The sequence below is a fragment of the Petromyzon marinus genome, chromosome 1 (genome assembly GCF_048934315.1).
Source record: "Petromyzon marinus isolate PM22_M1 ecotype Great Lakes invasive population chromosome 1, UKy_Petmar_22M1.pri1.0, whole genome shotgun sequence".
In the NCBI taxonomy this organism is placed as follows: Eukaryota; Metazoa; Chordata; class Hyperoartia; order Petromyzontiformes; family Petromyzontidae; genus Petromyzon; species Petromyzon marinus.
Window position 1 is genome coordinate 27,793,071 of NC_133667.1, and position 144,179 is coordinate 27,937,249.

The window sequence follows — 144,179 nt, forward strand, 5'->3', positions numbered from 1 at the left end:
GCAGCCAGCTCGTTAAGAAGGATGGTTGCCATCCTTCTGCTGCCCTTCTGTTTGTTTTGGCTGTCTGGAGGTTAGCATTGTATTTCCTCATTTGAAACATGACATCCTTTGTATAGATAAGCCTAATCTGCAATGGGTTAACAAGTACTACCATTGTTAACCATTGGCGGTGTTATATGATATGTATAGGGAATTTACAGCGATTACATGTGGTGATGTGAAATCTTGATTTGAAGCTTTCGTGACTGCAGGAATCCATACTCTTTGTTTCTTTCGGTAAAGTCACGTAGGTATAAATTAAAATACAAATAAAAAATAATATATCACGACGTTTCTATCGCAACACAAGCGGTCGTCCTCAGGTGGAAAAAATAATCCAGCAGTGAAATTGCTGGTTCAGCACTGCTGGTTCAGCACTGCTGGTTCAGTAGTTCCACTGCTAGATTTGTTTTTCCGCCTGAGGATGACCACTTGTGTTGCGATCGAAACGTCGTGATTTTTTTATTTTCTACCTACGTGACTTTACCGAAAAGAACCAAAGAGTTTGAGTGTGGTGATGTATTTATGGTGCTAGGTAAATGATACTTTGAAATACTAGTCATGTATAACTGTGAGTGCCATACTATGAATCATCTGGGTTTACATGTTTCCAAGCCATATTGGCCACTGCTAATTACTAAACAATTTAATTGAGTGCCTTCCTGTGAATCATCTGGATTTGCATTGCTCTTCAGTCATATGCACTACTGATAACCATGTTAACATTTAATGACAAGCGTGTTGCGTTTTTTTAAGGATCAGGTATACTACTGTTTGCCCGATTTCACCGTGCTTTAGAAGGGGACAAAATTTTTGCACGTTTCGTCCAACTGTGTCAATTGGCACCATTTAACAAAACCAAATTATTGTAATATTTGCTATGTGAGTGAAACATGCTTACAATGTGGTCCTGTGGCTATTCGCTGTCATGAATATATTCTGGAATTCACACGAATTAGTGCAGCACAATTTAAGATATTGCAATAAAGCACATAGCTTCGAAATGTGTTAAGTATATTAGACGGATATAAGTAAACACATTCTAACCCATCACATTAAATTTACAAAATAATAACTAGGCGTCGTTGTAAAGAATATAAGTAACAATGATCATGAAGTAAACAGAAAATACCCTTCCATCACATCTGTCCCTCTGCTTATAAAAAATAATGTACACATCCCATCAACCATACAAGCCTTCTGGGAGTGCATATTTCTTGGCAACATTGCTTTAACACAAACTCTTCACCGGTTTTCAGTGTCTCATCAGCAGTCATACTTGCTTTAACTAATGCACCATATATTTATTGCAAGGACCATCTCTGTTAAATATGCGTCCTTTTGTGATGCAAAACTATTATACGTAACACAAAATAATCATCAACATTGTTGTGGGCAATATAAGTCACTTTAACACGTCGGCTTTCGCGACCAATATTAATAATAAAGTTTTTTGGGTTAAATCGCGTAAGTATAAATGTGTCGTGACCCTCCACCACCCAATAAGTTACTACTTCAGCCCACCGGTGTGTTGGAGAGTAAATCCACAACATTTACAATTTGAGTACGACAGCATAATCGGGCAAATCGCCCGTTGTTGCTGGATGTAATTACCAGCGAAACGTCGTACTACTCAAATTGTAAATGTTGTGGATTTACTCTCCAACACACCGGTGGGCTGAAGTAATCACTAATTGGCGTTTTGTTTACGTGACAAATCCCTTACTAATTGGCTGTGTCGGGTGGTGGAGGGTTACGACACATTTATACTTACACGCGCTAACCCAAAAACCGTTATTACGAATATGTCACACGTAAATATTTTTTTTGCTACCTTTATGAACAAAAAAGTAATGCATGGGAAATCTACCTTTGGTGTAATTTGCTGCATAAGCATTGAACACTGAAGTGTTGACCGTTGCTGCTCTGCTTCCTTGAGAGAAAATGCTGCTATGGCCGATGTTCAACACTGAATGTGACTGTTTTACAGATTGCCTTCCCAACTTTGAAGTCCAGAATTACGATGGGTGGTACAACAATCTGCTTAACATTGACTGGGGAAGTGCAGGTAACCGATATATAAAACTGTCTTGTGGGATACATTTCAAGATTTTACCACCGTAAAAGCAGTGCACACTCGTAGTTCTTTAAAAAATAAAGTAGTAATTTTCTTTGTTTTAGTTTCACAGATAACAAAACAATATATTTTAATTACATTTTGCACGATTGTGTTCACGTGCTTGGCTGAATTACCATTACAGCTGTGGGTAATGCTTGTTTACTTTATTTTGTATGCAGTTTAATATATTGATATGCCATCATTCTTACGCCAGTAATTTTAATAAGATGTTGATCTTGATTTAAAGCTTTCGTGACTGCAGTAATTCAAATTCACACCTGATGACGACCGATTGTGTTATGGTCGAAACGTCGTGAGAATTTGTATTGTTTTATATATATATATTATTATTTTATTGTTTCCCTTCAACGTGACTTTACCGAAACAGCTAAGAATAAGATGTTGATCTTTGATGTTTCTTCAAAATTAAATAAAGACATTGATATATCATCATTATAACGATTATATTTAAATACACCATTAGGGAAAACACAAACATCAATAGAATTGTTAGAACGAATAGTAACTCATGATTATATCAGTCAATTCTATTAGCTTATTTACCCATTCATAGTAGAAAACAAGTATATGAATACCAGTTCATATATACAGTATACACTCATAACGCGGGCTTGTAATCGTGAATTCGCCAGTTCTCTTCGATCTCCCAGTTGAAACAACGGGGGCAAGATTCTCAAATCCCCCCCCCCCCCCACCACCTTTGTCCACCCAGCAGTCTAAGTGCGTACACCACAGTCGATCAGCACGTGGGGAGGTTGGATGAAGTGTGGGTACCCCCACGACCGGCAGAAGTGACCTCCCCCGACATGCCACCACACCAGACCTGCCAATCAATGAATTGCAACAACAAAAATCACAATACATTCAAGAGAATTATAACCATGCGTTTGTGGGAATCGGGCAGAAGGAAGCAAGTAGTGACGAGGCTGTCATGTTCGACAGTGACATTAGCCACGGTGTCCATTTGCTCTTGAGATCTTGACTTCGTTGATGAACTTCCTGTTCCCCCCTTTCGTGTGCCCCCATCTGCCCGAAGGGAGCAAGCTGCTGCGCCTGGCTCCGGCATCATTTGCCGATGGCGTCTACCAGATGTGGGACGAGCCCGCGGTGCCCAACGCGCGTCGCTTGAGCAGCAGCGTCATGCGGGGAGAGAGCGGCCTTCCCTCGGCCCTCAACCGCACAGTGCTGGCCGTCTTCTTCGGTAGAAATGCCCTCATCCCAAATACATACGTCATAATGATAATGATTTCATCTTGCAACGTGCCGAACAGCATTCACTCAATTTTGAAGTATGGTTAAACAATCTTTATGGACGGCCTTCATCTAGCAGTGGATTGACAAAGGGCTGGCTGTAAATGATCGGTTTTAGTATTATTTCCCAACTGCCCATCATCGACCTCACTCCTCAAGTGCAACTCTTATTTTAATTAGTTTCCTGTTTTATGAGCTTCATGTTGATGATCCCGCATGTTTTGCCCATCGCAGGTCAACATATCATGGATGAGATTATGGACACAAGACGGGCGGGCTGTCCTGCCGAGTTTTTCAATATCCCCATCCCAGCAGAAGATCCAGCCTTCTCCAATAGCCCCTACAAAGTCCTGCCCTTCCAGCGCAGCCAGTGGGATAAGACCACCGGTGCCTCCACCAACAACCCCAGAACTCCGGTAATTTGAGCAGTCTTCTATGAAAATTGATCAATTAATCAATCAATTGTGACCTGGGGATTTGCATATCCTGCAATGTGGCTGATTTAAATCTCTGACCTCATGGAAACCCAGGGCATCTTCAGGAGGGGGACAGGTAATGAAATAGCTCTTTGTAGAAATTTAAATAACAGTTTTGAAATGGCATACAATTGTGGAAATTGAATTGGCAATGGAGTTTTTGTTTTTACTTCCAGGTGAATAAGGTGACGTCGTGGCTTGACGGCAGTGCGATATACGGGCCTTCGAGGAGTTGGTGTCAGGCGCTGCGCACATTTGACAGAGGGATGATGAGAAGCAGCGACGAAGAGTCACTTCCCCCTGTCAGCGGCCACTCTCTGCAGCTCATCGATGCCCCTTCCCCATCCTACGAGACGGGCAGCTCGACAAACAAAACCGTATATGGTAACAGAACATTCTCCATCGCATTCACAGATTCAAAATGCTACTCCCCAAATACAGAGTGATCCATTTATGGATGCTGCAGTAGTGTGTAATAGTTGGTCCACTGCAATCCAGAGGTTGCCGTTTTGGTTTTTAAATTCTCCAGCCTTTGTTGGCCCAGGAGAATGAAATGGACACACTACAGTTGACCAACATGCTACTTTTTGGTGGGATAAGATGTGTACGTATATATTTATGTTGAACTTCTTTCGCACCGTAGTAGCCAACCTTGCGAATCGGTTCAATTTGTCGTTGCAGATTTTGGAAATCCACGGGGAAATGAAAACCCGTTCTTGAAAGCATTGGGCACTGTGTGGTTGCGTTATCACAACTTCTGGGCAGCGAAGATCCACAGTGAGCACTCTGATTGGAGTGATGAAGATGTATTTCTGAATGCGCGGAAATGGGTGATCGGGGTATACCAGGTACAGTGTTTTATTGGCAGGGGTCTCTGGTTACACCAAACAATGTTTATTTGTAATACGGAATGTCCCGTTTAGCCAGTTAGCCAGCTATATTGGCAGGTGCATCAGCACAGACTGAAAATAACATCAAAATGATGGGTACAGAGGAATAGGCAACATTCGAACACAGCATTAAATTCCCATGAGCATTGAGTAAATTTCATGGTATTGTAGATTTAAGTTCTTTAATAATTTCCCGTAGCTCCTTTCCATTGGTTTTTAATCACGTTTAGAAACTCAATAATGGACTGTAATCATTGCTAAATAGTCTTGCTGTACAGTACATATTTCTTCATGCAAAGTTGTTAAAAATGTAACTTACGGTATTTATTTCTCAACGAAATGGGCTGCAATGCGATGATGTAGTTACTTTATTTAATTGCGCTTGAAGGCCATTATGCATATTTTGTAAATGCATTGCACAATAATGGAGACCTTCATTCAGCAGTGTATGGACGAAGGACTGCACATTATTATTATTATTGTTTTTGTTACATGCTTTTCATTAGATTCATCCACTGCCTTTGATTTTAATTTCAGAACATTGTCCTGTACGAATGGCTGCCAGCAATGCTCAATGGAAGCACCTTTCAAGTGTCCGAATACAAAGGTATAAAATATGCAGTGAAAATAAATCAGTACAAGTTCACGACCGCGACTTATCCGCCCTGACAAATTATTCGCCCACACCAGTCCAGTATTTGTGCACAAATCCAACCGTTTCACACAGAGTGATCTGTTCTTAATCTCACGCTCCCATGTTTTCAAACAGTTGTGCTTTATTTTTGCCCAGTAACCTATGTGTGAATGGTGTGGCTGTCATTTTATATATGTCCTTTGTAAAATATGTGGCCTCATCACATATCCGCCTGTACCCCAGGCACCATCGAGTTGGGTATATGAGATTTTGTATTTTGAAATGTCTCACATTCATTCTTAAAGTAAACATGGAATTTAATGTCAAGCTGCAATTGTCAGCAAGAGCAATAGTCAGATACAGAATGAGATGTTGTCTCAGTGCATTCCTCTGCACCACAGGGTACAAGCCACACGTCCACCCAGGCATTGCGGTGGAATTTGAGTCGGCTGCCATGAAGTTCCACCAGACTATGATGCCACCAGGTGTCTACAGCAGGTAAATAAAAGGACTCGCAATTCAAATTAGATTCAATGATCAAGTGTTTTACTGCTACGTATGTGTTTGCGGCTGTGGTGTATCGCTCTCCGCTGTGTATTTGGTTTGTTCCGTGCGTTGTTCAGCGCGATGCCCGATGTTTTGCTGCTGGAAGCTTCTTCAAAAACAGAATTTTCAGTTCCTGAACTGGATTTCAGTTCCCGAAGAAGCTTCCAGCGTGTGGACTCAAATTACGAACATCACATCCAAGAGCTATATCAATTGTGTTATTTTACATCACAGTACAATGAATGGCTGCACCTCAAATGGCAGTAGTGGGGACATAAGCCCAAATGCATACAACATATATACATTTAAAAGCATTGATTCTTACATATACTATATTATTAATATATTTTGAGCTTAAGAATTAATATTATAATTATTTTCATTGCTTTGTTTGCGCATGGGTAATTGTGTCGATGTTAAACTAATTTTTTTTTATCATGAATTAATTACCCCACTGCCACCTGATGGTCATTGTCATGAACAAAAAGAAAGGCGAATTCTAAAAATTACATTTGACATCGGGTGTGAAGTGCTGCTGCAGTGGTTCGCATGCTTTGAACTCGGCAACCTGGGTTTTATTCCTAGCCACGGCTAACTCAGTGGCGAGTTATATATTAATCCACACTGATCAGCGTGGTGAAGTATGGCTAAATGACCCCTATGACTGTCACGGCTTGGGGAAGCCTTTATCCAGCGGTGGACTGACAAATTATTAAATTGTTATTCGTTAAATGTCTCATTAATATCACGTCTTTTGAATGTATTTTCTTCACAGGAATGCAACTTGCAGCTTTAATCAAGTTAACGCAAGTCGATTATGCAACCACTTCTGGACAAACATGGTAATTGTTTGGTTTTATAATTCCATGCAATATTTTTTATTACATAATTGACTGTTTGCGTCTTCGTCATAAAATGTGTTTATCGATCTCTTATGTTTAGCCTTTCAAGTCTGGCCGAGACGTTGATGAAATCATCATGGGAATGTCATCTCAAATCGCTGAACGAGAAGATCACATCATTGTTGAGGACCTCTTAGGTGAGTTTGGCCCAAAATAACCTCCTCTTTAGGCCTTTCCTGGCTTGCCATAGTTTTAGTGTGGATATTGTATAAAATATAACATTATATCCATATATTCTGCAGCATGAAAGCAAAATAAGTCTGCACACAATTTCGTAAATTGCCATAATTCTATTTCTTGCTGTATGTCTGAGAACCTTCGTACATTACCCTGTATTCCAAGTGTCAAATATTAACATTTCATCACAATGTGCACACCAGCCACTCTTAATCCACATGTAGATGAAAGCCTCATCTCGCATTGTCTGACATGGGTTTTTTTTGGCCATACTTCACCACATTGATCAGTGGCGGGTTGGTGAAGAGGGGTGGGTAGCTAGGGACTGTTCTGAGATAATTTGCCACTCATGTTAGCCTTGGCCAGGAATTCACCTGGGGTTTTCGGATTCATAGTGCAGCGCTACTCCACCGTGTCCATGCATGTACGTATATTTAACTCTTTCGCACGGCATGTAGCCAACCATACTAATCGGAGGTGCGGGGGGGGGGACAACAAACTCAACGCAGAAGCAGTTCTCAAGAAATTAGTTTTCAAACTAGATGTCAAAGTGCACATCTCCAGTGGCTTTATAATATCGGAAGAGCGTTCCAGACGGCCGCAGAAGCGCATCTTAATTAAACCAACATTGCATTAGTGTTAGTCTTACACTTGCCGTTGTGCACTTTTTCGCATTGCTCGCGACAGACAAAATGTACGGGCCACTTAAGGCCACCCGCTCGGACCTCATGGCCTTAACCATTCAGCAAGGACGGGACCACGGGGCGCCCACCTACAATGATATGCGGCGTGCCTTGCACATGACCCCCATCGCCGAATGGGAAGACTTCAATCATACAAACGCGCAGGTAAGAGGCCATTGTCTCGTATAAAATACGGGGGTGGGGTGGAGTGGTGTCCCTCGAGAACGGTGGTGGTTCTCAAACTTTGTTGGACCACTCAGCCGATGCAAACATTTCTGCGGATCCACACAGCGCCCCCCCCCCCCAACCCAGGTGACAAAACGAATTCACCAATCTCTAAATTCCAGGAATACGAAATGATTTATATTACTGGAACATAAAAAAAATATTTTTGTTAACGCAGCTGAGGTTTTTTTTTTTAAGAGGGGCATTTAGACCGTACAGTCAGGGTAGCTTGATCGGGATCGTTCACCTACCTTCATTGTTTTTAATTAAAATATCATAAGTATATTAAGGTCCGAAACAAAACCTATCAACATTGTTATTATTTCCGGATCAACCTGCATATGCACACCTGGAGGACTGTAGCAGACTATCGGTGGTCCGGGGACCGCACTTTGAGATCCACCGTGCCAGGAACTCGAGTTTCAACTCAAAGTGAAGATGTCATCGTGGCCAAAGCCTTGCATGCCAATCACACCTCGCGAATGCTTTGTACCTTCTGCCAGACCCAGCAGCTGTTCATTTGAAGTGCAAACAATACGAACTAAAGAAATATGTAAACATGATGCACAGGGCATGCCTGTGCGTCATGTTTGAGAAATATTATCAGAAAATGTAAGCATAACATTGCTTAGAGTTATGATTTTGAAACGCTTCGGTTCAAATCATTCTATTTATTTTGACATGGGTCAGTGAATCATTGTAAAATACTTTGAGAAAAATATTGTTTAATATTAAAGTAATTTAAACAATGCCCAGGCTGGTACTATTTAGGTAATTGTCGTGACATACCTTTATATTCTTGTCTATGTTCCCATAACTTTGCCAACCTGCACTGACCAGCGTGGTGAAGTATGGTCAAATAATCCCCACAAAACGCAAGGCATGGGGCGGCCTTCATCAAGCAGTGGGCTGACCAAGGGCTGCAAATGTGCATGTAAAAATACAATAGATCTTCTTTGGTTCTTTCGGTAAAGTCACGTAGAATGAGAATAAAATAATAAATTGATAAAATAAAATAACACAATAATATTCTCACGACGTTTCGGCCACAACACAAGCGGCCTTCATCAGGTGAAGGGACGAGACTGTCTGGTAGGACAGCGCTGGAGTGACAGTCTCGTCCCTTCACCTGATGAAGGCCGCTTGTGTTGTAGCCGAAACGTCGTGAGAATATTATTGTGTTATTTTATTTTATCAATTTATTGTTTTATTCTCATTCTACGTGACTTTACCGAAAGAACCAAAGAAGATGAATCCTTGCAGTCACGAAATCTTTAAATCGAAATTTAATACAATAGATGTTTACGTTTTTCTTCTTTGGTTCTTTCGGTAAAGTCACGTAGGATGAAAATAAACGTAAAAAATGTTTACGTTTATTTTAAAAATTGGAATTTTTTAAAGAGGCATGACATCTTATTAAAAATAAAAGGTACTTGGTTTTCACACCCCTAGTCATCAAGTGCGTGCAACTGAAGGGGCCCTTAAATGATATCTCTTTGTAAGTACGTGTGTGTTTGGGTATGTGGAAGCGGGAGTGTCGTGGTTAGCGCGCTGCGCTATGAACCTGGCCACCCGAGTTTCATTTCCGCTCACGGCCAACACCAGTGACGATTATCTGAGCCGGTTATGGGCCTCTCCTAGGGCGACTCAGCCTCAAATGAGTACCTGGTGCAGTGTGTAAACATTGCCACTGGGAAGACAAAGGTGGTCGGGCGTGGTGTTGGCTACCCACCCCCTCGTGTGCCGTGCCGGCCTTCACATGTGCTCGCTAACAGCACTTGCCGCAATAGTCTGTTAAAGGCTATACGGGTGATCTTTGTCTTTGTGTGTATATCCGTGTGTGTGTGTAACAGGTGATCGAGCGACTGAAGCAGGCCTACAACGGTGACATCTCCCGTCTGGAGCTGTGGCCGGGGGGGCTATTGGAGTGCCAGGGGGGGCCTGGGCCCCTGTTCTCGCGCATCCTCGTCGATCAGTTTGAGCGCATCCGCGACGGGGACCGCTTCTGGTTTGAGAACACCAACAACGGGTGAGGTGCTACTCGTGCTCATTTACTGCTCAATGGGTAAAATATTTAATGAGTGTTCAAGGTGAAAATCGCGAGGTCGTCATGCCCATTGCTTTTTATCTTTTGTTTACAGTCCTGAGTCACATTTTTATGGAGAGGGAAAGTCTACTAATAGGACAATCACTGTTGACTTCCCCATAAAGTGGGAGTCATTTTATAGACCGTGGAAGGATTAGGGGTTCAGTCAATCCTCAGCGAGAATTAAAATTTGCAACTTTCCAACTGCGAGTCGCTCACTCTAATGTTAAGCTTGCCACGGTGTACACAGTATATTCGTTGTGTAACTGAAAATGTAATATGTTTGAAATTACGTAAATGTTCAATGTTACAATGGGGTACAGTTCAGGCAAATGAAATATCGTGGACTGGATTATACAGGTATAATAGACAAGTCAGGCTGTCTTGCTGCTTAAGCCAGCATTAAGGAGACTTAATGTCAGATATTTTACAGCCCCTTGTCAATTCACTGTCAGATCAAGCCCTCAGTCAAGGGGATTACGTGACCACACTTCTCTCTGAAATAGTCCAGGCCGCCTCCTCTCCACCAACCCCACACTTTGCTGAAGTATGACCAACCCACTTGACCCGTGTGGGGAGGCCTTCATCCAGCAGAAGGGTGACACAAATTGTTGTAACGAAAAATTTATTTTAAAAAAGTGGGACGTGTCTCTGCCGTTCAGGATATTCACGGAGGACGAGGTGAGGGATGTGCTCGCGACGCGGTTCTCACATGTCCTGCAAACCGTGATGGACATTGACAACAGCAGCATCCAGGGTGAAGTTTTCTTTTGGAAAGATGGTGAGACTGGACAAAAATAATAATGATGTGCTTCAGAGTGTTTAGGTTCATGGTGTCAGCTCAGAGGAAGAATGGAAGTCACCAACACTAAGATGAAGATTTATTTGTGGACAATGTTTTGGTTCTCATGTCCTCGTGGCAGTTGTTTTTCAGTCACAATGTGTACCACTTGTGTGTTGATCAGTTGTGAGTTATCTTAGTTTTTGAAGGTAGTGTTATAAAAAGTCATCAGCCATGACTCATTCACTGCTAAGTGATTTTCTGCTCAAAACAGGAGTCGGTGCACATCTTTGATTTACAGCCCTGAGCCAGTGGTGGATTTCCTCATTTCTATGGCAGGGTCGGGGTTAACCAAAGGACAACCATTGTCGCCTTCCCCACAAAGTTTCCATCAAAAGTGGTACCCATTAGTGCAATAATAGCAGATAAAAAAATATATAGTTATGCCGCACAGTAATTTTAATTCTCGTAAAGAAATTCGGACAATTCTGTTAGAGTAGAATCATTTTGGCACGTATATATATGCAGATATTACATATACTATATTAATTGTTTATTATTAGATACAATGTCATGTTTCGGGCTGTTGTTTTGTACACTCCATCAGGGGACCCTTGTGCACAGCAGGAGCAGCTTACTGTGGACATGTTGGAGCCGTGCACACCTCCAAAGTCGATGGATTACTTCTCGGGCAGCGTTGCTACCTTCATAGTCACGAACTTATCCCTCTTGCTCCTACCCACATGTAAGGCACATTTCGTCGATCGTGAACACATGAAGCATCTCATAAGAGCGACATTTTCAGAGTATCGTTGGTAAAGTCTGCCCTCGTTTATCAACGCTCACAATTCCCCCTTTTGTGCTGTTGGGCGACAGTGTGCTTTGTTGTTCTGTGGTACTTGTCCCGTCGTCGGAAGAAGAGCTTTGAGAAGATGACCAATCAGAACACGTCAAGCGCGGGGATGAGGACGGAAGCGGAGGAGCATCATGGTAGCAACATTTATTTTTAACGATTTCATTTGTCTACGTGAATGCGTAGATGTTTCTATAGATTCTGTTTGGTGTCATCGTCATAATCATCATCAGCCATGACCCATTCACTGCTGGATGAAGGCCTCCTAGAGTCAATTCCGTCTTCCATGCTCCCACAATGCAAAAATCCGTCCTTCTACACAAGCTGATCTCATCATTCCATCTCCGTGGTGGTCACCTTTCGAGTGTGTTTCCCTTCTTAGCTGCCACTCCGTTACTATTCTGGGCCCTCGGCCATCATTCGTTCCAACGACGTGTCTTGCCCAAGCCCACTTAATTTATTTAACAGTCAAATTTATATCTCCAATATTTCACGTGTCATTGTGAGCCGTGTCCTCCTCCTTTTTTCTCTACATAATCACATTCAAATGTTTGGTAAGGTGACTTATTGATTGACGACGTTCATTGCTTCTTCACCTGCATTGCCTTCGTCAGCCAGCGAATGGCGGGGCAAGAAGGAACCCCTGCGGGACGTGCGGTTGAGATTCGACGACGCGGGATCGATCAAGGTGCTGGACTGCGCGGGGGCCCTGCTGCGAAGCCTGGAGGTGAAGGCCCTGTCCGGCGTGGAGCTGCTCTTGGCCAGCGACAGGGGCAACCTGCTGCTGGTGCACGTGCCCAAAGAGTACGACCTGGTGAGGCAGCAGCAGCAGCAGCAGCAGCGCAGCCGCCGCACCGCGACGTCGCCTGGCGTGCCGCGCAGCCGCCGTTGAGCTGTGCACCGTCAAGAGGTCAAAGGGCAATACCGTTACGGTTACGAGTGCGCGATATTTGGTAAAACATGATGCTTTTGCTGCACGTTGTGGGCAACAGAGGGCAGTGCAGCAAAATAAATATGACTAGAGTACTGTACCTCTATGCCCCCACATCTATGATGCCTGGTTTCACATTCCCATGATTGGACCCTCCTTTCACCAACCTGAGCTGATCAGCGGAGTGAAGTATGGTCAATTCACCACCCCCCTTCCCCGCCTCTCCAACAATCTGCAGGCCTTCAGCAGTGGATTGGCCTGTACATGTGCACGATGCGTGAACGTCAAAGAGGTTTCTCTGCTGAGGAAGTGTTCATCTTGAATGGTGGCTCCGAGCTAGTGGTGGACATTTCACATTGCCATGGTAGAGGCCAGTCTCACTGTTGACTCCCCGTGAAGATTTTCTAATTTTTCACATGATACTACGCTTACAAATAATTCATTGCCTTAATATTGCACAACTACTCAACTTGATTGTATTTGTAAAAGCGTCTTAATGAATTGTAGTATTGTTATTACTTTTTGGTTCTTTTGGTAAAGTCACGTAGACAAAATAAAATAAAAATTTAAAAATCAATTAAATCACGACGTTTCGGACGCAACACAAGCGTCCGTCATCAGGTGGGACAACCACAGCAAGAAACAATTGCTGAAGTAGGCAAAAGAGCTGCGAGTAACAGGGGATTATATAGATGAGGGAGGGGGGAGGCGGAGCCAAGGATAGAAAGGGTGGGGGGGGGAAGCAAATATGGCATGCACGGCAAATATTCTGAAGACAGGGAGCAGTAAATGACCTGCACTGCAAGCTCGACATGCAACGGCAAATTTCCGAATGATGTCAATGAGTAGGGCTGGGCGTAAGAGACCGGAGATGCGGACGTGAAAGCAAACTATAAAGCAGCTAAGGTTTTACCTGGTTGATAACATCCTTCCAATGATTGCTCAATTTGTATCCATCTTCCCGGTTGAAGTTATGTCTATGTTTATATATCTGGATGGCTCCATGAACAAACCTTTGATAGTAGCCTGACGGTTTGCAAAGCACCTTGGTCTCGGAGAAAACAATATCACGAGAGCCCACAGCGTTATAGCAATGGTCTTATTCAATTTTGTCTACGTGACTTTACCGAAAGAACCAAAGAGTATGGATCCTTGCAGTCACGAAAACTTCAAATCTAGAAAGAAAGTATTGTTATCGTTTTAATTTATCATTATATTTTATTAATTGAACTAATATTTTCCCCCAGGTGTTGTTCTTTGATTCTGTCATGCAGAGGAGAACTTTTGAAGAAAATATAGAAAGAAGCATGAGCAATTTGCATTCTTTTACAGTTCCCAAATCCGTGGGAAGTGAAAAGACATTGCTGAAAAATGCATTTACCAGGTCGCAACGACAAATCATATTGGAGAAGTACTTTAGAACATTCTTTGCCAAGGTAACGTCAATATTTATTTAATCGGTCTTTTTATATATATGAAACGGATGATACTTCTGATTGGACACCCTACAGTACTGTGGTTGTAAACTTTATTGTCCTGTTAACGGGGGCAAAGCTCTCATACAAGACTCCGGCCGCGGGACATATTAACCCGACGGGATTTGGGCTCTTGACGATTCTTCTGCCCGACTCGACAGGTTTTGGAGATGGACTCGAATGAGCCAGAGCCGGACGAGTTGGACACGCAGGCGTGGGTCCAGCAGTCACTCGCGTGCGACCTCTCTCGCGACGAGCTGGGAGAATTGCTCGGCTTGAAGCCCGACTCCAGTTTTCTCCAGCGCATGTTCCACGTGGCGGACAAGGACAGCAGCGGCTACCTGTCCTTCAGTGAGCTGCGTGACATTCTCGTCATTCTCGTGAAAGGTGAGATGATTCAATTTTCTGTTTTGTTTCGTTTTCTTGTTGTTATTTTTTTTATTCAACATTTTATTCACATGATTTTACATGTCCCTTTAAACACAGTAGGGCTGACAAAATCGCCCGATTCAGCTGGTTGTAAATCACCGGCGAAACGTCATACTCAAATTGTAAATGTTCTGGATTTACTCTCCAACACACCCGGTGTGCTGAAGTAGTAACTAATTGGCACGATTTGTTTAAGTGTTGGTTGTGTCGGGTAGCCAGTACATATGTCCAGGTAGTATGAAGTCAAAATTTAGTATTAATGACATCTTAAGTTGCAGCATATCGAAATAATAACGACAAAATTATGTAAACCTGACTCCTAAATGTATATGTATTTTTTCGTGACCAGGCACTACCGAGAAGAAATCCCAGCTCATGTTTCACATGTTCGATATTAACAGTCATGGCGACATGAAAAAGGAAACGTTTAGGACAATGCTAAGGTTGGTATACCAGTTTTATATGTGACCCTCCCCCTGCGCCTCCCCCAATGTTTTACACTAATAAAATTAATTTTTAACCAAAAACAATATCTTATTAGATCGGCTTATTTTCATAGAACATTGTTGTACAGTTTGTTGTTAACTTGGCCACCATCATCCAATGCTTCTGCTGCATATCTGTACGTTATAGTAGATGGAAATAACTGATCCTATTATCCACTGCGTTATCGCGAGATTGCTCAACTTACCCACGAAACAAATTTCACGAACGACAGGGAGAATATGGGCACGGATAATGGGAGATTTCGTGGACTTTTGAGGTCACGTGGATAATTGGTGTGGCGGATAATACGGTCACAGATAGGAGGAGTTGTACTGCAACGGCCTTGCATCGGCATGGCAAAAGCAAGTTTTCGAAGTTTGTTTGAAAGAAAATGGAGGGGAGAAAATTTATTAAGTTGCAAAAGAAAATCACGGAAAGGTTACTTTGGCCAGCTGAGCTATTCCAGACCACGATGAAATGTGAATCCTGGAAATCCACTCTCTTCCGTGCTGCTGCTATTGCATGAATACTTCATATTAACTGTAAACAACGCTGTAATGTTTCATAAACATTCCGAGGTGGCTCAACGGTTGAGCAAGCGGCTCGAAATCAGCAGTTTGCAAGTTTAAATATTAGCTTGGGGGTTGATTCAGCCCATCAATCTCTCTGGGATCAATAAAATAATACACCACTCTGTGAGGAAGTCAACAGTGTTTGTTCTATGGATAGACTTGCCCCTGCCATATGAATATGGAATATCTTCCACTGCCTCACGGAATACACATTGTGACCACCAATCAACTATGTGTTTAACAATCTGCCACCACCAATCAACTGTGTGTTTAACAATCTGCCACCACCAATCAACTGTGTTTAACAATCTGCCACAAAGTCTCGGCCATCATCGACATATCAACCAATAGATAGTTAATGAATAAATCTTATTTGAGCAGGGAATCACTTTGGCTATTAATGATGATATTTTGTTTACACTAGTGTCTTAGCGTGTTCGAAGGGTTCACAAATTTGTTAATTGTAACCGTGTGTGGGCATGTGTGAAATGCAATTTTGTACAGCAACGCCGCACAACATGCATTTGCACTCCTGTGAACTCATGTTTGTAATACTTTCCCCTTGGCCGTTGTGCAGCTCATTTCTGGAGATGTCCAACTACAGGCTACCAAAGGAAGAGGAGGAGAGTATCTTGAATTCGTTGCTTATGGAGCATGGGCTCAGCAATAAGACAAGGTTCGTCTGGCAGGACCTGCACGCAATCTTGAATGAGCACTTCCAAGATGCGAACAATCTGCAGATTCATCTCAAAGGTGTGCAATATATCCATTGCTCAAAATTGTTACTGTTTTTATTTTCAGCCTGTAACATCCCATTGCTGGGCAAAGGCCCTCCTCCATATACTTCCATTCCTCCTTTTCCGTAGTTGTTTTGGTCCAACAGTGGCCTAATATTAATGGTATTGTCTCACCATGTCTTTTGCCGTCATCCTCTGCGTCAGTTGCCTTCTCGTGGTCTCCACTCCTGGTTAACTTTGTCCATCTCTCATCTGTATCATGACATGGTCTGCCCATTTTATACTTGAATGTCTTTTTTAATTAAATTCGCTTACACTTATTTACACATTAAAGCCTCATTAAATTTCATGCCTCTTTTTTCAGGAGGTTCTAGCCAAGTTTTTGCAGGAGTGGGAGCTGATCGCTATCTATATTCCAACCGAGTGATTTGCGGATCATTTTTCAAACTCAGCAAATTTGGACGTGACGCCGAGATCTTTAACGGCCACCATAAAACGGACAACATGTATTTGTGACGTGTTTTTAATGGGTTTTATGGTTAATACAGCAGCAGTATTAATCAGTGACAAGAACCTCTACAACAAGGGGCGAACGCATTCCACTAGGCCATGTTATAGCCCCCCCCCCCCTTTTTTAACAGCAGCATCGGTGACTCTTTTTAGATTTCCCTTCTTTCTTAATTCCTTCGCCTTGTTCACAATTAGCCATGGTTTCAAACTGTTGAAGAGTATTTTGCAACGCTGATCATTTAAAATAAATTATGGCAACTTGTATTCATTATTCATTGTATTCATTCTGGATCATGTGTGCATTATTTATTCATTGCAGGCGTAAATATTCCCAAACCTAAATCAAGACTCGAGAAAACTGTCTCCTTTATGCAACAGAGAAATTACAACAGGTAAACTGGAGAAAACTTGTGTTTTTTATGTCTCTGATGGGCTTTACTACCTTATTTAGTCACAGGTATATACGATACATGTTTTTTTGTACATCAATATGCGGATGGCCAAATCACTCACAATGGGCTCAGTCCCATCAGACCTCAGAAGCTAAGCTGGCTTGAGCCTGGATAGTGCTTAGAAGGGTGACCACCATAACACAGATAAACAGGTGTAGTCGGTGTTGTGGGCAGTAGAAGGCAGTGCAGAAAAATCAATTGTTGTTCTCTACTCCCCCCAACCAACCCGCACTGACCAGCGTGATGATGTGTAGTCAAATCACTCTCATGGGCCGCATCGCACGGGGAGGCCTTCATGCGCATTGATTGACAAACGGTCAATCAATGGGCATGTACGTCCGTGTGCTAAGCGACGAGAAAGCCGTCCCGGTAATCTTGGTATAAATTGATGGGTGAGCGTTTTTTTTTTCTCAGGAATGTGACGTTCAAAACCATTGCAGCTTGTTTTCAAATGCTAATTGAAATGTGCTCATTCGTATGTCACTTCACTAATGGTATAGTTAAGCGATGCTTAAAGGGTCGCTGTAGATGTGGATTCGAGATGAGGTTGACGGCACAGGTAGTGGAGGCTTTGGAGTGGCTTGAGACACCATCGTCAGTGGTTCAACTCTGCTCGTCAACATTCACGAGTGCGTGCCTGCTCATGGCTAGCGGGTGGTGGTGGTGGTGGTGCGTGAGACAGTGACATGAGTGACATTACGCGTCAGGTCACCCAAGCCGTTACACTCGCGTGCCCAATACTCTATTCCTTATTGCTTTAAATTACTTACAATGTTTTTTTATTTCAGTGGCAACAAGAGAACGATTGTGCGCTCGACTGTTTTAGCCGTTTTTATTTTTGAATCCGTAAAAAAAAACCACGGAAATTTTGTTTTCACATTTTACGAGGCCAAAACTTTCCCTTAATTAACCAATCCTTTAACTTGTCAGGAAAACAAGCCTCCCTCAATTGGCTGTTGTAATATGCAAACTATTCCGTACACTAGACGATCACATCCACAGCACCAACCCACATGATCTATAGCCATCCGCAGAACAGTTTGAAATTGTGTCAACTACCTCAGCTTTTAAGTTGTAAAAGCCTGTAAAATGTTAGCCAAAACACATCACTGCTAGGTCCTAGTGCTATGCTATGCGTGAAAGTTGCACTGCGAGACTACGTTTTGCAAACAACCATGTCATTGTTTGGGAAGAAGCGAGTTTTTGCAAAAGAATGAAGTACATCGTATATAAATAGCCAGACCAAAGTGTCTCAGGAGAAAACAACTAAAAGGGTTAAAAATAGAAAATCTATGTTTTCGCTAAAAGATTAAGCAGAGAACTTCCTCATTGCAAAACAGCTTCCTACTTTGCTGTTGATGGCATTCCTCCAGACACAATAGTAAAAAAATAACTAAAGTGACATCACAGCCGTTCTCTTTGATGTTGTAATGTGTCTACAAAATTCAGTGAAATGTTTCGGTTGGTACTCTATAATGACACGCTTCTTCACGTTGCATTATTTCCCTTGTGAAATGATGCGTAGTAATAATAATACATTACTGCTCTATGCAAATCCACTGCTGGGTAGATGGTCTCTCCACACCTTTCGGCCCAAGGGGAGGTTATTTGACCATATTTCGTCACGCTGGTCATTGTGGGTTCGTGAAGTAGGAGGGGGGCCCCCCCAGCAGAGCACAGGAATCGAGGACAGCTTCAGGATATGGACTCGCCACTGACGGTGACCATGCCCCACAATCGAACTACAGTAAGCTTATGCTGCAGTTCATAGCTCAGCGAACGAGCCGCTGCTCTACCCAGAATTGTACACTCACCACGAAGGCATGCGTTTATTGTGACGATGCAAAAAAAAGTGTGCGCTGAATGTGCTCAGATCTTTGGCAACCTTAATCAGTATGTCACGAAATACATAACGTGCATATTCACAGCTCGAAAGCCACTTCAACTATAAACCCAAATGTACGCACAGTATTAGTCTAACTACACCGCACTTGACGTTAGTCGATCGGCAGGCTGCTCGTGGTAGGGGAAAAGCGTGGGTTACTCCCACCTCTTCCTGGATGTCTGGCAGCAAGAGCAGGACCAGAATACTCTCTCGTAAGAGGGCCTCCTCTTGAGGACGCTCTAGAGCAGTGCTCTTCATTGCAAGGCCCGCGGGCCGCTGGCAGCCCTTGGTGGCCCTTAGTGTGGCCCCTGACGTGTGGCCCTCGCATCATGCTGTCAAACGCAATAGCTTCAAACGTGTGGCTGCCTTCAAAAACTGATATCTTATTGGCGAAAGTGCTCCCCCCCCACCCACCCACCTCTGAAAATTCACGATGTAACACGATTTTTGTTCCTGGGTATTAAGTGTTATTTTCGAATTGCTTATGCGTCAAAGGTATAGAGAATGGCTATGATTCCCCACAAATTTTGCTTTTGTGACCGGGACTTTACGTGAAGGAATGACACAAATGCACACCACGTTTCTCATTGAAAATATGTAAATTTCAAAATATCAATGTCCTCGTCAAAAGAGCAAAGTTTTTGGGGTATAATAGCTATTTTCTGTACTTTTGAGGCATAAGCAATTAGGAAATAGCACTTACTACCCAGGAACAAAAATAATAATAAATTTGTTACAGAGTGTTATTAATGGAGTGGATGATTAACTTTGCTTTTGTGTCCTGGTCACAAAAGCAAAGTTTGTGGGGAATAAAATCCATTTTCTGTAATTTTGACGGATACGCAATTAGAATATAACACTTACTACACAGGAACAAAAACAAAATTTCGTTGTTACAAAGTGTTAAATTAGTAAAGCACGCTGCTCTAGAGGTGGCCCTTCCATCAGCTGTGGCAAGAGCGTGAGCAGTAAGCAACCGCAGAGAGCTGCAACGTGACCTTTCGACCTTCTTATTACAGGCCAACCTCTCCACGAGTCTTCACAGAGGCTCGGCACGAGCCATACAACCGGAGCAAGCTGAGCCAGAGGACGCAGGCCTTCAAGCGCTACGTGGAAAACTACCGCCGACACATCTTCTGCGTCGTCATCTTCTACGCCATCGTTCTCTGCATTACCGCGGAACGCGGCTACTGTACGTACTGCGTCTTTCGTACGTGCGTTGAACTTTTGCACAGTGCGTAGACAAGCGTGCTAATCGAATGACTTTTCAGGGATGAGATGTTAACTACATCGCCTGGTGCACAGGAGGCCGTGGGTTCGACCCAGAGCCCTAACGCCTGTATATTTTGAGTCTGCATGCGCTCCCCGTGTGGTCGTGTTTATTTTTCCACACGATAGGCCACTCCGTTGAGCATTTGTGGCCAGTGGGCCTTAACCGGTCAAATAAAATATAGTTTATACTCTTTGGTTCTTTCGGTAAAGTCACGTGGGTATAAAATAAAATAAATCACGGACGTTTCGGGTGCAACACAAGCGCCCGAAACGTCGTGATTTATTTTATTTTATACCTACGTGACTTTACCGAAAGAACCAAAGAGTATTGATTCCTGCAGTCACGAAAGCTTCAAATCAAGATTAAAATATAGTTTAGTTTAGATGCAACCATGGTGTAATGGTTTACACAATCTACATGCAATGCAGCGCTTGCTGGTTCAATCTCCGAGCCTGCAAGTTGAAAGAATGGGCATGTTTATTAACCCTCCCACCCCTCCACCCTTACCTCTGTCAACCAAGGAGTGTGGGTACTCCGACCTACCAGTGTGCAACAGTCGGCCAACATTCCCGATGGAGGGACTCTATAGAGCTTTCTCTAGCAGAAGCCCTGCTATAGGCAGGAATGCGCCTTTTACCTTACATATATTTTTTTTTGTTTACACCTTTTAAACCAAAGAAGGTTTCGGGTTTGTAAATAAAGTATTCGAATGAAGGCCTCTTCCAACTTCACAATATACTTTGTCTTTCAGATTATGCCGTTGCCTCTGAGCACTACGGGATCCGGCAGGTGACGGAGGTGGGGATTATCGTGTCCCGCGGCACGGCGGCTGGGGTTGCGTTCTGCTACTGTTTCATCCTCCTCACCATGTGCCGGAACATCATCACGGCGCTGCGCGTGACGCCACTAAACCACTACATCCCCTTCGACTCGGCCGTGGGATTCCACAAAATCATCGCCATGACTGGTCTCGTTCTCTCGCGTGAGTGGCAATAGGTGCCATTTTTTATTTAGAGATTGTAAAAATCATGTTGAAATGTAAAATACATGTGCATTATTTTCCACTATACCACTTTGTGTACATATTGAGATGGAAATGGCCCAGGTTGTGAATGATTGGAGGAAGAGGACAAGGAAGGCAGACCCAATATGAGTAGGACAAATTTTTAGGGTAGACGAAAGAAAAATAATTTGCATACAAATGAAGTACATATTGAATAAACATGATGTTGTACATTGTTCTAGTTTACGCCATTCATAAATTGGGCGTCATTTCCACGAGGGTGCATGCAGTTCAAAAGCCAGGCACTCTAGATTACCATCAAGCAGCCTTGTAATGTCAAATTACCTGTTCATAGCAAGAATCCTGGTCGTACAAATAAATCAAGAAATTCGAATTTGAAAATCATTGCCTTCTAAATGCTTATAGTCAGCCATAATCATACAGTGATATATCTCTAACAGTTGTCTGCCATTTTCACCTTTGTTAGGGCTCATCCTCAAAGTGTCACACGAGTATTCCATACTGCCTTGTAAAAGCCTATTTCGGCGATAGAAATTTGCAATTTTCTGCACGCCTGAAGCCTTTTTACATACGGTCTAAATTCGATTTTTTTTCATGGCCTTCCTTTCAAAACTTGCTTTGTGCTGTTACACTTTAAATGCTACATAAGCTCCATTGTGTTGTAAAGTGGACCGATATAAACACGTATTCGCCATACAAAGCAAGCATCCTATAAATAAAGATTTTTTTTTATTTTTTGTTCAAAACTGCAAGATGTACTCTTTGGTTCTTTCGGTAAAGTCACGTAGGTAGAAAAATAATAAATCACCACGTTTCGATCGCAACACAAGCAATCGCCATCAGGTGGGACAACCACAGCAATAACAAACTGCTGAAGTAGACAAAAGAACCAAAGAGTATGGATTCCTGCAGTCACGAAAGCTTCAAATCAAGACTGTAAGATATGTTTTCACAGTTCATGTGTTGGTGGTTTCGTGTGTCTCTTCCTCAGTCCTCCACAGCATTGGCCACGTGGTCAATGTTTACCATTTCTCAATCAGCCCACTCAGCGTTCTGGCGTGTCTCTTTCCAAACGAGTATCGCAATAATGGGTGAGACTTGAGCTCTGGATTGTTTTGGACTCAAAACCTCTGACCACTTCTTCATGTCACTTGAAATTTTTTTGCCGTGTAGTTGTAATGGCTGTTGGCTGATATATAACTTTTGGTGATTTTGCCCCAGGTCAGAAATACCGTCCAAGTTCTACGTTTGGTTTTTTCAAACCATTCCAGGTAAATACAAATATTTTTTTTCTATTTAAAGCAAGTGCTTCTATTGGCTGCCAAATTACATGTTGCAATTCACTTATAGTAAAGTTTAATAGATCGCAATAATTTGAGTCCTTCAGTGGTGAGCAATACCATACGCTGAATGTATGTAAGTGGCCTCCTGAAAATCATCCACGTGAACATACTGCTAAATGCAACTCCCGTTTTTCAATTCTGCGTTCTTCTGGCCTCATGTCACTCTTGCGCGAGGAACGTTGCTCAGCTGTGCCGTTGTTGCTGCCCCTCCAGGCTTCACGGGTGTGCTCATCCTTGCGGTGCTCGCTGCGATCTACATCTTTTCCAGTCAGTTTTCCCGCAGCAAGAGCTTCAACGCTTTCTGGTGGTGCCACCAGCTCTACGTGCTGCTCTACATTTTGGTAGGCAACTGCATCGCTTGAGAAAACAAAAAAAAGCTTAATTAATCTGGGGGTGAATGAAAATTAGATGTTAACTACCTCGCTGAGCATACAGGAGGTTAGTGGGTTCGATCCCGACCCTGACGCCTGCTGTATATTTGCAGTGTGCATGTCTCTCTCTCCCCGTGGTTGCGTGGATTTTTCTCCGGGTCCTCCGGTTTTCCCCTCCACATCTAGAAACGTGCGTTTAGAGTATTTGGCTGCTATAAAATTCCACACGATAAGCCACTTCGTTGAGCTATCATTTGTGGCCAGGTCGCTTCTGAAATAAATAGCTATATAGCTCAGTGGGCCTTACCTGGTAAAATAAAAAAAAAAGTTTAATAGTTTTAAGTTGAATTTACCACGACATCACCAACTCCTCCCCAGTGTATAGCTAAGCATTGTTAAACCATAAACTATACTTGTTGATACAATTCCCTCAATCCAATGCTTTCCATCTTATATGAATTAAAGATGAGATCCCCAGCAGACATCGATAAACTGTACCCTCCTTTGTGTTTACGAAACAGACCATTCTGCATGGCAGTGGTGGTCTTGTCCAGGCACCCTTCTTCTATAAATACCTTCTACCACCTGCACTCATCTTCTTGGGCGACCGACTCATCAGCCTCAGCAGACGCAAAGTGGAGATCACCGTGGTCAAGGTGGAACTTCTCCCATCTGGTTTGTGTTGCTCTTTTGTCACGTGGAACACGTGTATACACGCACACACGCGCGCACACTGAGTTCTCAATCTTAATAAGAACTGGCTCTCTCTATACCGCAGAGGGTGTTAATTGCTTAGCGTGGTTCAACAATCATCGGGTGCGTGTAGCGACGAACGAGTTAAACGGGGAGTAAATTGGTGAACGCGGACAGACGTGGCGGGTAGTCGTGAGGACTTGCGTTTGGGAAACTTTCCACTGAAGACTGAAATTGTAATAAAAAATTAAAACAATATACAAATGATAAAAAATGACCAAGTGAATATATGCAGTACAACGTCATCTATCCAGTGCAGTGTTTGTGCACGGTGTAACTGTCATCGTTCACGCAGTTGACCTTTTCACATATTCACCTGTCTATATATACGGTATACAACTCAGTCCCTAGTGAGTCATAAATCTGACGTCTTCTTCTCGTTGGCTTTGAAGATTAGTCAGGCCTGGGTTATTTTGGCACAATTGAATTGCCATGTCATCAAATAAATGCTATAGGTGTGTTACAGATTCCCATGGTGCAGTGGGGTGAGCACATGAACTCAGCGATTAGAGATTCCTGGCTGCATCTAGCATCAGGGTCACGTTCTATCTAAACCGGTCTGGGACCCCTCCCCATCCACCTGCCCCCTTTGTCAACCTGCACCGATCAGCGTGGTGAGGTATGGTTAAACAAACCCCATAACTGACATGGAATGGGAAGGCCTTCATCAGGCAGTGGATTGATAAATGGTTCTACAGTGTTATGAGCATACATGGGCCCAATATTACTCACATTTCGGAGCAATTATGTGAGTGTTATAAGTTTCAGAACAAATTTTCGGGTTATGTCCAATGAAATAATGTCAAAACTCGTGCTACATATTGAAATCAAAGGCTTAACATAACCCTATCAGCTCCACTTGGGAGGATAATAATACTAGATTTGTACATGTCATTGACTACTATTATATCATATTCTTGGTTCTTTTGGTAAAAGTCACGTAGAAGGGAAACAATAAAATAATAAAAATATAAACAATAAAATTCTCACGACGTTTCGACTGCAACACAAGCAATCATCATCAGGTGTGAAAACCACAGCAAGAACATTTTGAAAAAAGTGGCGTTTTTTAACGTTAGCACCACGGAGAGCGATTTGGCAGTTATTCAGATGGACTAGTCCATCTATGTTCGGAAAAGAGGAGGGGGAAGACGAAAATAATGGATACAGTCTGAAAGCCACCGTAAGCATGAACAATAAATTAAGACCCGAAATGATTGATCAAATCCTTCCAATGATTGCTAAGCCAGAATCCATCTTCTCGGTTGATATTGTCTCTGTGTTTGTATTTGTGGATAGCCTCCTGAACGAATCTCTCATGGTAGCCAGATGGCTTGCAGAGAACCTCTGTCCTGGAGAAGTCAATGTCATGTGAGCCTCCTGAATAATAACAGTGATCTGCCACGGCCGAGGTGTTGGTCCTACCGTGTTTTAGGTCTGCTTTGTGTTCACGGATGCAGTCCGAGACATGTCGTTTGGTTTCTCCAATGTAACTACTACCACAGAGGCAACTTACCGAAAGAACCAAGAATATGAATCCCTGCAGTCACGAAAGCTTTAAATCAAAATACTATTATATCGTTATAATGCATTTCAAAAGCATAACAATCAGTTACAATCATTGGGACATGTTCCTTGTAGTTTTAACCATTTCGTTTTTTTTTTCAATTACAGTCAAACTTCGTTAATCTGTGACTCGATTATCCGTGATTTAGTTTATCTGTGGCCGGGGGACTTGGTTTTCGAAATATCTGGGGGTCCAGGCCATGGTTAAATTGAGTTATTCGGCAAATTCTGCCATTTATCCGGGGTTTTCTGTGGTCACGCCACCCAGACAAACAAGTGATATCTCGGTCAGGACCCACGGTTACCACGGATAAATGTGCTTTTTACCGTAAATTCAAATTGTTTTAAAATTAAGCAAAACTAAATATACGTGTAACTCTGCAGCTAGAATTGCATTCTAATATTTAAACAAACACGGATATTTGTTTGGTGTAAATTCAGTAGACGTCTTAGTCACACTAGAGGCACACCATGTCACGTTAATGTATCAAACTAATTTATTTAATGCTACGGCTTTTTGTGTGTGCATTCATTGGTGACAAGCTGAGACCGTAAACTCACGACACTTGAAAACTTCGTTGAATAAATAGCAGCTGCCCATATTTGGACCTAGCATCTTCATGATGGCAGCTCAGTGCCTCTTAAGCCACGTGGTCATTCCATTGACACTTTTTATCTTGTGAATATCCAATGAGGTTTAAAAAAATAATCAACGGTGGTTACGTAGTACGAGGAATTTACAACTATGCACTATATTGTATATTTCCTCAACTCTCTTATGCAAACACAAATGTGTTCCCACCCTGCCACATTGTGTAATTGTATTCAAAACAGCTGTTAGAGTATGGTGTTGAGAAATAACTTTGACTAAAATACACTTTTGTGGTCCCTGTAAAGTGTAAAATGTGAGCACAGTGTGACTCATCTAGTACAAAATTGCAGAGCAACTGTCAAAAAGTAACAGGTAAGTCCTGAGGTGGTGCCCATCTCCTGTTCACAGTTCTGAGCCAGTGGTGGATGAAATGTCACATTCCTATGAGGAAGTATTCAGCTTTACTTCCCCTCAAAGTGGTACTTATTTTTTATCAACCCCGGGGGATCATGGCCTGAGTCAACCCCAAGCCAGGATGCAGTTGGTGCCATGGCGGTGAGATGTCAACTCCCTCGCCTGGTGTACAGGAGGTCGTCGGTTCGATCCCGACCCTGACGCCTGTATATTTGGAGTTTGCGAGTTCTCCCCTTGGTCGTGTGGAATTTTCTCTAGGTCTTCCGGATTTTTCCTCTACATTTCGAACCAAAATGCGTTTCGAGTGTTTGGCTGCTGTACATTTCCATGTAGGTTAAGCCACTTCGTTGAGCTTTCATTTGTCGCCAGGTCACTTCTGAACAAGAGTTACTGTATATAACGCAGTGTGGCCTTACCTGGTAAAATAAATGTTAATGTTTTTTTTTATTGAGGTAAGCGCACAAGCCCGGTACAACGCGCCCCGTGGTTTCTGGGGTGGGGAACAGAAAAAAACGTTCCGTCGCTTGCACGTGTCTAGGTGCGGGGGAGGAATACTCGGTGCTGAAAGTATATTTTTAGATTTAATATATTGTGAGCCACCCACTCTACCATTGAACATCAATAGCTAGCCAATGTTAATGGACTGGTGGTGTTGGTCGCCTGTCATCCAGAACTGTGGAGGCGAGGGTTGGGGGCCGTCCATAAATGACGTCACGCACCTCGGGGGGGGGGGGGGGCAGACATTTGTGACGATGTGTGATGAGAAAGGGGGGTTTGAGAAATGTGACATCACATCAAAATGCGCAACTTTAAACACGTTCTACTTAATTAAATAGACTTTTTAATACATGTTTTCTTATATAAAATCAGAGTGCAGCGCCACATTAAATACGCACTACAGTGACAATAGTTTAAAGCAGACATGGGCAAAGTACGGCCCCCAGGCCGTATACGGCCCGTTGGGCTTTTTCATCCGGCCCGCCGAACTTGTCCAAATATTATTATTAAGTTAAATTTGACCTCTCTCCTGTAATGCCCCCATTTCCCCATTAGATGGCGCACTTTGACCAGGAGTGTGGTGTATAGGACTCGAAAGGGCACATGATCTCGCAATGCATTGTGGGCTGTCAGCGCCATTTTCAGGGTTTGTTTACATTGCTGACTTAGATACGGTGCTCCGTTCGCTTTTCACTTTACCCTGTGAGTCCTTCTGTAAAATGAGCATATCAAGGAAACGAAAAGTGGACAATGAGTGCCGAGTGTTTAACACGGAGTGAACAACAAAATACTTTTTCACTGAAGTCCAATCAAAGGCTGTATGCCTGATATGCCGAGAAACTGTCGCAGTTTTCAAGGAGTACAATATCTGCCGTCACTTTGCTACGAAGCATGCTAACTACGCTAGCAAAGCAGTCAACGCAAGAACGGGCGGCTACGGCTCAGAGGTTGGCGGCTAATTTACAGACTCAGCAACATTTTTTTCACCAACAAACTGCGATTCAAGAATCAACTACCAAGGCAAGTTTTTTGGTGGCATTAGAAATAGCAAAGGCTAGCAAGCCATTCTCCTAAGGCGAGTTTGTAAAAGAATGCATGGTACAGACAGCAGACATCTTGTGTCCGGAGATCAAAAGCAAATTTGAAAAAGTCAGTTTATCACGCAGGACTGTGACTCGCCATGTGGAACTGATTGATGAAAATATAGCCAGACAATTAAACAAAAAGTCTGATTCCTTTGAGTTATATTCACTAGCACTGGATGAAAGTACGGACGTAAAAGACACTGCTCAGCTCCTTATTTTTATCCGAGGCATTGACGACAATTTTGCGATAACAGAGGAGTTTTTGACCATGGAGTCCCTGAAAGGAATAACGCGGGTAGAGGACTTGTATAACCAGGTGTCTGCTGTCATCAAAAGAATGAAGCTACCTTGGAGTAAATTTGTCAATGTCACGACGGATGGATCGCCAAATTTAACTGGAAAAAATATTGGGCTGCTGAAAAGAATCCAGAATAAAGTGAAAGAGGAAAATCCTGACCAGGATCTTATTTTCCTTCACTGCATCATCCATCAGGAATCCCTGTGTAAGTCTGAATTGCAGCTTAATCATGTCGTGAATCCAGCCGTAAAATTTGTTAACTTTATACGAGCAAGGGGACTTCAGCACCGTCAGTTTATTTCGTTCCTGGAGGAAACTGATGCGGATCATCAGGAATTGCTGTACCACTCTCGTGTCCGCTGGTTAAGTTTGGGGAAAATGTTACAACGAGTGTGGGAGCTGAAAGAGGACATCATCGCATTTTTGGAGTTGATGGGGAAATCTGACGAATTCCCTGAGCTAAGCGACAAGAACTGGCTTCGTGACTTTGCGTTTGCTGTGGACATATTTTCACACATGAATGAGCTGAATGTGAAACTGCAGGGAAAAGATCAGTTTGTTCACGACATGTACAAGCATGTGAAAGCCTTCAAATTCAAGCTCACTTTGTTCTCCAGACAAATTGCGAACAAATCTTTCGCTCATTTCCCCACACTTGCCATGCAGGAAGAGGCACCGCAAAAGCAAAAAAAATACAGCAAATCACTTGAGGACCTGCACGGAGAATTCTGCCGTAGGTTCTCTGATTTCGAAAACATTGAACAGTCACTTCCGCTGGTGTCCTGTCCCCTGTCACAAGACTCTGAAACAGCACCACAGGAACTGCAGTTGGAACTGATAGATCTTCAGTCTGACTCCGTCCTAAAGGAGAAGTTCAACTCTGTTAAACTGAATGACTTTTATGCTTCACTTAACAGAGCCACATTTCCAAACCTCCGGAGGACTGCACAGAAGATGCTGACTTTGTTTGGCTCGACTTATGTGTGTGAGCAGACATTCAGCGTCATGAACGCCAACAAAACCCGCCGCAGATCAAAGTTAACGGATCAGCACCTCAGATCTATCCTGAGAATTGCCACAACCAAAGTAACTCCGGACTTGGATGCCCTGGCAAAAATGGGAGATCAGCAACACTGTTCCCACTGAAACTGAAAGTGATGATGTGTTGCTGCAGCGAGGTTGGAGCCAAATCTCCGACACACAGCCTGCATGGCTGCTCTAACCTGTTAATGTAGATAATGAAGAAGGTCAAGTGAGGTCATTGGTTTGGGCGCAGGCCTCAGATGTTTTCATGATGTTTGATCAGTCACGTGACGACATGTTTTTTTTTTTTAAAGGACGCGACCTGGGCTTGCTGTCTTCACTCCAACGCTCTCCTCTGGACAGTCCGGTCCCTTCACCTGATGAAGGCCACTTGTGTTGTGGCCGAAACGTCGTGATTTTTTGTTATTTTATTTTTACCTACGTGACTTTACCGAATAGAACCAAAGAGTTTGTTAAATTGCCTTGCAAATAAATGCTTTGCTACCTATTCTTAGTTTTTTCGGTAAAGTCACGTTGAAGAGAAACAACAAAATAATATAATATATATATAAAACAATAAAAAATTCTCACGACGTTTCGACCATAACTCAAACGGTCATCTTCAGGTGTGTTGGTTCGCATAAATTAATTTGTAAACGGCGCATTTATTTATTTATTAAAAAACGTTAGCGCCACGCACAACGATTTGGCAGTTTACCCAGGACTAGTCCATCTATATTCTGAAAAGAGGAGGGGGGAGACGAAATTTTTTTATAATGTATGCTGTCTGAAAGCCACTGTAAGCGTGAAAGATCAATTAAGACCTGAAATGGTTTATCAAATCTTTCCAATGATTGCTAAGATAGAATCCATCTTCTCGGTTGAAATTATCTCTGTGCTTGTATATGTGGATAGCTTTGCTACCTGTTAAAGGCCAAATCCTTTCATGTAATGATTTTTACACGTTATTTATATTAGTTCACACAAACACTCCATCCATCTGTTCCTGGCCCAGCCCCTCTGTCAAATTTTAGAACCCATTGTGGCCCGCGAGTCAAAAAAATTGCCCACCCCTGGTTTAAAGCGATTTTAAGCATGGGGGGGACGGGTGGCAGAGCTTTGTGACGTCATATTTGAGGGGGGTGGGGTCTGACTCTTTTGTGACGCCGTGCGACGAGGGGGGGGGGGGAGTAAAAAAAATCGTCCAAAATCGCGTGACGTCATTTATGGACGGCCCCTTGGTGGATCGGACAAATGACAAAATGTTGCGAGACTCTCTTCCCGTGGACATCGAAGTAAATACCCAGGCTTGCCAGCAGAAAGCAGTGCAGCAAAGTGTGGCCTGCTGTCGCGTGTGCATCCTGTACGGGGTAGAGTGTTGCCCCCCCTTGCATGCGTGGGGTTTTCTCCAGGTGCTCAGATTTCCCAGCAGATAATCATAATAATCACACTCTTACAATATACTCAACGTGGTACCATCTGAAGCTCCTTTGGATCTATAATTTCGTAAGATATTACCGCGCATTTGTGTGTGTTTTTTTTTTAAACAGAATACTTTTAACAATTATCCCTATGGCGTTTACATTTGATATTCACAATTTGCAAACAAATGATAAAAGCAATGCAGGTGTTTTTAATGGTGAAAAAATATCGGGTCTGCAAGAGGTCGCAATTTAAATGTAGATGGCTTCCGTGTAAAAGTTTGAATTTGTGAAAAATGGACGTGAACTATTTTCCTGCCTGTCTTTTGCATTTCGAGGGTGCTTTTCATAGTGTGCACCATCTCACTGCTTCACGATCTTGCTTATTTGTTGTGCAGGAGTCACCCACCTGCAGCTCAAGCGCCCCCAAGGGTTCAAGTACAAGTCGGGGCAGTGGGTGCGCGTGGCCTGCCTGGCCCTGGGCCAGAGCGAGTACCACCCGATCACCATCTCGTCCGCACCCCACGAGAACACCCTGAGCATCCATGTGCGCGCAGTGGGACCCTGGACCACGCGTCTCCGTGAAATATTCTCCACAAAGAGCTCCGATAATGAGTACCAATCCAAGGTAAAATATAAATTTAAGGGGAAAAATAAGGTCATTTTCGGTCGTAATCTTCATTATGAGGATGCCGTTGCATGATGACTAGTGCACTTGGCTTGCAACCCATTTGATCATGCGGCTTCTTCTTTCGTACGGCTGATGTAGATGCAGTGCAACAACTACCAATTTCACATTCAGGTGATCAAGCCAGATAACCGTGGCAGGAGCGGCGGAGTGTGTCGCTGCAATGCCTCCTTCGCATTTTTGGGCTCGGGCAATGCGTCGTGATATGTTGCATGTTCGTTGTGTTGTATGTACATAATGTACGTTGATTACCATATAAATAACCCAGATGTAAGTGGATACCCATAGTCATGTATATGCATTCCTCAATCTCCCCCTACCACTTCGCGCAAGAAGGGCACGCAAATGTCGTCATCACATGTACGCCTCTATTTAAAGAACGAAACAGGAGGACTTTTCCACAAATCTGCCTGTCGCCTGATGAAGCTGGTTAGAATTACTGGCGAAACGTCGCACTCAAAGATTGTAAATGTTGTGGCTTGGCTCTCCAACACACCGGTGTGGCTGCACTAGTGACGAGTTGGCCACGTTCTGTTTTCGTGACAAACCTTACTAATTGGCTGTGTCAGGTGGTGGTGGGTTTAACAACAAATTTATAAATTTACGCGATCTAACCAAAAAAACATATATTATGGCAATCGCCAGGTTCCTTATGATAGGGTAAAGTGTGGGTACTCCCTCTCCTTCCTAGATATACAAGGGTGCTTCAAAAAATGTGAACACTTCCGAGAATTTGCAACAACACCACAAGAAATGTGCTGCTGCCTCCAGGCTCTGGAGACCGCCTGGAGTAGATTCCAGGCCACGTGTTGACAACGGTGGCGAACACGTGGGAGGCTCTTTGACTTTTTGCAGCTATTAACATTACATTTGTTATCATGTTAGAGTGTATTATCCGTTCATCTTCCACTAAAAACGATAGTCCCATGTAAGTGTTAACATGTTTTTTAAGCACCCTGTACTATGTGGAAAAGTGGACCAAAATACCTCCTTGGAGGTGCTCTCTCGAGCTCCATGGAATGGAAGGGCCTTCTGCCAGCAGAGGCACGAGCAGTTGGAGGACGGCGCCTCTGCTTGTTACTCTACAACAGGGGTGGGGAACGTCCGGCCCGCGGGCCGTATGAGGCCCGCTAAATCATTTGGTGTGGCCCTGCCAAGGCAACCGCAGGCGGGACTCGAAATTCAATAAATCTAGGAGCAAACCTGGAAAAGCAGTTGCGAGTAACAAAATCATCAATACCAGCTGCTAACATCACACGCCTCGCCAAATAGAAGCAGTTCCAGCCATTGCATTAGGGGTGAGTTCATTACATGTTTGACCAAATATAACAGGCTAATTTTTAAGTTGATCATTTTGTATGGCCCGCGAATGATGTTATAAATATCCAAATGGTCCTTGACAGAAAAAAAGGTTCCCCACCCCTGCTCTACAACAATAGTAAAATGTAAAACTATGCAAAGAACTGTAATGTACTTTAAGTGCCAGAGAGTGGCGTCAGCATGCACTGAGCCCCATTATAACAAATTGTAATTATGTACAAATAGTGCGCTGCCCATTGCCAAATCTTCTATGACAGTCTCCTCATGCCGTATCCATCATGGGGGGGGGGGGGGGGGGCAGTTGTTTGACCATATTGCATCATATAAGTATAAGTGTGTTATTAACCCATCACCATCCGACACAGCCAATTCGTAAGGTTTGCCACGTGTTACTACTTCAGCACACCGGTGTTTACAATTTAGGTATGAAGTTTCGCTGGTAATTATATCTAGCGTCATCGGGTAAGTTTTCCAGAATATTGCTCGTGACAACCTACGTGTCAAACATATTTCACCATACTGGTCAGTGGAGGTTGGTGAAGGGAGGGTCCCATCATAGGAATGTGGAATTTACAACCAGTGGAGATGAACCCTACTGAATGTTAATTTCACCACTGACACATTACTTATATAGTATATCTGCACATGCTGCGTGTAGGTGTATATACAATATATACCATTTATATTGTTACATATTGTTAACCTGTCATATCCAAAAAATAAATATACGTTTAAAGCAAGTGCATAGCCAAACGCTTGCAAGGCAACCATATACACATTACACAATGAGAATGCAAATAAAAGTAACACAATAATAATATTGAAAACAAACATGAGTTGGGCTAATTGAAAGCATGGTTTTAAAATGTAAACGTTAATTGTTGTATAAATGTGGTAGACATTTATCTCTTACGATAAAAGGTATAGTCCACTGACGTTGTGCTCAAATACTTTTCTCATTCGTCTACATGCAAAATACTTATAAATGTCAACCCAGATGAATCAATTGTGTCATGTTACGTTCAGCTATGTACTGACAATGCTGTCTGTACGTGTGCAGATATACCTGGACGGTCCGTTTGGGGAGGGACACCAGCACTGGAATGATTTTGAGGTGTCCGTGCTGGTGGGAGGAGGCATTGGAGTCACTCCCTTTGCGTCCATCCTCAAAGACATTGTTCACAAGTCGTCGATCAATGCCCGGCTCATTTCCTGCAAAAAGGTACAGTCTCGGTAGTTTTTGTTACGTACAAAGTCGCCCCGAAAGCTCGCTCCTGATCTCATAGGATATGAGATGCTAAGCAGAAGTTAATCTTGTTATTCGTACTTGGATGGGTACCCACCAGGGAGTTGCCAGGTGTTGTAGATGTGGGACTGCAAGGTGGCCAGGAGATGCCGATGTTGAGTTTTACCTTTTGTTTTTGTGGTAGGTTTTTAATCCGGGTACTCCAGTTTTCATCCCACGCAAAAGCTAATTCTTAATAATGAAAGTACCCAAACATCTCAATGCAGGACCCTCTTGAAAAGAAGCCTTTGATATTCTCAATATGGCTTTCCAGGTAAAATAGTTTGAAATTCTTATTAATTGTACAATTTATTAGGGGATACTGCCATGGTGTAATGGATAGCACGCTGGACTTGTCGTGCCGAGGCTGGTGGCTTGCTCTGCCACTGCGGTGTTTGAAACAATGGGTATGTTTCTTGAACCTTGCCATTTCTGTCCCCCCCACCCCACCCAGTTAGTCAAACAGCAGGCCACGTGTGTTGGGATTAAGTGTGGGTACTCCCAACATATTCCAAGATGGATAACCAGCGAGGAAGAGTAGACCAAAAACCCTCTCGAGTTATTATCTTGAGCTCCCCGTAGTTGAGGCTCTCCTGCGAACAGTTGCATGAAAGAATAATTGCCCCTTTTACAATGTATCACCATGACCCCAATTTCAATTCAGAATTGTACTGAGAATAAGGTGTCTCGGTCACTGCTGACGCAATGGGATTTCGCGATATTTGTTTCTTCCTGTCGTGCCAGGTGTATTTCATTTGGGTGACACGGAGACAGCGGCAGTTCGAGTGGCTGACGGACATCATCCGAGAGGTGGAAGAAAACGACAAGAACGACTTGGTTTCTGTCCACATCTACATCACGCAGTTCGCCGAGAAGTTTGACCTTCGTACAATGATGCTGGTAAAAGAGAAGCGCTAGAGTTCAAGTGTTATACTTCCCTTTGAGTTACATGAGGTCTCTTGAATGCATAAATGAGTCTCCATTTACAATTCCTAGACATGTATTGTGAACCCTTCTGTGTGTGTCTTAAAAAAATATTTATATCATTATATCCGCATAACAAGACACACGAGAGAGTGAGACGAAGCCAAACTTGTTTGTGCTCGGTGTCATAAAAGTTAAACAAATCTGGTCACACACCCACATTCTTACCGGATTATGATACTTTGGCTTTGAAAATGAGGTAGTCATGTGGAAAACATTGGTTTAATCCTATGCACATTACAGGCTTGTGTTTGACAAGTACTTCAGGGGTTATCTTCTCAACTGGCAAAATAAAGTCAACAGTGGGATATGTGACACTCTATAATGCGATTCAAGCGTCACAGTAAACTACTTTGACCTGGATATTCGTATTTAAACAATGTTGAGTCATGAAACAAGTCAAGGGTGGCGCAGTAGTTGGTGCACTGCGGTGTGAACAGAGCGATGCAAGTTGGATTCCCGGCCATGGCCAACATCAATGGCAAGTGATATCTGGAACCGATCCTCGGCATCCCCATTCACTACCCCGCACTGACGACCAGCTTGGTGAAGTTTGGTCAAATATTCCCCGTGAGCAACAAGACGTAGGGTGGCCTTCGTCTAGCAGTGTATTGACGACGTTTTTTGTTACTACTAATATACAAGGCATGGCATTTATTTAGGAACGTTTTACTTGTTTGCGTTTGCTGCTGAGCGGATAAAAGTGGTGGGCCGCACTGTAAGTAGGACGCAAGCTCTGTCAACATCATAGGCTGCTGCAATGTTCCCCCTTTGCTTTCTTCTTTCCTGCAGTACATCTTCGAGCGTCACTTCCAGAAGATGTCCAACCGAAGTCTGTTCACGGGCCTTCGCTCCATCACGCACTTTGGCCGCCCGCAGTTTGTGCCCTTCCTCAACTCCCTGCAGAATCTGCACCCACAGGTTTGTTTTGACTCTCGTGTGTGTGTGTGCGTGCGTGCTTTTGTTATCGATGGAGTTTTGTTTCTTCTGATAACACTTACATTCACTCAGTCGTGGAATGATAGCTGAGAAGACAGAGGGAATAAGTTCGTCGCTGAGCCATACTGCAGAGTGCCTATAGGTTCACATCCGAGCGGCTGTGATTAAACCAAATCCTTAAGCTCTCCGATGTGTTTTCGGGGTTTTAACGAGTCTTGTTCGGCATGATGTCTGACGTTTCGTTGTACATGCTGTTTGCTGAAAAACAAGTGGTACAGTCCAAAGAGGCAACGGAGAGCCTACACAGCAGATTCATAAGTGTAGCGAGCTGATGATTTGCTGTTGACTTTTGCTAAATGCATACAGCGGAATAGATTTTCGTTACATGATGTAATGCTCTGCTGATTGTTGACATGACCTCAGAGCACCACTGCGATATAACTAGTGATGAAAGTAAAAAAAAATACGCTCTACCTTGGGAGATTACGGAATAAATGGCAAGTCTTTCATAGATAAATAAATGTATTATCATTGTCACGCAACATCTTGGGAAATATGAAAGCAATTTAGAGCTACAGAGGTTTACAAAACGGTGGTGATGGTCACATGTGGAACATACAGACGCATTTAAATGATTTAGGCTATCTGAGAATTATTTTAGGAAACATAACAAAAATACAGAAGTGTATATTTAACGTCAGTGCTCTTGAATGGAGAGAGCTAAAAGGTGATTCGCCCTCTGAGAGACGTAAACGTGACAAGTTCTGTCAATTATCCAAAGTATCACGTTCACCTTGTCTGCGTGCGGTAGTTTAACAGGCGCTTCGGAGTTGTCTTTATCAATAATGTATTGCTGTGATGTGTTTTGTTGTTGTTTTTAGGCCGAGACCGTGGGAGTTTTTAGCTGTGGGCCTCCAGGCCTCACGAAAATGGTGGACAAGTCGTGCCGCCAACTAAATCGCCGCGATCAAGCGAAATTTGTTCACCATTTCGAGAACTTTTGATCACAAAACGTTGACTCCAAATCATAAACCGTGGCAGTTTTTTGTTGTTGTTGAGATAACCAAAGCTAATACGACTGCCGTGTTTCATGGTCGACTCATGATCGTCTTATTATTGCATGTGTGGCGTAAGTTAACGAGTTCCCCATTTCTAACGCATATGAACGTGTTCTTTTACTGCGAAATAACAAAAACATACCTATAGTTGTACAAAAGGTAATGATTGCTTACTGACGAGTGTAATGAGCACACCGATATCAAACACCAAACACAGCTACCACTCAAATTCTTTGCTGGTGGTAATGCAATGGTAAATGTTATTTCGGAAAAACAGATTTAGTGAATCGTATTTTGCCATGAAAAGTTTTAAGTTTGCATTGATTTCTGTATTATATTCTGTTTCAATTGTCACGTATTTGGGGGGGTATTGTAAAATATAACGTACTTTTTTCTTTAGCTTAGTTTATAAGTAACAGTAGGTGAGAAGACAGAATAAAATCGTCGCTGACTGCACTGAGCACTGAGCCAGACTGCAGTTCCGTGGTTCACATTCGGGCGGCTGTGATTTCACCAAATTCCATTCAATTGAATGGATTCTATATCGTTTTTTTACATACATTTAATAAACTGTTTTATACATATTTACCAGAATTTAAGTCAATGTAACAATTGTGTCTGCATTTAAGTTCACAGTATTGTTTGCTCAAGTTCTACCCCATTTTTGTGAAAGTACAATGGAAAAAGTGACCACTTTTTTAATTAGCTCAAGGCCATAGTTGCAATACATTTCTTAAACTATATACTTCAGTGGTGATAAAATATGCACCTGAAAAAAGTAGTTAAATATCCATGCATTTTCGTTTAGAAATTGCGTTCAAATGGTTCCAGTCAATTTGAGATATCTCACGACTGAAATGAGAAATTATTCCGTGCCTATCTCCAATGGTGGTTAAAAGCCAGCATTACGATGGGATAGTGTGGTGCCACAGCAGTGAAGCCGCTCCGTCGGAGCCGTGCCTGCCGCTGTGATGCCGCAGCAGCGAAGCCGTCCAGCCGACTCCGTGGCCGCGACGCCGCCACCTCCGAGCGACGGGGCCGACGCTGCTCTTCCCTCACCACCCCCCACATGAACACACACACACCCCCACGTAGAGCCCCCACATGAACACACACACACCCCCACGTAGCGCCCCGAGGGGAGGTCACCTGGCCGACAGGTTTTCACCCAGAAGCCCTCTCATGGGACTAATCTTCACGGTTTCCTGCGACCAGGGAATTGGGCGACCTCCCCCGAGGCTAACTCGCATCGCGGCGCCGTGACTTGGGTTGTAATCACGTGGTCACGACGGGGCTGCTGAGCCACCGCGGATAGAAAACACCCACAACACACACGGGCCAGCAGGCAGGTAGGGGGGGGGACGGAGTCACGAACGGCAGGAAAAACAGGGCCGGTCCTCTGATTGGTAGGACAGATGCGCTTGTTTAGAGGGTGAAAGTGGACGTCTGAGAGATCACCGGTCCGGGGAGAGTGGTGGGAAATCTGAGCCACCTGATTGGACGGGAGGCCAGTGGATCAGCGCCAATTTATCTTTGATGTAGAGGACAATAAAAAGGGTAGAGAAGGTAGGGAGAGTTAGTTCGTATTCTACTCAAGCCAGGCTCGGGGCCGTCGACTTCCCAGCCACTCGAACGTCCGTGTGACGAGTAGAAGTGCAGCGAGGATCCGACCCAGCAGCTCCGTACGAGTCAAACCGTGAGCACCCGAGAGTGAGATATTGAGGCCATTGTGAGATTGTCTTAGGAGAGTGATTTGAAAGAGGCGATACAGATCGGGTCTTAGACGATCGGGAGATAGGTTAGACCTGCCCTGCTGACTCAAACTGACTCGGGTAATTTAGCCTCGGACTCGCTGAGAATAAACTGTTGGGGATCAATAAACCTTGTCGTGTGGTTTCTGCGAGGGTGGAACGGATGCATGTTGGTGTGCGTCGTTGTACCCCTGTGTTTGTGCGTTAGTGTGTATTTACCCACGTGTTTGCGCTCGCCCATACGTGTAGCTCGTGGTTAGCGTGTGCGTGTGGTGAGCGGCGGCGGACTCGTACAGGGGCACGTGAGATTACTCATACGGGCCTTTTTTTAGCGTGTGCGTGGGGTGAATGGGTGGCGTACCCGTGAGTTTGTTCAAACAGCCCTTTAAATAAATCTCCGAGATGACCCCCCAATCGGCTGCGCGTGTGCGAGTGACGTCCCTGCTCTCTGACCCCCGACCCCGAGTCCCGCGCGTGCGATTGGTGAGTGGCACGGGAGACGAGCGACGTCGGATTTCGAGTGAGTGGGTGTGAGTGAGTGAGTGTGCGCAGAGATTGTGTGAATTGATCCCAGGTGGCTAAGCGCCAGCCACGAATCATGCCCCGAGGGGCCGCAGCGAAGGGGGTGAGAGTCGGTGAGCAGTAACCCTCCCCAGTGGATCCCACTGGGGAGGGTTACTGCTCCCCTCTCCCGTGTCCCCAGGACACGGAAGAGGGGATCAGTGGATCCCACGTGAGCGAGGAGCCGGGGGTCAGCCTACCCGACAATAACACCTAAAAATGTTTAAATATGCCTAAGTTAAAACACATACTTCGGAGTATTAATTATTGTATGTGTTTATTTTTATTTAAGTGATACAATTAGTTAATTGCTGTTATCACCGAATCAATGTTTACAAACTTTGTTCTCGAATAAATTATTACACTCAAGCAAAAAAAAAAGATCGTAATGATTCCTAGGCACACACAACTTAATGTAAACCATCTTCATTGTTAAGATTTACATCAACAGGTGAAAGAGAATGATGGATAATAATGCGTTATGGTGTGTTGGGCCACTTCGTCGATGGGAGACCACCTCGATAAGGTGGCGTCCCACGTCGATGAGATGGGACACCACCTAGAAGAAGCATGCGAGCAAAGCACCCTGTGTGCCCGTAGGCCTGAGGCCTGAATACGTGGGCAGGGGCGCCAACACAACACTCAGGTACTTTGGCGAGGGACACCGAGACAATGCCCGCCCCCCCCCCCCCTTGCAGATCACATAACGTGTCCAAGAAGACGTCGACCGAGGAGATGGAGTGAAAGAATGAGCCCCTGTGCAGTTCATCTGGTGAATTATTACAATGCAGGATCGTGAGAGATGGCAACGTCTTGGGGAGGCCTTCATCCAGCAGTGGATTGATCGTGGCTGACGATAATGGTGATGATGTTCGGCCAATACCAGAGTACTTAAATAAAACAAAAATAGATGATTGGGTAATGCAATATTATATAATCTATACGGATACACCAGCAGCCTACTTGCTGTACTGCCACACATTGGTATACTTCTACGCGAGTGTCTTTCACCGCGAATGCTTCGGTAATATTTGTGATCCACCAACCCTACTCCAAGAGGACCACAGCAGACATATATGAAAAAAATAACCGACCGCTATGCAATGTTGCCGTGCTGGTTTAAAGATAATGTTACGTTTGAAATAGATTTGTATGTTGTCGTACACCTGTGCTCCGATATTAGGTCACAGTCCCTCAGCCATTCATGATAACGTACAATTTTACCTAATGTGATGCCTTTGTGTGATGTGAGCCCGTACTTAAAGTCAAGCAAAGCAGCGTAACTCTCGTAGGTGGGGTTTTCGACATTCTGCAGGCTGGGTGCGGCCCATTGAGCCACTCCCAGCCTGCAGGTAAAGAGGACGGTATCGGTGACAGCTCTTGCCTTGAGGTCACTGGGTGGACTGCTGTGGGTCTCCAGTACATAATCTAAGTAGCCGATCAAGATGCAATGATGGGCCATAGCCGCTGGCACCACCACACCTCGCCAGATCCCACAGCGGCTGCACAGTCGACACGCAACCTCCAAGGATACGGTCCGTCGGTTGCAACGTGGCGCCTGTGGTTGCAATTGGGTTTTTTTATTTTCATGTGTGCGTGAGATGGGCACAGTGCCCACGTGCGGTCCCATTGTTTTCTGGTCAGATCGAAGCCAGGGGGCTTCCTTGTGTGGAGTTGGATGTCGTGTGTCTGTTGTAGGTGTAGTGTAATAGCGCCGGCTGGTGGACAGCAGCGGCAACTGTGGTGGACAGACAGCACACACGCCGGTGGCGGTGTGCACGGTGTGTTGGCAGAGAGGAGGAACTATGGCAGAGGTCACGGAAGATCCCATCTGGAGTCCCCTAGAACCTGCAAGCGGGGTCAGGGCGGTGCCAGGCCGCGCTGGGAGCATAAAAGGAGCTTGAGAGCGGGGAGCTCGAGGCTGCCGGTTCTGGGAGTGGACTCGTCTCGTCGTCACTGTCGTCTCGTCGCCGCTAACGTCTCCGCTAGATGTTGCGCTACGAAGGATAGCAGTTAGCTATCTCAGTCAGCGCCGTCAGCGTAAGACGGCCGCTGTTGTGTACAAGCTAGGCTAAACTACTGTGGAGGGTGTGTGGACGAGACCGTGGAAGATGTTAATGAAGAAGGTGCCTCCTATAAACTGTCTCTGAATCGTTTACGCTACACAGGTGCTCCTGGGTGGACGATGGCAACCTCCTTGCAGTTGTACAAGTTACATGCACCGGCACACGCTAAGCGTCACCAACCAGGCCCCTGGCCATCGTTCAATAGGGTGTGAAAAAAGCGAATTACATTAATGCTGCTTCAGTAAGCCTCTGGTAGAATGTGAATATAAGAACTCTCCTATGGAGCACGTACAGGTGTAGTGTTATCCGAAGTAGTGTGCTTGCATTACCCATCTTTCCTCTCCAATATTGTAAAGTGAGCGTTGCTTATATTGGAATGGTGCTTGTATGTACTTTATAAGGTGCTCGTACATCCAGCTTCTAGCGAGTAAAAAAATATTCCAGAAATGTAGTTGCCTGGAGAATACCCGTCAATCCTTGCCTCACATGTCTCTCAGATGAGGCAAGTGAGTGACTGTATGTATTTCACCCTCTTAGCGGCACATCAGCATGCCAAATTCAGCTGGAGACTGCTCGACACATTATGAAGTATTCCACGGGCAATGGACCAATGATAAACAATGAGGACTATGGAAAGAGTAAATATGATTTTAAAAAAGGACTTTGTTCAGTAAAAATTACATGAAAGTGTGTTTTATTTTAAAAAAACTGAAATGGTACAATTGCAGGCATAAACACATATTTATACATTAATATAACTTTTCTCATGCTATACGTACTATGCACGACAGGTTCATAGCACAGATTTTTTTTTACTTCAGATGATACAGGAGTATCCAGACCACATTGAATGAAATTCGATATGTCTGCAGTACTTCCACAAAATGCATTGTGTATTCGTGTAAACTTAACAGCACCACACCTATTCAAAACATATTTCAGAGTTCCACCTTTCGCAATGACCACATCAAAATGAAGTGGAAATCACAAAGTCATCACTGTTGCTCAATGTATCATAAGCGTTAGGGAAATTCCCAGCCACATCGTTATGCTATCTAGTCTTATGCAGTCAAATAGCTATACAATATAAAACGAATACAAAATGTACTTCACAGATTTCCATAAATAAATCCATTAATCATAATTTACTAATTATTTCACAAGTGTAGATATTCAACAGTTTGACTTCTGGATATGTTAGAATTAAAATAATTCCACGAAACGCCGGACATCACTATAATTATACAATCAATACTATATCATAAAGCAATGTTTAAATATCGTGTACATATAACACAGTTATAAAAAAAAACATCTCTGCAAAGTCAAACTTAAAAAGCAGGCTTCGAAGATATCAAACGTTTATCACTTGGTGAATACATTATCTAAAGATCTTAATCTCCTTGAATGCTATGTTCTGTATATTTTTGGAAGACCAATATCTTCATCACTTGGTGAATACTATTAGATAATCTTTTTGTCAACACAGGCCTCAAAGTTCAAGCGACCAGGAACAAACGACACACAGGGTTAAAACGCTTTTTGAATTGAGCATGGCTATTATAACAACTCGGGAGAGGAGTCAATCGGAGGGAAAACTCAAATAGAACTGGGTTAGGGAAGAGGCAGATAGAGAATTATTGTGACCTGTAGTGCGGTGGTAGAAAATATCTCAATGCATATAATCGCGTATTATTTTGTGTAAGCAATCATATTTCTCACTTGGTGAACGAATACTCATACAGCATCATTTCTTATGAGTGGCCATTTATGGTAGGGTAGTTGTGTGGTAGAGAGTTAGTGGCAGTGCCTTGAACATCACATTGAGAATGTATGTTATTTACTTGCTGGCTTCCAATTTCCTCCGTGATCTGAAACCATAAAAAAAGATAAGTTAGAACACATATATACATGTGTGTGTGTGTATGTTACTTCTGACAATATAGTCTTAACTATGGAGGTTTGCACACACTGTATATGTATATCCTGCAATGTCTTACCATGACAGTCACACTCCTCTCGACGGATGGTCCCTGTGTGAACGCTTCATTTCGATAGCCATTGTTTCCCAAAGGAACTTTTTCAGATTCATCTGTAGAAATACAATACAATAAAAAAAACAATTATTTGCAGGCATATGTTGTGGGCATCATAGTGAAATATGCAATCATTGTCAAGCTACAATGTGCGCCGCTGTAAGATAATATATCCATGATGCGTTAGCTCCGTCAGAACATTTTAAACAGCGAGTTAGTTTTATGTTAGCAAGTTCATAATGTTTGTTGATGACACGCAAATAAAAAAAGTGTCTGCCTGCTCAAGCAAGCGTGCAGCATTTGCTCATTTATGTTGGTGAATGTCGGTGGTGGAAATTCCACAGTCTTATGGCAGGACAAGTCCCACAATAGGACAATGAACGTTAATTTCCAAAATGTGGTACACATTACATTACCTCCATAGCTTTGATGGTTCGAATCCATCTCTGAATCAAAATTTAACTCATGAAACTTTTCCATTACGATTCAAGCGCTGTGCTACAGTTCAACAATATGTACGCACGGTGAACTTCTTTCGGACCATACATAGGGAAGGACAACCAAAGGCAATGCGAATGCATGGGCTGCCATTGTGTGTGTGTCTTGTGTGTGTGTGTTGTGTGTGTGTGTGTTGTGTGTGTGTTATGTGTGTTGTGGAGCGCATGCAAACATTACATGGATTTGCAGTTTCTTCTTCAATGGAGAAAAACACCTCCAGTGTGTGTGGAGCCAAAAAGTGAGCGCCAATGACCAAGCTTCCCAGCAGCAGGCAGAGCACAGCTGTCATCGCGATCCATCATGAGGGGGAGAGAGGGAGGAAGACACCAGAGATATAAATTTCTAACAATCCACACGGAAAATTCAACTCCGTCTGCCAGATTACATTTCATGTTTGGCCACGTATTTGCTTTAGTTACAACGCTGACGTACACTGAACCTCTGACTGAAAAACAGATGTAAGTTTTGTTTTTGCTTAAAAAGATAAACAACCTGTTCTCCCGCTTTCCGAAATCTGATGAGATCGGACGCATTCCGGGTGACTTGGTCATCGAGTATTTTAATTATGCTTTTATTTCCGTAAGTCTTACCGCTCCGTTTCAGGTCCTTGTGACAAAAAAAACGAATTACCGTCTTATTTGGGCTACCACCTGGTTACAGCGACCAGTGGTTAATTGAATTTTGACCACTGACACCTGCCTCATCAATTACATTACAGCTGGAATGAATGAACTGACCCGAGTGGGGAACTTTTGCTACCCCATTGTCTAGAACAAGGGTCGCCAACCTGCGTCTCCTTTAAGGACCACGGTCTCGTATTCACATTGCAAAAATTGAGGTTTTTATTTTATTTTCGTTGCCGACCCCTGGTCTAGAATATAAGAAACGAGGATTGGACGTTTACTTAGAATATCACTGGACTAGTAGCTAGTTATACCAGCAAATGTGGGTACACGTACTACCCATTTTCCAATCGACTGCTGGATGAAGGCCTCCCCTATTGACCATATTTCACCAAACTGGTCATGTGCATGCTGTGAAGGAGGGGAAAGGCGACAACATAGCTGAGTACAGTACAACAATGGGTTTTGCTGCACTGCTCTACAATGACTACATATTTTCAGTAATGTCCTGAAACAAAGGAATTCCTGTGTTACACTAACCGGTACTTCACCACGCACAGCATTCGTATTATTTAAGAAGCAGACATGTCATACATTTCTTAATGCAAAGCATAAAGCCTCCTGACGTTGTTTATAACATCGATACGCCCACTGTTTGAGCACAGTGTCTCTTGCATTGCTATGCTACATAAATCAAAGTGGCTTTGTATTGTGTCTGCGCTTTGCTTAATGCAAGACGGTAGAGGCAACGGTGCAGACATGGAATTTATTCTCTCACGCCACTGCTGACGTGAAGGCCACCACCAGACTTCACCTCACCACACGTTCCCCCACACCCACCCACCCAACTTTTGATTTTGACCTTTGGAGAGACTGCAAGTCCAGTGTCGCTAACCCATCACGCGCACAGCGCAGCCTCCGGTGCAAGACTGCACCGTTGAATCAATGATTCTTGGCACGGGAGTGCGTTCGAGTGTCGGGGTGGGTTTATCACGGCTTTGCCGATGCTCTTTACCGTTGCCCAGCGTGAGCCAGAAGCTGGAGCCCAGAGCTGTGGCCAGCGTCGCGCCTTCCAGCCCGAGGTGAGCCCTGCAGAGAGGCTGCAGGCGGGTGCACGCGAAGGCGGCGAGCGCCACCAGCTGGAAGCAGCCGGTGAGGAGCAACGCCGCCCCGCCGTAGGTCAGCACCATCAAGAAGAACAGGTTGGAGAGGAGCCAGAAGGCGAACGCGACCCTGTGGCGTCGATGGGGGGAACAGAGGTAAACGCACGCTTCGTTCGTCATCCCTTCAGGTCGGAGAGCCGGAAGGGTTTGTTCCCGCACCCGGCAAACGACTGCCAGTGTACCCAGAGCCGACGTCCCCCTAGGGTACTACGAATCGGGGCAACTGCCCCGCAATTTGGGAGGGCTTCGACGTCACAGTGTCAAATGTCATACTTCTGGTTTAGTTTGAAGGCGTCAGGCGGCTCACAAAGTGTGATTTTTTTTTTTCCCCCAATGCAGAGTATACCTCTCCTCCCGCTGTGGCTGAGGCTACGAGTTCACGTGTCCACTTTAAGTCCACAAATGAGTCGGAAAATATTCAGGCTCTGGCTACAACGATGGCACTCGAATCAATGTTCATTCGAACATCAACATACAAAAGTCAAAGTGATTTCCCTGCTCAAACAAGCAAATGAGGCGGTGGTCATCTCCCGTTTACAGCCCTGAACCAGTGGTGGAAATTGTAGAGTCCTATCGTGGAGGAAAGAGTCAACACCCAAATCAGGATTTGAACTCTTAACATTTTTTATTGCGAACCACTCGTTGTCAAACTATATCTTTAAGACAAAGCAGTTGAAATACATTATTTTTCAATTTCTGTTGAAAAAATATTTTATTTTTTGTGTTAGCTGGTGTTTACCTAAACAGTTACACTGTAGCAACAGATTGTTGAGTTGTCACTGAATCCTGCTGTAAGCACTGAAACCCTCACCATATCCCTGACTGGGATAAAATATTTAAACATGTTTTCATGTTTAAATATTTTCATGTTTAAATATTTTAAATATTTAAAATATTTAAACATGTGGCGTAACTGTAAAATAGCATCAGAAATTGTATCTATACTGAATGAATCCGATGAGCTACAAAACTCTTTTTCACAGATGTCCAGTAGGGGCGGGTAAGAACGTTACAACAACAAACCATACAAAAACATGATAGTAGATACAAAAACATGGTCGTAGTGTTGTATGAAATTGATCAACCATCGTTGCAATATTCTAACTGTGTCTCAATGTACATTTTAACAAACAAACAAAAAATCGACGATGTGTGGTTCTGAATCACACAAATTATGTATCTCAATACATCTTTGTCATCTGATGTACGATCCATGTTCTCACGTCAATGACGTCGAAGTATATTTATAGAAAAGAGGAACTCAGTAGGGGTTAGAAGTGAGCGTAGATTAGAAGGTGCTTCTTCATGTCAAATTCTGAACGAAGAGGAAATGTTCTAAAAATAATTTCACCACCCAATATTTAATTAATATAATGGGTGTAACTGCCTCAGGGTACTTCTATGTTGAATGAAATATGCCGCGTTTTAAATCAAACAACACATCTGTACACATGTATAAATCTCATTGCAGTAGACTTTGGTTGATATAAATTGATAGTTTCAGTAACATATATTTGCGTACAACATTTTTTTTCTCAATAAGCCGCATACTGATTTTTTGCCTACAATACAGTACCATAAATTGTGTGTGTTTTGCAGTTATTTAGTAGACTGTATATCCTTTTAACTATACTTATGTGTCAGCAAAAATACAGCTTTTTGAGCGACTGTGCGATCGACAGATTCTAGAATAACATTATGACACACCCCTTACTGCATTGACTTGAAGGCTATTTATTATTTGACAAAGCTGCCAGTGGTTAAGAACGACAGGTCTCATCAACCTTAACCCTAGAATACAGTTCTAGAAATCCCTTACGCTGTTCAAGGGGATCGGGTCTGGAAGAACAATCCACAACAGTTTTGAGTGGTAAAGGCGCAAGTCCTGCAACTGCTTGCTCGAGCCACTGTTGACGGAAGGGCCTCCGTGAGAGGGAGCTGCCGACGGCCTCGCTCGAGCACATTTGTGTGTTCGTTGAACTTCTTTCGCACCGTACGTGACCAACCGTGCTAATCGGCGGTTGCGGGGAAAGGACAACAAACTAAACACAAAAATAAATTCTAAGGAAATTAGTTTTTAAATATATAAGCGTTGTACTTCATAAATATGTAGGCCAGCGCCCACCATAGCCATGTGAAATTTACACCACTTGCTGTAAACAGGATGTGAGGCAATCTTGATTTGAAGCTTTCGTGACTGCAGGAATCCATACTCTGGTTCTCTCGGTAGGGTCACGCAACGCACAAAATAAAATAAATCACGGACGTTTCGGGCGCAACACAGCCGTTGTGTTGCACCCGAAACGTCGTGCATCTCAACCAGTGCCTAGAAGAATGCTGTTAAATTGACACAAGGGACCAATGACGTAGCTCTTTTAAGAGCGCAAGGTGCCCGAGCGCTGTGTTGCGCCCGAAACGTCGTGGTTTATTTTATTTTGTACCTGCATGCCATTACCGAAGGAACCAAAGAGTAAGGATGCGAGGCACCACCTTAATGCTTCTTTGAGCAGGAAATCACTTTGAGCAGTGTGTGTGTGTGTACATATATAAACAATGTGTAAGGTCATGCAGGAGCTGTGCGTTTATACCAGAGGAAGGCGGACGCGTAGAGTCCGGCTTGCGCGTACAGGTAGACGTTGGTGCAGGTGCTCGCGCTGAGAAACATCTCGGCGAGCTGCAGGATGGGCTTGGGCAGCCCCCTCTCCAACGCGTCGTGGTAGTCGTCGTTGATGCTTCCCGAAGCCCACTCGAATTGCTCGTTGTAGGCAATCGTCTCGTTGAGCTGGAGTTCTGGCAGGCCTGTTCACATCGCAAGGGAAATGGCCAAACGCAATGCGTTGCATGAGGATGAGGAGACACGTACAATATTGACTTAATTTTTTTACAAAAATACTAATACTACCAGGAATGACGCCCGCAATAGCGACAAGCCTCGTAAACGAGATGCTCCATCTCAAGGGATTTTGCATGTAAAATATTGTTTACTTAGAAAAGAAAAAAATCATGAAAATTGTTGATAATTATATGTGTGTAGACATTGGGGGGGGGGAGCGGAGGCGGGTGCATTAGCACATTGCACTTTCAATCTGGTGGCCTGAGTTTGAATCCCGACCCAAGCTTACAATGGAGGCAAGTGGTATCTCAACCAGTGCCTAGAAGAAAGCTGCTAAATTGACACAAGAGGCCAATGATGTCGTTTATTAAGAGCGCAAGGTGCCTGAGGGCTGTAGATTGTGCCCATCAGTATGACGGTTTAGGTACTTAGCCATAAGAATGTACACGGCTGGCTCAGGGCCGACTGTGGGCTCTCGGGTACCTTGCAGGGTGATGTTGAAGCCGTGGAGGGAAACGCCGAGTCCGATGCGCGCCTTGATGGTGCTGCCATCCGCCACGCGGTACTCCGTCTGTGTCTCCACGTGGCCGACCTCCCAGTGCGTCTGGAAGTTCACCACTGCGCGGGTGGCGGCGGGGGACAGCAGAGTGGGAGCGTTAGTGCCTTCAACGCGTGTTGGTACAATTCGGACGCAGAGTGCACGGGGGGGGAGGGGCTGTTTTAAAAGTTCGAAACCTGGCTATGATTAAGTGTGGATAGAAACACGGATAGTACACGTACTAACAATAGTTCCGAACGGAGTATTAGGGGCCGTCCGTAAATGACGTCACGCGATTTTGGCCGATTTTTTACCCCCCCCCCCTCCCCCTCGTCACACTGCGTCACAAAAAGTCAGACCCTCGTCAAATATGACGTCACAAAGCTCTGCCCGCCCCCCCCAAACCATATTTCCATTTTGAAAATAAAACATGCTTCAAATCACTTTAAACTATTGTCATTGTAGTGCGTATTTAATGTAGTGCTGCACTCTGATGTTGTAGGAGAAAACACGTATTAAAAAGGAGGCGTTGGAAAGCTGAAATTTATCATAAAATTCACTTGAAAATATTCAACGTCTAACTAAAACTGCAAATGTTCAGAATATTATATTGAAGTTCTCTTATAATTATAAAATACTAAAAGTAATTATAACTATATAAAAAAACTTGAAATTTTGTAGTAGAATGAAGCAAAATGGAGAGTACTATTATAACAATCACATATTCATTCCACAGAATGAAAAGCCCTGGTAGAATAATTAAAATAAAAGTGTTTAATAACAATCATTAAAAAATGTACAAAAAATGTATGCTTCTCCATTCTCCCATGGAGAAGCAAAATGCTCCTTCATAGAATAAATAAAAGGTGACCTTAGTCAATTTAAATAATAAAATAGTTAATAATGAAAATTAATCAAAATTAGTGTTGTTATAACAATTATATTATTTATATTTATTTAAAGTTGCGCATTTTGATGTGACGTCACATTTCTCAAACCCCCCTCCCCCCCCTCGTCACACATCGTCACAAATGTCCTCCCCCCCTAGGTGTGTGACGTCATTTATGGACGGCCCCTTACGAACTGCTGCACTTATGTGAGTGTACTAGTTAACCCTGCATGCTTGGACAAAAAAAAACATTTCAAGCTTCTCACTTGCACCGTTGTTTTGCCGCAGGGATATATTTTGTTTCTTGAACTAAACTCGCATTTACTTTCTATCTCGTGGGCAGCAGAAGGCAGTACAGTATAAACCATTGTTGTGCCAAACTTCTATGCCGCTCCCACCTGCCCCACACCCACCATATGCTCGCTCCCTCCTTCACCAACCAGCATTGACCCGCGTGGTGAGGTATGGTCAAATAACCCCAGCCACGACCCGCACGGCATGGTGTGGAGGAGGCCCTCGTCCAGCAGTGGCATTGACAAAGGCCGCTGAGCCTGTGCAACGATGCCGCAGTTCACGATCACAATCGTGCGAGACAAAAACGAGAGCCCGGTAGGAAGATTGAGAGTGTCTGTGGCGCCCTGCTCACCGAGTGTGATGCATCCGATAAGGAGGCTAAGGAAGACTCTTGTGAACCAGAATACTCTCTGAAAAAAACATAAATACATCACCCACACAATTAACCAATTGGTTATTCCAGAGTACTGTACAATGCTGTAAACGTTAATGAATAAATACATTTCAGCACGCGTTCAATATATATATTAAATATATATTTAACAATTACATAGGACCATTAGATTGCCAGTATATGCCGCTTGATATTTTAGGTCGCACATTAGTGTAAAAACAACGCAGTATATTATAACATGGACAAAGCTACCTGCAAGCAACACAAAGGAACTGCTGTTTATGCAGCATAAGAACATATCACACCCGCTGTGAATGTGTTTTTCTCTCAATATTTTTTTTTATGTGTCAGGCAGTGATGGAAGTGGACATTTATAATTGTTCTGAGTGAGAGAGCCATCCCATACCCAAGTAGAGTATCTATACATTTTGTACGTACAGTTTTATGAAGCTATTTAAATTTCACAACTCCCAAAGTGGATATAACTGGCAGGTTTTTGACCCTGCCTGTGACCCCCATCTGAGTCGTGGAATCAGTGTCTCCCTGTAAGGGCAGTCGTGCTTTAATGACTATATTTGACGTTAATACAAAGCTTATACTATGCACAGTGATGCAAAATAATGCGGCATTGAAAGAGGCATGATTTATGCCGACAATATTAAACCCATTGGGATAGTTCGTACAAGTTAATTTACCCGTGATGCTACATTAATCCGCAATGTTAAGTTCTTTCCACCACCTATTGGACATTTCAAAGTTACATTCATCATCATCATCAACTACAGTCGGCCATGATCAAACAGTCACCATGCTGAACAATCCTGCAATGACCAATCCACACGACATGTGGACGTGTTCCATCCCTTGGCTGCCACCGTCATTGTTCTTGAGCATCACGGTGTGTCCCTCTTAATGTTTTTGTTAAATCAAAGTTACATCACCACTGCAACGGACTGGCTGATGGGACAATGGACTGCACACCATTAAGCATACAACGGGGACAAACCAGCAGGTAGTAATTTAATCAACCCAATTACACAGCTTATCTGATGAACCTGCGTGAACCAGTGTATGCTAATCAGACTTAGAGAGGTGATAATTGAGAATGGAATACAATACGTCTGAGAGAACTCGCACCGTAAAATTGGAGGGATAAAATCAGAATGACGTTGCCGGATCGTGAGGGGGTGGCGGCGGCTTGGGGAGGCCTTTGTCCAGCAGCGGATCAATCGTGGCTGATGATGAATTAGCGTTGCAACGTCAGTCGTCTTTCTCTATGAGTCCCATGCAGCCTGGCCACACAACTCTTCGTGCATGTGTCCTCGCACCTCTCTGCAGTCAGTTTGCCCACCACTCCTTCCCCTACCCCCCCCACCCCCATGCGAGTGAGATGTATGCGTTGGGAGATGCACTTACCGCCCGACCTCTGATGCCTGCGAGGATGGAGAGAAACCCGACAGCCAGCACGCAGAACACTGCCACCACGATATACTGATGTATGTCCACATTGGCGGGTGTGCGCCGCGGGCCGTAGAACGGAGGGTATCCGTCAGAGTAAGTCATTCTCTGCGCTGCAGTTGGGGCACGGGATGAGTCGTGGCGGGAGACCTGCGAATCAAACATTTGCCCAGATATCAATTCAGCCCCATCGTATTAATTACTCTGGATCTAAAGCTCTACTCGGCTCCCTTCAAGCGGCAATGCAATAACCACAGGGTCGTAGCTGGATCTACGTATGCAATGCCGCGCAATTAACGTCCAAGACGGGTACGATTCAACGTGGCAGTGGTGTACATGTCGACTGTCTTTGTGAGATTCGAAATGTTCAACGCTCCTGGTGTGTCCGTTGCGACGTACCCCCAGAGAAGTAAACTCTAAAGTCCACAGGCAAAAGCCATATTGTTATGGACAATCCGTCGAAGTCAAATATCAGGCCAGCAATATAATAATACAATTATGGCGATTATGATAAATTGAAAATTTCGAGCATAATTTAATCAGTACACAAACATTCCAAAAATCTATACTCTGCTTAAAATCGTATGAAATATCGATGGGTAAATATTAATAATTAAAGTAAGGCTTTGAAACGAAGATTTGTCTAGCTAGTTATATTATTCTTGCTCATTGTTCTAACTCAAATTTGTCTTTTGTTAAAGTCACACTGTTGTGTTGCGATCGAATAATTTAAAAAAACTTCGACGTTGCGTTATTTTTCGTTATTCTCTTTGAACCTATCTACGTGACTTTACCGAAAGACCCAAAGAATATGAATGCCTGTAGTCACGAAAGCTTTAAGTCAAAATTGACTTCCTTCCACGTTTTACACAACTACAATTCAACCACTTAAACGACTACAGCAACTACAGAAACTGCACTTCATATTGACACACACACATTTTCATTTATACTCACAGATATTTGTTTGAAATCACGCTATAGTATGACTTTAAATCCTCATAAATACTCAACGCAAAGCAAAAAAAATAACCTCAGAGGATCGCTAAACGAATGCCGACCGATGAAAGACGCGCAAAGTCTTCGAGATGGTCTCAGCAACTCAGACACCTAGTCTGTATAACCTCACAGCAAACCGTTTTACGACTGAACGGGTATTGCTGAATACCGATATATATAGGGCGAGGTGGGTCAACAAATCAGGCCACAGGGCACCCACAGAAATAATTATATATGAAATCCAAGCGGATTTCCCATGCGCAATATACATGCCGGAGATGCAAATCTCGCTGACCGGTCGTTGCACATGCAAAACGAACGTGTGCCCACGCCAATCGGTAGTTTAAAAAGGAGGAGCAAAAAAGAACACTCCTGGGTCCGAAACGAGCGCCTCCCTCCTCCTCCTCCTCCCACCGCCGTTCAGTCGCCTGTCCATCATCATCGCCACGGTCGCACCGCAAGCGTTCGGACGGCGTTCGTTGTTGGACGAAAGTTTCTTGAGCGCACGTTCGGCGCTGCTCAGCATCAACCGCTCATTTTTTTTTTACCATCTCTCTCTCTCGCTTCTCGATCTCGTTCAGGTAAAGTCGAATGGTTGTCGCATCTGGGATTGTGCTGTGTCGCTGTTGTGGGTTTAAACCAAACGAGAGCTTTGGAGCGGAAAACCTTGGCGCAGTAGTTCGTCGTAACTACTGCGTATAGGTTTGCCGCGGTTGTGCTGCGGAAAGTTATCGCTCTCCCGATGTTGTGCTCGGGTTGTTACCGTGCGTTGTCTGTCTTTACGGTGCCCGACGCTCTTTGCTCCACGTGCTGGGAGATGCTTCAGCACGTGGACCGAAACGTCGGACATCGTGGGTATAACCTGAAAACGCATCCGCTGGCTTTTTTTTGTATGCGAAGTTGTGATTTTGAGTACAATACCGCGACTAATAGTGCATGAAGCGCTATGAGTGTATACCTATATACTGCATCGTCTATTCTATTAAACGACACGCCGTGATCTTATATGTCAAAAAGTACACATTATGTTTGCCAGCATTATTAATTAATAATGAGGTTTAAACTTTATTTTAAACATCTGTATTCATTGCGAGAGCACAAGCCGCTGTTCGTGTGAATATTTGAACACTGCATAAAATATGTACTGTGTATAAGCAAAACGTTCTGCGCACGACAATGGAGCACTTTATTACTCAGCGTGAGATATAAAATATGCAGACAGAATTTAATGACGCAAAATCTCAGTAATTATGGTAAAGTATCGTATAAGGGGTTTACATTGGGCCGTCCATAAATGACGTCACGCACCTAGAGGGGGGGGGTCAGATATTTGTGACGATGTGTGACGAGGGGGGGGGGGGGTGAGAAATGTGACGTCACATCAAAATGCGCAACTTTAAATAGCTATAGACAACACGTTCTACTTAATTAAGTAGACTTTTTGATAAATGTTTTCTACTACAACATCAGAGTGCATCGTCACATTATTTACGCACTACAATGACAATAGTTTAAAGCGATTTGTAGCATTTTTTTTTGGGGGGGTAGGGGGGGCAGAGCTTTGTGACGTCATATTTGAGGGGGGGGGGGGGTCTGACTTTTTTGTGACGCCGTGTGACGAAGGGGGGGGGGTAAAAAATCGTCCAAAATCGCGTGACGTCATTTATGGACGGCCCCATAGATAATGTGCAGACATAATTGAATGACGCAAAATATCAGTAATAATGGTAAAGTATCGTATAACCTGAACAGGCTGTTGGGGGAAGTGCTGTTAGTGAGCACCTACGAAGGCCGGCACGGCACACGAGGGGGTTGATGGCCAGATCCACGCCCGGCCGCCTTTGTCTCCCCTGGAGCAGCTTAGATAATCGTCACTGGTGTTGGCCATGAGCGGGAATCGATCTCGCTGGATATCGATCTCGCTGGGTTCATAGCGCAACGCGCTACCGCTCCCCATATAATCTTAAACGTCTTACTATACGGCAAACCCACATTTACAATATTATGCAGAGATTCATTTCTCAGAGAATATTTTCCGAAGCCCGCCAATCCTCCGTACCCCGCCCACCCCTCAACCCCCCCCCTCCCCCCCAATTTGAGATTCGTCACCTTGGTACCAAAAATGGCATGCAGATGACCCAATCATTCAATAGGTGGCGCTCTTCATAGCTGTTAAATATTTCGTCACCGAAGGGTTTTTGCCCGGCCAAAAAAGTACTGGGGTATTGTATTTACGTTGTGCTCCATTGATACCGTTGTGCAGCAAATTACGTTCGCACTAAATGTCATGATAGAAACGGGGGGAAATATTAGTTTTGCGTTAAATTGCCCGCTCTTTCCTAGTTACGGTTTAACCCAATATTGAATTATATGTACATATGTACAGCTCTTTCGTTAATTTATAAACACTTGTAGATTTATATACTCTTTGGTTCTTTCGGTAAAGTCACGTAGGTATAAAATAAAATAAATCACAACGTTTCGGGCGCAACGCAAGCGTCCGTCATCAGGTGGGAAAGCATGACCTGCTGCTGAGACGGACTGTTTGGCAAAAAACTGGCAAAAAACTTGTAGATTTGTAGAATACAATCTGAATAGCGTTACTTGTAGATTATTATTTATTATGATTATTTTAAAGGGGTGTCTCAATATCATTTGCAATTATTTTATTACACGACAATGTTGTAATAAATAAGCAGACAATGTCTCCTTTACATATCCGTATGAATAAAAACCCCCCAAAAATGTCATCCGCACGGCCCTCTGGGAGTGTAGAATTTCAGCAGAATTGTTTCAGGCCAAGCAAAACTCTTGACGGGTTTCAACATCCAGCCTGTTATCAGCAGTAATTGCATTCAAGACAATTTCCCTCCCCTATCTTTCATTGGCCCAGTCCACACTCTCAGATTGTTCACCCCTATGGCGCGTTAGCAGCCTTCACCACCCTCCACAGATCCGATAAGCGATGCAAATTGTAAAGGCGCATTCTCTACAGCTAGCTTCCCACTATTACAACTGCTTACGTTTACCCACCTCGGCAAAGGGCATACAGGCGGTGACAGGGGGTTGGCGTATTGTTGCTTGGCTTTTACTGTTCGCCATAAATGTAACGCTACTCAGATTGTAACGTCTGGCGTGAAAGCACGATGACTCTTGTGCGGTATATCAATGGGACCCTTGTCATCATCTCGGTACTGGCAAAAAAAAGTCCCGTAGATATATTAACTTCTCGACCCGAGCTATTCGTGCGTTCATATTTGTATGGTCTTTGTGCTATCTTGATTTGAAGCTTTCGTGATCAAAGGAATCCATACTCTTTGGTTCTTTCGGTAAAGTCATGTAGGTATAAAATATTTTATTTTATACCTACGCCTTTTGGCGTTCTTTGGTCTAACACGTTTGAGACACGATCACAAAGGAGGCTATCTCTGGTGTAGCCCAATATATTTCTAGGACAATGCATACATTATTATCAAGGCATATTTGTTTTCATGTTTTGCCACGCGCACGTACGACTAATACAGACTTTGATGCCTTGTGATAGGTGTCTATTTGGTGTTTGAACATCTTAATGTTGCCATAATCTCACGCAGTATATACACACACCTTGTCTCAAGTCTGTGACCCTTTTTATTATTTTCGTTCCTGAGCGGGCCACAAATAGGAAGGAAGTCTACATTCTTTACACTTGTAAAATCACATTACACTCTTACGAAAATTCCCTTAATCTTATTGACACTTGAAGGGATGTTGATATGATGGCGTTTATTAATTGTTAAACATATACACTGTAACTTATAGGTATATATTTTTTACCTATATTTTTAATTATCAAACTTTAGCCTGAGAAACTCTCTAAAGCACATATGTTTGACAATATGTTGCATCCATATATACATTCCGAATTTAGTTGTAGGATTGATTTATTCACTTCCCTAAAGTAGATATTCCTTTACTTGCTTAAATATTCTACCTGGATAATCCCTTGGAAGGGTGTCCAGGGTGTAGTGTGTCACATGTACGTATACAAACATTTTATACAACATACACAGAATACTACTTGTTAACATTTCAAGAATACAAATAAAAGTAATATATATAGGGTTTTTTACTTAAGTATTAACAGTCTTGGATTAAGTACTAAAATCAAGTATTTAGGTCGGCCAGTGTCAAAATATAAGAATAGGTTTTCCCCTTTTATCTGGCAAAAAAACAGGTGTTAAGATATTAAATCACCAAACTGAAACCTTTTACATTAAATCATGTCTGCATTAACCACAGATACTTGTGGTGAAAATAAAAAAATATGCTCTAACAGGATATGCATTGTCTTTGAAACTGATTGGTCCACATCAGAGACAGCTTTCTTTAGAGCCGAGTCTCAAATGGTGTTAGATGGGAGGACGCCAAAAGGCGAATATCATTGCTTGTCATATTAATACAAGCAAGCTTACTTTATTTAAATTCTGCCCTGCACATTTAACAATGAAGTGCAAGAATAGCGCGAACATGTATATGTTGTGCACTTTTAAAATTAGTAAATGGGTCATCTACATGAAAGATTGTAAAATGTATCATGTATATTTTGTTCAATTTGTATTTTTTTGTTAATTTGTTATATCACCCCAGGAACGAAGAAGCAGAGAGGTCCCATCATCTATCCTGATCCAATTTTATGCGGCCAGACTTCACAATGCCTCTGCTATTGTTATTGCTTTGCTCCATGTGGCTGTCTGCAGGTGAGTCATTCACCACATTTACAGGCCACAATACAAAAAATAATAATTAAGCAAAATATTGACCTCGTGTGGTTTTTCGCAGATTGTCTTCCAAATTTCGAAGTGGAGCGCTACGATGGGTGGTACAACAATTTGGTGAACATTCAGTGGGGCTGTGCAGGTGAGCATTGTGTTTAAACGGCACATAGCACTTTGCTATGGAACTTTTAAAGAATAATAAGAAAACATATACTGCAGCTACATATTGACAAGTTAACTTTCCTCAAATAACCTATCTGGATAACATTATGAATATATAATACTTTTGAATAGGACTTGTATTATTTTTAAATCAACATATGTATGTTTGTTTAACTTCTTACCGCACCGTACGTAAGCCAAAAATATGTCTCGAGTTGTACAACTTGCCCAATCTGGTCACCCACCAAATGAGCACAAAAGGTACTCAAGTTTACAGCCCGAAGTCATTGCTGGAAACCTTGATACGTAACTTTTTATGACAGCCATTTTATTTATGGGACAATCAACTATAGTTCAATAACAGTGGACAATAAATGACTGGCTTCTGTAATAAAACGTTGGGAACTTACACCACTGGTTCAGTCATAGATGAGCACAACCGCATTGTTTAGTAATAGGTTTTTACCCTTTTAGCTGGCACAAAAACTGACACCTTTATACAAGGGATCATGTTTGCAATAACCACAACACAAGCAGTCAAAAAGCCGTCTCGGGTGTGGACCAATCAAACGTTACACAGGAGGTCGTGGGTTCAATCCCGACCCTGACGCCTGCTGCATGTTTGCAGATTGCAAGTTCTCCCCTTGGTTGTGTGGATTTGTCTCCAGGTTCTCCGGATTTTTCACTCCACATTTAGAAACATGCGTTTAGCATTTGGCTGCTATAAATTTTCACTTGATGAGCCACTTCATCGAGCTATCATTTGTCGCCATATTATTTCTGAAAAATGAGCCATATAGCTCAGTGGGCCTTACCTGGTAAAATAAAAATCGTTTAGTTTAGTTTTATTTTAACTTATTTTAATTTACGTCAGTCTTATTTGAGCCGCACCCTCTGCCAACTCTCCTGAATGATGACTGATTGTATCCCTCAGTCTGCACTTTTTCTGAATTCTTTGTTGCCTACTTTCATTAGCCAGTCGGTTCATTAGGATCTTACACAGAAAATACTGATCGTACAATAATAACAATGGCTTATTTGATTTAACAATATATAACTTCGTGCATGCAAATTGCTGCAAGAATTGGTAACTGCAGCGACTGATAATCATGCTGCAGAATTAGTAACGCGCACAGTTTTTCGCACACATGTGTCGAAGCGTCATTCAGTGGCCTTTTCTAAGAGTTCATGATTCACTCACATCGATATCTGAGCACTGAAACCACCGTTGTCCATGCATCGCATTTCCTACCCCTGTGCCCCCGTCTGCCCGAAGGGAGCAAGCTGCTGCGCCTGGCTCCGGCATCATTTGCCGATGGCGTCTACCAGATGTGGGACGAGCCCGCGGTGCCCAACGCGCGCCGCTTGAGCAGCAGCGTCATGCGGGGAGAGAGCGGCCTTCCCTCGGCCCTCAACCGCACCGTGCTGGCCGTCTTCTTCGGTAGAAATGCCCTGTTCGCACTGGTCACGCTGTTTTTGAGTTGTACGCCTTTTGGCGTCTTCTGGTCCAACACCAGTGGAGACTAGGCTCTAAGAAAAGCCGTCTCGGGTGTGGACCAATCAAATTCAAGGACAGTGCATATTATTATCAAAGTTGTCTCTTTTGTTTGCATTTTGACTGCTTGTGTTGTGGTTATTGCAAACATGATGCCTTGAATAAAGGTGTCAGTTTTTGTGCCAGTTAAAAGGGTAAAACCTATATCCTTAGTTTTTTCGGTAAAGTCACGTTGAAGAGAAACAACAAAATAATAAAATTATACATATATTTTATATACTTACATTTAAGACGTACATATATTTTATTATTTTGTTCTTTCTCTTCAACGTGACTTTACCGAAAAAACTAAGAATATGAATTACGAAAGCTTTAAATCAAAAGGGTAAAACCTATTACAATACCTTTATCTTCTTGCACTGGGATAGCTTTCGAATGCGTCTTTTGGATTGCACTGCGTGTTTGTTGTTCAGCATGATGTCCGACGTTTCGCTCCACTTGCAGTGAGCGATCGTCAGAAACTGAAACATCTATGGAATTCAGCTGTCATCTGGAAAGATTGTGTTTCATGTACACAACTTATTTTATGGGTTGGAGCATTGCTATGAGCCCACATCTTCATCAATCTGCCACTAATCAGCAGGTTGAAGAACAGTCAAACAACATCCATTACTGATATGTCATGTAGAGGTCTTTATCCTGCCGTGGATTGACTATTTTATGGAAATGCTCATTTCAGATAAAAATTTGGTATTATCCAGGTTGCTTTCACACCCAAGGGGATTATAAGAATAAAGCCAATGATTTGAAACCTCCAATATATCTTTCCAGCGGACTGTGGCATGCGTTCATTATCCTCACATTTACTCACTTTTAAGTCATTATATACACACAATGCAATAATATAGAATATTCCTTGTGGTCCCCCCCCCCATTGTATTACAATCGGGCTGTCGATATAATTTAATGAAATGAAGATTACATTTGTAAATCTCGCAGACCATTGCATCCCATGTGTTAGAGACTGGCTGCAGGAGAGTATGGTTTTAGGAGTCTACTCCAGTAAAGGTCCATATCAAGTGGCCTCCTCATCCTTCAGACAGCAGAGGTCGAACTTTGTCCTCGACTCTTCACTGAGATTGTCGCACCACAGTCTAAACAATATTTTTTCATTCTCAAAGATGAGATTAAGCCAAATAAAGCGATCAGGCAGAGACCATTACATTGTTATACAGGAAACTCCATTTTAATCACGGGTGACACTTACATTTAAGACGTTTTGAAATATTGCCTGAGACGTTCTCATATATATATTCCTCTTCAGGACAGTGGTATTAACGAGTGTGTTCAGTTTTTGTTATTCATGGCATGTGTAGCAGTTACAATATAACGATTACATTTTAGTATGTACATAGGTATGATCATTTTAAACATTATTAAAACAATGATAACAAGAGCAAAAAACATTCTGTTTCTCATGGTACGTTTACCTGGTGACAGGTCAGCAAATATTGAATGAGATCATGAACACTAAACAGCAAGGCTGCCCCGCCGAGTTTGTCAATATCAGAATCCCATCGAATGACTCGGCATTCTCAAATGGCGCCTACAAAGTCCTGCCGTTCCAGCGCAGCCACTGGGATGAGGATACTGGATCGTCTCCAAACAACCCCAGGACGCCGGTAAGATGCTCATCAAACAAGTAGCGACACATCGAGCTGTGAGATTCATATTGAGTCCTGGGCTTTCACGACCGTGTGTTTGAGAAATAGCAACACGTTCTAAACAACGTGTGCAAACGATGTGTAATAATATTTTTTTTATTTATTTTACAAACCGTCATTCGTGTAGATTGCATCAAAAGATGCGGAGCATTGCGAGCCCCATATTGACATCCAAGAAGAGTTTAGATAACTACAAGGAAACAGAACAGCCCAAGATCAAGGATACAGGGTGAACGTAACATCGATCGAGGGTACAGGGTAAACATAACAATGAACGCGGTAGGGGGACAGCAAATGTCACGACATGCTGGTGTTATAATTAAGCCAAGGGAGTTAACAAAAGCGTACAGATACCGAAAAGAATGGGAAACAAAACACACAAGGCCGTAAATATGAGACGCTTTTTTTTTAAATCGACTTTTCAACCGTGCATTGTGCCAGTTCATTCAATTACCGAGAATGCCAATTATTAACATCCAAGTGATTAGCACGTAGAAATATTATTTATTACACATCGTTTGCACACAACAACGTGTGCAAACGATGTGTAATAATATTTTTTTTATTTATTTTACAAACCGTCATTCGTGTAGATTGCATCAAAAGATGTGGAGCATTGCGAGCCCCATATTGACATCCAAGAAGAGTTTAGATAACTACAAGGAAACAGAACAGCCCAAGATCAAGGATACAGGGTGAACGTAACATCGATCGAGGGTACAGGGTAAACATAACAATGAACGCGGTAGGGGGACAGCAAATGTCACGACATGCTGGTGTTATAATTAAGCCAAGGGAGTTAACAAAAGCGTACAGATACCGAAAAGAATGGGAAACAAAACACACAAGGCCGTAAATATGAGACGCTTTTTTTTTAAATCGACTTTTCAACCGTGCATTGTGCCAGTTCATTCAATTACCGAGAATGCCAATTATTAACATCCAAGTGATTAGCACGTAGAAATATTATTTCGTGTAAAATAGGCAATACTGAGACCTAGAGGATGTCTGTTTGTTCGATATGTTTCGTGAAATTAAGGGAGCTCTGACAGAAACACACGTCACTAGTCAGGGTGATGACCGATGGTCAAGTTGCAGCCAAGGAGTGGAACGCACCTGACGGGGCCCTCCGTTGTGGAGATTGAGCAATAAAATGTGTTCTTGTGTAGCCACAAGGCGGATTACGACATCACAGGATTGTGGGAGGATGATGGCGGCTTGGGAGAAACCGGCTGAACATGGGTGATGATGATTTATAACAAACAAAAAACATGTTTGTTGATGAATATGCGTGATTTACTTTTGTTCTCTAGTCGAATATGGTGACGGCTTGGATTGATGGAAACTCGATATACGGATCCTCGCAGACTGCTTGCAATGCACGCCGCAAGTTTGCGAAGGGAATGTTGAAAACCAGCAGCAATGGGTTTCTTGCGCCCCTTGCAGAAGACTCATCCACATTGATTAATATTCGCTCTCCGTCTCACGAGGTTGGCAGCGTCGTGCCTCAGACCCAATATGGTGAGTGTAACAGTTCCGTTTACGCGGACACGTTGATAAAAAAGCACTTTTTTTGTTATAATAACCTGAGTTTAATTATTTGCATATTTGTACGGTCATTACATAGCTGTATTTATCGCATTACAACTGCAGGAATATTCCTGCATCACTTTAATGGAGCACGCTTGTTTAAAATATTGTTTAAAGGTGCACCGCGGTGGTGAGATGTTAACTCCTTCACCTGGTATGCAGGAGGTCGTGGGTTCGATCACAACCCTGACGCTTCTATATTTGGAGTTTGTATGTTCTCCCCATCGTCGCATGGATTTTCCCCTGGTTTAGAGTATTTGGCTTTTATAAATTTCCACGTAATAATCCACTTAATTGAGCTATCAGGTCGCTTCTGAAAGAGAGCGAAATAGCTCAGTGGGCCTTACCTGGTAAACTAAAAAATAAAACATTTGTTTAGTTCGTGAGATTACTCTCCAACACACCGGTGTGCTGAAGAAGTGATACGTTTGGCACGCTTGAATCACGTGACACGTTCCTTAACAGGCTGTGTCGGGTGGAGAAGGGTTTTACAGGATTCAACCCAAAATAAACGAACGCTTTATTTTGATTTAAAGCTTTCGTGAGTGCAGGGATTCATATTCTTGGTTCTTTCGGTAAAGTCACGTAGAAGGGAAACAATGAAATAATAAAATTTTCTTGCTGTGGTTTTCACACCTGATGATGATTGCTTGTGTTGCAGTCGAAACGTCGTGAAAATTTTATTATTTTATAGTTTTCTTTTATTATTTTATTGTTTCCCTTCTACGTGAATTTACCGAAAGAATCAAGAATTTGAGCGCTATATTCTCTAGGATTGAAAGTTTTAATGCCAAAAATCTGAGACGAATATACTTTGGTATTTTTTTTTCATTAAATGGCCTGTAATCAATAAAGGCCTGCCTAGGAAGGTAATGTTGCATCTCACAATTACAATTATTGGGGGAAGACATTGAAGCACTGACGTGCTAATCTCTCGTGAGAGGTATGTTTTGCACAGCCAAGAAACTGTAAATTGCTAATAGCGAATCTTGCTCATACAAATGTGCAGATCTTGTATGCCACACAAGAAAGCAATGCTTGCTTTTGTCGTGATTTATCAGAGAAATATTAGGTTGATCAAATAAAAAAATAAAAGAATGTTCTCTTTCAAATTAACACTCTACAACTAAGGTTGAACACATGTATGAGTTAGCTCCGTCTGCCTGTCTGTCCTTGTATGTCTGGAACATGGGGGTCATGCCAACTCTCGTACAGATGATCAAATGCAAATAAACTTCTATTGTAATAGCGTGTTGCTGTTAGTGAGTGGCATGCTCTATTGAAAACATGACACATTGATCAGAGGGTTGTTCAACGCCTGGCCACTAAATATTAAGCAAAAATAACTGTTTGCGAACATGCAAATGTATTTTTGCCTTCAGAGCTACCCGTTGCATTCCATACTGCTAATTACATACTTACAAATACGCGCGCATGTTGGAAGGGGTGTTACATAATGAATCCACCATCATTTTCCCTTTCATTCTTTCTTGCAGTTTTTGGGAGTCCGTGGGCAAATGAGAGCCCGTCCCAGAAGGCCTTGAGCACGGTGTGGCTGCGCTACCACAACTACTGGGCAAGGAACCTGAGCATGGCTCACCCTGATTGGAATGACGAGGAAGTATTTTCAAATGCACGGAAGTGGGTAGTGGCCATATATCAGGTGGGTGATTTATTAATTTATCGTGTCAAAATGAAATGGCAGGCCAGTTGAAATGAACTGCATTGGCACAATCGATTACGTTTACGGATGATAATGAATGAGCACACTGGCCATAAATGATGTTGCCGCAGTGTCAATGGTTCCACACTGCAACTTGCAATCCAGAAATTTTCATGTTCCATCTTCTGGCGCCGGCAGTTGAAACAAGCACCCTGGAGTCGAAATGGGTAAACCACAGTTAGTCGATCGGCAGGTTGCGTGCAGTGGGGTAAGGCGTGGGCATTCGCACCTCGTCACAAGTTGTCTGGCCAACATGAAAGAATTGGCCAAATATCCTCGATGGGGGGGGGGGGGCACTCTAATGCTCCCTCTTGTGGAGGTCCTTTCCCCAGCAGTGCTGTGAGCAAGTAAATGAAGGGCTGTACAATTTCGATTTGAAGCTTTCGTGACTGCAAGGATTAATCTTCTTTGGTTCTTTCGGTAAAGTCACGCGGAATGAGTCGCTACGAATCTTAACATCGTTCATTGAAGCTCTGTCGTCCCGACAGTTCTGTACCTTTCACCTGAAGACGGCCGCTTGCATTGTGGCCGAAACGTCGTGAGAATTTCATTTTGTTATTTTATTATTTTATTCTCATTCTACGTGACTTTACCGAAAGAACCAAAGAAGAAGGGCTGTACCTTTGTGCCTTTTACTGGAATTAAAGTTTCGTATTTTCAATGCATCTCTCGCTTCATTTCCAGAACATTATTCTCTATGAATGGTTACCAGCGATGCTTGGACAAAATGTGTCAGACTACACAGGTACAAAAAATAACGTTTCGTTATAATCTGCATTTTGCATTCCTTTTTGTTTTATTGATGCATTCCATATACGGTGGCAAAGCAACGTGCAAAACAAAAACTGTCACTCTCACACTTTTGTTGTGCATTTCAGGGTACAAGATGCACGTGCATCCAGGTATCTCGGTGGAGTTTGAGGCAGCCGCCATGAGGTACAGCCAAACCATGCTTCCTCCAGGCGTTTACACGAGGTGAAAAGCACACGTTAAGTACACGCCATCAATGAGTTGTGTTCTCATATTAATCGCCGTGCGCTAGCTGCCGTAAGTGCGGCAGACTACTTTATTCACAAACTGAAACCAGGTGTTTAATTTGTCGATGCCGATTTTAGACTTGGAGGTGACTAATATTCACAGCGGCAGTGAGAGGTAATACTCGATGTTGTGTACCGGGCACGGGAAATATTTTCCTGGTGACTGACTCAAACAGACCTGGCTGAAATGAAGCCCTGTTCTAAACTGCACGAGAAGTTCGTGTTTAATTAGGCTGCATTACTTTGTGCTCGGTCTGACATCATCATTGCTCAGAAGCTGGAAATAGGTGGCTGTCGGGTTCCACTCTAACTAAATAATTTGCATTCTTAAAAGCCAAATTATGAATAATATAAGCTATATACTAACCAAGTGATATTGTGTTGTTTTGAGATTTGTCTTTAAAAAAAAATGCAAATTAACTGCCCATATATTATTGCACAATACAGTATATTCTTATTGACGTATTTGTTATTGTACGCCACTAGGAATGAATCCTGCCATTTCAAGCCAACCGAGTCTGGTTTTATTGCAAGTCGTGTGTGCAACAACTACTGGAATCATAAGGTAATCGTGCATTCGGTGAACTTTCAACCCTTTCCCGCTCCGAGAATCTCCGAACACACAAGCAGTTAGCGTTAATTTTCTTTACAGAGGCATGGGTGCCACTGTTTTTAAAGACATTGTATTCACCGCAGAGAACTGTAGTGACACGACCGCACTCCATGATAGCTGGCATCAAACTGTGCCACACTCCCTCCCGCATGGCTTTGCGGGAGCCTCGGGTACGTCTTCCTACCTGAAGACGGACCGTGTACGTCATCGGATTGCAATCGGAAGATGTACACGTATGTCATCAGAACGGAATCGGAATAAAAACTGATGACATACATGTAGTACATGTACATGTATGTCATCGGAATGGGAAAGGGTTAAGTGCATCAATCGTACACAACTGTGATGAATATCATTTTGCCAAGTGTAGAAAAAATCCCCACGAATTATACTCAATTGGGAGAACACATTGCAACACTGTCCTTTCCTGCTAAACAAATGCAGGGCCCTCCTTAAAGAGAGCCACGAGACTCAGTGACGATTTCCTGAATCAGTAAAGTCTTTCATTCTCCCCTGTGTCACGTACGCTGCGTGTGGCGATACAGCACGCACAGGCTCGCTGTTCAACTGGCTAAGGCTCCCTCTCACCTTTCCCCCTTTATTGCCCCAACTTTTCATCTCAACTTCCTCTGACAACAATGGGGTCTGTCTTGCCCCTTCATCCCTTAATTGTGGCTTCATATACATCACCTTCCACCAGCTATTGGTGCCACTCTTCTCCAGCGACCCAACATTTTACGATCCAAGCCCGCTCCCCTTTCATCTTAAGCAATGCTAACCTAGGCGTGGCTGATTGTGCTACGTTATCCACCCACTTTGATTTCCCCTCTCCTGTCCGCTTTAACATTTCTAGCAGACATGCAGTGGCGTACTCGCAAGCTGAATGAGTCGCTGCATGAAACCTGCCCATTGTCTAAACGAAACACACTTCAATTGCTCACAGTCATCTCCCCGTAACCGTTCTCCCTACCACCAGACTAACTTCCAATTGCAGTCTGGTGCTGCATGCGCAATGCGCCACAGACGGTCAGCCGGCACAGGGGGTCCTGGGAATGGTTTAGGCTAGATGTGATGTTCCTTGAGTTGCACTTTGGGTTGTTCAGGCATTTAAGCGCCAAACGAACGAAGACCCTTATTCTTTATTCTTCTCCAATTTGCTCGTGCCATTACACTCGTACAGAGACGTTGGCTTCAGTCGACTTTCCCAGATATACAAATAAAGGCAATGGAGCTTTCCAAGAAAACCAGTCTGGCTGCAGTCTAGCAGTTGGTGCAATATCGTTCACCTGTTATTTCAAGTGTACAGTTAAATCGCAATATATTTTCACCTTAAAACTAAATTGTTGCGATTCTAACATAATTACAAATATTGCATTGTGTTTAGGTTTTCGAATCGTGGCATGAAGTTGACGAAATTCTGCTGGGAATGGCTTCTCAGATCGCTGAGAAAGAGGACCACATTGTTGTCGAAGATATCCTTGGTGAGACATTGAATATACAACACTGTCACGTGGTAATTGCAACATGCTGACACTGCTGAGATCCTGAGTTCAAAATCTGGGTTTCAGTCATCTGTGATTCAACTGGGTAAATGGTTGCAGTGGGATTGTGGTCTCAGCTCGGTTACTGTTGACTACACACACAAAAAAATCATTCGAAATTAATTTTGTACTTAATTTGGATAAAATGGTAGCAATGATAAATAAAAGTATGTATCGGTTTGACTTTAAATGTGACGATCATGACTCGATAGCAGAGCAGGTGGGAAAGTGTGTGGGTCAAGAGGTTACTTGAGATTTGATTTGAAGCTTTCGTGACTGCAGGAATGCATACTTTCTGGTTCTTTCGGTAAAGTCACGTAGATAGAAAAAAGAATAAGAGAAACACGACGTTTCGGTCGCAACACAAGCGCAGCAGATAATTTTCTCACCTGAAGACGGACGCTTGTGTTGCGACCGAAACGCCGTGTTTCTTTCATTATTTTTTCTATCTACGTGACTTTACCGAAAGAACCAGAGGTTACTTGAGATTTTTAGAAGCAGCTCCGTGATATCTCCTTCTGCAGACTCTTCTCTAACACATGGCCATGCACCATTGATATGCAAGAGTTCCGAATGGATTATATGTCTTATCACAGGACGCCAATAGAAAAATTGTACACAAATTATGGAAATAACCTTTTTCAAAACACACATTGTGACGTGAACTGCAGTACTGCCCCTTCAAGTGTGTTGCCTCTGGGTTTCCAACTGAATATTTTCAACGTGTTTTTTATATTCATATGCTTCTCACTATTGTTTGCCCACAGCGGTAACCACCCTCGAATACTCTGGCATGCTTTGAGCAAGTGTGGCCGCATTTAAATGACATCACCGTGTGTGCAAATGCTTCTCATTGCTCACTGCAGACAGGATGTACGGACCTCTGAAGGCCTCCCGCCTGGACCTCATGGCCATGAACATTCAGCAGGGTCGCGACCACGGAGCTCCCAGTTACAACGAGGTGCGGCGAGCTGTGAAGCTGCCTCCTGTCTCGCAATGGGGAGACATCAACCCCAGGCTCAATCAAAGCAACCCCGAGGTACATGGCTCTGCACTGAAATGTGTCCGGTTGAAAGCAAAGGTGCATCCCTGCAAATTGCACACTCATGCCGCTGCTGGTAGAAGGTCTCCTCCAGAGGGTGTTTGCCCTACTCTCAAACACGTAACCTGCTGATAGACTCACACTAAAGTCGATTGTAGCCATGAAACGAAAACAATTGTCGAACTTTATGTTTCAGATGTAGCAAAAGGTTGCGTTATTGCAATGTTGGCCATGCATATGCAATTATTCTGAGTGGTTTTTTTTGTTCACTACCTACTACAGGTCTAAAGCTATGTTTGCAGTCAGAGCTGCTATACATGAATGGCATAATAATGATCTTAGGGAAGGAACATGTTTTTTTCCAAGTGTGTAAATTTACTATATGTGCAAAGGTACATTAAATGAGACCCACGTTGACGAGTGTAGTTGCTGCTTTGGATCTAGAGTTTCTGGACCATTTAGAATTCAATAAATGCAAAGGTGAGAGCGATTTTAGTCTAAAACATTTCAATTTCAATTGAACATGTGGTGTATTTCATGCACACATTGGTATCTGTATGCGTGTGGAATACCATTTGTACGTGTTCAATTAAATGCTTGTGTACATGCTTGGTCTGCATGCCAGGTGACTGAGCGACTTGAGCAGCAATATGACGATGACATCGTCTGTGTTTATGTATATATATCTGTGTATGTATATATGTGTGTATATATATATGTGTGTGTGTATATATATATGTGTGTGTGTGTATATGGGGAGCGATAGTGTAGCGGTTAGCGCTACGCTGCGCTATGAACCTGGCGACCCGGGTTCGATTCCCGCTCACGGCCAACACCAGTGACGGTTATCTGAACCGGTCCTGGGCCTCCCCTAGGTCGACTAAGCCTCAAATGAGTACCTGGTGCGATGTGTAAACATTGCCACTAGGGAGACAAAGGCGGCCGGGCGTGGTGCTGGCCACCCACCCCCTCGTGTGCCGTGCCGGCCTTCACAGGTGCAGCTCGCTAACAGCACTTACCCCAACAGTCTGTTTCAGCTACACCTGGTTATTTGACTTTTATCAGGTGATCGAGCGACTGAAGCAGGCCTATAACGGTGACATCTCCCGGTTGGAGCTGTGGCCGGGGGGGCTATTGGAGTGCCAGGGGGGGCCTGGGTCCCTGTTCTCGCGCATCCTCATCGATCAGTTTGAGCGCATCCGCGACGGGGACCGCTTCTGGTTTGAGAACACCAACAACGGGTGAGGTGCTTTCATCCCCTTGTCGACAATTCCCCCAATTTCCAAATGGCACACACATTGAGGAGTTTGTCAACGTAGCCTTGTTGAATTATTCTCAGTTGATGGTCATAATTTACCTCGTCGGGCTGTGGTTAGAGCAATGTCAGGGATTGCCATTACTCAATCATGGTTGATTAGTACTGTGCCACTTTATGACTGGCATCATTGCCTGCTGCAGCCATGTGTGCCGGAGGGTTGTTCGTTGACCAGCCCCCTCTGTCTACGAAGAAGCACGGAGAGATGCATGCTTAGAATTGCACTGACAGACAGAAAGGCAAAATTAGAGACTTCCCACTGACTGTTAATGAGTAAGTGGGCATCTCACTTAGAAGAGAGGATGGCTGGTGGAATAGGCTAATTAATAGTGGAATGGAGATGGATCAAACATGTCTTCGAACATGATCACTGCTGAGATGGAGCAACGAGAGATCACCTCATGTGCCCTAGTGAGATTGTTTGTGGCATCTCAGAGCCATTTAGGAGAGTGACAGCATGGGGAGGACTTCATCCAGCAGTGCAATGATCATGACTGATGATGATGAACGGTTGTTGTTGGGGAGGGCTTCATCCAGCAGTGCAATGATCATGACTGATGATGATGATGATGAACGGTTGTTGTCGGGGAAGGCTGCATCCAGCAGTGCAATGATCATGACTGATGATGATGATGAACGGTTGCTGTTGGGGAGGGCTGCATCCAGCAGTGCAATGAGCATGACTGATGATGATGATGAACGGTTGTTGTTGGGGAGGGCTGCATCCAGCAGTGCAATGATCATGACTGATGATGATGATGATGAACGGTTGTTGTTGGGGAGGGCTGCATCCAGCAGTGCAATGATCATGACTGATGATGATGATGAACGGTTGTTGTTGGGGAGGGCTGCATCCAGCAGTGCAATGATCATGACTGATGATGATGATGAACGGTTGTTGTTGGGGAGGGCTGCATCCAGCAGTGCAATGATCATGACTGATGATGATGATGATGAACGGTTGTTGTTGGGGAGGGCTGCATCCAGCAGTGCAATGATCATGACTGATGGTGGTGAAAGGTTGTTGTATGATGTTTACGAAACGTACTGTATATACAACATATTTTTTTATCATTTCAATACGTTGAGGAGTACCCTGCTTGGTTATGCTGCTCAGGATGTTCACAGACACGGACGTAGAAGCGGTGCGAGGCATGCGGTTCTCAAGCGTCTTGAGGGCTACAATGATGATCGATGAGAAAACCGTCCAAGAAGAGGTTTTCTTCTGGAGAAACGGTGAGGATCCTATCGTATCTATCTTAATGTAATTTATATCGCGCCTTAACCAAGGCACTTTATGAAGAATGAACAACGGTAAACGTGCGTGAATGTAATGGTGGAGATGAGGTGAATGAATTCGATGAGAGGTAGCAATGGGCAAATCTGTGAATTCGGTGAAAGAGAAATTGATGACAGTAGATGATGATCAATGGATTGAATGAATGGGGAATGGGTCATCGCCGTATAATGAGAATATTAAGAGGGAACAGTAAGAAAGGTGGTTATTAGGGGGGGTGGGGGGCATTAAGGGGTCGTGGGTTGAGCTTGGAAAAATAAGTGAGTTTTGAGCGAGGAGCGGAAATTTAGTGAGCGAAGGTGACTGCTTAATGCCGGGGGGAAGTTTGTTCCAGTGAAGGGGGGGGGGGCAAGAAGAGAAAATGAGAAGGATGGCAGAGGGCGCAATCCATCACATGCAAAATTACTTTCACAAAGATCATTATTATTTTGTTGACCCATATTTTCATGCCTGATATCTGGAAGCAAAGCAAGCATTGGTGCAGTACTATTATTGTAAATACTGCGCTTGTTTGAACCCAGGAAAGCCTCACTTAGTCTTAAGACTTTTTTTAAGGAGCGTCCTGAAATACTCATTGGTGGCCCTCAGCCTGCGGAATATTTTCCACATTTTCTCGGCGGTGGCCACTGTCTGTGTATAGCAACAAGTTAAGTTTTTCAGGTTGATCTCCCATCCTAGGTCTCAGTGATATATTGTAAAACAAATGTGGCGTGTGGATCACATTTTAGAAGGCTATATACATTCAACCTTGGGTTTAGAGTTCCTAATGCGTGTGTCTTAATGAATGAAATTCGGACATGGTGCCTTCAGTTGATTTACCCGGATATGCAAATAACAATAGTTGCAGCTTTCCAAGAAAACCAGTCTGGCTGCAGTCCCGCAGCAGGTGCAACATACTTTACCTCTGCATTTTTATGTCCAATTCAATCGGAAATATTTGTTTTCCTAAAACTGGTAACACAAAGTACTTGCGGTGAGCATGCAAACAAACATGCATGTGGTGAGCATGCAAACAAACATGCATGTGGTGAGCATGCAAACAAACATGCATGTGGTGAGCATGCAAACAAACATGCATGTGGTGAACATGCAAACAAACATGCATGTGGTGAGCATGCAAACAAACATGCATGTGGTGAACATGCAAACAAACATGCATGTGGTGAACATGCAAACAAACATGCATGTGGTGAGCATGCAAACAAACATGCATAGACATGTGGTTAATTCGAACTTGATTCCTTGCCAAAGGTTTCTATTTGGTGTTTGAACATCTTAACACAAACTGTTTTATTGCCAAAAAGGTAAAACCTATTCCTATTTTTATATATATATATTACAGTGGCCACATCCTTGTGAACACATTATCTTTCCTTTGGCTGCCATTCCATAACCAGCCTTGTCCATCAGGCTAAATCCCATCTTGAGATGAGTCCTGCCCAACTCCATTTACATCGCCTAACTATAGTTGTGTACATTACACCGTCACTCTTTAAAGATGTTTGCATTTCAAAGAGTTCGTGAGATTGTAATTATAAAATATTTTGATGAATGACTTACAGCCCTTTCATGAACTCACCAACTCATTGCTGATGCATATTTACGTTGACATTTTATAACGTTTAGCCATTACAGACAGATTCAAAACGCCAAGCGGCCAGTAACAACCAGTTGCATTGGCGGTGTTGCAGATGAGAATTAATCTCATGAGAAAGAGATCCCTTTTACACGTTCCATATACATGTACAAAACTAACAGAGTGTAAATGCTCCGATGTGCTGCTGTGTTACGCAACACACACACACATCAGGGGACCCTTGCGAGCAGCCCAAGCAGCTCAGAGTGGAGGACTTGGAGGTGTGCACACCCCCACAGACCATTGACTACTTCTCCGGGAGCGTGGTCACCTTCATAATCACCAACGTGCTCCTCTTGCTCATACCTGCAGGTCAGTGCATTGTCCGCTCCTTCCTCGCCCACGGTGAAAGTAAAACTCGAGTTTACTTGGAGTTTGTTTTGTTCCTCCAGGCGAGAATTCAGGAGACCGGGGTTAGTCTTAATTTGCAGGTCACCTGGGGCATTAGTCTGCTTTTGGGGGTCGATGATTGCTATGCACCTCCGACTAGCATGGTTGGCTCCGTACGGTGTGAAAGAAGTTCAACATACATACCTACGTACGTGGAATCCAAAATGACTACCTTTGCGGTGTCATTTTCGAATTTGCCAAATTTGGGCCATGACGTCAACACAAAACGACCTACCCTTCACCACAAACGATAGCTCAATGAAGTGGCTTAGCACGTGGAAATGTATAGCAGCCAAATACTGTAAATGCACGTTCATTCCAAATGTAGAGGGAAAAACCGGAGGACCCGGAGAAATATCGACGCAACCACGGGGAGAACATGGAAATTCCAAATATACAGGTCGGGATGGAACCCCCGACCTCCTGTATATCAGGTGAAGTAGTGAACATCTCGCCATCAGTATGGCAGCTGGATTTGACCTGTGACAAGCGGCAAATACGCTACCCTCTAAACCTCATCACCCCCAACTCAAATAAGGCAAGTGTAAATAAGGTATTGGGAGTGGGGTGTCAGGGAGGTAACCGCAGACTATAAATAATCACACTCTTGTTTTTCTGTGTCACACCACAGCATGCGTTGCAGTTTTGTGGTGCGTCTCTTACAACCGCAAGAGGAGCTTCAAGAAGTTGACAGACCAGAATGACCCAAAAACTGAAGCAAAGAAGGAGACAGACGGCATTCCTGGTACACAATTGTCTGCACTGCACTCCACATGTAATGCACAATAATCATTAAGCATTGCTGTTGAGAAATTGTATAACATTACAATTAACATATTTTTTGGGTCTTTCGGTAAAGCCACATAGATAGATCAAATAATCCAAATAATAAAAAATTATAACAAAATAATAACAATATCACTGATATTGTTATTACAAAATAATAACAATATCACTGATATTGTTATTATTTTTATTTTATTATTTTTTATTATTTGATCTATCTACGTGGCTTTACCGAAAGACCCAACGAATATGAATTCCTGCAGTCACGAAAGCTTTAAGTCAAGATTTATTACAAATAACATCTCCATCCCGTAGTTGTCTCTTGGCAAAAAAAATAACAACACGAATTTACATATCCCATTGGGGCAGCACAGCCTTCTGGGAAAGCATCTCATCAGCATCATTGGTTCAACACAAGCAAACTCTGGAATGGTTTTGAAATTCAGTTACTCATCGGCAGAGTAAGGCTTGCTCGAACTAATGCTGGCGAGGCTATCCAATGTTTACAAGCAAGAACCCTCTCTGTATAACACCAAACAATAAATACTCATTAAGTGTTGTTGTGGAGAATGTTTATAGCGTAGTAAATGATGCATCATTCCTGTACTTGTCTCCCCACATAACTGTGATTACATTTTCTTTGGGTCTTTCGGTAAAGTCACGTAGATAGGCTCAAAGGAAATAACAAAAAAACTACGTTTACGTGACTTTACGGAAAGACCCAAAGAATATGAATTCCTGCAGTCACGAAAGCTTTAAGTTGTGATCACATTGTGAGAGTGATTAAACGGTAGCCATATTATTATTACCATGCTTCCCTACCAAGATGTGTCGTGAAGGAAATGCATAACCCTGCATTTGATTATTTTTATAATTTATTAATTGAAAACGTGAACACGCATATAAACACGTGAAAAGTAGGATACCATATACGTTTAACATTTTAAAAAAATTAATGTGTATTTTGCATTTAATTTAGATTATTGTACACTATCATTGATTTGATAGTTTATAATGGTTCGCTTATTTGTTATACGGTTTTTGTACGTAAAAGTGCTGCCATTTTATTTGAACGCTGGTTTAAAAAAGATATGTTTGTTTAAAGCGAACTTTAAAGCGAAATAGTTATCATATATTCATGTAAATATGTATAGCGTGGCTTGGAGAGGCTTTCAACCAGCAGTAAATGAACCATGGCTGATGGCGATTTTTGTTACACGTATATTTAAAATACATGCATTCATTTTCTACTACGGGTCCACGAACAGTCACACTTTAACTATAGACGATTGGAGCATTTCATCGGCGACTCTTGGTATTCCACTGCTGACGGAGGACCTCCCCACGCGCGCAATGTGTGTTGTGTGGGGCATTATTTGACCATATTTTTTGTCATGCTCTATAACATGGGTCATTGAGAACATGGGTGACAAATTAACACAGATGCATTGCGTCCATCAGCCAGGGAATGGCGGGGCAAGAAGGAACCCCTGCGGGACGTGCGGTTGAGATTCGACGACGCGGGATCGATCAAGGTGCTGGACTGCGCGGGGGCCCTGCTGCGAAGCCTGGAGGTGAAGGCCCTGTCCGGCGTGGAGCTGCTCTTGGCCAGCGACAGGGGCAACCTGCTGCTGGTGCACGTGCCCAAAGAGTACGACCTGGTGAGGCAGCAGCAGCAGCAGCAGCGCAGCCGCCGCACCGCGACGTCGCCTGGCGTGCTGCGCAGCCGCCGTTGGGCTGTGCACCGTCAAGAGGTCAAAGGGCAATACCGCTACGGGTGTGCGATGCCGCGTGCGATATGTGTCAGCGCTCCACTACGCTGCCCGACGCGTGAGCACTGTGAAAGCTTTCTTTACTGTGCTCCATTATACACCCTTCCATGACGGTGTACATTTTTTTTTATTGTAAATTGTTAAAGAACATACTGGATGTATTGTTGTTACTGGCTCTGTATTTTTCCTACATTGTTCCAGGTAGCACTGCATAGGTGTTTGCGGTTATATATCCTCCAGCGCTCCAGTGTGTTTCTTGGAGCTGTGCTGCGGGTTGTTCAACGCGATGTCTGATGTTTTGCTCCACGTACTGGGAGCTTCCTTAAGGGGCTAAAGGCTTGGAGTTGTCCTTCCTCCAGCAGTAGATTGATCATAGCGGATGTGGATGATGCTCTATCTATTTAGCTGTCTATCCGGAATTAAGCTTCTGTGTTGCTTTGTCATTAGCTCAAAATAATGTATCAACTTTTATATATATAATATATGAATTATAAATGCATTGTTGTTTTCTTAGGTGATATTTTTTGAATCGACTATCCAGCGGAGTACATTTGAACATCGGCTAAAAGAAATTGTGACAAAAGTTGCCAATCACTCCGTTAAGACGGACGCTGGAACTAAAAAGGCAATTTTAAAACGTGCCATTACAAAGCAGCAGAGGAAGGTTTTGCTGGAGACATCATTCAAGACGATATTTTCCAAGGTAATTGATATTTTTACGAACATTTATACATCAAATATTAAAACGTATCTTTTTTACCGCTATCATTGTACATGTTGACCAATTGTTATGATGCTATGATATGATGTTGTAATCCTTTAAAATGATCCATGTAATTCAAAGTATTAATCGACGACTACAAAAGTTATGTGTTCTTTGCTTCATGGTTGTCCGGTATATCGGGCAATATTGATGCATTTTATTGTGGCAGGTTTTGAAGATTGACCCGGAGAGAAATGTGGAGATGCAGGCAGATGCAGTTAAACAGTCGCTCGAGTGTGAGCTGTCTCGCGAAGAGCTGGGCGAATTGCTAGGTCTGAAGCCCAGCTCCACATTTATGCAGGGCATATTTCATTTGACTGGCAAAGACGATGATGGGTACTTATCCTTTAATGAGCTGACTGATGTGCTTGGCGTCTTCATAACAGGTACGGCCTATTTGACTGCTATCTTTTTTATTTTTAGTTTACTGCACAAATTACGGTTTTGTTGTTGTTGTTGTTTAGTATACTTTGCTTAGTTATTCAAAATGTTTAGTGACTAGTGGAACATAAGTTTCAGCCTCATGGACACGTGACCATTTATTTAACCTTATCTTTAGAAAATGAACTCTAACCAGACCACTGGCAAAAATATATCCGCAATTATTTCAAACCCACAGCAACCTCCAGCCAATGTGCAATTCAGAATAAATACTTAGTTAATAGGCCCCAAGGTAAGACGAAAATTTAAAATCTATATTTCCTCGCTACTGACCTATCAGCGTCTCCCCCTTGTCAGCACACATTACCTCTCCCCCTTATTGTTTTAATAAAAAAAATATATAACGGCAGTCATTAAATAAACACAAATGGTTCCAATTGCTTTGAGCTGCATCTAGAAAGACTGGAAAATGGCATTTATAATTTGAACTGTTTGTTTCAATTTGCAAATAAAGTTCTTCGATAAAAAATCAAATAACACATACAACTAACACAGCACTGTGTTGTGTGTGGAACTAGGTACTGCTGAGGAAAAATCCAAACAGATGTTTGACATGTACGCCACGAGGAGGTGTGGTCCCATGACGAAGGAGAAGTATGAATTCATGCTCAGGTTGGTAAACGTCTTTCCTCTTGTAAATTTTCACGTGCCTGTAGACGTAATAATATTTAGTTATAAGCCAAAAAGAAAAAAAAAACATCGCGTACAATTGAATGGACAAACAGGTCGTGTACTTTTGATTCGTCCCAAATTTCAGGTCATTCTTGGAGATGGCGAACTACAAGTTACAAAAGAAGGAAGAGGACAGCATCATCAACGCATTGTTTAGTAAACAAGAATTCAACAAGACGGAGTTCACCTGGCAGGATCTGCATGCCCTCTTGGATGAGCACTACAATGACGCCGGCAGCCTTCAGATTCACATCCCAGGTCGCGTACTCCGTTGATTTTATCTTGAATGAATACGCCCCTTCAGTATAATCCTGTGGTCTATTGTTTAGACATGTTTTATCTATCCCATCCTTCGTGACACGACTTTTGTAGGCCTACATACGAACTGATTTTTAAAATGTCAAAGGTCAAAGTCAAGTTTCTTGATTAAACGACCACTGAAGCAGTGTTTATCTCCAGCTTACAACCCTGAGCCAGTTGGTTGAAATTCCGCATTTTTGTAGCGGGGTGAGTCTACAGATAGGACAACCACTGTTGACTTCCCCACAATAAAATGAAAAACGTAGGATTTGTTGGTGAATTAACTTTTTATGAATATTCCACATTATCACTCATGTAATTCTTAGTGCGTTACAATTCTTTATAATTACACTAATTGACTAAATGTAATTTCGGTTGGGATCGAATGGCAGTTGGCGCCTGACGACTCATAGCCGACATGTCGCTCAGTGTTTATTTTTTTTATAATTTGATTGTGCACACTTACAAGAATCTAATACAAATTCAAGCTTATTTAGCAACTTTAATACAATCTCAAGGTGCTTTACATCAATTACAGTGGGGGGTTGAGAGTGGGTTATTTGGTAAGTACATCATTCTTGCAGTGGCTATTGACTAACCATCGAGCAAAGATGGTCACTGCATCGCACGCTTTTTAGATACGCTTCTGCGGCCGTCTAGAACGTGATTCCTTCCGATATCAGGAAGCAACTGGAGCTATGTACTTTTAAATATTCTACGTTGAAAACTCATTTATTCAGAACTGCTTTTTGTGTTTAGTTTGTTGTCCTCCCCCCGCACCTCCGATTAACAGGGTTGGCTATGTACGGTGCGAAATAAGTTCAATATACATGCAAGAAGAATCCAACCGAACTGGACACCCTGACTGTAACTGCTTTTTTTAATTCTAGGTATGGAATTGCCCCAAGCGAGACGTCAAGCAGAACGCACTGTCTCTTTCATTCACCATCGCAAACCAAACGGGTAAGAATGCTCAGGGAACGATTATACGTGATATCGTCTTTACGTCTTCCGTAGCCAAGTGATCATAACAGGAGCTGCCACGGTGTAATGGTTAGTGCTCCTGACATGCAATCTGAAGGGTCACCAATAAGTTCGGCTGTTGTCTCCCAGCAAGTCAATTGAAACAATGGTGCAAGTTTTTTTTTCAATCCCCCCTCCCGCTACATCAATTCACTCACATAATTATCAATGTTCACGTCACAATTAGTCTAAACTAAACGATCCGGCAAGCCGCGACTGTGTGTGTGTGTGATGGGAGCGGTAGTGTAGCGTGTGGCGCGCCGTGCTACGAACCCGGCGACCCGAGTTCTATTCCTGCTCACTGCCAACGTCGGCGACGATTATCTGAACCGGTGCTAGGTCGACTAAACCTCAAATGAGTACCTGGTGCGGTGTACAAACATCACCACTGGGGAGTCACAGATAGCCGGGTCGTGCGTGGTGCTGGCCACCCACCCTCATCGTGTGCCACATGCCGGCCTTCATAGGTGCTCGCTCACAGCAAGTCTGTTCAAGGCTAGATGCGGGATCTTTGTCTTTGAGGTGAAGCGTGGTGGGTACGCCCACCTCTTCCGTGTCTGGACAACATCAAAGAAAGGACCAAGTACCCTAATAGTGTTTGCTTTTAGTTGGAGTCCCTTCTGCCAGCAGTGGCATCAGAAAGCGACTGCCACGGGGCCAAAGCCTATGCCTCTTTTTACAAAGGCACATTGTTGTAACGCACAAGTGTGTTGCACTTCCAGACAGGGTCCAGTCTGATGGCTGAGACAACCTTCGTCCATCTGACTGTTTGGTATACAGCCTGGTAGAAAGGAAGCTCCTCCACACCGTGGTTAAACGCAAGATAGACATCTTTGGGGCCATTGTAAAGGTTTGTTAATTGCTGTCGCGAGCAGTTTGGATTAAAAAAACGGCATGGTGTTTGGGGAGGGTGATAAATCCCCATAAAAGTAGGCACCAGTCAATTGGAAGCGATTCGACATCTGAGGTTGCTGAGCAGGAAGGGCGCCGTAATGGGAGCGTTTCATCTTCTATAGCTGGATGGTGTGAAAGTGTCCGGCGGAGGTGGCGGCTGTAGAAGGTCCGTGCCGTCGAGTGTTGGTTGCGACATCGCTGTGAAGGATGGGGGGGTTTGTTGTGACACTCTGGCGGAGGATCTGGTAACAGTGGCACCAAGAGCGTTCTAACATTAGAAATTTTCATTTGTACTGGAGGAATCCGATGAGCTATGAAGCTTCTTTTGTTGCACAGATGTCCAGAAACGTTACAACAACAAACAATACAACAACAAACACAACGGGAGTGCAACGTATAGGAAAGAGTCGTGCTTTCGTTGTCGTTCTTGTTAGAATGCAGTTTAAAGTTTCCAATTGTTCCGGATATTGTTTGATGGGGCCTTGCTGGGGAGCCGTGAAAGGCTGCAACTATAATGAGACCCATTGTTCACACACTGCCCGTGTTCCACAAAGGGGTCCAGTTACGTTATCACTAACGCCAACATGAACGGTGCACAGATAGATATTTAATCATGCAGTTTCTCGGTTGAAATTAATACATCAGTGCATCAAAACAAGTACTGTAATGGACAGAATACTGTACTTGACAGTGACGTGAAATTTTATAAAGTACGCCTGGGTCTGAATTCGTGAACTGTATTTACACAGCAGTGATGTGATTGCTTAGACACACGCATCGTGGGGACCTTTTCAGTAAAACGCCTTGTAATCAAGTAATCGGACAGCTGTTAATGCAACATTTTTAACTTTTACGGAATCTTGAAGTGAGACTGGCTTTTCTTTGTTTGCACAAGGTATAATTTAAAATGCATGTGTTTGTTGGGTTTGTGCACGCATGCATGTGAATTTATTTAAAGTTGGACGGGCTATTAAGATGAATTCAGAGGAGAGCATACTCGCGATATAAAACATTGCAGAATTTGGTTCTTTAAAAAAAAAACCCAAGCACATTCGTCAATAACATTGCCCTTAAGAGGAAAATACTGAGAATATATATAACGGGTAATGTTTCAAGCAATATTCCCTCTTCAGAGATGTTTTTCTGCTGCAAAGATGGGTCATTACCCGAAACGTTGCCTTTTATAAATACTCGTCGGGAATCCGTTGCTCTGCAGTGGAAGACGGCTGTCATTTTCATACTCTTCTCACGATCCAGTACTCAGAGCGTTTAAAAGTAATCCCCTTTTTTATACTCTCGAGGATATTCGAATGGAATATTTTGGCAGGAGAATGACATAAATGAGCACAAACTGAAAAGTTATAGCGATTTTAAATGGACCGTGTCAGTCTTCTGTGTTGGTCCCACCTCTTCCGTGTCGCTGTCTATTCAAGTCTTCTACCGTTTAGTTTTACTTCAATTTTATTTATTTTTCCTACGGAAAATCCTGTTTAGCCAGTTACCCAGCTAGATATTTGGAAGCAACAGCCCACAGACACTAACAAACAACAGGGCTATTGTTGGGGTGGACAGGAGCCTAACCGGCAGCCAGCCAGGAAATCCAAGGCATAGATAATTTTTTTAAGCTATATATTTGTTTTCCTTTAGGCTCGTGTTATTGACGAACATGTTCACTTTGTTATTTGTGCTTGTGCACCACTTCCAGGGATATAAAACACATTTTAAATAAACTGGACACCTTTATTCATTTATTTTCATGAGTTTCAAATTATGATAAAAAAATTACATTTTATCTTCCCACGATTCCTGTGAGGGACAAAGCGAACCCCTGCCCCCACCCAAATATAGAAGTAAAACTCCGCCTATGGTATATATATTATTTTTACAACATAATCATAAATCCACCTTGAAAATATTTCTTATATATTTTTTTTCACATGAGCAATGTACCGCACTTCCCCCTATCACAGAACTACCGCCAAACGAGACCAGCCGTTCACGGACGCTGCGTACGAGCGCTACGACCGGAGCAAGCTGGGCCAGAAGATGCAGGCCTTCAAGCGCTACGTGGAAAACTACCGCCGCCACATCTTCTGCGTGTTCGTCTTCTACGCCGTCATGGCCGGCGTCATGGTCGACCGCGCCTTCCGTGCGTATTGTGCCCCTTGTTACCAGCATGGGAATCTTCCACCACCATGTGCATTCATCACCGATGCCTTGGGTTGACAAATTTAGTGCGCCGCGTATATCCGACCCGCCACATGTCCACCCTGACCAATCCACTGGCCGCACCCAGGTGCTGCATTTGTTCTTCCTTATTGCCAATCTAGAGATGTCCACCAATTTGACCTTTTCACATGCAGTTTTTGGTATAAATCTCGGACACATTCGCTTACATAGTCAAGCAGATCCCTGTGTGTAAGGCAGTTTGTGCTTTATATTTGTCCAGTAACCTACATGTGGATGGTGTAACATCTGCCTATACCTTCATTGCGAGTGAGTTGGCTAAGTACTACATTTGTTGGATGGTCAAGAGTGTCAGTGGTCGTTCTACGTAGACACAGATCGACACCATTGCAATATGAATAAGAACTGCACTGGCCCCTAATTGCATCAGTAGGACAACAATGCAACCTCATTGGGTAAAATAATGTTCTGGCCTCCAGATACTTTCTACAGATACAATGATCCACCTTCCTTATTGCGAATTAACAAATCACCGCGAGTCAGGGTGGCAACTGGACTTAATCATCAGTTTTTTGTTGTTGTGGTGAATATAGTGGCCTCTCGTGGCTGGAGGCTACAGGGGGGATCACATGAACACAATATATACAACGCACGTGAATAACAAAACGTTGCTCCTTACACATGCAATTCGATGTATCATTACTCCTTCCCCCCCCCCCCCCCTTTCCACCCCTGTTTCTTGTAGATTATCCAGGAGATGCAAAAGACATTGGTATCCAGCAGGTAACAGAGGTTGGCATCAGGCTGGCCCGCGGCTCGGCGGCTGGAATTTGCCTCTGCTACTCGTTCATCCTCCTCACCATGTGCCGGAACATCATCACGGCGCTTCGCGAGACGGCGCTCAACCAATACATCCCCTTCGACTCGGCCGTGGAATTTCATCGCATGATTGCCATGACCGGCCTCGTTGTGTCCAGTGAGTTTTCAATCTGAAACCTTGTATACGACTCTCTGTTCGAAACCAGGTTACCATCGTAGAATGATATTTGGTTGACAAGGCTCGATTATGTTTTTTCACTGGGCTACGTTTTTTTTTTCTTGCAGCTCTGACTATTTGAATCAAGCATATACGGTTCTGATTTAACGAAAAAGAATAAATTTTTAATCATATGCAGAACTTCTTATACTTGACTATGGGAAATCATGATATCCACAAGAATACTTTTCATAATTGTTATTTGCTTCAAAATATTAATAATAATTTACAATGTTCTTTCAGTCATGGGATTTATTTGACCATACTCCAGCATGGTGGTCAGTGCTGGTTGGTGAAGTTGGTGACCAAGGCATATCTCGGATATCTTCTCGCCACTGATCTTAGTTATTGTCTGGAATCGAACGCAGGTCGGCGGGTTCATCTGGCAGATACATTTGTATCTATAGTGTTCTCTGGGTCATAAAACTCACTACCCCTGTACTTTAAAGCAATAGTTGGGGGGTGCATCTTATAATCAGTAGGTAGGTGTTTGCAATACGTTATTGACACCAGGCACAAGTTTTGTGGTGAGTTTTTCTTACTTTCTGGAGCATCTAATAAACCAGAGAATACGGTATACAGACATCTTTATCCATTCAATAGGCTCACGTGAGACCGCTTTACATGGGTGGTAGTTTTGGAGGTCATGGCGACCCACGGCCAGTCACACGCTTAAGTACTCTAGTAGTAGTAGTAGTATAATATGCACATTTCCTCCATATTTTTAGAATAAAAAGTGTGTGTATGTTTAACCAGATTTGCATGACTTTATTGACACCGGTCACGAGTTTTGTGGGTGCGTCATATGATGTGAGTAAATATAGCAATTAAAGGAAGTTTAATATCGGCATCGCCTTGACCTGTTCTCTTTGTTCTGTTTTACTCCATCAGTCGTGCACACCATTGGCCACGTGATAAACGTGTACTATTTCTCCATCATCCCGCTAAGCGTGCTCTCCTGCCTCTTTCCACACTGGTTTTACAACGACTGGTAAGTGTGGGTTTGAATAAACCAATGGATTGAATAAATCAATGGATTGAATAAATCAATTGATTGAATTCAACAATGGACTGAATAAATCAATTGTAAACGTTTATTTTGGTGCTTATTTTAACTTGTCTTGAGATGATGTGTCATGAATCTAACAATAATTCAGTCATGCAGTGATCATGATGTATGCCCTGATGGGAACCCATTTAAGAAGAAAAGGTAACTGTTGCAATGTAGCCCAACTCCATATGCAAAAAAATTTTATGAACATTTTATGGCATGAAACTGACCCCGGTGGATTTTACAAATGCTCGTGGCAGAAAATGGAGTGTTTTATTACTATTCACTATAAAGTTTGTCGTGGACCATTAATATTATACTGTGTTTACAGACGCAATAGTTTAATTCTTCAAATTTCAGGTGTATTTCCTTTAACCGGGTTCAAGTAAACCTCAAGAGAGCAAGATCATCTTATTTGCAAGAGTGACCTGGGTCATAAAAACGGGACATATATCATGTTGACAATAAGAATGTTTATTGCTGCTCCTTGCCCCAGTAGTTCTTCTGTAAAAAGATGGGGTTTTTTCAAGCCACGGCATTGCATTGATATTAAACGTAAAAAAACAACCCCGTAAAATGCCACTGTTAGTTAACATTGTTACAAGGTATCACCGCAGCATGCAAAGTATTTGTAAGAATTCTATAATCTCCCTGCTATACTATTTACTGAAATGTATAGTCCATAGATAATACATGACTGTATTTCCAAAATGAATTCGCTAGCATGTAATTGTACATACATATATTTTAAGTATTTATATTTTGTTCTTTAAAAAGGGCTTGCTTTACTCCTTATAACTATCAGGGCGTTTTGGTTCATTGCAACAATTATTGGCCCTGTTGTTAAAGGTCTTCTCATTGCTTATACTTATATAGCCTCATTTAAACTTGTTTGTTTTATGCTCCAGGTCTGAAATACCTCCAAAATTCTACTGGTGGTACTTTCAAACAATCCCAGGTAAATACTGTACATCTGTGATTATATATTTAAATGCATCTGAATCACAATATTGTATATCAAAGCTATTCTGGCACCAGCTTTATGACATATCTATCATAATATTCCATGGTGAACTAGCTATCACGCATATTTATGATCTATCTGTAAAAGCTCTTTCAGAAAATAATTGTTAGCATTTGCCACCATAAGTGGTTACCCATAAGCCATTTTCAGGCCAATGGCTCAAAGACCACGATAATAATTTCGGTCTCTGAGCGCCGCTCCTGGTGTTTCGTGTTGCTGCCAACAGGTTTGACAGGAGTCCTCCTCCTGGCGGTCCTTGCGGTGCTCTACATTTTCGCCAGCCGCTTCTCCCGAAGCCACTCGTTCAACGTATTCTGGCTGACCCACCAGCTGTACTTTGCGTTCTACATTCTGGTAGGCAACCAGTCGATCGTTTTTGGTTTAGGAAACCCGAATAGTTTGAGCATGCTCATCAGTGAAGCGTGTTCAGAGAAACTAGTGCTGCCTTGTGGGTAATCAAGGGTGAGTCCTGACCCAAAATCGTAAGAACGTGGAGTTTCCGCTTTTGGCGGCTCAGAGAGCCACCAAAGTCAATGTGTGTAAAATCCGACACTCGTTTGAGCGGGGAGATGGAGCAGAGAGATTGTAGCCACTACGGGCGGAAGGACCTCTGAGAGAGGGAGCTCTAGAGGGGGGGTTATTTGGCCTGTGCGTTAGCACTGACCGGACGTCATGGAAGAGGTGGGAGTACCTACACTTTACCCCAACACACGCCACCTACCAATTGACAGGAGCGTACCCATTTGTACTGACTGGGTGGACAGAGGTGGCGGAGGTTGGAGGTGGGGTGGATTTAAGAAACTTGCCAATGGTTTCAAATGCCATGTCGGGAAATTACCACTGAACCAGCAACTTCTGGATTGCAATTCTGCATGTATGTATGATGAACTTCTTTCGCACCGCACATAGCCAACCGTGCTAATCAGAGGTGTGGGAGTCTAGTGTAATCATGGCAGCATCCTTAAAAAAACATTTGTAAAGCACCAATTTTTCCTCTCTGTGATAGATGCTCCTGCATGGGAGTGTTGGTCTCGTCCAGAAGCCCAGGTTCTACATGTATTTTCTGCCGCCGGCTCTCATCTTCATGGGTGACCGGCTCCTGAGTCTCAGCCGACGCAAGGTGGAGATTGATGTTATTAATGCTGAGCTTCTCCCCTCGGGTATGTTGTTCTCTTTGCATGCATTTTTTTGTTTGGTTTGATCTCGGTTTGCCTCTGAAATTGGATATTGGTATGGTACCCCAAATAAATTTTGAGTTACGATAAATACCTGCCCTAAATAAATTATTCTTAATAAGGCTGAGTGTCTTATTAGGAAAATGTCAGATGAGGACAACATGGTAGGAACGGATATCATCAAACATGCTTGGGTAGACTGCATCCTGGTGTTGCTTGTAAACTACTTTACCCATAGCAAGCAAAACAAGGCTGACAAAAAACGTATTGATTGCATACACAAATACGTGTATATTGTGCTGTGAAATAATTGCTAGATGACATAAATTCCAGCCATTCTCAATTCACCAATGGATGAAGGCCTCCCCAAACCATGTTGGTCATAGATTTGTTTATTTTATATTAACCATATTTCACCACACTGGTCATGATGAGTTTCTGATGGAAATGAGGATGGGGAACCACTTCTGGTACCGCACACAGCTGTTGTAAGCCATGGCCGGAATTTCAAACTCGGGTTGTTTGCCAGCTTCATGGCGTAGCACACTAATTCCCCTGCACGGCCGTTCCACACCTGCATTGAGCTATACGTCAAAATCAATATTTAAGATCTCTCAATTTCTCATAAACTCAGCTGTTCTCTCTATCACGCCCACCCTTATATATTTTTTTTGGCAGTTGCTTTATTGAACTATGTGCTCTGTGCCAATATTGAGAAAGCCCTGAAACCACGTTGCCACGGCTACCCTTGACAGATGGGTCCCATGTCGTCACACTGCGAGCATGTTTAGCAATGCAGACGTCATTTATCATAATCCATCACGGTTCAGCAAAAATAATGACCTTACTCTCACGTGAAAATGCCAGAAGCAAAATCAATGTTGGGTAACTTGTGAGTTTCTTGCAATTACCTGAGTTCATTCTTATGATTTACGCTACACAGTAAAACCTCGTTATTTCGGTATTTGATCGTTCGTAATTGTGGATATATATATACGGTGTATTAGCAATTTGCAATAAACCGAATTGCCATACTGAATGGTCCAATTCCGGCGAGCACGTCGAGCGACGCCGCACACCACGATCCAAACAACGACTCGGTCTGGTGGCGAGTGATAGTTCAGCCCCGTCGCTTTGGACTTTACCTTGTTTGTGCACTCCGTGCAAGCCAACCCTTCTCAGAAATGTCGTCTACACACCCATATCAAGATGGAATGGAAAGGGACTGTATTATAAATCCCTTAGTCTGCGAGATAAATCCACGGTTGTGGACGTAATTGATGCAGGTGTGTCAGTGTGTATGGTGTGTGATGTGAACAGTTTGGAAAACAAATTTGGAATGACAAATGTATTGGGGCAGGAGGCACTGGGGAGTACCATTGTACATAATTCGGGATATTGGATAAGGCCAAAGCCTCATATGTGTAGAATTAATAAGGGTTTACGGTATTGCAATTCATCACATCGCCATTTAAAACACAGCTTAGCCATTGTTTAATTCCATTCGGAAACAGTCCGGAATGCTCTTCTGGGAATTCTTGTGACACACCATATCCATCTGGCCTCATTTTGTCCTTTTTTTTTAAATAAACCTGTCAATAGGGTTATATAACTGATTACAGGAATACAATATAGGGTACATTAATGTAGGGATATGGATATGCATACTGTACCTTGTACTCATCAGGAGTGCCTTATGCCACGTTACCATAGTCCAAGCATTCCAGAAACACCGAGCAAGAAATCAATCCTTGAAATTAACAATTATATTACTACAGATTGCTGTAAAATTCCATTTACCAATATATTCAATACTATTATTATTACTTTTCTGAGATATGTAACAATATTTCAATAACAGAAGCGAATCGAAAGCAGCTATACTCTCACCTGGTTATGAGTAATTGCATCGGTTATTCATATTTTATGTTATTCCACGAAATGCAGCTCTCTGATGTGTGTTCAAAGTTGTACTGCGTGTTGTTCGGCACGACGTCCGACGTTTCGCTCCACGCGTACTGGGAGCACCTGAGAAAACCGAAAACACATCAGAGAGCTATATACAGTGAGCGAAAAAAGTATTTGATCCCCTGCTGATTTTGTACGTTTGCCCACTGACAAACAAATGATCAGTCTATAATTTTAATGGTAGGTTTATTTGAACAGTGAGAGACAGAATAACAACAAAAAAATCCAGAAAAACGCATGTCAAAAATGTTATAAATTGATTTGCATTTTAATGAGGGAAATAAGTATTTGACCCCTCTGCAAAACATGACTTAGTACTTGGTGGAAAAACCCTTGTTGGCAATCACAGAGATCAGACGTTTCTTGTAGTTAGCCACCAGGTTTGTACAGATCTCAGGAGGGATTTTGTCCCACTCCTCTTTGCAGATCTTCTCCAAGTCATTAAGGTTTTGAGGCTGACGTTTGGCAACTCGAACCTTCAGCTCCCTCCACAGATTTTCTATGGGATTAAGGTCTGGAGACTGGCTAGGCCACTCCAGGACCTTAATGTGCTTCTTCTTGAGCCACTCCTTTGTTGCCTTGGCCGTGTGTTTTTGGTCATTGTCATGCTGGAATACCCATCCACGACCCATTTTCAATGCCCTGGCTGAGGGAAGGAAGTTCTCACCCAAGATTTGATGGTACATGGCCCCGTCCATCGTCCCTTTGATGCGGTGAAGTTGTCCTGTCCCCTTAGCAGAAAAAAACCCCCAAAGCATAATGTTTCCACCTCCATGTTTGACGGTGGGGATGGTGTTCTTGGGGTCATAGGCAGCATTCCTCCTCCTCCAAACACGGCGAGTTGAGTTGATGCCAAAGACCTCCATTTTGGTCTTTTCTGACCACAACACTTTCACCCAGTTGTCCTCTGAATCATTCAGATGTTCATTGGCAAACTTCAGACGGGCATGTATATGTGCTTTCTTGAGCAGGGGGACCTTGTGGGAGCTGCAGGATTTCAGTCCATCACGGCGTAGTGTGTTACCAATTGTTTTTTTGGTGACTATGATCCCAGCTGCCTTGAGATCATTGACAAGATCCTCCCGTGTAGTTCTGGGCTGATTCCTCACCGTTGTCATGAGCATTGCAACTCCACGAGGTGAGATCTTGCATGGAGCCCCAGGCTGAGGGGATTGACAGTTCTTTTGTGTTTCTTCCATTTGCGAATAATCGCACCAACTGTTGTCATCTTCTCACCAAGCTGCTTGGCAATGGTCTTGTAGCCCATTCCAGCCTTGTGTAGGTCTACAATCTTGTCCCTGACATCCTTGGAGAGCTATTTGGTCTTGGCCATGGTGGAGAGTTTTGAATCTGATTGATTGATTGCTTCTGTGGACAGGTATCTTTTATGCAGGTAACAATCTGAGATTAGGAGCACTCCCTTTAAGAGTGTGCTCCTAATCTCAGCTCGTTACCTGTATAAAAGACACCTGGGAGCCAGAAATTTTTCTGATTGAGAGGGGGTCAAATACTTATTTCCCTCATTAAAATGCAAATCAATTTATAACATTTTTGACATGCGTTTTTCTGGATTTTGTTGTTGTTATTTTGTCTCTCACTGTTTAAATAAACCTACCATTAAAATTATAGACTGATCATTTCTTTGTCAGCGGGCAAATGTACAAAATCAGTAGGGGATCAAATACTTTTTTTCCCTCACTGTAACACCTGTGGCAGTTGTAAAAACACGAAATTCATCAACAGTGCTTGTCTTGTTCAGGGGTTACTCACCTGGAGTTTAAACGGCCACAAGGCTTCGAATACAAGTCGGGGCAGCTGGTGCGCGTGGCCTGCCTGAAACTGGGCCGTAGTGAATACCACCCATTCACGCTCACGTCCGCACCCCACGAGAACACCCTGAGCATTCACGTGCGCGCAGTGGGGCCCTGGACCACGCGACTCCGTGAAACCTACTCTCCAGACAACTCCAGGTCCTTTTCCAAGGTACACAAAAGCAATATGTCGATGTGGATTTTACGTGCTAGAGAGGCAACTTATTAATAGTTTCCTGAAGATTTATATAGCATTATAATGATACTGCAACTGCTTCTCTTAAGACACTATACAGAAACAGTGGAACAGGGGCACGCTGGAGGAATAGAAGCGTGGTATTTATTAGGGGAACTGCGGTGGCGAGATGTTAACTACCTCGTCTGGTCGTGGGTTCGATTCCGATCCCGACCCTGACGCCTGCATATGGGGAATTTGCGGTGTCTCTCTCCCCGTCGTCCCGTGAAATTTTCTCCGGGTCCTCCGGTTTTTCCCTCCACATTTAGAATCAACGTCTGTTTTGAGTATGTACATTTAGAGATGTGGCTGAAAAAACTGCCAGTTACATTTTGGATCATCTGCAATGATATGACACACATTACAGTGTTCCTAACATGCTGCTCTGTACGTGTGCAGATATACCTGGACGGTCCATTTGGGGAGGGACACCAGCACTGGAATGATTTTGAGGTGTCCGTGCTGGTGGGAGGAGGCATTGGAGTCACTCCTTTTGCTTCCATCCTGAAAGACATTGTTCACAAGTCGTCGATCAATGCCCGGCTCATTTCCTGCAAAAAGGTAACGGGGTAATATCTGAAGTATCACATTCGTGATACAGCACTCATTAACCATAATAGAGGTTTTTGGGTTAGATCGCGTAAATATAAATGTGCCGTTTAACCCGCCACCACTATGCGACCGCACACGGGTGTGTTGGCGAGTAAAACCCACAACATTTCAAATTCGGGTATGACGTTTCGCCAGTAAATACAACTAGCATCATCAGGTGGACAGCCAGTGTTGTGGAGAAATCCTCCTTCTTCGGTCTTAAATAGAGAGTGATAAATGTGAAGTCGTCACTCGTGAGCCAATCTGGTGTGAAGGCCAGAGGGGGGTGGGTTAATGTATGCACATAAATTACAATGGACATCCATTATCGGTTGGTAATGGAAATGCACTCATTAAACCACAACTCTGTGTCCCAAAGCTTGAAAGTAATTTGAATGATGTTCCCTTCAAATGAATGCATTTGCATTAATATTCACGTTGAAACGGGTGTGAATTTTCGACCAGGTGTACTTCATTTGGGTGACGCGGACCCAACGGCAGTTCGAGTGGCTGACGGACATCATCCGGGAGGTGGAAGAAAACGACAAGAACGACTTGGTGTCCACGCACACCTACATCACGCAGTTCGCCGAGAAGTTTGATCTGCGCACAGCCATGCTGGTATACAGCACACGTTCTAAGATAACGCCGCGGTGCACTTTCAGACGCTTGATTTGTTAATTTGCTTGCCAAGGGATGCAATATCTCGTTTGCAATGTATAGCTGGTAATGTCGTCTGAAATAACAAATGACTGCCCTCTGTCAAACCACTGCTGGACGAAGGGCTCCCCGTGCCTGACTGGCTGTTCTAGCGTCATCAAACGTGGACATCATCCCGTCTCTGTTAGGTGTCCCACGGGATTCTGTTCTTCAGCCCCATTCCCTTGGCAGCTTACGTGTTTCCAGTAGCCATGCTCATACAGAGTTTCAGTGTAAACGTATTCGTACATCAATATGCTGATGATAATGTACTTGAGCTTTACAACACTGGCTGATGCTCAACAATCCATAACTCAACCCCTCAGTATCTTAAGGCTATGATCCGTGGAGCTCGTCAGAAGTTATGACGTCTGAACGTGCCAGTTTCCATTCTTCGTGGCCGGCAGTTCCATAAAAAAAACACATGCAGCAATCTAAAGTTACTGGCTATTAAACGCAACAAACATCTCGCCTTTGAATCGCGTATCAGCGAGTTCATCTGGTCTTGCAAGTTTCACATCTGAGCTCTACGTTATATTCAGAAATTCCATAGATAAGAACGTCTCACCACAGTGGCGAGATTTTAAGTACCTCGCCCGGTATGGAGGAGGCTGTGGGTTTGATCTCGACCCAGACGCCTGCTATATATTTGGAGTTTGCGGTGTCTCTCTCCCCGTGGTCGTGTGGATTTTTGTCCAGGTTCTTCAGTTTTTCCCTCCACATTTAGAAACATGCATTTAGAGCAAGGCGGTAGCCATGGAGTCAACATTGGGGGGGACCAAATCTTCCAGGGGGTCTGGAGGTCCCCTCCCAGAAAAAAAAAATCTGCCTAAAATATTAAATAATTCACTAACACATGGGATGGACTTTTTATTTGTCTAATAGTGTGTTGTATTACATTGCTGTTTTTTTCTTTTTTTTACCTTTTTTAGTTTCATTGTATGTAATGGCAGAGATTAGGGATTCATAAAGTACAACCATAACTACAATCATATGAACAGAAATGTATGCAGTGTTATATGAAGACAAGTCCAGATATTGTGGCCAAGGTTTAGTGAATTGTTGTTTTTATTTACGTAGGATCGCAATTATTATTTTAAAATATTTGTAAAAATATTTTTTATAGCAATATATTGAGGGGGACATTTTTTAGCATATTTGAATATTGGGTGGAGATTTGTCCCCCCCAATATAATATTATAATTAAGGCCTTAATCTAGAGTATTTGCCTGCTATGCATTTTCACGTAATAAGCCGCTTTGTTGAGCTGTCATTTGTGGCTAGATCCCTTCTGAAAAAGAGCTATGTAACTCAGTGGGCCTTACCTGGTAAAATTGAAAAAACCTTTTCAAAATGGTTTTAGTAAATACCGTCGCATGTAGTCTGAATGCCACATGCCTTGATAATTATTGCAACTCTGTGCGATGCGGAGTTCACGATAGCCTCGGCAAACATCTTCAGCTTCTTCAAAGCACCCTCCTCACCAGTCGTCTGCCTGGCCTCCACCTCTCACAACCTCTTAAAACCCTTTGAAGGAGCCACATTGGTTAGCAGTGCATAAGAGAGTCCATTTCAAGATCACAGTGTTTGCTTTCATAGCTAAGACAACCGGTCAACCAACGTACCTGAGCAATGCCATCCACCCATATGTAGCATCACGAGACCTACGCTCATTTAGTATGGACCTGCTGCTGCTGCTGTGTGAAATCTACTCGGTTTAGGACAGCAGAGCTGAGTTTTTCATCTGCAACCCTGGTGGTCTGGCACAGTCTGCCAGTCAAACCATGACAATCGGTGTTTCAAAGACCGGACTATGAACATGTATTTTCTCGTCTGTTCGGTTTAATTGAATTTTCTCAATGCTATTCGTGTTTCTGTCTGGAAGATTCAGCCAACTGAAGTCCAGTCAGCAGTGACAATCGGTTTTTTCTAAGACCGGAGTAGATACATTTATTTTCTCTTCTGTTCAGTTTAATTTTCTCAATGTTATTCGCCCTTTAATCTCAGATTTTTGTTGAATATGGCGCGTTATAAATCTTGGATTGATTGATTGTTGTTGATTGTTGGTTGTGTGACCATACTTCATCATATTGAAGGTTATGCAGGAACGGTTCAGATATCACTCTAAGCCAACTTTAGTCATGGCCTGCAATCAAACTTGCTCGAGGCGTTCAGATTTCTAATACCATGTGCTAACAAGTGTGCCACTGCTCTACCCACACATAGTATACTCTTAATAGCATATTTGCATTTGCTACTGAATATACATTGCCAATGTTTGAAGATTGTCAGTCTCCTGACTGCTTGTTTACAATGAAGCCTTTGTTTGTAAAGCTGTGTCAATAATAGTTCATTTTTTATACTGATCCAAGTGTTGTGTTAAAAATGGTTTACTTCATGGTCTCTTCTCTAGTTTAAGTATACTGAAACTTGTTGTATTTTAACAGCTAATTTGATTCATTATTTGTCAAAGTTTTTAAATGCAATTGATGTAACGTAGATACACACGAGTACACTGAGGAAAAGCACAACAATAGGTTTCATCTGCAACAAATATATCAGTGGTGCAATAAAATATTACTATAAAGACTGGAAAATGTATTCTTTTTTTTGTTAACTGCAAATATGTTTTACGTGAAATGGCCTTTTAGATTTTTTTTTAATGGAAAATGTATTGTGCTTTGTAATCTGTGTGTCACAATAATTACATAACCAAACACTGCTCTTTCACCTTCTATCCTGCAGTACATCTGCGAGCGTCACTTCCAGAAGGTGTCCAACCGCAGTCTGTTCACGGGCCTTCGCTCCATCACGCACTTTGGCCGCCCGCAGTTTGTGCCCTTCCTCAACTCCTTGGAGAATCTGCACCCGAAGGTTTGTCTTCATTTACCGACAAGCATTTTGCATTCATGAGTTTGTTTTGGGCACGCCTAACTTGCTGATTAGCCACCCAAACTCATTACGCGTTGCCGTGAGTAAAGGTTCATGTAAAAAAAAAAATATGGACGTAGCACTCTTCATCAGCCTTGATCCTTCCCCCGCACCTTCCATTAACACGGTTGTCTACATGCGGTGTGATAGTCGGCTGATGGACTAAAAAACCCCCACATTTTTGAATAATTTGCTACATTCCTTTAATGGACCTTTTATAGACTCATGGGTTAACTTACAATTTAAAATTGAATCGTCAAATGTTTCCACTGCTGAAATAAGCACGGGGCAGTGCTCGTTTCATTTAATGGACCTGCACCCATAATGGAAATGTCACATTCATATGGCAGCAGACAGTCTATATATATAGGATTATAGGGTACAAGACAAGTACAAAAATCCCCCCTATAGCCTTAACAGAATGTTAGGGCAAGTGCTGTTAGCGAGTGCCTATGAAGGCCGACACGGCACACGAGGGGGTGGGTGGCCAACTCCACGCCCTGCCGCCTTTGTCTCCCGAGTGGCGATGTTTAAACATCACGCCAGGTACCCATTTGACGCTGAGTCGAACTAGGGGAAGCCCAGGACTAGTTCAGGTAATCGTCCCTGGTGTTGGCTGTGAGCAGGAACCGAACCCTGGTCGCCAGGTTAGTAGCGCAGCGCTCTAACTGCTACACTACTGCCCCCCACTACCGCTGTATAAGATACCCACTATTGATCTCCCACACAACTGGTACTCATTTTATGGATGTTAAACGGACTGTGTGAACTCCACGATGAGATTTGAACTCTTTGCGTTCTGTTTGAGTTGAGTTAAGGACGTAAAGTACATTATTCACAATGAATCCTGATCACACTAATCAACGTTAGTGCAGCTCTCCATGTTGTGACCTGCAAAATTATGGGCCAAGTGCCCTCGTTGTTGGTCTGAGTGGTTCTCTAAGCTGAAGTGGTTCTACCCGATATGCCCCCTATGTTTGAAGAGTGAAAATGTGTTTTGTAGGCCCAATCTACTTAACTGCACATGCAATCGTGACCAATATTATTTTCCTGATAACTTACATCAAAGTTATGCTTTTTACATTATTGTCAGCGCTGAACATGATGTATGTTATATGCAATATTTTTTCTGTTTTAGGTTGGGAAGATCGGCATTTTTAGCTGCGGCCCTCCGGGTCTTACGAAGACCGTTGAGAAGTCTTGCCGCCAGTTAAATGGTCATGATCAAACCCGCTTTGTCCACCATTACGAGAACTTCTGATTTCACAATTTGCACTCATTGCAGATGCAAGATACATTTTGGTCATAAAATAGAAACCCCACGTATATCAGTAACAAAATTATTCACTTGCTGGTCATGAAACCCGTTTTAGAATGTTACATTATCACAAGTGGTACACTTTAAACATCAGTTATGTTGTGATCTTTTATTTTGTTGTGTTAATTTGCAGTCAGAGAATAAGCAGAATAATAATTCGTGAAAGCAAGGAGTCTTTTCAACGTACATTTTTTTACATGGCAGTTAAGGTTGGTTTTAACTATCAAGTAATAATTCGCACATGCTCACATCAAAACTGCATTATAAAACAACGTTTTGATGTGGTCTGATAGTCGGACTCATACTGGAGTTAAATTTTGCAGGTGTTATTGTCTGCCTTTTTAAATGATGTCACATTTTACAGACGTGGGCGAGAAGACCGGCAGCTACAATTTGGATAAAAAATTTGTAGCAATATAACACGCAAGACCGCACCTCCGATTAGCACACGGTTGGCTATGTATGGCGCGAAAGAAGTTAAACATATGCATATACGTGACAGTGTGTTGTTACCATGGTGTCTGTGCTCGCGCAGATATCACTGGATGGTCCGTTTTGAAAAGGTCTCCATTTTGTTCCATTCCTTCATTCACATTGTTGCTCCTTTGTAGAATTGGCCTGCATTGTTTTTTTTCAATCATCAGTCTCACTATCATCTCTTCCCACTGGCTCACTCTGCTTTCTATTCAATTCTCTCAGCTTGGACTCTGTAGTATATTCTGTCCATCTCTCGTCGGTTATTTACATTACCAGTCATTGTCCATTTCCACCTTGTTTAGTAAAAAATAAATATATAAAGTTTACAAAAGAGTGAATTCTTGTATAGGTTTCGCAATGTATGTTTCACACATTTCCTAAAACGTATTCTCATATATGAGGTCACACTTTCACACTGCACACGTTTGTTACAATTTGTAACACAGTTTGTGATTTTTTTTCACTACACTGCAATTATGACTAACCGACATTTTGGTTTTATTTTGGAGATAAAAGTGAAAAAAAAGATGTAAAGTATGTTCGACAATTTATTTAAAATATCTATTTTTAGAACGTGATTATAAGATACAAGTACAGTATTGCAATTATTGCCGTGTGAACGCAATTTGAAAACACTGTTCTGTAATTGTTGATTGCAGTGCTTAGTTGCAAACCTAGTGTGGTGCTTCTTAATGTCTTTGTGCTAATAAGCAAATCTTATCACATACATCTTAAATAAAAAAAAATGATGTGCATATGCTTTGAATTATGCCAATGCTTGCAAAATGGTTTTTCAGAAAGGATACGTAATTTTGAGAACCCTATTTTGATGTAGAAGGCAAATGGACGTGGGCTGTTTTTTTATAAGCGAGAAGGGACACTGATCGAGCTACATTCGTCATGAATTGAGACCTACTACAGACGAGAAGTAGTGAAAGAGACAATGGAAACAATTGTGAAGGAGCCAGTGAAGGCAGTAATGTCAACATTTGAATGAAGTCATCAGCCTTCAGTATTGGTGGTGAATAATTTACAATGAAGGTTATGAACCTTTTGTTCATGTCTATATCAGCATAATATCAGCTTGGGGAGCGATGTTGGACATCATTGGTGGTTCATACTTGAACCAGTCTTCGGCTTCCCTTCACCAATATCGTGTAGTCAAATAACCCCAATGACCGACCCAATGATTTAATACAACAGTGCACTGACAAAGGACTGAAATGTATTATTTATAGCAACGGGAAAAAAAATCATTTTAAATAAAAAAGACGAGTTATATTGACATATGCAGTACTCCGCCACGCAATGGCAAGTAAAAACATTCAATCGAAAAAATTTCGAACTATTCAATCAATCTCGGCCGCGACCTCTACACCCAGCTCTCTTGAGACAAACACCTCAAAGTAGCCATTCTCAACCCCTCGCGGTTCAAACAAACACAAAAATCGGTCTCCTCCCACGTGGCCAAAAGTGCTGTTGGTGACCAAAGAAGGCCAATACGTCTCACAAGGGGATCAGCAGGGACAGAAACTCGTCTGGCCACCCACGCTTTCGTCCCCAAACACGGGCAAGCGCTTACATACCAAGACAAAGTCCACCCCCCGTGTAGCCATTTACATGGCTGTTGGAGCAAGGGGTGTTGGCATCTATGAATAACATCGCTGGCTCACGTTTTGGTTGTTGTGGCTAAATACCACGCCCATCTTTTTCTCCCCGGTTTTGATAAATGAACCCTGGCTCTCGCATAATGTCCGTGAAGCAGTCATTTTAGTCTGTTGATGGTCGGCGATGCGGCAATCGACTCGTCTCGACGAGCCTGTACGCGATGCAACTATTCAAAGTTGCAATTTTCGAGAACGGATTTTTTTTATGCTATAACGTTTGGCGTTTCGACATCGCGGAGTGGCACTGATTTCGGATTGATTGGTACCCCAGTCGCGGAGTGAAGTAACACCCCTGGAAAAAAAATAGTGTCCCAGAAATAAAATATTTCATTGCCTCGGCCAGTTTTGTATTATTTGTTACCCCGGGGTACCGCCATAAGGATAATTTGCACATCGCACGAGGTACTCGGTTTGAGAGTGAAACGACCAAGGGCAAGCCCACGACCAGTTCAGATAATTGCAACTGAATCGAGCTCAGCTTGCAGTATTTGTGACGGATATGATCAGACACGTAACCACGTGCATTTGCTAGCCAGTTACCGTTGGGGAAAGCTATTTACACACATCTTTGGTGAAAAACGTGACCAAAATGAACACAATTTTTGTTTGTTTTCTCTCGACCAACGACTCAGCCCCTTAATACGTACGCATCTTTCTACTATTGATGGTGCAATAGAGCGTTGCATATGCGACTCGCTGTGGACTGACATAAAGACAGATTTGTGAATAGTCGAACATGTGAACATTTCTTTAAAAGGACAGTTACCTCCATGCTGTTCAGGGTGGATGTTTGATGGCACACTGTGTTACAAAAAAAACATATTTTTGTTTTTGGGTAGTGTTATTTCCTAATTGCTCATGCCTCAAAAGTACAGAAAATGGCTATTATTCCCCACAAACTTTGCTTTAGTGACCAGGACAGTGCTATTTTGAAATGTACCTATTTTCAATGAGAAAACGTGGTGTGTATTTGTGTCATTCCTTCACATAAAGTCCTGGTCAAAAAAGCAAAGTTTGTGGGGAATAATAGCCAGTTTCTATACTTTCGAGGCATACGCAATTCGAAAATAACACTTAGCACCCAGCAGCAAATAGAAAGCAGAGAGAGAGAGAAAAAGACAACTCTGTCACGTGAAAAAAATACAAAATATTGCAGAAATATCAGCATATAAATTAATACATTCTATTTTCTTTGGTTCTTTCGGTAAAGTCACGTAGGTATAAAATAAAATAACCTACGTGATTTTACCGAAAGAACCAAAGAGTATGGATTCCTGCAGTCACGAAAGCTTCAAATCAAGATTAATACATTTTTAGCATGAATCGACTCATAATATGTTATTTTTAGAATGATAAAATTACAATAACCAACGAGTTACGGAAACGTAATAGATGTAGAGTAACTATTGTACTGGTATGTAAACCGACAAGGATACATATAAAACCACCCACAAATCCAACCTTTTCAAATCCAGGAATGTTTTTTTTATATTATTTAAATGTTGCTTAAATTTTATTTTGCCACTCAAATGGAGTGAAGCATTTCCCCCCATGTTTAAACCCAGTCTGTGTGCAGTCACCGACCACTTGAGGATCAATTTTCACAACGATCAAGACCTTCTATACATGGCATTACATTGCACACTTCAAGTTTACAATCGTGTTTTTTTTTAGCGTGTGAGGGCGTTGGCCAGCGTTTATTTATTATTATTTGTAAAGGTTTTATTTTTGTAAGACGGACACTCTTTTCTTTATTGTCAAATTGCTTTTTTTTTTAAACAAAACTGAAGCAGACATTAAAACAATTCACCAAGGATTTTCATTTGAGTTTAATTGACAGTGACATTTCAACTGATGGTAACCACCCTTCTACGTGACTTTACCGAAAGAACCAAGAATAAGAATATGAGGGTAACGTGTCCGTAGGGATGAGTTTTAGATTTTACATTTGCCATATTTTGGATTATTAAGGGCAATATCAGATCTTTTTTTTGAGTTTGCATAATTTTCTTCAAGTACTATTTTTAAATGTTTTTGTGCTAATATTCGTGACCTCACCCGAAGTTTTCGATTCGAGACGAAAACAATCTTCAGATCATCTGAAGTTTCATATTTGGTCCTCTGACTTTATGATTTTCATATCCCTAAGGTGTCATCAAAACTTGCTTCTAAATGATAACCAATTGTAAGCACGAGCGACACTTGAGCTAAGCAGGAGTATATGAGGTGACTGGCACTTGAGTGTGACTGCTGTACTTTGTGACTCTTTTCGATGGGAAAGCAATCTAAAATCACACTCGCGAAGGATAACTTTAAATTGGTTTCTTTGAATGAAGATGATATCAATTGTGCGTATCAAAGGGCTTCACATCCACACCTAACTTTTGTTGTTTTGACCCGTGAGTGAGATGCAATTGAGAAGCCAGGGAAGCAAATCAACATTTTTAAGTGGCTGTTCATTTACATGCAATGCGAAAAAAAACTTACATGCATGCACGTATACCAGGTACAAACATGTGAATGAAGTACGCCTTTTGCACAGTGCAACTAAAATAGTGTAAAATAATATATACAGTATTGTCACTGTTGCATGAGTAAAGTGTAATTTGTGTAGCATAAGGTGTCCGTTATAGGTTAATATTTAGAAAGGAGTTTGAATTGCGTGACTAACTGCTGGGATAATTTTGATTTAAAGCTTTCGTGACTGCAGGGATTCATATTCTTGTTTTTTTTCGGTAAAGTCACGTAGAAGGGAAACAATAAAGGGAAACAATAAAATAATATTATTTTATTGTTTCCCTTCTACATGACTTTGCTGGGATAATGTGAAAGATAATAATTACATTGTTCAGCCCAATTGATGTAGGTAGGTCTCATTTCATGTTCGTCATCAGGGTTGTTTTCACATACTTCACCAAAGTTGATCAATGTGGGTTGAGGTGTCACTCTCAAATTATCTGAACCATGGTCGGAATTTAATTAATTTTGCGAGGTTGATCGCGCAGTGAGACAGCGATTGCGCCACCAAAGCACCCCTGCAATAATAAAGTGTATACCAAAACAACAAAAATCACGAGCGATTTTCCATAGCACAGAAGCATAAAAAAACCACACCTAATATGTTGTCACGCGCTTTAGTTATTTCGGTAAAGTCACGTAGGTAGAAAAAATAATACATCACGACGTTTCCACGTTTCGATCGTCACACAAGCGACCGAAGACGGTCGCTTGTGTGGCGATCGAAACCGAAGACGGTTGCTTGTGTGGCGATCGAAACGAAGACGGTCGCTTGTGTGGCGATCGAAATGTCGTGATCTATTCGTTTTCCTACCCACGTGACTTTACCGAAATAAATAAAAAGTATGAATTCCTGCAGTCACGAAAGCTTCAAATCAAGATTAATATGTTGTCATCAACATCATGGCTGATGTGTGCAAGACAGATAAAAGTCATACGATTAAATCTTAATACTGCTCTGTGTGTATAGTTATGCAACACACTGCACACATACCATGTAATGCAAAAGCGAAGCAACTAAGAGCTGTGGCATTGCAGGACGAACAGAAAATCCATCACGTTATGGACAATCTTCTTTGGTTCTTTCGGTAAAGTCACGTAGAATGAGAATAAAATAATAAATTGATAAAATAAAATAACGCAATAATATTCTCTCTTTTGAGAATATTATTGTGAGAATATTATCGTGTTATTTTATTTTATCAATTTATTATTTTATTCTCATTCTACGTGACTTTACCGAAAGAACCAAAGAAGATGAATCCTTGCAGTCACGAAAGCTTTAAATCGAAAGTTATGCACAATGTTTGCAAAACAACAAAAGTAAGAAAATCTTATATTTGAAAAAAAATGTACGAATACGTTTGCAAAAAGTCCACGTGGCTTTGGATCAAACACGTCCAGTCCAGTGAGCGGAAAAGGCACACTTAAGTCACGTTGGTCGGTTCATGCAATGGGCTACCGTGAGGATTTACATTTGTTACCTGGAAGGATGATGCTTTGCCTTGGTGTAGTTGACCTCTGGACTTACAACCCAAAGGTCACTGGTTCGATCTCCCAGCGCAGCAGTTGAAACAATAGGTACGTGTATTAATTCCCCCTGCTTCAGACAACCCAGTAGTATAAATGGGTAAACCACAGTTAGTCAATCGGCAGGTCGCGTGTGGTGAAGTGTGGGTACTCGGTAGTGTAGTGGTTAGTGCGCTGCGTTATGAACCCGGAGACCCGAGTTCGACTCCCGCTCACAGCCAACACCAGTCATGATTGTCTGTACTGGTCCTGAGCCTCCCCTAGGTCGACTCAGCCTCAAATTAGTACCTGGTGCGGTATGTAAAAACATTGCCACTGGGGAGACAAAGGCGGCCGGACGTGGTGTTGGCCACCCACCCCTTCGTGTGCCGTGCCATGCCTGCCTTTATCGATGCTCGCTAACAGCACTTGCCCCAACAGTATGTCCAAGCTATACGGGGGACTTTGTATTTGTCTTTGTACTCCCACCTTTTCAAAGACGCCTGCCCAAGCGTGCACCTCCGGTATGACAAACTCCCTCTAGAAGGGACCTCTAGAGCTCCCTCTAATGGATGTCCTTCATGACAGCAGTGTTGTGGGCAAGCAATTACATGGCTGCACTTTTGCCTTTTTTCCTGGAAGATAGCCACGCTAGTGGCGGTCACCTCTACCAGAAAGGTCGGAGAGCTGCAGGCCCTCTGCTGCTCCTCTCCATTCGTGGTTATTCAAGGCGAGAGGGCCACTTTGCACTTGCGTGTTGCCTTTATCCTGAAAGTGGTATCCAACAATGGGCCCTTCATGAGATTATTGTTTTTCTTTCAGTTTGCCCTACCTCTGCTCTTATATACAGACGAGGTGGAGCACACTGGTTGTTCCTGAGGATTTGTTATTATTTTGACCGTTTGCTTATCTTTTATGGGAGGTCTTCAGGGCGACAAAAATTATAAAAAAAAAAACAGTCGAGCCTCCTGGACCCTGATGCATTAAAATCTAATTTTACTAGGAATGGTCATTTCTAGCTGGGCCCTTTGAGATGTGTAACGTGGCTATTTGCTCATTCCCGAACCCTTTGATGACGTATTACAGGCTGGATGCCGACGCCTCTGATGCGGTGAGTCAGAAACCAGTTTGTCTGAGGTCGCTCATGCCTGAATTTCATTGATTTTCACAGGTCTCAGATTTTTCCCAGGTTTTTTTCCCCCCTCCGGTCTGATCTGCTTTGGCAGGTAGTTGTGTAAAGTGCCAATCGTGGGTCGTATAACATTTTATGGAGGCGCTCACAGCCAAATTCTTCCACGCCTCTCCTCTTGTTCTGTCATCAGGTGCCAGGTTGGCCTTTTGCTGGCAGTAGCTACCAGTCTCTTGGCACACATCTCGTCCCATTATATTTAGGTTTCCTGAAATATAACTCAATAAAATGAAAACATCGTTACAATTATGTGCATATTGTTGTGCGCAGATGCGCGGATGCTGTTAGCATTGCGTAAAATAGTGTATAAAGTGGCATACGTGTGTTTTTTTTGCATTAATAGACATACACACACTTGGTGGTATGAAAATAACATCGTATTTATTTGCATGTATGCAAATCTTCACGTAGTTTCCTTGACTGTAGTGAAAAACAAGACCTGATTATTTTAAATGCCTCTGCAATACACTATTTGCATTATGTCAGGTATATTGTATCAGGTGACAGATATGTATAAGCATAACAAAAGTTAAGGGGTTGCTCTGTGCTTTCAACAAACTTGACCTCATCAAACTGATGTCGAAACAATTAATAAGGAAATAATAACTTTTTTTTCAGGGCTGCCTGACTTACAAGATGTCTACAACAATTTGGGTTGCCGAAATGAAGGTTTATCAAGGTACATGGATAAAATTGTAACCAACTCAAATTGACCGATGATGTGGTCGTTGCATTAACCAATACAATGAAGTATTGGCTAACTTAATAAAGAAGGCTGCAAAGTTGGGCTCAAGATAAATAATGAGTAAATCAAAATTACTTTACTAAGTAATTGAAGATATATGTTGAAGGGACGGACACATATGGAAGGAATGTCCGACATTTGACTCCACTAGAATTTTGGTGGCATACAGCCGCCTTATTCTAGCTCATTCGGAGGGCTTCTCGGCACTTGGCGCCTCGCCCCCACTGATGTCCTCTCCTGGGTGTTTCTTGGCGAACTGAAGAAGCTGCAGGGTAGTTGCTGAAGAAGCTCCCAGCACTGGAAGCAAAATATTCGACATCTCGCTGAACAGCACGCAGGACGACCAGAACACATCAGGTAGGGGAATGGTGTTAGGAAACTTAAACATTCAATATGTTTGAATGCAATTTGTAAGCATATTGCTTTATTTAAGTAGGAAAGCCTCACAAGGATTCTGATTGTGATATTTAGCTTCTTCCTTTGAGAGTGCTATTTTTTTTCTGTAGGAACTGGGGAAACCAGAGAACAACCACGATTTGAGATGATGACAATACTCTTACTAAACACGGAGCACAAAACAAATTGCCATATTGCTTACTATAGGTACCTATTTGCCCTGCAGGAGCGTGAATCGAACAGACTAAATCTCTTGAGTTTGCCACTGACGTTTGTGCTACCAACCGGAGCTGCATGCCACTACATTATAGGAGCACCACCCCACTCCACCAAAGTGCATTACTTCAACAGATTGATTTTGAAGCTAGTCTTATTATTACTACTCTCACCGTACGTTTTAAAATAAAGTAAAATCCAGCAAATGACAGACATGAATTATTGGTCAGGGTGGAGCAGTTGATAGTCCATTAAGATTATGAACCTGTGAGTTCAATTCCCAGCCCTGGCTTAAAATCATTGGCAAGTGATATTTGTACTGATCCTGGAACCTCCCCCCCCCCCTCCCATCCCCGACCCACACTGACCACCATGGTGAAGTATGGTAAAGTAAGCCCTGTGACTGACATGATAGGAGGCATTCATCTAGCAGTGGATGGTTGATAAAGAGCTCTGATTCGTATACATTTTATGAAATAAACAATGATTACTCTTTGGTTCTTTCGGTAAAGTCACATAGAAAGAGATAATAATAAATTAAATAATAGCATACGACGTTTCGATTGCAACATAAGCAATCATCATCAGGTACAAATGAAAGAGAAAACAAACCTAGTAAACTTAGAAATATAATGCAAAGCAACACAGATAGTCGGCTAACATAACAGTCAACACCAATGATTATTGACAAACTCTTTTTCATCTATTATACAACATACCATAGCATCGCACGTTTCCAGGAGTAAGAATGCAATAATGTAGTCAGCAAAGTAGTTTAAAAAATATTTCTTAATATACTATCAAAGTCATTTGTACTGTAGTGCTATTATGTTAAATTGGCCAAAAGTAATTTTAGTCGGTAAATATCTAAATAAACATGGCATATTAAAAAAATGCAATGGTCTTCAATAGTTGTCTCTGAAAACGAATTCAGAGGTGGTCAGGTGGCTCAGAAGTCCGAGCACTGAACCAGTACCACTGGGACCCCAGGGCTGCCACCTATGATCACGCCACGGTGGCGAGATGTTAACTCCCTCGCCGGTTATGCAGGAGGTCGTGGGTTCGATTACCAACCCTGACGCCTGTATATTTGGAGTTTGCATGTTCTCCCCACGACCGCGTGAAAATTTCTGCAGGTCCTCCGGTTTTTCCCTCCAAATTTAGAAACGTGCGTTTAGAGTATTTGTTTGCTATACATTTCCACGCGATAAGCCACTTCGTTGACCTATCATTTGTGGCCAGATCGCTTCTGAAAAAGAGCTACATAGCTCAGTGGGCCTTACCTGGTAAAATATATGGAAATTTAAACGGGCTCTCAAACATAACGAGTTGATGTCCTAAGCCAGTGGATGCCCCAAAAAAGCAAACATTATGTTAAGTACTTAAAATGGCTAAATTCTAGCTCTGAGAATTAAACATATCAGAGTGACAGACACACAAGTGCCCCTTGATGGATTTTTCTGAACAAGTCCTGTGAAAGACGTCTCTTCCACAATCATTCCACAATCTCTGACCTCTATTATGGATACTATTGGTGGCGAAAGCATAAGTGTTAAACGGGGCTGCACTGCTGTGCAAGATTTCCAACATGGATTCCTCATTTCGTGAACGCAGATGGCACAAGTAGATTAACAAAATGGGGAAAAAAGTTCAAAATAACAACTAAAAATAAACATCCGTAAAAGGTGTTTTCCAAAAGGGTTTGTCCAATCTGATGATTTGCATAAGGTGGTAGCAGTGTTTGAACAGCGATTAGAATCCTTCAAGGATGTTTATTTAGGTAAATCCAATCTTACTTTGGGGGATTTTAAGATACTAGTTTGGGGAAACGGATTGTTGTGTTAAATGCCAAATATTTTTGACTGTTTCAAACAGGATATAAAAAAAAACATTTGCATACATTTCCATTGATGACGTCTAGCAATGTACTATGCCTTTAGCATATGGCTACTATATTGTGATTGGATGTCACAACACCATTATTAAAAGCTGCTATAAAAGTTTCAAGAACTGTATTGACTGATTGAAGTTACTCTAAAGCAATGTGTATGGCCGAATATCTTATGACCATTGCAATCAGCTATACTTGTCAAATACAAAATATCTAATTTCCACAATGGAAATAATTTGGCAAATGGCAATATGTACTGCAATGTTACTTAATTTATTGTGCAATATTCATTCGGGTGTTATTTGGTTGTTTGCATTCAGTGACATTAAAATACCAACTAAAATTTAACTAGATGGTTCTTGTAGGCCTCTAAGCATGGAAATAAATGCTTTGTCAATTAAGTAATATTTTAAAAAAAGTTTAAAAAAAACATGCTTTAATGAAATGTACCCTACTAGTAATGGAAGAACTCCACGACTCCAGGAAGTGGGCCCGAAGCTTGCCACAACGTAAGGGGACCGTGGTCATTTACAGCCAACGTTAGTTGAGCGTGGAAAATTAGACCCAAGCCGAAAGATAACATATATAAAAGATTGTTTACAAATATTTTTTTATGATATAGAATATAGTATTGTCATCAGTATGACATAAGTATACCAAGTTTGCAGTCGATACCACATTGGGAAGTGGGTTAAAATTGAGTTACAAGATTTGAGGATACAACAGTGAATTAATAGAAAGCGTGTAATACTCATAAAAAGGTTGTGAAATTCCTCTGTAAGCAGCAGTGTTAATTTAGATCGCAATTTATTTTAATGTCTAAATTAAATCCCCAGACTTAAGACTTGACTAAAATTCTACAGGTTGTTTTGAATAGACTACGACTAAAATATTTAGTAATTAGAATATATAGCATTCTGAGACACAAATGATGGCTCCCAATTGAGATTATAGACAATGAGCATGATGTATATATTGGCAGAAAATACTATTCTTCCCCTGTAGATATAAAAAATCGAATCTAGTTTTTAAGAGGGCATGGCATATTATTTTTTATGGTTTTGAAAACTTTCTTGACATGTTATGAGTATGAAATGCTACACTGCAGTAGCATTTCATACTCTAAGCAGACTTGGTATTTCGATTTAAAGCTTTTGTGACTGCAGGGATTCATCTCCTTGGTTCTTTCGGTAAAGTCACGTAGAATGGAAATAAAATAATAAAAATAAAACATAATAAAACAAACTTCTCACGACGTTTCGGCCACAACACAAGTAGCCTTCTTCAGGTGAAGGAACAGAACTGTCGGGACGACAGCGCTTAAATGAACACTGCTAAGCTTGGCAGCGTCTTTTAAGCTGGGTGGGAGGAGCAGAGCGCCTTGACAAAGGAGTTTAAATATCAACAGAAAAGGCCGCAGGATTTCAGAGTTGATAGTAGAGAAGATGGGACGAAGGCGTGTATCTTCTTTATGTATTTTTAGAAGGCCATATAATCTTGGTGGTCTGGCCGCAGAATGTTTCAACAAGAACTGTTTGGTTTGATCAATTAATGCTGTTGAATCAGAAATGATTTTGTTGGTTTTAGTAAAGAGGCTGTTGGTGGGGTCTCTTCTTATTTTTGTATAGCTGCCATCATTGAGTAGTTCCTGAATTTTGTTGTTATATTCTATTTTGTCCATGATGACAGTGGCATTGCCCTTGTCGGCTGAAAGGATGACAATGTCATCCCTCTTTTTTAATTGAGATCATTCAAAGCGCTCATCTTTGCTGATGTTGCAAGCTGGCATTTTAGCGTTTTTGTGAGGGTTGCAGCGATTTCAGATCTTGCTACATCTGCAGCGATGTGACCCAGGCCCTTGAGTGCCACGTCGACATGGGCAATGATATCATTAACTGGTATGTGTCTAGGTGTGACTGCAAAGTTTAGCCCTTTAGCTAAAACGGTTTTCAGACCATCAGAAATAGAACTGTTACTGCGATTAATTACGACTTTGTTAACGTCTAGCTTTTCGGTGTGTGGGTCCGATTTCTTGTTGGAGAGGCGGTTGAATTTGTAAATCAAATTGTCCTTACATTTGGTCGACATAGTGGCAGCTGAAGAGGCAGTCATATTGTCTACGAGTCCATGCTCAGAACGGAGGAGGGGGGAGAAACAGCCACGATGCGCTGCTGTCCTGTGTTGCGTTACAACTATGTTATAAACTAGACTACTATACATTACAATGTTATACCTTCCAATCTAAACTACATTGTATAATATCGTATACACAGCCCAATGTAAGCTCTAACATTATGCATTATATTGATATGTCTCCAACTAAACTTTTTTTCCACGTTACACGATTATACACCGTAGTATACACTGCCACAGACAAACCCCACCCTTGAATTATACAATTCGTTACTATACACTACCCTATATTTTAAGACAATAAAATATTAGACTTGTAATATTACACTATGTATTATTCAACCAAACCCTACTGTATACCACACTGCTGTATAGTCACTATACAATTACGATACTATATATTGCCTTATGAATTATGTTAAACATTACACTGTTATACTATTTATTATTATACATGCTATAAACCATACCATTGACCGTCGTGTGAAAGGTATTAAGAGGCAGTGCCATCGAATGGACTGCAGTCTGAAAGTCACTGTAAAATACAATCAATCAAGAACCAAAATGGTTTATAACATCTTTCCAATGATTACTAAGCCAGAATCCATCTTCTTGGTTGAAATTGTCTCTGTGTTTGTATATGTGGATGGCCTCATGAACGAATCTCTCATGGTAGCCGGATGGCTTGCGGAGAACCTCCGTCTTGGAGAAGTCAATGTCATGTGAGCCCACTGAATTATAACAGTGATCTGCCACAGCTGAGGTGTTCGTCCTACCGTGTTTCAAGTCTGCTTTATGTTCACGGATGCGGTCTGAGATGTGTCGTTTGGTTTCTCCAATGTAGCTGCTACCACAGAGGCAACTTAGTGTGTAGACGCCCGGGTACTGTATGTCTGGAACCACATCTTTTACAGACGGAACCAGATCACGGATTTTATGTACTGTGTTGAATCGGACCTGGATCTTGTGTTTATTCAAGATTTTGGAGACCTTTTTTGTGACCCCCGCAATGTAGGGTAAGGTGATGGCTTTGAATGGCTCCTCAAGAGGATCCTTCTTCATGGTTGGAGTGATGGCTTTGCGGATTGTGCAGTCGGAGTAACCATTAGCCTTGGGAGCTTGGTGTACGTGCTTGAGTTCACTGGCAATGTGTTCCTGGTCGGAAATGCATTGGGCTCTATGGTATAGAGTCTTGATGAGGGAATTCTTCTGGGATGGATGGTGGTGGGAATCCGGTTTTAAGTAAGCATCCGTATGGGTAGCTTTCCTGTAGACAGAGTGGCTCATTGAACCATCAGGTCTCATTTTAATTAGGACATCCAAAAAGGGTAGCTTGCCATCTTTTTCGACTTCCAAGGTAAATCTGATGGCTGGGTGTATGGAATTGATGTGGTCAAGCAATTGGTCTAGAGCAGGCCGGCCATGTGGCCAGATGACAAAAGTGTCATCCACGTACCTCTTCCATAAGGTCGGGCGTAGAGTGGCAGTCTGGATGGCGTCAGTGTCAAATTTCTCCATGAAAACGTTGGCTACAACCGGAGATAGGGGGGAGCCCATTGGGGTGCCCTCAGTTTGTTTGTAGAAAGTTCCATTCCAGGTGAAGTATGTGTTGGTTAAGCAGTGTCTCACCAGGGGGAGTACATCAGTATGCAGTCCTTGATGAACCAAGTCTTCAATGATTGCGATGGTGTCAGGTACAGGAACTTTGGTGAATAAGGAAACCACATCAAAACTGACAAGCAGGTCGTCTGGGGACAGGGAAATACCCTTGAATGTCGATACCAGGTGAGTAGAGTTTAGTACCGCAGAAGTGGTATAAGGGGGCATCTACAAGTTACTTTATAGAATACCATAACATTTGCTTATCTATGAAAACCAATATTTAGTAAACACGTAAAATGTTCATATTTGCAATGCATGTTATACATGATATGCAGAGAGTAATGTTGGAGATGATTTGATGTATATTATTTGCTGTCAACCGTTATCACAAAATAATTTATGCTAAGCCACCCTAACTGCAAATCTGACCCTCCTGAAAGCATATATATGCAAATCAATTTAGTTCGAGAAAGGAGTATTTCATCATTTCACACTGTGTATTTTCTGTCGTAGATAAGTGTGATTTGTAAATCCGCCCCACAAACATATAATGGATAAGCTATTTGTTCACGAGTAAACTGCCGGCTGGCCACAGCTGACCTCTACTCCAGAAGTAGTAATGACCTGGTTTCGAATGTTTGTTGACACAATAATGACCAGAAAAAAAACAAGCCTGTACATTACCAACACAAGTCCAGTCAACTTGGATAATGATTGAACTCTCCATGCTCAAACGGACGTGCAGAGGTGATCAACTATAATGGCAGCCCTGAAACTTATTTTAATATGGCATGAACCAATATCTTCAGAGGATAAGAAGGCCCGTTGAAACTCACGAACTTTTGTCAATCAAGTGTTCACCATCTGGCCACACTTAAGACCACCAGACTGGATAAAATGATCGAACTAGGAATATAAATTGAGTTTAAAACTAAACTACTTGTATTTTAAATTTTGATTAAAAGCTTTCGTAACTGCAGTGATTCATATTCTTGGTTCTTTCGGTAAAGTCATGTAGAAGGGAAACAAAAGAATAAAAAAATATACTTGTATTTTACTAGGTAAGGCCCACTGAGCTATGTAGCTCTTTTTCAGAAGCGACCTGGCCACAAATTATAACTCAACGAAGTGGCTTATCATGTGGACATTTATAGCAGGCAAATACTCTAAACGCATGTTGATTATAAATGTGGAGGGAAAACTCAGGGGACCATGGAGAAAAATCCACGCGTCCTCGGGGAGAGACACCGCAAACTCCAAATATACACGCGTTAGGGTCGATAGAACCCACGACCTCCTGTATACCGGGCGAGGTAGTTAACATCTCACCACCGTGGTGCCTCATGATGGAATTCAACTGTCAATACACATTTCTAGATTTGAAGCTTTCGTGACTACAAGGATCCATACTCTTTGGTTCTATTCGGTAAAGTCACGTAAAAGTATAAAACAACAAAAAATAAAAAAAATCACGTTTCGGCCACAACAGAAGTGGTCTTCATCAGGTGAAGGGATCAGACTGTCTCGAGGACAGCGCTGGAGTGAACACAGCCAAGCTCAGACCGCGACCTTTAAGCTTGTGTGAGGAATTAAGGTGCCTTGACAAAGGAATTAGCATAAAAATTTGCATTTTATTGGCGGACTTAGCATGATGAACGGTTCACGAGGCAATTCAGATTTACAGACACAATTTCAACCGAGAAGATGGTTTCAAATTAAGCAACCATTGGAAAGATGTTCTAAATCGAACCAAACATTAAACTAATTTTCAATGGTACAGTATATTTTTTCAAGTAGTGGTACCCCAAACTTTCGCAGCTGCTTAAATTCCCTTTTCACACCATCAATAGGTAAACTCCCCCTCCCCCCCTCGCCGGTCTGCACGTTCGCCCCCTCTACACCGTTCATCATGCTAAGTCCGCCAATTAAATGCTAATTTTTATACTAATTCCTTTGTCAAGGCACTTAATTCCTCTCACACAGCTTAAAGGTCGCGGTCTGAGCGTGGCTGTGTTCACTCCAGCGCTGTCCTCGAGACAGTCTGGTCCCTTCACCTGATGAAGGCCACTTGTGTTGTGGTCGAAACTTCGTGAATTTTTTTGTTGTTTTATACTTTTACGTGACTTTACCGAATAGAACCAAAGACTATGTCAATACACATTTCTGTAAATGTTGCAAAACACATACTGTGCATGCATAATACAGTTAGAGTAGCATTGCCCTTAACTGTCCTGTTATAATGATACTCTTGTAGATGCCACCATCTCTCCTACATCATAGATAAGTTGGTTGTCACTTTCAACATGTTCTCGTCGCTAATTTAACAAAATAAGAACTCAACAATGTTTGCCAACAATTAAAAACCTTTAATTCACGTTTACATTTGTAAAATACCAACAGCATATTAACAGGGTAACAGCAAACAGTAATTCAGATTATAAAGTAGATTCAATCTATCCTGGTGTCCATGAATTGAGTAACCAACATGCGGTATTTAACAAACATGTATTGCTATGGAGACAGACCAATAATGCAAGATCAAGTTTGGACAGTCAGTCGATTAAACCATTAGTTTTACAAGCTAGTAAAAGGCCGTTTTTTTAGGATTTAGTCTATGACAATGATATACCCTTTTAAATTAAGCCTCAGGTATGTTTAGGTAATGCTCCAAATAATGCAATGCAGATGTATATTCACTAACTCCAATAGCAAACATTCCTTTCCCATATTTACTGATGCAACTCTGGTATAACAAATGACAGCATTTAATGACAGCATTTAACGACAATTTTACGTTTGTCTACATGTTTAATGAAGTGCAAAAACCACATGTACTGATTTTTGCACCTGTAAACGAGGGGCAATGACTTCGTCCATCGATAGGGCATATGCCACATACTGCAGAGGTTCGTGGCTCGATTCCTTCAGGCCGCCCTGGTTATTAATCAGTGGATTAACCGTCAAAATATACGCCATTAGCTTCAGAGTGGATGTTAAAACATCCCCTGCTGTCATCGTGTGCTTGCGTCATGGTCCAAATTTGCCAAACTCGAAAAGTTACCCGCACAATACCCAATTGTAATTACACATAGCAAATCACTGTCCCTTACAGGCAGACAAATGCCTGCTTGCAGCCCAGGTGCTGTGTCAAACTGTACCCTTTTAAATGTTTGAGGTGTGATGCAAGTCGCATATCGCATGTAAAGCACTCTGAGATGGCCTGGTGTAAAGTGGGTGATATTTAAAAACAAATGATAACACGGCTCTTCACAAATTCCAATTGAAAAACTAATGTTGAATTCTGTGATGAATGTTATGAAATAAATTTAGCATAAATCTTTTGTTTTATAGTAAAAAATATAGCTTCAACAATATCGACAAAAAAAATCATATATTCTGTAATTCCTTGCGTATAGTCATGTCAATTAAACTTCTATCTATAAATTCCAGTATGGGACGTAACTAACATACAGACTTTTTAACATGCCTGCTTTTAAATTACAATTTCTGCATCGGTACATCACCCCTGGGTAGTTTTAATTAATTTTGGTGCTATTTTCCTGCGGTTATATCTTTATTAACTTTCAAGAATTTGTTTAATCACATTCGCTTCACTGCATAGCTGGTAGCTCCACACATGAAGTCACGCAGGCATCCTTTGTATTGCTTCATGTCACTGGCATGAGTGAAGTCTGCAATGGCATTGAAAGAAATTATTTCATGGCAATGACATTTAATTAAAACAAACTGCTTTGAATTTACATTTTTATGTATGTATGTATGTTGAACTTCTTTTCGCGCACCGTACATAGCCAACCATGCAAATGTGGAGGTGCGGGAGGACAACAAACTAACTAAACTGTTCAAGAATTTAGTCTCAACTGTTCAATAGGTGTGTATCAACACATAGGTGTCGGGTTGTACAGCGTGTTTCTCGGCGTGATGCTTGAAGTTTCACTCCACGTGCTGGGAGCGTCTTCAGTAACTGAGTTGTAATAATTTGTTACAATTTATGTCATAAAGTGTGACAAATTATTGCAACTCAAGCGGAGGATGAACTGTTACGTGTCTACTCTTTACAATAAACGTTTTGCAATATGCTGTGCATTACATATTTGTTACATAACGTGGCTGATAAAATACCTGTCGCTGAAAACAAACTGTGAACATTGTGCACAAAATAGGTTATTTAAAAATTAACTTTAGGATATCAACACGCATGCACAAAGGCTGTTTATCATAAAACCAACTGCGCAAGCCCAAACATATATATCTTTCCCAGAACTACAACTTCCTGTATTTAGCATTAATCCACTCTTCTTTTGCCTTTCTCAATCTCATTCTGAGTTGTCGGTTTAAATCATCGTACTTTTCAATACTGAGGGCTCAGGAATTTAGCCTTAAATTCGCAACTTTCTTCGCATAGATCAAGCGGATCGTTAAGTGCCCACGGCTGTATCTTCTTTTCTTCTTGCCTGAGAACTTCTGCAGCCCCTTCTCGTCTTGTAGTTGTAAAGCTGTCAGTGAGGTTATTGATATTGGCCTCGAGCATATTGAGTGCTAACTTGAAGCAGATTATATCTTAATATATGTTCTATGGTTCTATCGGTAAAGTCACGTAGATAGAAAAAATAATAATAAAAAAATAAAAACAAAGCGAATAAAAAATAATAAAAATATCACATTTCGATCGCAACACAAGCAATCGTCATCAGGAGAAAAAAGGGGGAAAGCTGCTGAGGCAGCCTGTTTATAAAGGTTTAGAGATGGGCGGGGCAGCTAATGTTAATGTAGGAGAGGTCTCCGACAGAGGAAGTAGGTCTACACCAATCAAAGAGCTGTTTATAAAGGTTTAGAAATGGGCGGAGCAGCTAATGTTAATGTAGCAGAGGTCTCCAACACAGTCAGTAGGTCTACACCAATCAAAGCATAGTACTTCACTCCGCACACCCACACTGCTGACGGTGGAGGTGGACAAGAAAACACAATTCAAGTCATGACCCAAATTGGTTGATGACATCTTTCCAATGATTGCTGAGTTTAAAACCGTCGTCACGGTTGAAATTCTGTCAGTGTCTATATATATGGATGGCTTAGTGAACAAATCTTTGTTGATAGCCAGTCGGCTTGCAAAGTACCATCGTCTTAGAGAAATACATTTCTTGTGAGCCAGCTGCATTAAAGTAATGATCAGCCACGGCAGAAGTATTGGTCCTGCCGTGTTTCAGATTTGCCTTATGTTCACGAACACGGTCTGAGACATGTTGTTTGGTTTCCCCAATGTAACTGCTGCCACAGATACAGCTTAGTTTGTAGATGCCGGGATATTGCATGTCAGGAATCTTGTCCTTCACAGATGGGATCAGGTCACAAATTTTATGCACTGTGTTAAATCGGATCTGGATTTTGTGTTTGTTCAAGATTTTGGAAATTGTTTTGGTTATCCTTGTAATGTAAGGTAAGGTTATGGTTTTGATTGGATCTTCAGATGGCTCCTTCCTCACAGTTTGGGTGATGGCTTTGCGGATTGTGAAGTCAGAATATTCATTCACATTGAGAGCCTTGTGTACGTGTTCACTGGTCAGGTGTTCATGGTGGGTGATACATTGAGCTCTATGGTGCAGCGTTTTGACGAGGGAATTCTTCTGGGATGGATGGTGGTGGGAATCAGGTTTTAGGTAGGCGTCAGTATGGGTTACTGTCCTGTAGACAGAGTGGCTGATTGAGCCATCTGGTCTCTTTTTGATAAAGACATCCAAGAAGGGTAGCACACCATCCTTTTCTACCTCCGTGGTGAACTTGATTTCTAGGTGTATGGAATTGATGTGGTTGAGGAATTGTTCCAGAGTGAGACGGCCATGTGGCCAGATGACAAACGTGTCATCCACGTACTTCTTCCACAAGGACGGGTGTAGAGTGGATGTCTGGATGGTGTCCGTCTCAAATTTTTCCATGAAAATGTTGGCCACAACCAGAAATAAGGGAGAACCGAGTGGGGTCCCTTCAACTTGTTTGTCGATTGTATTGGTGAGGCAGTCTCACCAGGGCTGGTACATCAGCATTCAGTCCTTCTTGGACCAAATCTTCAATTATTGCAATGGTCTTCTTGGTTCTTTCGGTAAAGTCACGTAGAATGAGAATAAAACAATAAAACAAAATAAGACAATAAAATTCTCACGATGTTTTGGCCACAACACAAGTAGCATTCTTCAGGTGAAGGAACAGAACTGTCAGGACGACAGCGCTTCAATGAACGCTGCTAAGATTCGCATCATCTTTTAAGCTAAGTGGGAGAAGTAAAGCGCCTTGACAAAGGAGTTTACATATAAAACAGGAGAATTTAGCATTGAAATAGCTGTGTTAAAGTGTTGGATCAGCAGGGTGCTAAAGTCAGAAATTAACATGTAACTGGGAGATTAGCATGATGTTAATGTGAGGGATTAGCATGTGACTGGTCACGGAAATAGCTATGTTAAAAAAGTTTACATATCAACAGAGGCATTTAGTATATGGATGCTAAAGGACTGCAACTACCCAACTATCATACAATAAACCGATGTGAAAAAACTAAGTATAAACTACATCAATATAATAAATGTACTCAATATATTCTTCAATAAGTTGAGCTATTAACATAAAGTAACTGGGTATACACTACACTATATATTGAATACCATATAGTAAACTAATAAAAAAAACTAAAATATAAACTACATCAATGTTATCAATAAACTCAATATACTCTCCAATCAGCTGAGCTACTAACAATAAGTCGTTATACATTACAATGCCATATGGCGAAAAAATGGGTGGCGGTTTTTAATTTTCAGCGTTAGCAACACGGACAACGACGAGCTTTGTTCAGACGGACGAGTCCATCTATGCTCGGAATGGAGGAGGGGGAGAAACAGCCACGATGCGCTGTTACACTCCATGTTATAAACCATACCATTAACCGTGGTGTGAGAGGTATTAAGAGGCAATGCCAGCGAAAGGGCTGCGGTCTGAAGGTCACCATGAAATACAATTAAGAACAGAAATGGTTTAAAACATCTTTCCAATGGTTACTACGCCAGAATCCATCTTCTCGGTTGAAATTGTCTCTGTGCTTGTATATGTGGATGGCCTCATGAACGAATCTCTCATGGTAGCCGGTTGACTTGCAAAGAACCTCCGTCTTGGAGAAGTCAATGTCATGTAAGCCCACTGAATTATAACAGTGATCTGCCACGGCAGAGGAGTTCGTCCTACCGTGTTTCAAGTCTGCTTTATGTTCGCGGATGCGGTCCGAGATATGTCGTTTGGTTTCTCCAATGTAGCTGCTACCACAGAGGCACTTTAGTTTGTAAACGCCCGGGTACTGTGTGTCTGGAACAGCATCTTTTGCAGATGGAACCAGATCACGGATTTTATATACTGTGTTGAATCGGACCTGGATCTTGTGTTTGTTCAGGATTTTGGAGATCTTTTTCGTGACCCCCGCAATGTAGGGTAAGGTGATGGTTTTGAATGGTTCCTCAAGGGGATCCTTCTTCATGACTGGAGTGATAGCTTTGCGGATTGTGTAGTCGGAGTAACCATTAACCTTGAGAGCTTGGTGTACGTGTTTGAGTTCACTGGCAATGTGATCCTGGTCGGAAATGCATTGGGCTCTATGGTATAGAGTCTTGATGAGGGAGTTCTTCTGGGAATGATGGTGGTGGGAATCCGGTTTTAAGTACGCATTCGTATGGGTCGATTTCCTGTAGACCGAGGGGCTCATTGAACCATCAGGTCTCCTTTTAATTAAGACATCCAAAAAGGGTAGCTTTCCTTCTTTTTCGACCTCCATGGTGAATCTGATGGCTGGGTGTATGGAGTTGATGTGGTCGAGGAATTGGTCTAGAGCAGGTAAGCCATGTGGCCAGATAACAAAGGTGTCATCTACGTACCTCTTCCATAAGGTCGGGCGTAGAGTGGCAGTCTGGATGGCGTCAGATTCAAATTTTTCCATGAACACGTTGGCTACAACTGGAGATAGGGGGGAGCCCATTTGGGCGCCATCAGTCTGTTTGTAGAAAGTTCCATTCAAGGTGAAGTATGTGTTGGTTAAGCAATGTCTCACCTCCGCATGAAGTCCTTGATGAACCAGGTCTTCAATGATTGCGATGGTGTCAGGTACCGGAACTTTGGTGAATAAGGACACCACATCAAAACTGACAAGTAGGTCGTCTGGGGACAGGGAAATGGCCTTGATTGTCGATACCAGGTGAGTGGAATTTAGTACCGCAGAGGTGTTTTTTTCCAGTGAAAGGTTAGTTTTTTCACATCGGTTTATTGTATGATAGTTGGGTAGTTGCAGTCCTTTAGCATCCATATACTAAATGCCTCTGTTGATATGTAAACTTTGACTTTAACATAGCTATTTCCGTGACCAGTCACATGCTGATCCCTCACATTTACATTATGATAATCTCCCAGTTACATGCTAATTTCTGACTTTAGCACCCTGCTGATTCAACACTTTAACACAGCTATTTCAATGCTAAATTCTCCTGTTTGATATGTAAACTCCTTTGTCAAGGCGCTTTACTTCTCCCACCTAGCTTAAAAGATGATGCGAATCTTAGCAGCGTTCATTGAAGCGCTGTCGTCCCGACAGTTCTGTTCCTTCACCTGAAGAAGGCTACTTGTGTTGTGGCCGAAACGTCGTGAGAATTTTATTGTCTTATTTTGATTTATTGTTTTATTCTCATTCTACGTGACTTTACCGAAAGAACCAAGAAGATGAATCCCTGCAGTCACGAAAGCTTTAAATCGAAAAATATTGCAATGGTATCAGGCACAGGAACTTTGGTGAACAGAGAAACTACATCGAATCTAACGAGCAAATCACCTGGGGAGTGTGAGATGTCTTTAATTGACGATACCAGGTGAACGGAGTGAAGAACAGACGAGGTGGTCTTACCAGTGAATGGCTGCAAGGTCTCAGACAGATACCGGGCCAGTTTGTAGGTGGGTGAGCCAATGGTGGAAACGATGGGACGAAGGGGTGTACCTTCTTTATGGATTTTTGGTAAGCCATATAGTCTGGGTGGTCTAGCAGCAGAGGGTTTTAAGGAAAACCATTTGGTCTGTTCAATTAAAGAAGCTGAATCAGTGATGATACTGTTAGTTTTTGTAACGAGGCAGTTGGTGGAATCTCTTTTAATTTTTGTGTAGCTGCCATCATTAAGTAGATCCTGAATTTTGGTATTGTACACGTTTTTGTCCATGACCGTGGCATTGCCCTTGCGAGCTGAGATGATATCTTCCCTCTTTTTTAATTGAAATAACTCACAGCGCTCCTCCTTACTGATGTTGCTGACTCGTATCTTAGCACTTTTGAGGGATGCAGCGAGTTCAGGTCTTGTCACGTCTGCAGCGATGTGTCCCAAACGCTTAAGGGCTACATCAACCTGGGCAATGATGTCATCCACTGGTATTTGGGGGTTAGCTAAAACAGACTTTAGGGGCCGTCCATAAATGACGTCACGTGATTTTTGACGATTTTTGACCCCCCCCCCCCCCTTCGTCACACGTCACAAAAAGTCAGATGCCCCCCTCAAATATTACATCACAAAGCTCTGCCCCCCCCCCCAAAAATAAAACATGCTTCAAATCGCTTTAAACTATTGTCATTGTAGTGCGTATTTAATGTGGCGCTGCACTCTGACGTTGTAGGAGAAAACATTTATTAAAATATCTATTCATTTAAGTAGAACGTGTTGTCTATATTTATTTAAAGTTGCGCATTTTGACGTCACGTCACATTTCTCAAACCCCCCCCCCCTCGTCACACATCGTCACAAACGTCTGACCCCCCCCCCCCAGGTGCATGACGTCATTTATGGATGGCCCCTTAGACCATCGGAAATTGGGCTATTACTCAGATTAATAACCTTATCAATGTCTAACTTTTTAATGTACGGATCTGGTTTCTTTTTGGAAAGGAGGTTGAACTTGGAAATCAGGTTATCTTTACATTTAGTTGACATTGTAGCGGCTGATGAAGCAATCATGTTATCTACATGTTCCCAATCAGATGTAGACATTTTTTTCCGTCAATGTTAAGTGTGATTTCAAGAGTGTCTTGTCTACATGATCTAGTTCAGTATGAAGCAGTCTAATTCTCTGAGATCAGGGCCAAGCTAGCCCTAAACAAGATTCGTTTGGCATTGGAAGATGTGACGGCAGCAGAGGTCAGTGGAAATGAGATCGGTATTACCTTAGAGTCACGGCATCTCTTCAGAAATGTGAGTGACTCGATCAGATGAGCTTTCTTGTCTCGGAGTTTGTTAAAAGATCTTATGGTTATGTGGAAACCCATCCCGTAGAGGCGGTCAAATTTTAATACTTAAGGGTCCTTGAGTTTTTTATATCATATTTGATGCATACGTGCCGATTATGTAGGACGATTTTTAGCAGTTTCATGGTGATGGCTATGAACACCATGTCATGGTCGCTTCGAATGTCGGCACCAGAATAAGTACATGTTTGAGCCTTTCTACTTGATTTAAAGCACTGAGCAGCTTATATGAAATCAATCTGTTTGTGAACGTTTCTATTAGGGGCATGCCAATTGGTTAATCTTGAGGTTTTAGTCTGTTGGCTAATTTCAGCCCAAGGGCTGCTTGAAAAGTCTAGAAAGCAAGCTTCCTCTGTCATTGATGGTCCCGACTCGACATTTCCCCAAAACTCCACCACACTGTTCATTCGAGTTCAGGCCGATCGTGGCATTCCATTTGCCTTGTATAAAAAAGACTCTTTTTGGTGTTTTTGAGTATTTTCCTGCTATTCATTTACTTCAATGACTTCATCCTCAATGTCTAACGTTGGTGTGTAGACTTGTATTTTCTGTGGGATATCTCCAAAAAGGGCCACTAGTCATCAGTTGTATTACAGGGCATTTTGTATGAAATATGTTTCAAACTCCTCAGCCTCCAATGAATACATATTTGTACATAACAGGTAGTTAATAGTTTAAATACAAGTCATGGGGAAAAAAAATAAATGATGAATGTATATATTACAAATTAAGTGACTGAGTTGTCAGTGTCCAAGCACAAAGAAACCACCATCATTAACAGTCATACACCAAGTTAACATTATGGGTTGTGACACTTCTTCGGAGCCATACAGATATGCCATTTTCTTAATCTATAGCCAATTATATATTTTTGTTATAAGGAATTGATCACGTTGCTAACTAATATTTTAAAGATAAACTTTCTTCAATAATCCTTTAATCTATGATGAAGAGCCAGTCACTGCAGTGTTACCCTACTCTCCATCTTTCTGCTAGAAGGCAGTGTTAATGATGAAGGAAATTAGTATGTTCGCGATCAGCCAAGTAGATCTCTACAGGACAGAATATAGACATGTTCATACTTACTACCAATGAGATTGTTAAGTTGGTAATTATGCTGCTTTAGTTGACAGCAGTTTCCCTTGGTGTTCAGGTGCTGCGCTGAATTATTTCTGTGTGATAAAAAATATATATATACGACTTGTTAAAACAATGTATAGCGTATGGGTTTGAAAATACATTTCAGAAGTATACAGTCGGTCATATATAGATGATATCTGTTGCTTGGCATTCATACACTGGGCTGAACCGTGACCATATATAACGTCTGCTTTATGCCAGTGTTAATTTAAGTTAGTGATCACGATGCACAGTAGAGGTGATAGGTTAAAGGTGCACCCTTGCAATTGCTTACTCACACCACTGCTGGCCGAAGGGCCTCCATTGAGGGAGCTCGAGAGCCCTTCTAGAAGGTGTTTGGCCGACTCTTCACTGCCGGTCAGGCGTCTTGGAAGAGGTGGGATTAACCACACTTTACCCCACCATAAGCGAACTGTCGAGTGACTGCGGTGTACCAATTTATACTGCTGGATGGACTGAGGTGAACAATAAATTCCTGGGTTTAAATTAACGGGGCGCTAACCATTTCGCGACAGCAGCATCCCAATGCACGATGTCAACCATAAATAGTATTGCACAATTCACCTATTTTTGCACATTCTCCCATTACAGAAAACAATGACAAGCATTTAAAAATGCTTGTGTAAAATGTAAAGTACATGGATCACACTACAAGTTCACATTGAACTATAGCCAAGCTGCTTTTGTGACGCAGTAGAGACTTTTTCGAGTTAAAGCTTTCGTGACTGCAAGGATTCATCTTCTTTGGTTCTTTCGGTAAAGTCACGTAGAATGAGAATAAAATAATACATTAATAAAATAACACAATAAAAATCTCATGACGTTACGGCCACAACACAAGTGGCCTTCTTCAGGTGAAAGGAACAGACCTGTTATTGAAGCTCTGTCGTCCCGACAGGTCTGTTCCTTTCACCTGATGAAGGCCACTTGTGTTGTGGCTGAAACGTCGTGAGAATTTTATTGTGTTATTTTATTAATTTATTATTTTATTCTCATTCTACGTGACTTTACCGAAAGAACCAAAGAAGCAGTAGAGATTGTTTGCAGATCGTGAACATCCCGCACCTCTGATTAGCACGGCTGGCTACCTATGGTCCAAAAGTCTGACATACATACATCAAGACACATTAGTTTTCTAAATGTAACTGAAAACTATGACCATGGAAGTATGTTTACTCAATGGGGATGACAAAATAGTTTAAGTTCAAAACTACAATGGTTACGTTACACAGTAATATATACATATACAACCATGTATAATACTAACATTTCTCTTAAATCTTCTGTCACATCAACTCCTGAATCATTCAGATGTTTTTCAGTCGTGAATCCATTTTTTTCTCGTTTTCCATTCATTGACATTTCCTTTGTAAAAAAAAATACAGAGGTTGAATAGCTTCATGCAAGACACTGACAATATACACTACTATGGTAATTAAGGCATTATGTAGGCTTCATGTTTTCACATTGGTGTAGGGTATGTTGAATTAGTAAAGTGGAAATGTCGATTTCAGAATTGAGCTCATTTAAAGGTCCCTTAAGGAAACGTATTTTGTTTAACACTCATATTTTTTAGTGGCTTCCAACTGTTGTCTCCGTGACGCATTCTTCAATGTAGTGTAATTTAACGTTCAATCCACTTCCTGATTTGCACAAGAGGAAGCTACTTTGACTAAACATTGAACTTTGCACACAAAACTGAGGGGTCCAATTATTTTGACTCCGTGGCAGATCTTAAGGGCCACATTGAAAAAGTTTGACATTTCTGGACCGACCCACCCACTTCGTGAAGTTTCTAAAACCACCTCTATCCTGACTGCACAAGCATGGTCACAATATGACTGTGGAAATTATAATAAAGTAGCTGTTTAAATAGCTAACTACAACTGTTTATCTACCGTACCACATTATTTCATGGTAATGATTACTAATGTCATTGTTAACAATGTGTTACTGCCATTAATTCCGTATTATTTTATTAAATGTTATAATTTGTATCACATGTTAATCTTTTAAAATCAATAAATACATTTTGCTACAATATTCTTTCTCCATTGAGCATTCAAAAGGTGCTCATCTCATGTTTGAAGCTCTTTGAGCCAGTGGTGGAAATTCCACATGCCAATGGTGGAGTGAGTCTCTCCATAGAACCACTGTTGACTTCCTAACAAAATGATATTCATTTTCTCGATCCCCTGAGAGTAATGATGAACTGAATAAACCCCTGTATGATACAGGTAATGAGTTATTTTGGAACAAGCAAGCATACGTTCACGTTCGGAAGACAAACACAATCAGTAGCCCTATGGTGATGTGCTATTGCGACCTCTTGTGTATAGGGCCCTTCACAAGGACCTTGCTCATCCATCTCCCCAGGCAGAAATGCGAGTCACACAAAGTGGAATGTGAAAAATACATTAGCGAAATGTCACGAAAAGTCAGGGGTGAGATCATTAAACCCCATTCACCTTGCTCAGTGGGAAAACATGCTATTATTATTTTAAATGTCTGTTTACCGAGATAATTTATAATACTATCTTTATGACAGACATTATATAAATACTTAAATGGAATAAAAATAGTTGTATTATGAATAACAATTTAATCCTACAAAGTTGTTTCATATTTTTCTACAGTAAATATCCTCTTAGCTGCAGCCCTATTATCATCTCTTATTATCCAGAGTCCCTAAATCAATTGGTAGAAATTGTAATGACCCGTGTTTTTCATGGGGATATATTTTTTTTAGCGCATGGTTCATGCCAATTGTATCTCAAAACGCTGTAGAATATTTATGCAGCGGCAAGGAAAGGCAACCAGATCCGGAGCCAACAATTGTCGAAACTCTGTGGTCCCATCTATAATGTAATGTTTGGCCCACAATAATAGCTGTCATGCTTCAAACTGATCTTATCAACCACGTTTATTCATGGTTTAGATGTACAAATGGTCACCACAGGTGCTACATTCAGCCTATTTATACATCCTCATGTTTATTCATGATAAAAAATTTCAGATAAAAGGAATATTTGTGGACAGGCACAAATAGGATACAACTTAATTTTAAGGACATGGACTTTTTCAGCGACCTCACCTTCTTAGTATGCGGCAGTGAATTCACTTCCCATATAAATGCTCCAACCTTCTTTCTTATTTCTTAAAAAAAAATACGTCAAGTATAAGGCAAAATGTGTAAACGTTTTATTAACTATTCGATTCAAAAGGACATTACAAATATTGGGCCTCAGCCCACCTTTGCTTCATTGTAATGGCGACTAAGATTAAACTGTACAGTTGAGATGTTTTAAAATAAACATTGAATTTTGATTTAAATCTTTCGTGACTGCAGTAATTCATATTCTTAGCTCTTTCGGTAAAGTCACGTTGAAGGGAAATATATATTTTATTATTTTATTGTTTCCCTTCAACGTGACTTCACCGAAAGAGCTAAGAATAAACATTGAATTGTAAATAGTGAACCACCTTGTCAGGTTATTCACCGATAATTAAATGGTTAGGTGTTAATTAGGGGTAAGAGCAATTTTGAAAAAAACATAATAAATCTATTAACTGCAGTATATCCATACAATACACATGACCAGAAAGGATCTCCCACCAATTAATCCGGCTTCCGTATGGTGCAAAACAGCGATATGCCTGTGACCAAATCAACTGAAATGCATCTGCTGTCAACACATATTGGAAGCTAAGTAGGGTCGAGGGTGGATAGTTCTGGGATAAGTAACCACCATGCACAGCAGAGGCCAGTACAAAAAAATCCATGTAAACTCTTATCTATGAAAATTTTAAGATCGTTGGTGTTTGTTTCTGGTAACTTGCCATTTTTGTGGGCCTCTGCTTAGTAAATGTGTAAAAAAAATCTATTGGAATCTACAGATGGAATGTGCCTTACAAATGTAAATTATTATTACTGTGATTCTATGCTCTCATATCTACTCCCTGTCTTCACCAAAACGCACTGACAGTCAAATATGCTCAAATAACTCCCTTGACCTGCATGGCGTGTGGAGGCAAACATCCAGCAGTGGGTTAATAAAAGGGCTATGTGTGTATGTGTAGCAATATAATTAAATATTCACATACCATATTCATGATGTAACTACCTTCCAGCCATGCAAAATGTGGGTTAGAAATATTTTCAAACTTTATGAATGTGACGGAAATTTCCATCTGATAAGAATCCATAAATAGTAATATCTGAATGCCATGTTAAATAAATAACGTTGAACATGAAAGGTCAAACTAAGAGTATGAAGTGGTAAAAACACAATAAAATCAAGGCTTTTTAAAATGTGCTCTGTAGTTCTCATACGCGCTATAAACATCTGAAATATAAACTGAACCATGAAATATCTGATTTAGACATGAACGTCTATTTGCCACTTAATTTGCTTCCATAGTGAAGTTTAGCAATGAAGGAAACTTTGCATAAAATATGTGATACACACCGTCATGCAGCTTTGCTGGAGGCAGGACATAATGACCAATTGATATATTCTTGAATGTTTTTGAATCCAAGCATGCAGCAACATAGCTTGAATGAAATACTGTAACATCATGCACTAAATACATCCAGGAGTCGTAGATTCTAGAAAAGAATAGAGAAAAATATTGCCTTTATACGGTTCATGTATAAATATTTGTTCAAGGAAATTAACTGAACAATACAACTTAGGTGAAATGTGTGAATGCATTATCTCTGTCCCGCTGTCTATAAAATGGGGTCACAATGACTCTTATTCTTAGCTCTTTCGGTAAAGTCACGTTGAAGGGAAACAATAAAATAATAAAATATATAAAACAATAAAAATAACTCGTCAAGATCATCCATATGGAGAATTTTGGAATAAAGTTGTGTTGATATTAGGAACTTACTCGAAAAGAAAACCAGCCACATTCATTAAAGGGGTTCCCAAAACTTGGCAATAAAACAACAATGTTAAATGGATACCTTTGGACAAATTGATGACATCATACGCAATGCGCACACCTCGACTCCCCGTGAAATTATTACACAAGGTGTCATATCGTAATGTCATGTCACGAGTCGAGTGATGTCATATTGTTGTGTGGCTTGGGAGTAGCGTTATTAATGCTCAATAAATACTTCCAATTATATTCACCTGTTGAAAAGCATGAATATTATAAAGCGTGACATGAATCTATGCATATTCATGATTTTTGTTCCTTGTTAAAGCGTTTTCTTCTTGATTATAGGATAAAATGGGCTCCCAAATATATCAACACTTTTAGCTAAATGACATGTGATGATACAATAACGTAGACAAACACAATGCCAAAAGAATACGCCTTAAGTACGTGCTACACATAATGGTAACAGCAGTAATGTTGTAAATTACACAAATGTAAACAAATGAGCGTTTTTTATCAAGTGGAAAGAAAATGTGAAATGCAGTTGTGAGTTTTCCTTAAAGTTGACCGTGATAATATTTTTAATACAATGTGTATACCACCTAGTTTTGGGAAATCACCTTGCAAACAGCTTTTCTAGGGTTTTTTCTTTTGGCTACCGCCAAAATATGGATGCCCATGATTTCAAAATGACAAGTGACAATGTAATAAGCATGATTCCAAATGTATATACATGAAACAGAGCCTGGACATAGTAAATTATAGTGACTGCAATGTTTTATTGTTTCCCTTCTACGTGACTTTACCGAAAGAACCAAGAATATAAAAGTGAAACACCTCTTAGCCTTGTTAAAGTGGAGGCACCCCATCAGGAATAAGTACATTTAAAAGTAGTTTTGATTGTATCATCCGTAATTAATCACTTACTTGCAATTGTCCACGATATAATGGGATGAATCCACAGTAACTATGAATAAATATTGTGGGTAATTATGCATTTGCACAATTATTGAGATTGTTACCTGTGATAATTGAGGATTACAGATCATTTTACTGGTGGATAAGAAGACCACGGGTAACAATAGTATGACTGCACTGATCACGTTCTGACATGACTGTGATGTTACCCTCACAACTGAGTGGAATTGGCTAAACATGTCTTGATACTTTCCTGGATAAATAAATGTGGTTATAGTTTTCAATTACAAATATTTAGGAAAACATATGAGTTTTGCATACTAATTTTATGTGCCAGTTCATCATGTAAAAAATATAGTGAGGATATTTTGTTAGGCCATTGCCAAAAACACTGACATCCCTAGTAAGAGGAGAAATATAGCTATACATTGAATAGTTGAAAAAGTTGTTGGGTTATACCGCATGTTTTTCAGCATGGTGTCTGACTTTTTGCTCTATGTTTTGGGAGCTTCTTGAGGAACTGCGTAAAGTTCTTTAAGAGGATACCAGCAGGTACAACCCAAAACCACAATGGGGAATGATTTCAATCAGTACATCACTGACACCTAGTGGTGATGATCAATATTTTATAGCCCAAATGTCGCTTTTCATCTAACACAATGGCAAATCACAAAGGCAACATGTTTCGGCAGTGTTGAAAATGTGAATCAAGTTCAAAATATGAACCCCTTCTTTGTATAATTTATCCACACTTCTTAAAATACCATACTATTCCAAATAAACTAAATATTTTTTGAGGCGCATGTCAATAGATTTAAAACGCACAAGAAGAAACAAAAATGTATCCATGCTCTCTAAAGCAGTTTGTAGGAGTTCATCATGATTCACAATCCTAAGTCAGGGGATAAAATTCCACATTCCAATGGTAAGGCATAGTATTCCCACTGTACACCACCTTACACTTCGCACCAAGCAATGCTCACTGTGTGATGTTTACCAACAAAGGAGGGATGATATTGTTAAAGTCACAACCATACTTCCATGAGTCCAGTGCTCTACTGGGTGACCTATCTCAGCTGTAATTATTAATAAACTATTGTATTGCATTTAACAGATGATCAAATCACCTGGAATGCACCCAATCTCTTCAGAGCTCAGAAGCTAAGCAGAAGGAGCCTGGCTAGTTCTGCCCTCAACCAATCCGCACCAACCAGCATTGTCAAAAAACCTCATGACCGGCAAAGCATGGGGAAGCCCTCATCCAGAAGTGAATTGACAAGAGAGTTGTACATGTAAACTGTATTATACGTAAATGGAATCATGACGTCATGCACACCGTGTATTTTGTAAGACTGCCGATGCATATCAAATTCCACCAATCGCTCAGGAATACCAATTTATGAGCTCCACCCATCAATTGTTTAAGCATGGAGATAGATTCACTGTTGACTTGTTGATACATGCGGGAAACAATGTCATTACGTTTGAGTGTCAGTGCTGGTGGCATCATCGCTGAACAGGAAGTCTGCAGAGAGCATTGAGCACAATTTGCCTCCCTTGGCAACTTGAGGGACCCACATGAAACACAAAACGGCCAGTTATTAGACGTATTATTGCGCGTAATACATGACAGGTTATTAAACTACTGTATTAAACATGTCATCATCCACTTAAATCACTTAAATAATGTGCAACACAATTGCCAATTAATTAAGCATTTTGCATAAAAAATTCAAAAGTTCTGATCACGTAAAAAAAAGCAAGCTCACTTAACAGATGAAACATCTTTTGCCGAGTATTATAATATGGATATTGAATGTAAAATGAAAGCACAGCTGTATGAAATAATTAGACATGCGTCTGACATGAGTTTGCTTGCTGGCCATGACTAATATCAGAGGCGTGTGATATCTGAACTGGTCCTGGGTCCTGGGTCCACTAGCCAGCGTGGTGAGAGCATGGTGAAACAACCCTCGTGGGAAGACGTTCATCAAGCAGTGGATTAACAAAAAGTTGTATGCAATCATTACTATGTAGGTATATGCAATCATAAATGCAGTGCACAATTACACATGGGAATGATTTGCAATTACAATATACAGATTGAGTTCGTGTTATTGGCATATTTATAGATTGCCATTTTTTTTATATTTCATTTGCACTTATTTGTGCAATTATCTTTATATATAAAAATTCACTCAGGTCCCTCTTGCAAAAGACACGTCTCAACTATGCCCTCACCTGGCTAATGCTCCTAATAAACTCGAGTTAGGTTTGACTTAAAATAATTAAAGCTAAGCTTAAAACACCAAAGTACTGTGCTATTTTAAAAAAATGAATTAACAGCTCACTAAGCCAGCACTTACCCCACATGTTCACAAGCTGTTTGTCCACGCTGCTTGAAAACCATGCTCTTTTATTGGTGAACATTTTTTTTTGGCGTAGAATATCTGCAATCAAAACTCATTAAAAAACAGATCACTTTAACATTACAAAATATATTTTATTTCACCAAGAATGTATAAATATGCCGTGATATGTTTATGAATTAACTTGTACTGTATTTATGCTGTGCTCTACCACGTAACGCCTTAAGTGCAAATGCCAAACACAGATTCTCTGATTGGCAGCTGTCCATTTGGAACACAAGGTGGTCCAAAACCTGAATAATTTGTGCTAATTTAAACCAAAATGTATATTACAAGATTTTTTTTAGTCAGAGAAAGCCTATCCAGAGCAGCGAGAGAGCAAACTTGACGCAGATAGGTCCCTGAGTCATGAATCGAAACCAGGCCCCCTTCTTGCCGTGAGGTGCAAAGCCACGGTCTGAGCGTGGCTGTGTTTCACTTCAGCGCTGTCCTCGAGACAGCCTGATCCCTTCACCTGATGAAGGCCGCTTGTGTTGTGGCCGAAACGTCGTGATTTTTGTTGTTTTATTTTTTACCTACGTGACTTTACCGAATAGAACCAAAGAGTATAGGTGCAAGTGTTACCACCGTGTCACCCTGCCGCCCATTAATACGTTTCAGACGTTAGGAAATTTCAGAACATAAGTTGACATGTATTAGCCAGGTATAGATCAAAATATACCATCAGTTTGCTCTCGGCTCTGTGACATCACAGCTTTCTCTCTGCTGTGTACTTTGTTCGCTTTGACATCACATCAGAGAACGTAATAAATTCTTCAAAATCTATTATCATACGTTCCAGAGATAATTATTCAACAATGAAATGCATCCTATGTAAGCATTAATTATCTGCCATAAAGTAAGCTTCAGCTCAATGAGCTTCTATCCTGGACATGTCAAACTGGATCCAGTGATGGTGTCACCTAAAAAAGACGCACTAAGGTACCCTAGTATGATTGTATGTGGGATGAGGTGAAAGGAATGCAATCAGTCCTTCGTATATGTCTCTCCACATACAAAATCAAAGTATTTCTGACACAATCCGTGAGCCGCACGGCATTCTGGGTGTGCAAAATTTCAGCAGCAGTTATTCAAGACTAGCAAACTCTGAATCGTGTTCAAGGGTTTCATGCCCATCAGAAGATAATTTCAAATTACTTAAGATTGGAGCTCAAATATGAGATGTGCTGAGGCAGCTTGACTCTACTCATGAGACCCATAAGGTCGAAGACCAGTTCAGTTCGCTTGCTTAATTCGATATTTCTTGAAAACATTGGCCTGGTAGGGAAATAAATAGGCTGATTAAACTAAAAATAGTCTTTGTGTGGAGATATCAGAATGCACTGCAGAAGCTCACGAGAGCCAAAGGCACATTTTACATTCTTATGAATGAATGTAAACACACGACTTTTAGCAAGAACTGCCGTGCGCTTATTACAAAACATTGGCATTTCGCGCCTGAACATATTGCTCGCCGCGTACGCAAGAATAATATTACAAAGGTACACGTTACATCACTACACACGCACAAGAGGTCCTAGACTAAAATTAAAGGTGTGGCACAAAACAAATCTATCAGCACAGTCCGTTATTGGATCTTATTTTTATTGCGTTTGAAGCTTCGTTAAAGTTAAGAATTTAACGTTCCTTAAGAACGTTATGGCGCCGTGACTTAATAAACTCCTTTAAAAACTTTTTTTTTAATCAACGGTTTTATTAACAACTTCGTAAAATTTAGATTTAAAGCTTTCGTGACTGCAGGGATTCATATTCGTGGTTCTTTCGGTAAAGTCACGACGTTTCGACTGCTTTCGACTGCTGTCAAAACGTCGTGACCGCTGTCGAAACATCGTGAGAATTATATTGTTTTACATTTTTATTATTTTATTGTTTCCCTTCTACGTGACTTAACCGAAAGAACCAAGAATAGAACTTCGTTAAACTCACGGTCGAAAGTCCGTCAATGGCGCCTTCGTTTTGTGCGAGCCGATTCCACAGTCTAGGGACCGCGGCGTTTTTGACCGACACAAATATGTATAAATAATAAGGCGTCCATACAAAAATGTAAATTGCTTGAAAGTAGCAAATTAATTGACGCCGATTTTGATACAGGCATGCAGTGTCACCGGATCTGAGTACGTGCGCAAAATGTGGATTTGATTGGACGACGGGAAGTGGACGAAACTTTGATTACAATATTTGACCACGACAAACAAGAGGAATCAAGTAAAGTAAAACCGTTGAAGAAAAAAGTATCCCACCCCCTGTGTGAGCTGATTCTTTGGGTTGCGTGTTTACCAATTAGCTTACGATGACTTAGTCACATTCCATAGCTGTCAACCCCTTAGCAGTGCCCCCCTACCTACCTTATTACAGACCAACTCCGTTCATCCGACAAAGGCCCATCACAAGGGAGAAACACAAATAGAAACGAAACATTTTAATTTGTTACCCGTATTGAAACGGCTGTACGCCGTATGGACCTGAAAACTCTCCCCGTACAACAATACAGGTAAACCGTATGGGTTGACACGGTTTGAGATAGCAAGGCAAAGTACCACCTTTAATGTGAAATATAAAAGCGCAGCCCTGCAATGTCTTGCTCACCGCCACTGCTTTGCGCGAGGAAATACAAGCTATCGAGGGGGTTAATTGGCCTACTCTTCCGTGTTAAGATAGCGACCGGGAGTATCCACGCTCCTTCCTTTGGTTCTTTCGGTAAAGTCACGTAGAATGAGAATAAAATAATAAAATGACGCAATAAAATTCTCACGACGTTTCGGCCACAACGCAAGCGGCCGTCTTCAGGTGAAAGGAACAGACCTGTCGGCACGACAGAGCTTCAAAACGTCGTGAGAATTGTATTGTGTTATTTTATTCTCATTCTACGTGACTTTACCGAAAGAACCAAAGAAGATGAATCCTTGCAGTCACGAAAGCTTTAAATCGAAAAGTATCCACGCTGTTACCTCGCACACAGCAGATGGCACGCGTGAGTTGTAACGGTTTAAAAAACAAACAAAAAATTACCTCACTCACGCTTTACGGAAAGTATTCGATGCCACGCTTCGATTTGCAACTTACACTCTGAACGCCTCTGAATTAAATCGCGTTTAAACTTAGCGACGGCACCGTATCTAAGTATAATAAACTTACGTCTCAATATCGGTCAGCGCTCAGCACCGACGCCTCGGGGTGGTTGGGGGAGGGGGACTCTCACGGATGCGGCCCGAAAGTCGCCGAGCGCTTGCAGATTTCCAAACACAATTAAAAAATTTTTTTTACAAAACACACTTTTTTTCCGCATTCTTTTGCAATCAAAGCAAATAATCACCCGCGACTGTAATTTTACGAGTCGTCTTTTAAAAAAAAAAATGTGTCCCACGACTTCGGTTGGATCGCGGTTACCGGGGCAACGCGGTCCCGCTCGGCCATGATCGAGGCCCCGGCGCGGGTGATTACTATAGGGGGGGGGGGCGACGGAAGGAAAATTTTGTTGTGTGTACAGTTCAAATCGAATTGATGTAATTAAAGGACAATAGCGGTGACAAACGAGTAGACAAACATGGTGATGTGCTTCGTACCAAACTGCAGGCATTACAGCGAGAGGGACTCGTGCAAGTTCTTTCATTTCCCCAAGACGCGCCACGAGTTCGACAAATGGAAGAAGCTCATCAGGTGAGGAGGGCTCGAGGCTCTGCGCGGCCGCCGGCGAACACAAAACAAAAATAATAACGCGTCCACGGGCCATTCGTTGCGCAATGCGCAAAACCGTGTGGGTTTAGTCGCGTGTGTTGTCGTTTATTGTTCGCGGGGGAGGTTTTGTTGTTGTTCGCGAGTTGCTTTCATCGGTGAAGCCCGGGCCTTGGCGCCCGCCTGGGCCTCAGTCAAGGGCTGGTGCTCAGCTCTGCCGTGCATCGTGTAAAGCGATTGCGTGTGCACATGCAACGCGTTAATGCCCAACAATTTTCCACGCGCTACGTGTCGCCGTTCGCACGCTTTTGCGCATCTTTTGGTGAAATTTGCAGCTTTGAGGCGAGACGTGCGCTCGTCGGTTTCGAGGCGCTTTGTTGCAGCCGTTCGCGGTGCATTGTTGGGGCGGAGGTGATTGCATGCACTCGAGCGAACAAAAGCCATGCCGCTGTAACTGAGAATTAATTAACCGACATCCAGACAAGGGTTCTATGTGACACGGCAAAACAATGAAGTATTGTTTATGGTCCATCATCAAGCTACAGATTTTCTTCTTCTGAACCGGACCTGGTGTGGTCAATTACAACTGTACAGTCACTGTGTGATTTGTAATGAATTGCAATTGCAGTATAATTGTACTTGAAGCTAACGATGCTTCAGTAGATATGATTTACCCCAGGTCGGTTTTGTAACAATGCTTTCAAGCAGAATTTGTACAAGGAAAAAAATCTTTGCTGGTTTCAGTTCTTGAGTCATCAGCAGGACGTGGAGTCTGAAATACTGTGGGGTTGCCTTCTATACTAGGCAATAACTCTCCACGCACGTCAACTAACCCCACTCATTGGAACCAAAGCACCTTTTACAGTGTGTATTAGTGTGTGTACCCTTATGAGATCATGGTTCGATTATAAATGCAAACACGGCAGCATTGCATTTAGCCAACATAACATTGCTTGCAAAACATTAAATATATAGCAATTGTAATCGAACGGCGGCCCTGAGTATTACTGCAGATGTAATAACCGAATACGCGCTGTCTGCTTCCCTTAACGTTATTAGAAAAGGTAGGTCATGATGTGGCGGTGTCACGTTGAACATTTGCCATATTCTAAAATTAGCCGCATATTACTCAATTTTAATGATTCATAGCAATCATCGACCCTTACTGGCAGACGAATGCCCCAGGTCACTCGCAAATGAGACGAACCTGGTCTCTTAACTTCTCCCCTGGTTAAACTAAATACAGTAAACTGAACTTGCCACTGACCCCTTGTCTGGCTCTAGTGGTGGATTATGGGTTAAACAACGAATTATCCTGTTAAACCACTTCAAAATGCAATGGTGTTTTTTTGTCCACCGCTACTTGGTTGTTTAATAGAAGCATATTGCATGTGTTGCAAGTTCTTTTTCACGATTGTTTGGCAGTACGTTTGATAAAAATTTTTAGGAGTGAAGACTGTCCCCGCAGATGTGATATTGTACAAACATTTGTTGTATATTGACACACCAATCGATTAAATAGCACGCAGTGTGCCAAGTTATCACCTTCATGATGCCTAGGGTTTAGTGTTTTGATTCTCATGGTAAAATTCAATATCCGAAACCAAAAAGGCCAATCTCAATCGCGGTCTAGCCATGGGAAACCACAAAGTAGTTGAAAAACGGATGACTTTGAGTAAGGGCTGAATGATCACCGTTGATATTATGGGTTTGATTAATTCTCAGGTAGATTGCCATGACCAAACTAGGTTCTCAAGTGTAATGAGTTGATGGTATCAGCCCAGTCACCAATTACTATTTATATAAAAACTGTCATGTAAAAACACATGTTCCCAATTAATTTGGATACATTCCAGCCTTTCAAAGTGGCTTAGGAAAGTGATATCCGTGATGTCTTCTTCCAAGGTCATTTTCTGACACAGGGAAGTGCACTCCTTACTACAGAGTTCAGAATGGAAATGTCTTCAGTTAATGAATGCATTCCTGTATTTATTCTTGGGTCCAGATATTTAATGGCCACTGGTTGCAAAATGCACAATGCAATCTATATTGCACGGTGTTTCTCCTTAATAACATTCTCATGATAGAGTACATGCATTGCAGTTTTATACAGATTTTGTTCACTTTTGTTACGTCACTTAAATGTTCATTGACTTGTATGCATAAAACTATATACATTCTAAACGTCTGGTTATCAGAAACACTGTTAAAGTAACACTTGCTTCGATTGTTACTGAGTCACATAAATATGGCATAATCATCTCACGTGAAATATATATTTAGCTTATTGAGGGAACATCTCAATATTCTACAGGTTAACTTAGGGAAAAAAACGAATTACTTTATTTTTGCTGAAGTTATTCACTTTGTTCCCATTTTTTGTTTGTTTCATGAAATCCACTTCAAAATAAAGTATTATCTTTTGACTATGCATTCAATACAGGTTACTCAAATCTGCATTTAAAACTAGTAGGTTTTCGCCAAACTCACGTGAGTTGAAATAATGTGCACCACTGATGAGTTGTGGAGCAAGGTCGATTTAAATTTTTGTATGGATAATTGGAAGAAGACATTGTATTAAAAGACGTGAATGGTAATCTTCTATATGATTGTAAAGGGGTTAATGTCCTTCTTTGATTATTTTTCTATCTACGTGACTTTACAGAAAGAACCAAATAGTATAATGATCCAGTTTCAGTGTTTGCGCAATAGAATTGTGTACACGTGCTTTGTAAGCCACTAATCGCTCAACATGTGTTTTATCGTGTGCGTTGTAGTCGTGCTGACAGAGAGCCGAGCCAACACTCAATGGTTTGTAGCTGCCACTTCCCAGATGGAAAAAGAGAACATGGCCCAGCTGTCATTTTACGCAGCCCCAACACACGACTGCTGCCAGCAAGTGATCGGCGTCTCATCAGGGGCATCGATCCAAATGAGTAAGCCTGTGCTTGATATATCTAACCAATATACCCATCTACTCTTGCGAAGGATACTATACTGATTTAAAGCTTTCGTGACTGCAAGGATTCATCCTCTTTGGTTATTTCGGTAAAGTCACGTAGAATGAGAATAAAATAATGAATTGATAAAAGAAAATAACACAATAATATTCTCACAGTGAGAATAGTGAGAATATTATTGTGTTATTTTATTTTATCACAACACAATAATATTCTCACAGTGAGAATAGTGAGAATATTATTGCGTTATTTTATTTTATCAATTTATTATTTTATTCTCATTCTACGTGACTTTACTGAAAGAACCAAAGAAGATAATATGCTGGTCCCATGGGTTCTCACCTGGTTAAAACAAAGTTGACTTGAATATTGCAAAACTGATGTGCCATGAAAATTGTTTATCTTACGCATTTTTGTTTTTATTTCCTTAGCATTTGTACTGAGAATTCGTGCAAAATGCTATATTTAGTTCCGGCAATATTTCATTTTCATAGTAGTGTGTCCTTCTTGGTAAAGGTTTATCTTGAAGGTTAATTTGGTCCCTTAACATGTTTTACACGATGTTAATTCACACCAAGTTTTCGCTGCTTTTCCTCGACAGTCCAAACGTGAAGAAGTTCCGTGGAAAGCCACAGTTGGCTCGATACCTGGGGACAGGTGCAGATATTAGTAGTTTTGATTACAGGACTGGAAAACTGATCCCGGGCAAGTTACAGAAAAACAAGATTCGCCTTCGCAATGACCAAATTGGCCAAGGAAAGGTAAGAGTCCTTGAAAAATGCAAAAAGCATTATTTGATTTATGTTCACTAAGTTTTACATGTGCATTTCAGTTCCTTCTTAAATAATGCCCATCATTTTTTGTCTTTTTGAAGGGAAAACCGGATCTAAATACATCCCTGCCCATCAGACAAACAGCCTCTATCTTTAAGCAACCTGTCACCAAAGTTGTAAATCACTCGTCTAGCAAAGTAAAGGCAGATCCACACAGAGCCATTGACCAGCCAAAACAGGTGAGTCAAGTGCACATTTGTCACGATAAATACGTACGATTAGCTGGGCAGTGGTGATGCACGCCTTGAATAAATCATTGTTGAGACGAGGATTGGTACATTTCAGAAATGTTGTGAAATCCCCTTCGCTTGGACGTTAAAGTGCCATACCCTGGGATACCAGATGAAGGCAGTACAGAAAATTTGTTATCAATCTGTTCCAACTGTATGGAATAGAGTTGGTCCCTTGCATGCATGGGTTATCTCATAGTGCTTCAGTTCTTTCTGCTTTAGTAATATTAGTGCTGGTCTAAATTAACTTGAGATGATCAATTTCTAATCTAGGTATTACTGGATTTAACTCAAATAGAAATTTTATAGTTTGTACTTTTTATAGATGTTGATTTTATAACGTATACTAGTGACTATTTTGCTCAATACTTCAGTTTAGAGTCTGGAATTTGATGCCTATAATATGCTTGTTTTAACAGATGACTAATATGCCCATTGAGACATGATACATTGCCTCTTACAAGGAGATCTCGGTCATGTCAAGTCATTGGAATACAACAAAATATTAAAACATAACTTAAACTATAACATGTACAATATTTATTAATATATGCAACTACATGGAACTAATATGTGTGACATAAACTATAAGTAATGTGAATTATAGATACCCTAGTGTATGAGAGCAAATAATTTTGAGAGTAAATCAATATATTCATGTGCAAATAATAGTCCAAAAGAATTACACATTTCAATACTATATGATTTACGGACTGTATGTATGCAGTTACCATAACGCAGCTATTTTGTAAAGAGATGGTGAAGCTGAAAGGGCACTTGCCTGTTGAAATAAATGTGTAATGTTAAATTTTATTAATATTTTGTTTTTATTACTATATTATAATAGTATGTCAGATGTTGTCTTCCCTGTGGCAGTTGTTTTGGGAAAAGAGGCTTCAAGGTTGGAGTGCTTCTGATATCACTGAGGAAATCCTCAAGTCTATGGATCTACCAAAAGGAATCCAAGGTACAGTAATATTACTCCTCTTTGGCTTACAATTTATCTGTCTTCACATCTGTATGCTGACCATGTGATGTTGACAAATATGGTCTTCTGTTACCAATTCTAAAAGTTGGAAAAATAAAGTTTGAATAAATTGCAATGAACAATTTTTGAATCTCCAAATTCAGTTCTGTTATGTGCCAAAGATAGACACCCAAACTTTATTTCCGACTTGATTTTATACCCAACACAGGCCTCCCGTCCTCGATTGCAACTTCTATGTTGACAATCCATCTAAATACCCATCATCTGCATTGGATGACTTGCCTACTCTAAGAGTATTCATTCTACTACCCTGTCAGTAACCTCCCAAAGTAATCCTATATATATTTCAAAAGTCCTGTTGATGCACACGTCTGTTATTTTACAAAATCTTCTAATGCAGTCACATATTGAGGCCTTTGAAATCAAAATAGCATAACCTTTATGTTACTGATCTAACATGTTTGTTTTGAAACTATGCTTGTTTAAGGTGTTGGCCCAGGTTGGTCAGCCGAGACGCTCCTGTCCTCACTGGCCAGTGCACTGCACACTAGCTCATCTTCCATCACTGGGCAGATGTCTGCAGGTGTGGAAAAAAACCCAGCTATATGGCTCAACACTAGCCAGCCTCTTTGTAAAGCCTTCACCGTCACCGATGATGATATCAGGTAAGAAATTAAAGATAAGTATCAATTGACTCACTGAGACCTCCCAACTAGCAATCACAAGTATAGAATGACATGTCTTGTTTTTGTCACATACAATCTACAGTGGTTTGACCTTTCATTTCTGTATTAACTTGCTCGGCCAAAAGGTGGCGCTAAAATATCACTTGTAATTTAGTACAAAATAGGAGTATGAATGAAGTGGTCCGGACATTAATTCACAATAAAGTCCTTTGTCACATCGGCTCCATATATATCCCCGTGTTTATCTGCATCCCCCTGCTACGTCGTCTTTAATGTCCTTTGTGGTTGTTATGGGCCGAGGTTGGTTAAATACCTGCCACGATATATTTTTTTAATGTTAACATTACGTTTACTAATAAAGAAAAACGTAGGTTCTGCCGTTAAGAAACATTTAAAACATGTTTAACGTCATGAATAATGTTTTGTTTAAATTCGATAATGTAGTAAATCTCTGGTGCTGGTACCTTTCAGGAACCTTGAAGGTCTGACATTAGTAGCTATTGAATGCCTTTGCCAGACAATGATTAATTCAACCTCACATTCCGTTGCCATAGAAAACAAGAAGAACGGGTTCAAAGCATTCGCAAGAAACTGGAGCAAGTGTTGATGGCTGATATCCTGGCTTCAGCAGAGGACATAGTGGACGATGAGAGCCCCCTGCCAGAGAAAATGGAAGAAGATTAATGTGTAAAGCAGTGCATTTCACATTTTTCTAATAAGCTAAAATACCACTGTATAATAGCAAAATCTGCGATTTGTTTTTAAAATACTTGCTTTGTTTTAAAATATTGAATGTTACAATGCCAAACGAACTATTCAAAAGCAATGTTCTGTGTCAGAATAACTTTAATTAATGCAATTGTTTACGTCATTTATCCAGGGTTAATGGAATATAATGTTATCTTCATTTGTCTTCCCATTCTTTTAGGGCTGCTGTGCATATCTTGAGAAAAGCAACTAGTTCAACAAGACAACTAGCCAAGTGTATCCAATATTCCAGAAGTCCTTGCCCTTTACAAGGACACTGGCAGGATAAGGCTGCCATGCTTGAAATATTGCTCGGTTTTTTTTTTCAACTTGATAATTGTTCTCGAACGGTATGTAACTGTAGCTGTGCACATGATGTAAAATGAGGACTGTAGTCTAAGAGTCTTCATTTTTTTCCGTGACTTTTTGCAAAGTCATACTTTGCTGTACATTGATCATGCTTTTGTGACTGTTTTTATACTTTTGCTTTTTCAACAAAGTTATATTCAGTCAAAATACATGTTTGCTTGATAAAACAGTGTAAAGTGCTTTTGATAAATCTGCCATAAGTATTTGTGATATGATGGAACCCATTATTAGTATGATAAGCATACAATACCAATTATGGAATAATTTTAATACACTTTTTTTTCCTTTTACAAGGTAAACGTCACAGTAAAAGCTAGTTATTTGCGTATATTCCCATTTGTAGCAGAAGTGTTGATTGCTATATGGTTGTATTGGCTTGCATTAGTTTAATTCACACGGGTGTTCATTTGTCCATGACTGTACAATGCAGTTGAATATTACAAAAAACACATCTTGCATAGTGGATTTCTTTACAAAAAATAAATATATATTAAAATATATGTTTCTGATTTCCTTTTTTATGCAGAAATATGTAAATACAGACATGAGGTTAATTCAGACAATGAGATTGTATGAAGAACATTAAATGTTATAAGACACCAGTATTTACGTTTATATTCTATATTTTAAGTTATCTGTATTTTGCAAGATTCAGACCTGCATAGTGACATACAGTACAAATAAAAAGTTTTTGCTGTGTGTTATTCAATTACTTTTACTTTAGAAACCAGTTTTACATTGTTTTTATTCTATTTCATAATGGGCTTTTGAAACCATAATGTAATCAATTGTACTCGTGCAATATAATTTTTTACCAATTTAGAAAAAAAAAATACAATAAAGCTAATTATGCAACTATGTGATGTGGAATTTTTTAATATTCAGCTAATACATTTTAACCTCCATTTGTACTAAATAAGGTTCTCTAAATGCTGTGGAATTGAATTGTAAAAGGATCTTTTTCTAAAATTCCGTATGTAAAAAAATATTTCTCGATGTTTTTGTATATTTGTGAAAAACTCTTCACAATGTTTCTGTTAAAAGTTTCCGAATTAGGAAATGGTTGCAATTTCGCCACTTTCCTATCATTTTGGCTGAAACTGGCTTTCCGTTGACATGCATCTCGTGGAAAAAAAATGTACACACAAGTGGCTTGAGGGCAGAATTTAAGCCGAGGGGGGTTGGTGTACTGATTTCGCACAGCTGGGACGATACATCGAGTCAGGCAATCAACTACGGTTTTTTAGTACTAGATTATTTGGGCTCCTTTAAAAATGGTGGCTGCCCCCCAAATGCCTTCCAAAGGTCTTAAACCCTCTTATCAGTCATGTCCAGTGTGACGCAGCTGAAGATGCCGTTGTTAGAACTCCCACCCCATCACCTCCCATCCAGTGGCAAACATGCGAACAGAGGTGAGACTTTTGTGCTATCCGATACAGTCGAGTCATGGATTACAATATCGGATATTCCAGCTCTTGATTGTACTATAAAGATACCATTGGATTCAAATCTCTATAATTGCTTATAAACCAGACTTTCTAGGGGAGCAACCTATCTTAGATCTACAAACAAGACTACATACAGTGAGGGAAAAAAGTATTTGATCCCCTGCTGATTTTGTACGTTTGCCCACTGACAAAGAAATTATCAGTCTATAATTTTAATGGTAGGTTTATGTGAACAGTGAGAGAATAACAAAAAAATCCGGAAAAACGCATGTCAAAAATGTTATAAATTGATTTGAATTTTAATGAGGGAAATAAATATTTGACCCCTCTGCAAAACATGACTTAGTACTTGGTGGCAAAACCCTTGTTGGCAATCACAGAGGTCAGACGTTTCTTGTAGTTGGCCACCAGGTTTGCACACATCTCAGGAGGGATTTTGTCCCACTCCTCTCTGCAGATCTTCTCCAAGTCATTAAGGTTTCCAGGCTGACGTTAGGCAACTCGAACCTTCAGGTCCCTCCACAGATTTTCTATGGGATTAAGGTCTGGAGACTGGCTAGGCCACTCCAGGACCTTAATGTGCTTCTTCTTGAGCCACTCCTTTGTTGCCCTGGCCGTGTGTTATGGGTCATTGTCATGCTGGAATACCCATCCACGACCCATTTTCAATGCCCTGGCTGAGGGAAGGAGGTTCTCACCCAAGATTTGACGGTATATGGCCCCGTCCATCGTCCCTTTGATGCGGTGAAGTTGTCCTGTCCCCTTATCAGAAAAAACACCCCTAAAGCATAATGTTTCCACCTCCATGTTTGACGGTGGGGATGGTGTTCTTGGGGTCATAGGCAGCATTCCTCCTCCAAACACGGCGAGTTGAGTTGATGCCAAAGAGCTCCATTTTGGTCTCATCTGACCACAACACTTTCACCCAGTTGTCCTCTGAATCATTCAGATATTCATTGGCAAACTTCAGACGGACATGTATATGTGCTTTCTTGAGCAGGGGGACCTTGCGGGCGCTGCACGCGCTGCAGGATTTCAGTCCTTCACGGCGTAGTGCGTTACGAATTGTTTTCTTGGTGACTATGGTCCCAGCTGCCTTGAGATCATTGACAAGATCCTCCCGTGTAGTTCTGGGCTGATTCCTCACCGTTCTCATGATCATTGCAACTCCACGAGGTGAGATCTTGCATGGTGCCCCAGGCCGAGGGAGATTGACAGTTCTTTTGTGTTTCTTCCATTTGCGAATAATCGCACCAACTGTTGTCACCTCACCAAGCTGCTTGGCAATGGTCTTGTAGCCCATTCGAGCCTTGTGTAGGTCTACAATCTTGTCCCTGACATCATTGGAGAGCTCTTTGGTCTTGGCCATGGTGGAGAGTTTGGAATCTGATTGATTGATTGCTTCTGTGGATAGGTGTCTTTTATACAGGTAACAAACTGAGATTAGGAGCACTCCCTTTAAGAGTGTGCCCCTAATCTCAGCTCGTTACCTGTATAAAAGACACCTGGGAGCCAGAAATCTTTCTGATAGGAGAGGGGGTCAAATACTTATTTCCCTCATTAAAATGCAAATCAATTTATAACATTTTTGACATGCGTTTTCTGGATTTTTATTTTATTCTGTCTCTCACTGTTCAAATAAACCTACCATTAAAATTATAGATTGATCATTTCTTTGTCAGTGGGCAAACGTACAAAATCAGCAGGGGATCAAATACTTTATTCCCTCACTGTGAAAGCCATAATGTTGCCATAATAAGGGGTAGACTAAATGGATGGTTGACTTTTGAGAAAGTTACTGAAACTTCAATTTAAAACTTTTCAAACTGGGCAATGGACGAAGTAATCATAGCAGTTATTTAGTGTAAGCGGCACCGATGTAACTGCTGATTATTTTAAGCAACAGATTAAAAGTACTGTATGCATATATACTCTTTGGTTCTTTCGGTAAAGTCACGTAGGTAAAAATACAATCCATTATATTTTTTTCCGCCTGAGGA

General features: G+C 41.8%; 5 protein-coding genes across 8 annotated transcripts; 3 read left to right on the top strand and 2 right to left on the bottom strand.

Annotated features, from left to right (window-relative positions):
- The first annotated feature begins 1,667 nt into the window (after positions 1-1,667).
- Positions 1,668-37,679, top strand: LOC116941785 (dual oxidase 1-like). Its single transcript, XM_076067563.1, has 32 exons — positions 1,668-2,159; positions 2,892-2,949; positions 3,131-3,473; positions 3,611-3,846; positions 4,083-4,290; positions 4,507-4,828; positions 5,566-5,928; positions 6,752-6,818; positions 6,919-7,015; positions 7,743-7,903; positions 9,662-9,667; positions 9,817-9,992; positions 10,712-10,845; positions 11,438-11,575; positions 11,707-11,820; positions 12,298-12,497; positions 13,862-14,050; positions 14,227-14,476; positions 14,868-14,961; positions 16,154-16,438; positions 17,202-17,215; positions 20,143-20,352; positions 21,185-21,415; positions 22,449-22,548; positions 22,679-22,728; positions 23,014-23,141; positions 23,693-23,846; positions 31,220-31,449; positions 33,890-34,051; positions 34,859-35,014; positions 35,891-36,019; positions 36,919-37,679. Exons 1-32 carry the CDS (start codon positions 1,984-1,986, stop codon positions 37,039-37,041), a joined length of 5,304 nt encoding a protein of 1,767 aa, XP_075923678.1. The 5' UTR covers positions 1,668-1,983; the 3' UTR covers positions 37,042-37,679.
- Positions 37,680-42,127: 4,448 nt separating this feature from the next.
- On the bottom strand, positions 42,128-53,349 carry LOC116939237 (dual oxidase maturation factor 2-like). 2 transcript variants are annotated; one of them, XM_032947406.2, is made up of 9 exons: positions 53,233-53,349; positions 52,158-52,349; positions 50,700-50,757; positions 49,110-49,244; positions 48,382-48,592; positions 45,646-45,863; positions 44,185-44,289; positions 43,474-43,565; positions 42,128-43,344 (listed from the first exon to the last, which is right to left on the bottom strand). In XM_032947406.2, exons 2-9 carry the CDS (start codon positions 52,302-52,304, stop codon positions 43,228-43,230), a joined length of 1,083 nt encoding a protein of 360 aa, XP_032803297.1. In that variant the 5' UTR covers positions 52,305-52,349; positions 53,233-53,349; the 3' UTR covers positions 42,128-43,227. The 2 variants fall into 2 exon arrangements, with proteins under 2 accessions (XP_032803297.1, XP_032803287.1); XM_032947396.2 differs by having other exon boundaries at positions 42,129-43,344; positions 53,157-53,348.
- Positions 53,350-53,612: 263 nt separating this feature from the next.
- Positions 53,613-98,475, top strand: LOC116939218 (dual oxidase 1-like). Of its 2 annotated transcripts, none has more exons than XM_032947383.2 (33): positions 53,613-53,779; positions 57,828-57,937; positions 58,020-58,097; positions 59,394-59,558; positions 61,113-61,294; positions 62,650-62,857; positions 64,423-64,589; positions 65,334-65,394; positions 65,528-65,624; positions 66,173-66,251; positions 67,684-67,780; positions 68,707-68,879; positions 69,948-70,123; positions 71,315-71,433; positions 73,305-73,442; positions 74,152-74,265; positions 75,768-75,880; positions 76,593-76,781; positions 77,011-77,227; positions 77,801-77,894; positions 78,040-78,212; positions 79,145-79,217; positions 82,142-82,320; positions 83,104-83,334; positions 84,286-84,385; positions 85,354-85,403; positions 85,696-85,823; positions 86,476-86,629; positions 90,372-90,595; positions 91,058-91,219; positions 91,715-91,870; positions 94,694-94,822; positions 96,018-98,475. In XM_032947383.2, exons 2-33 carry the CDS (start codon positions 57,874-57,876, stop codon positions 96,138-96,140), a joined length of 4,413 nt encoding a protein of 1,470 aa, XP_032803274.2. In that variant the 5' UTR covers positions 53,613-53,779; positions 57,828-57,873; the 3' UTR covers positions 96,141-98,475. The 2 variants fall into 2 exon arrangements, with proteins under 2 accessions (XP_032803274.2, XP_032803256.2); XM_032947365.2 differs by having other exon boundaries at positions 75,768-75,967; positions 96,018-98,474.
- A 14,409-nt stretch (positions 98,476-112,884) lies between these two features.
- Positions 112,885-132,542, bottom strand: TERB2 (telomere repeat binding bouquet formation protein 2). The gene is made up of 8 exons (XM_032947465.2): positions 132,524-132,542; positions 130,184-130,267; positions 129,300-129,381; positions 126,476-126,615; positions 125,101-125,162; positions 123,274-123,371; positions 121,953-122,038; positions 112,885-114,231 (listed from the first exon to the last, which is right to left on the bottom strand). Exons 2-8 carry the CDS (start codon positions 130,245-130,247, stop codon positions 114,140-114,142), a joined length of 624 nt encoding a protein of 207 aa, XP_032803356.2. The 5' UTR covers positions 130,248-130,267; positions 132,524-132,542; the 3' UTR covers positions 112,885-114,139.
- Positions 132,543-133,640: 1,098 nt separating this feature from the next.
- LOC116939249 (methyl-CpG-binding domain protein 3-like) lies at positions 133,641-141,229 on the top strand. 2 transcript variants are annotated; one of them, XM_032947433.2, is made up of 8 exons: positions 133,641-133,903; positions 136,696-136,854; positions 137,480-137,639; positions 137,753-137,890; positions 138,797-138,908; positions 139,417-139,594; positions 140,170-140,302; positions 140,544-141,229. In XM_032947433.2, exons 1-7 carry the CDS (start codon positions 133,791-133,793, stop codon positions 140,297-140,299), a joined length of 990 nt encoding a protein of 329 aa, XP_032803324.1. In that variant the 5' UTR covers positions 133,641-133,790; the 3' UTR covers positions 140,300-140,302; positions 140,544-141,229. The 2 variants fall into 2 exon arrangements, with proteins under 2 accessions (XP_032803324.1, XP_032803332.1); XM_032947441.2 differs by having other exon boundaries at positions 138,818-138,908.
- The last annotated feature ends 2,950 nt before the right edge of the window (positions 141,230-144,179 follow it).

Excerpts from the sequence above, each read along its gene's own strand:
- TERB2 (XM_032947465.2), bottom strand. The coding sequence starts at position 130,247 with ATGTTCACCAATAAAAGAGCATGGTTTTCAAGCAGCGTGGACAAACAG. Across the intron at positions 126,616-129,299 it reads ACCAGCACTGACACTCAAAC|AATCTACGACTCCTGGATGT; the intron begins GTAATGACATTG and ends ATTCTTTTCTAG. Across the intron at positions 123,372-125,100 it reads CACTGCCGCATACTAAGAAG|GAAATGTCAATGAATGGAAA; the intron begins GTGAGGTCGCTG and ends TTTTTTACAAAG.
- LOC116939218 (XM_032947365.2), top strand. The coding sequence starts at position 57,874 with ATGCGGCCAGACTTCACAATGCCTCTGCTATTGTTATTGCTTTGCTCC. Across the intron at positions 59,559-61,112 it reads CGTGCTGGCCGTCTTCTTCG|GTCAGCAAATATTGAATGAG; the intron begins GTAGAAATGCCC and ends ACCTGGTGACAG. Across the intron at positions 85,824-86,475 it reads ACTTTGCGTTCTACATTCTG|ATGCTCCTGCATGGGAGTGT; the intron begins GTAGGCAACCAG and ends TCTCTGTGATAG.
- LOC116941785 (XM_076067563.1), top strand. The coding sequence starts at position 1,984 with ATGCTGCTATGGCCGATGTTCAACACTGAATGTGACTGTTTTACAGAT. Across the intron at positions 7,016-7,742 it reads CATTGTTGAGGACCTCTTAG|ACAAAATGTACGGGCCACTT; the intron begins GTGAGTTTGGCC and ends TGCTCGCGACAG. Across the intron at positions 14,051-14,226 it reads TTAGAACATTCTTTGCCAAG|CGATTCTTCTGCCCGACTCG; the intron begins GTAACGTCAATA and ends TTGGGCTCTTGA.
- LOC116939249 (XM_032947433.2), top strand. The coding sequence starts at position 133,791 with ATGGTGATGTGCTTCGTACCAAACTGCAGGCATTACAGCGAGAGGGAC. Across the intron at positions 136,855-137,479 it reads AGGGGCATCGATCCAAATGA|TCCAAACGTGAAGAAGTTCC; the intron begins GTAAGCCTGTGC and ends TTTCCTCGACAG. Across the intron at positions 138,909-139,416 it reads TCTACCAAAAGGAATCCAAG|GTGTTGGCCCAGGTTGGTCA; the intron begins GTACAGTAATAT and ends TGCTTGTTTAAG.
- LOC116939237 (XM_032947406.2), bottom strand. The coding sequence starts at position 52,304 with ATGACTTACTCTGACGGATACCCTCCGTTCTACGGCCCGCGGCGCACA. Across the intron at positions 50,758-52,157 it reads CAGGCATCAGAGGTCGGGCG|AGAGTATTCTGGTTCACAAG; the intron begins GTAAGTGCATCT and ends TGTTTTTTTCAG. Across the intron at positions 44,290-45,645 it reads CTGGCTCACGCTGGGCAACG|CTGTGCTCTGCCTGCTGCTG; the intron begins GTAAAGAGCATC and ends TCGCGATGACAG.